This window comes from Xenopus laevis, chromosome 9_10L (assembly GCF_017654675.1).
Source record: "Xenopus laevis strain J_2021 chromosome 9_10L, Xenopus_laevis_v10.1, whole genome shotgun sequence".
Classification (NCBI taxonomy): Eukaryota; Metazoa; Chordata; class Amphibia; order Anura; family Pipidae; genus Xenopus; species Xenopus laevis.
Genome location: NC_054387.1, coordinates 66455197 through 66599375, shown reverse-complemented (window position 1 = coordinate 66599375; position 144179 = coordinate 66455197). Strand labels below are relative to the sequence as shown.

The following is a 144179-nucleotide window of genomic DNA, read 5'->3' as shown; positions in this document are numbered from 1 at the left end:
CAACCCATTATAAGCAGCAGTCCTGGCCTGCTTTTTGGCTGAGATAAAATGAATCAAATGTCATGTCAATGCCATTTAATAACACTGCATGTTTGGGTTATCAATCCTTCGATAAAAAAAAGTTTGCCTACATAAATTATTCTTGCAGTATATACTTGACCCTGAAAGAAGAGATACAGCCTAAAAGTCCTTCATGGAATACTTGTTAAACATGTGACCATGGCAGATTTATGAAAGGGGATGAATACAATTAAATTGTTGTCCTGGGTTGCAAGAAAAAATCATATGATCAATAAGAAAGTTTGTTAAAAGGCATACGATGGAGATATATGGGTCTGTACAAATGCCTGACAAGTTGCCAGTGTATGTTCAATGTCTTTTGAGCGGCCAAAACTGCCCAACAAAAATTTGGTCAGGGCTTAGCAACATATATATCCACCCAAATTTGGCTCATGTCTTGGGTGACCACATGGAGCAGACATTCCCTTATTTAGTGACATTGACAAGTGAGTGTATCTGAGCAATTCCTGCCAACTTTAAGGCTTGTAACACTTTTCATGTTCAGTCATACAAAGAAATCTATGGAACCCTTGATAACAATGGGGTTAATAAAAATCACTTGGATGGCCACATTTGGCCAGTTGGACAGACTTGCCCTAGGACACTGATACAGTTAAAGGGGAACTATTGTGTAACTGAAAATGTAATAGAAGCTTCATCATTCTGAAATAAGAAACTTTCTAAATACAATCAATTAATATTTATGTACAATTTCTGAAATAATCAAGTTTATCTTCACTATTCCTCTCTCAGCATCTGTTTCTCCTCATGCTGTCTTCATTCGGGAGTTGGCGGTCAGATGAATGATCCAAAATATCTTATAGGGGGGCTCCTTTTGCCTAGAAGATGTATTAGAGCTCACTCTATTAAAATCACCAGACATCAAGTCTCTCTACATGCAGGATTTGTGCAAAAGGCAGTTCTTTTGTTAGATTTTGTTTGTACTGGAATCAGTTATTTGATTGAGCTCTAATACATCTGATAGGAAAATAGCCCCCTCCCATGAGACATATTGGATCTAACTGTTAATGGATCTAACACTCAACTCCGGCATGAAGACAGCGATAGTGAAGATAAATTTGGTTATTTCAGAAATTATGCAGAATATGTAATTGATTGTATTTAGAAAGCTTCTTATTTCAGAATGATGAAGCTTATATTACATTTTCAGATCCGTGATAGTTCCTCTTTAAGGTGTGGTGTGTATGACAGGCCAATATAAGCTCCCTGATTTAGCTAGCAGCTTATTGGCCTGTGTATGGGACCCACTGACCGGCCTACTCAAATACAAAATGGTTAAAATGGTTAAAAATCAACCAGCTATCATCTGGGCAGGTTTTGTTTTCATGTTGGGGTGAATACTGCATCAGCTCAGCCTACATTTATATATATATATATATATATATATATATATATATATATATATATATATATATATATATATATATATATATATATATATATATATTATAAATATAGTATATATGCATTAATGTATTTTCTCTTAATTGTAATAGTATTTATTCAGTTTTATGTTGTGAAGTGTATGAACTGTGAATGTATCGCAAAATATATCAATCTTGAAAAGATGCATGATTAATTTATGTGATATAAATAATACTATAACATTAGACAGGGTGAACAGTTGTATTTTTTGAGGCCATGGGTTCATGGCTAGTGTACCTCCTGTGCTTGAGTAGAGAAGGGAACACTCGCCTGAAGTGTAAAAGCCACCTTGTAGTTCCTAGGTTTTTGAACATTACTATGTAGTGCTTAGTCTATTTTGATAGCACATTATATAATGTTTTTATTATAGTAATATCATAGGAAGGTGTACTAGTAAAATGACTGATCCCACACAGGCAATAAAGACATAAGGCAATTAAAAATACCATTAGCATCCATTATAAACCCCTCGAGAGGCAAAGAAGCCATAAGAGGCTGCCTTTCAATCTGTTACTGGCTCCCCTGGAACTCAAAGACTTCCAAGCCCCCTGGAAAACTCTATATTTTTCCAAAGCTAAAAATGTACTGACATGATTTCACAATCCATTATATAATTACAATAAATAAGGGAATTGAAAACGTAATTCATAGAAGTCTTGTGTTTGGGGGTTTGTGTTCCATTTTTCCTGTACAACAGAGGCCTTTAAAGAAGACCTTTGCTATTCCACATTCAACTCCAGCAGGAATATTAGAATTAATGGCTTGTTACAGATAATCAATGGACCTTATGCTTCCTTCCCAATCAGTCCATAAGCAGTCATTGTCTGGCCCCTGGCTACCAAAGGGTTATGTCTCCTATTCTTTCAGCAGGGAGGTGAAGGATGGGTCAGCAAGCGATGCACTTCCTCAGGCTATAGAAATGTAGACAATACAGGGTTCAAAGTGAAAATAGGGCTTTAAAATCAAATAGGAGTTTTCAGAATGTTCATACACTGATAGTCAGGGAAAGGTGGTCAGTTTATTTAGAGTAATACAAGTTCAGATTATTTCGATTAGATGTCCAACATAAGTACGAAATAAAGTTTTAAGATATACAAAGGTTTTTGGTATTGTCAGGGCATCCTTGTTTATAGTCAGCTATTAGGGAAATTAGCCTACCCTACTGTATCCCAGGTTATCCATATCCATATGAATACTGTACAAATGTTCTACTACTGTTAAAACTAAAACAATTCCACTTGTGAGTACAAGATGTGGCTAAAATTGAAATAGCGAGGGCAATGTTCCTTCCAGTTTTTCACTTTAAAATGGCATTTGTGTTGAAGGAACCCTGGCGCTAACACCATGTTCAGGGTGACTTGAGCTCCAGGGTTCATCAAGTCAATAGGTGCTTTGTAAGAGGTGGGATGAACTATCAGGCACTCAGCGAAACAATGTGGAAATACAAGTAACGTGTTTAGACACAAGTATCTGTAATATATTGCAACATTTGTATAACACACTTGCACTTGATGGTTGCAATGATCACCTAGGGGCCGATTCATGAAGCTCGAGTGAAGGATTCGAATGAAAAAAACTTTTTTTTTGGGTACTTCGACCATCGAATTGGTTAAATTCGATCGAATTCGATCGAATTCGAACGATCCGAACGATCCGAAGTAAAAATCGTTCGACTATTCGACCATTCGATAATCGAAGTACTGTCTCTTTAAAAAATACTTCGACCACCTACTTCGGTAGATAAAACCTACCGAAGTCAATGTTAGCCTATGGGGAAGGTCCCCATAGGCTTGCCTGTGATTTTTTGATCGAAGGATTTTCCTTCGATCGTTGGATTAAAATCCTTCGAATCGAAAAATCCTTCGATCGATCGCAAGATTTGTGCAAAATCGTTCGACTTCGATATTCGAAGTCGAACGATTTTAGTTCCCAGCCGAATATCGAGGGTTAATTAACGCTCGATATTCGACTCTTGATGAATCGGCCCCCTAGTGTTAATCTTATTGTATTTTTAGAGTCTCTGATGATATAGATTGCACTCATTACATTCATCCTAAAAGCTACCATCAACTTTATCAATTCCTTCATGTATGGTGGCCATCAGTAGTGATGGGCGAATTTATTCGTCAGGCGCGAATTTGCGGTGAATTTGCGCAATTCGCCGCCAGCTAATAAATTCGCGAAACGCCCACGAAAATTTGCGGGAAAAATTAATAGCCGGCGTGAAAAACGGGTGCCGTTTCGCAAATTTCGCAAGAAATTCGCAAATTTTTCTGCGTAGCGAAACGGCGCAAATTCGCTCATCACTAGCCATCAGTGGTGTAACTATAGAAGAAGCAGACCCCTTGGGGGGGACCCCGGGGAACAGGGGGGTATGGACCGCAGGGTCTGCTTAATCTATAGATGAAAATTAATATCCCCTCTGCAACCTGGGAGAGAGGTCATATGCCAGAGGTGAGAGGTGGGAAGGGGACTAGATAAGTGCCGTTGCACACTGGGACACTTTGAAGATTTTTTTTCTGGGGGGGTGGTCTAAACTAGTTATGTCACTGGTGGCTATAGCTGCAGTCTTGTCCACTCTGAGACAACAGCTTACACTTTCCTTTATCAATAACTGATCAGAGCTTATTTAGGCAACACATGCAATAGGCACTTGCTCCACAACACAGGTAAAAATCCTTATAATCTGTTGGCCTCCTCACCAGATGAGTATGGTCACACAGAAATTCTAAATTTACCAATCCAACTCAATAAAAATCCTGTAGTTAACCAACCATTGTACAGGCCAAATGCATCTTGTTTAAAATGGCAATAGTGAAATGCTTAAAACCACAACATATAGATAATTTTAAAGCTACCTATGGAATTGTACATGCGTAATATGTCAACCATATTTCTGTGATACCTCGAAGTTAAGGGTAAATCCTACATTTTTTCTATTGCATTAGAAAGACAGTGGCCAAACTGAGTAGCTGAGCTCAATATAATCCCAGAGAAAGTGGCTGAATCCAAATATAATGTAAAATAAGATTTTATTCCAGAGAGTTATTAGCCTATCAAACAGACATGAGCTTTTACATTATCTCCCTCTAGTTCAATATATTTATCTTTTTTTTTTATAAGGTAAAGGATTTTCCCAGACGGTGACAATATTATAGTGATAGGACTGTAAATGAGGGACGCAAGGTAGAACACATTCTTTACCGCATAATATAAACCCACCAAGGGGGGAAGTTACCTTGCACAAGGTTCTATTTAGTGAAGGCCCCTACTCATTCACTCACTGACTGCAAATCAGCATTTTAGTGGACAATAGGCCCAGCGGTTGCCTTATGATTGCTTCTTTTCAAATGGTAATAGGTAGCCTAACTCCTCTGCCAGGTTTTTCCTTACCAGAACACAAATTGCAGTTTACAAGGCTCGGAGGGGGAAAAAAAACCTTAGCTGAATATCCTTTTTTTTTATTCGACAAACTGACATGTAAATTACCCTTTAAGTGCTCCACTCTAGGGCTCTGATCATCTCCTAATTGTCGCAGTCAATTGTAGCCAACAGACTCTTCAATCCCAAGCGCTGTGACAACATCCATAAGGATCAAAGAAAGCTCAGCTCTCTTCAATATACTTCTATTTAGGATGCTCGAAAAAAAAGGCAGCAGAAAGGAAGGTGTAAGTTCATTACAGTAGTGGAAACAGAAGGGGGGTAATATCACAATACTGTTTGGTTTGTTATTTTGCATGTTCCTACTGTGATGCTTCCCTCACTATAACACACTTTTTTTCTGTAAGCTTCACAAAAACTGTGTTAAACTTAGCTATGTTACAAATTGTGTTGGTTTTCCTATTGACTTTATTGGTATTGGAGCTGCAAACATGTGGCATATTATACAGATCTTGTTGCCAAAACATATATTTGTTTAAATACCTTTTTTGACTCTTCCAACTGTTCTGCTTAAAGGGATACTGTCATGGGAAAAAAAAAATCAAAATAAATCCGTTAATAGTGCTGCTCCAGCAGAATTCTGCACTGAAATCCATTTCTCAAAAGAGCAAACAGATTTTTTTATATTCAATATTGAAATCTGACATGGGGCTAGACATTTTGTCAATTTCCCAGCTTCCCTTGGTCATGTGACTTGTACCTGCACTTTAGGAGAGAAATGCTTTCTGGCAGGCTGCTGTTTTTCCTTCTCAATGTAACTAAATGTGTCTCAGTGGGACATGGGTTTTTACTATTGAGTGTTGTTCTTAGATCTACCAGGCAGCTGTTATCTTGTGTTAGGGAGCTGCTATCTGGTTACCTTCCCATTGTTCTTTTGTTTGGCTGCTGGGGGGGGGGAAGGGAGTGGGTGATATCACTTGCAGTACAGCAGTAAAGAGTCAGGGTGACTGAATCATCAACAATTTTGCAGGTTATCACTTTGCTCCACGAATGGGAGGGAATCTCTGTGGGTGAAGGGGTGGGCGATCTACATAACCGCTGCCGTGGTAGCTTACATGGACGCCGACAAATTACAGCCATAGACTCTGTAGTATTAATCAGTGGGTCAACTTTTGATGCCACCTAGACGTAGCAATTCCTCACTGACAACGGGGGGTATGGTGGATGGTGAATAGGTGACGGACCTGTTCAAGACCATGAATTATTGGGTGGTGGATGTTACAAGGGGATAATTGACAGGTCGTTTATATTGCTCACAAGTTGTGAGACCCTTGTTTTGTTTTTGCTTTTGGCAAGCACCGTAGTTGTGTATTACACCACGCCATTACAGCTACTCAGTGTAAACTAGAGTGGCTTGCTACAGACTCAATACATTAGTGTCATATTTGACCCAGGACTGGTGAATTTCGCCTTACCTGATCGGGGTTCATGGTCTCCCTGTGTCTAACCTGGTTTTAAATACTTCTCTGGACCGATACATAAATTATTTTTTTTTAATTAATTAGTAGTAAAAGTTAAGTTTTAATATTGTTCTGTGGATGTCTGGGCTCCTGGATGGGGTGGTGCAACTTTAAGGGTTAACTTTTTCTTTTCCTTTTTCTCAGCAGTAAAGAGTGATTGAAGTGACTTGACATGACTTGAGGCAGCTGGGAAATTGACAATATGTCTAGCCCCATGTCAGATTTCAAAATTGAATATAAAAAAATCTGTTTGCTCTTTTGAGAAATGGATTTCAGTGCAGAATTCTGCTGGAGCAGCACTATTAACTGATTCATTTTGATTTTTTTTTTCCCATGACAGTATCCCTTTAATTCTTCTATGAAGGCATCTCTGTGACACATTGATATAAGTAATAGACTAGCAAAACACTATGTTGACCTAAACAAGTCACCACTGGGCAAACATTCTCATGTCCTTATATTAAAGGTACATCTTGAATTGTTGAGTGTTTTATTAACTTCAAGTACTTAACATATATATAATAAAATAATCTAAAGTTAAGGTACTCTGATGTGGACAGCATTGGCACCTTTCATTAGAGAAGCACAGTACTCTCCATCCACCCTGTTTCTACTGTCTAGCTTGACAGAAGAGGACATCATTTTTGGCTTGGTCAAGAGTGAACAGGCAATATACAGTATATCTGCGTATGGGAACCCTTAATAAAAATATAAAAACATGTACATAGATCTGTTATCAAGAGGTTCTGGTTTCTTAACTTTACTGTACTGTACTTCAAAGCATGAGTTATTTGTCAACTATTGGTCACAACCCTACTGGAAACAGATTTAAATCCTTCATTTATATGCTCAAATAGGAATATCAATATAGGTTTCTTTAATACTTCAGAAATAGCCTCAATGTTAGCCATTCCTAAGACATAAACAATTGTTATGTGCATTATAAAAAAGGTGTCCATGTTTATCAGCATAATTAATACGTAGATGTTGTCAACTTTGCAAAAAATTTTTTATATATTTTAAAGTTGATTTTTTTTTAACCATACAATGAAGCATAAGTAGATTTCAAGCAATTCAGCAAAAGTGTGAAGACATATAAAGAGGCAAATACCCAGAAGCACAATATTTAATGTCTGCAAAAGGTCACATACTGATGCACAATTGCACATATACACCTTTGATGCATTCCCAGCCAATAACAGGTCCCAAATGACAACATAAAACTGTTATTTATGATTAAGTTGAAAGCCGTTATTTTTTTCACACTTTTCAACTTTTCCTGGGTTGTCTTGAAAAAGGCCACAAAAGAAATTATAGTTGAAAAGAAAGCCTGGTAGTTGAACCTCCAACAATCCTAAAACAGAAGGACTGACATCCAAGTTTGACATCAGAAACCTTCTACTGGAACTTTGTAAAAAGAGGAATATTTGGAGCCTACTGTGCCATGTTGAACAGTAATTATGACAGCAACCCTTTCCCCACCTCAAACAAAGGTTATATAAATATTTACAAAAGAATGTTCTATTTGTCATTCTGCTGATCTCCATCAAAGCCTTTTCTTACTGAATAACTTCAAAGAGCACAGTGTAGGGACCCATAGGGTTAATGTTCGCCTATGGCTTTAAATCTCTACACCTCCTGATGCTGGGCAGATGCCCATGTAGCTAGTTGTACTTTTCATAGTTGTGCTATTGGCCAAGAAGTGTTGTGACCACTTCCTGTAAACACTTTGGTATAGTGAATGAGAAGGGGTGGATATTCCTCTTTGGCTTCTGGTTGCTGACCCAGCTGGATGTTTCCAGGGAGCCTGGGTACACCAAGGCCCAATAAAGTCAAGTTGCCCTAGAGGGACCAGTACCTCTAGAGAGATATAAGTCGGGGAGCAGGGACCCCGTGAAAGAGTTTTATGCTCTATCAAGGAGGTGTAGCAGGAAGTAGCTCCCAGGCTGTAAGATTTGCTTATAGTGAAGGGACCACAGTGGATAGGGTGTCAGGCTTTAGGTTCTCCTCCCTGACCACTCCATTGGGTGGAGTTCAGACCACATGTGAGGTATTTCTGCCTGGAGGTATGCTGTGCTGCTTTGACAACATCCTCAGGGGATTCATATACAGTTGACTCTGATGTACTGTCCTAGCCTGTGAATATATTCTGCAAATGCTTGTATGCACTGTTAGTAACCCTGTGGACAAATAAAATATTCTGTCCTGTTTGATTTGCAAGAACTTCCTGCAGCCTATTTCAGTTCATACACAGTAGGCTGTGGAAGTTGTAGTTGCACTACACCACATTTCCGTTTCTTCCACTTTGCAAAGGACCAGCCATAAGTGTTAGCGTCAAATGTAACCCATGCTGTTCAATAGCTAGCAACATTTTGCACTTTGTGTAGCAGATTTGGAGACCACTGTAAGGGTTCTCCTCACTATGCTGTTTAGATCACTGTTCTCTTTAAGCCAAGGTCTTGAAGATGGTCGTTGATTCACTCTTATATTTGGAATGATGAAATCATGTGGCTTTTCAGGCCTTTTGCATCTTCCTGCAAATATTTTGAGATGTTTGGAGATCTAATAAATGTATTTCTTGCATGGGGAATGTGTTTGATAGATGTTCTTAAACTTGAAATTATGTTTTCTCTGATGTCAAAAGCTCCACCCTTATAATTGCAGGTTTATTGTCTGTAGGAATAATAAATGTTCCTAGTTTTGTAAAAAAAAAAAAAACATACAAAATAAAAAATAAAGGTATTTTTAAAATTCGAAAGATATTAGACCTTCTTAAAATTATTCTGAACGTTACACATTTTCTTCAATAGATATAACTGTTTTGGGAGACTGGCTTGGACCTTAGATCACATCCGACGGAATGATATGCTTAGAAGTCCATTACAGCGCAAAACACTTACTTACAAAAGTATCTGTTTAGTACAGAATGTCTGAAATCTGGTAGAGTAAGACATTGATCATTTAATTTTCCATGGGTGTGACATTTTGAACCATTTACCCAAAGCAAAAAGACAACATTCCATTAAAGCAAAGGCTCACTCTAAACTCTTGCGCGTCCACTTTTGTTTTTGAAGCTAATGAAAAAAGTCCAATAATGTGCATGTCAATATTTTGCAATTAATACACTCTCGAACCTTCACAGATTAACTTCATTATTTATGCGCCTGACTGATACAAATGAATCTTTATGGAAGGGGATAGTGCATGCCAATATATGAAGAGAAATAAAGAATCGGATACAAAAGAAGACATCGCTCAATTTGAAGCCCTTAAACTGTTAAGAATTAATAATGGTAGACTTTTGCGGCAATTATACTGAACCATTAATTCCTGTCCCTCTATAATTAATGAAGACAAGGCTTTTACTTGGGTCTTGATAAACATGTAGACAATTAAATGTCTAATACATGTGTATATTTGCTTTATGGCCTGAATGATCTATTCTGCAAAAAAGAAATGTGATGTTTGCCTGACGGTTAATTTATAAACAAGTGTTCTGATCTTTCCAATTGGAATAGGCTAACTGCCAAAATACACATATACCAGCAAAAATTACCAATGGCAAAGCAAATTAATGACCCGCTAATACAGTCTGTCTGCGTTCCTTAATTCTGCATTTCTTTACTTTTTTTTTATTTGGGGGGGGGTAAACCAATAGTGAGATGTTGCCTACAGACAAAGCATTGGGACAATAGTTCAACTGACTCCCAACGTGAATGCACGATTTTCCAAAAAAAAAAAAAAAGTGTAATATTTAAAAAAAAAAAAATCTAACAATGAATAATCCAAATGAATGTTACTGCCGTGTTTTCCGACCAGGCCTCTCAATTTTTTTTCTTATTATTTTATGTTAGGTAGAGAATGTGATGTTTGGCAGGAAAGAAGCACATGAAACTAAAGGTTCTAGTAAACCGCACTGTTGGAAATAGAAATATTTCTCTAAAACATAGTTTTGGTTTTCAGACTTACAAAGTGCCTGGAAATGTATGTTTGAGTCTCAAATTGCCAACACTTCAATCATATTTAACACATTTTTGGAGTTTCAGCATAGTGTATTGAGCAATAATAAGAAAGGAAAGTCACACCAGTTCTAAATTTAGAGGAGAACTATAATCGATCATGGTAATTTCAGTATAATACGGGCATTTAGAAGTACATTTACAATCCTAGAAGAAATGGTGCAAATATTTTGAGAACCACAGAATGGCAGACAGTTGCTTTTTAAGCAAATGATAGTTGCTAAAATGTAGTTGCCTTCAGTAGCCTGAATTTGAATATTTAATAAGTCTATGCCATGGTATTCAAGATTCAACTGACCTTGCTAACATTTGTAAGGGAGCACACTTAAAAAGAAGATGTAAACCCTCCTGGCACTCTCCAGCTTTCCAAAGCAGGGGGTCTATGAGAAGAAAGATTTCAAGCTGTTTTCTCTCATTTTCAAGGCCTTGAAAAAAAAACAACATTTTCAAATGTCTTGGGCTGCTGAAAGGCAAGAAAGTTGCCTTAGGTATCAACTTTCAGAATTCCCCACCACATCAAAATCAACCACCTGCCTGAGCCCAAAACCAGTGACAGATTGGCCTGCCCTGGACCATATGAGATGTAACAGACGCCCATCTCCTCATCAGCCATTAAGTCAAAGCCACATTCACCAAACCACACCTATCCCATGCAAGCCCATCTGTCTGGCTAGAGTAACCCCCTGTACCCCCTAACAGCAGCCTTGCCTATTTCACTAAAGGATGATCTGAGTTGGACCAATACCCTTCCTGTAACAGAAAAACTCCAACCGGGTCTTTCTATCAGCAGCCTTCCCAATCAGAGCACATTTACTGTATCTAATACAAGCAGGAAAATGGACCAACCCAGCAAATCATAAAGAATAAAGAGAGTAGAAGTGACTGAGCCTGGAATATAAGGCGAATACAGGGCACAAAAGGATATTGTGGATGTAAAAGGTCCTTCACCCTGTTCTCTCTCCCAACACCCTACGGTACATCCACTGTTCTAACTGTAGCTTATTCCCTAACTGGTATGAATCCTTCTCTCTTACCCATATTGTCTCTCCATTTTTTTCTCTTGTATGAAGTTAATGCAGTGCTTTATAATTATTAATGTTGTATCATTACTGGCATGTCTGGGGTTAATGCAATGTTCTGAATAAACCTACTGCAGTGAATGTACATGCATGTGTGGGTTAATACAATGCTTTGAATTGATTTTCACAATTATCTTACTGGCTAGCCTGGTGTTAATACAATGCTATGGATACATTTTCTGAAGTGACCTTGCTCACATGTCTGGGGTTAAGGCAATGCTGACTATGGCTCAAGGGAATGGTAAAAGGGGGTCTGGTAAGGAGGCCATAAACTATTGTGTATAAATTATGAAGCACATTTCTGGGCCCTAATTTTCACATTCACCTGGGCTTCTTTAAATGGAGTAAAAATACATAGGACTGCAATGAGTTATACTCAGTACTATCTGCTGTTTAAAGGAGAACTAAAGCTGAACTAAAGAAGTAGGCTAGTCATGCTGTACATTATGTTTTGAGCTTCTGTACCAGCCCACGGCAACCACAGTCCTTTAGTAGTAAAGATCTGTGCCCCCAAAGATGCCCCCAATAAATGCCCAACTTCTTTTCTGCTGATTCACTGCACATGCTCTGTGCTGCTGTCACTTACTGAGCTTAGGGATCCACTCACATTATACAGTACACACAAATGTCACAATATAAGGCTGATTATTAATTAATACAGATCAGGGCCGGAACTAGGGGTAGGCAGAATAGGCACGTGCCTAGGGCGCAAAGCTGGGGGGACGACAGGCACGTACCTGCTCGGTAGCCTACCCCATGTCCAGTCCCCTCACTACCCATCTTTTTGCGCTTCTGCGCGCACGGCAATTGGTGCTTCTGCACATGCGTGCCAGTGTCAACTTGCACATTATGCGTTGACGTCAACACAGTGTGACCCGGTTCTTAATATCCTGTGCATGCGCGGTTCCGAATGCGTGCGCATGCAGAGGCTGTGCCAGCAAGGGGGCAAAGCAGCCAGCCGGGTTGCCTTGGGCACCCGGCTGGCTTGGCCCGGGCCTGATACAGATAATTGTATACACCAACAGATAAACGGCACTCCGATAAAAAACAGGCTTTTTATTACTGGGCAATGTGGAAATACAGAGGCCTATGTATTTCCACATTGCCCAGTAATAAAAAGCCTGTTTTTTATCGGAGTGCCGTTCATCTGTTGGTGTATACATTTGTGGCAGTGGGGACACTGCGGACTGAGCACCCGATTTCAAAGGGAAGCAGCTAAGTGGTGGTGAGTTGGAGCGGTCCTAATTGGTGTTCTTGATACAGATAATTGCTACATGGCAGCACAGAAACCAGTGCAACTAGCATCAGAATTTAATAATCAGCCCTGTAGCATCAGCTTATATTACAGGCAAACCTCATTTTCTGCTTGATAATTTGCAACAACCCCTAAGCTTAGCTTCTCAACAGTTACTCAGAGCTCACTGAGCATGTGAGTGTCTCAGACACTTTCCAAGATGGAGACCCCCTGTGACAATTTTGAAATTCTGGATCATTGCTGCTATTGAGAAGCTGAAACTTTAGGCTGGTGCAATACATTCATGATATAAAATATGGCATTTATAGCCACATTGATAATTAGGGTTTAGTTCTCCTTTAACGAAGGAGCAAGATGCACTTCCTTGTACTAAAGACCAATCAAAGAGTTCTGGGCTGCAACTTATGAAAGGAAAACTTACATTACACAGGAGAGGAATCCATTCATAATAAGTCTCACTCTCCTATTGCTTTGGCTGACGTAGATTTGACATTAGTGAAGTTGCAAAAGCAAAGGCAGTCCTGATCTATATTGTATCTATCAATAGACAGTAACATACCATCGTCTGTGTGCATGACTGAGCTCCGAATCAATTTCATTTTACAACATAATACAAAGTTGCAAATACATTTGTATGAAAGTTGTACATGGGATCACGTAAGCGTTTTAAAGGGGTTGTTTACCTTCCAAACACTTTTTTCAGTTAAAAATGTTTTCAGATTGTTCCCCAGGAATAAAGACTTTATTTAATTACTTTCCATTATTTATTTTTTCCGTTTTTCCAAACTCTAAGTTAAAAGTTGAATGTCTCTGGTGTTTGTCTGGCAGCTCAGCAGATTCTGAACTGTTACAATTTTGCAACATTGAGTTGATACATTTCTCAGCAGCATTTCTGGAGTATTAGCAACTATTGTATCAATTCTAACAGCTGCCTGTAATGAAACCCAGAGATTCTGCTCAGCAGGAACAAAGATAAGAAATGTATCAACTAAATGTATCCATTTAGAACAGTTTACAGGGTCGGTGAAAATGTGAAAAATGCCAATTTACACTTCAATATTAAAAAAACAGTGACACATATAAAATAGAAAGTAATTGGAAAAAGTTGTTATTTCTGGTGATCTATCTGAAAACAACTAGTTGTTTGAAGGTGAGCAACCCCTTTAAAGTTAAAACACTGTTATAACATTACTTTCACCAACTTGTGTTATATCCCACAGTAAATTAAAGGGACCATCTCTCTACTATACCTGCTATCCCACAGTCATAGTCCTTTCCCAGAGACTATTATCCCCATTCCCCACTGCTACTATAGGGACCATCTCTTCCCCTTCTATAACTGCTATCCCACAGCCACAGTCTTATCCCAGAGACTATTATCTCACTGCTACTATAGGCACTAACTCTCCCTACTATACCTGCCTTCCCACAGTCCCATCCCAGAGGCTATTATCTCCACTGATACTATAGGCACCAATTTTTCCTACTATACCTACTACCCCCAGGTGAATATATATATATATATATATATATATATATTTATATATATATATATATATATATATTTATATATATATATATATATATATATATATATATATATATATATATATATATATATATATATATATATATATATATATATATATATAAAACTTGGAACTGGTGAGTCAAAAACTCATGAAGATGGCTTGACCTACAGAGCCGAAATGTCGATAATAAATGTTGTTTCTTTTGACATAATGCTAAGTCCTGTTTAATATATACTATATATATATATATATATATATATATATATATATATATATATATATATATATTATATATATATATATATATATATATATAAATACCATGGTCTCTAAACTTATATATAAAACCATGGTCTCTAAACTTAGGCGGTTGTTGCCTTCACTACTACTCTGTGGTAAGGATGCTGCTCTTGCTAAGCCAGCCTGTTTAACTTACATTTAGAAGCTACTATCCACTATCCTATATATCATTCACAAGGTCCTTGCTACCCTGTTTCACTGTACATATATATGAATATCTCTGAATCTATGAATAATAACTCTGCAAAAAATATCACAAGCCTAACTTCATGATAAAACTAATAGAAAGATAGATGACAACACATTGTAACAGGGAAGGGAACCCCTATTTAAACCTTGTGTTAATTAGATTTCATAAAACCTGCAAACTGGAATGATTCGGCAGGTTATGTCAAACTTTGTCAACACGTTGTTATCCAAGAAAGAGGCTTGAACGGCACAAAAACACAGTTAATTGGACACAATACTTGGAAAGGCCACAGAAATCACTTAAGCTCGATAAACAGGTGTCAAGACTCAGTGTTACAAATGCTATACCAAGTCACCGGCCCTCACTCCGTAGCCCTTTCTTATTATCTGTCCTTGCTGTTCCTGTGGATCAATGGCTTCCAGCTAAGGGGGTTACTGAAAAAATAAAAGGTTTAAAGTCATCTTATAGTGTTGCAAATTACCAAGGTGGTTGAAAATACCATCAAATGGCAAACAACTCTTATTATTCGATTATATCAACAGACGTCTCGTAAAACACACAGACATGAGATGTTGCACATTTTATTTTACTTTGGGTAAATTCTTCAGAATATCTGAACAAGAAATGCCACTGGTTTGTTGTTTGGGGAAACCAAATGGTCTGTTTAGTTACCCTTTTGGAAAAAATTCTCAAAAATTTAAAAAAATATTTTTTTACATCCATAAATGATCATTTAATGAAAGAGATAATATAAGGTACAAAAAATGCTGAAGGTTCTAGAAACCCATAGCAACCAATGAGATATTTGCTTTTAATGGTACTAACTGCTTACTGGATGCTGCAGGTTACTGGCACTAGAGGGAGCATTGCATGTTTTACTATATTATGGATATGATCACTTTTAATATTATATTTATTATTATTATTATTATTATTATGGGCTATGGCCGACAGAATGCCCTGAGTTTTACAGCCCTAAGAGACAACAAGACAATCATGCAAAAATCCTAAAAGCTTGCCTTGCATTTAAGTATTTTATACAGAAGTTGTGTGAAAGTCAAGGCAACTTTTGATACATATGTGCATAAACAATTGGCTCCAAGTGAGCTGTGTGATTCCCGTACAAGTGGAAGACAGGGGTAATTTCTTTTCTGAAGAAGAGGAAGTGAAATGTACCAAGGAAATCAAGTTTAGGTTTTCTGTTTATTTAAGAAATTAGACGTATTTATTGTGATTGATGATGATACGTATACTAGTTTGCATTTAAATCCCCAACCTATACAAAACTGGGGCAATTGATTTGTTGATTTTTTTTGTCACAGTCTCATCAGCATCCCCTTAAGGTCTTATTTGTGTGCAAAGCTACAAAACAGTCACAAGGTTGGGAGTCACGGATAGGGATGTAGCGAACCGCCGCCGATGTGTTCGCGAACGCCGTTCGCGAACACCGGCAAAATTTGCGAACTGTTCGCGAACTGTTCGCGAACTTCGATCATCCGAAAATCGTTCGATTCGAACGATCGAAGGATTTTAATCGTTCGATCGAACGATTTTCGTTCGAATCGAACGAAAATCGTTCGATTTTAGCGATCGAATGGTCGAATGGGCGACCGATTTTGACGCGAACGCCTATTGGCGAACGTCGCGCGACGTTCGCGAACTTGCGGCGGACGCGAACAGTCGAAGTTCGCGCGAACTAGTTCGCCGGCGAACAGTTCGCTACATCCCTAGTCACGGATGGAGCGTGGTTGTGCTGGCTTCCGCTCATTCTCCCTGAGATCTAGATCCACATGACAGTATTACATAACTCTGCAGATAACAGGTCTCTTTCATTCCAGGCTACAAAACTCACACCATGGGTCCTTTTATTTATTTATTTATTTATTTGCTGCTGAGAAAATGTTGTAATGGTTCATCCAAAAGGACAAAATGTATTCATATTCTACTTTGCTATTTCTATTGAACTGACATATTCTGTATCATCTTACTGAGATTATGCATCAGTTCCTGACCCAGTGGAGCTTACAATCTAAGGTCCCTATCACACATTTGGGTCAGTTTTATCAGAGACCAACCTGTCTGTATGTTTTAGAGTGTGGGAGAAAAATGAAGTACCCAGAGGAAACCCATGCAGACATGGGGGTAGATTTATCAAAGAGTGAAGTTAGAGATCGCCACAGTCCACAGAGTGAAATACTGTCTCTCTCCATTCATTTCTATGGGATCTTTAAAGACGTATTTATCAAATGGTGAACTTTCACTTGATAAATACGCCTTTAAAAATCCCATAGAAATGAATGAAGAGAGGCGGTATTTCACTCTGTGGACTGTGGAGATCTCTAACTTCACTCTATGAAATATCTACCCCATGGAGAGAACATACAAACTATTTGCATGGTCCTGGACCTAAGTTTATGGCTGTCACAATTGTGCCCAGTGTGTCAAATAATGCAGTTGTGTGTGCAAACTGTGCCTAACATTATCAGAGTGTGGAATTCAGCATTTGCCGATTAAATGTGCACGTCATTTAAACGGCATTAGTGAATGAAGCAAGTCTGCTATACCCAATGATGATTTGTGCTGTGGGTACCCTGGAATCAGTTCAGTGGTAGTTCTAGAGTTCCCCGGCATCAGTAGGTACACTTCCACATGATTCAGCAGCAGAGGCAGGATGGAGTCCATGGTGCGAAACTACAACCGCACAGAAATGCAAGAAGCATGTATGGAATGGACACAAGTAACTTTAACAAGTTGTGTCAATAAGAGCAATATTTGTGCTCATTTAAGAGTGGCTGCACTTGTTGCTGTGTTCATAAACAACCCTTGTACTTTGTGCACATCAAGCCTCACAACCAGATGGATGGATGCATCTGGCAGGCTTTCCTGTGAGCAACATTCAAATGTAATAAAAATGTGGACAGCAATACAAGCATGCAAAAAAAAATCCTGGGGGTGCCAATTATGGGCTGTGATTTGTTATTTGGCAGTCCCTATATAAACCTGGTTTTTATGCAACCAAAACTTGCCACCAAGCCAGACATTCAAAAATAGGCACCAGCTTTGAGGCCACTGGGAGCAACATGCAAGGTGTTGGTGATCAACATGTCACATGAGTCACTGGATGGGGATCACTGGTCTAATAAATTGCTGACTCATGCTGGACATGGGCTGATAAAATCTGCCTCTTCAATAAAGCTGGCCATAGATGCAAAGATCCGATCATTCGAATCCTCGAATGATCGGACTTCCCCATCTTCCGACCTGCCACTAACCATTCAGATCAAATAAAGTACAAAAGAACAGATCAGCCGATGTTCTGCCCCTGACAGCAATCGTACGAAAGTTATGTCTGACAAAAACTAGTGTCAGTCTCCCTCTGAAAATCGTACGATCGGCAATACACGCAGAGATATTATCGGCAGCCGATAGAAATCTTTTAACCTGCCTGATCGACCAAAAGACCGATCTCCGCCTGACGAAAAATGTCAGGACTCTCCACACACGGTCCGAAAATCTTATGAATACTCGATTCGTATGATCAATCTTTGAGTCTATGGCCAGCTTTAACCTTTTATTGTCTCAAGTTATATAATAAATCGAGTCACATGGTATACCTTCTCCCAGGTGATTAACTCAGGAAGGCTGAACTCTCCTACAGGTGATAAGGCACAACGTGACTTACTCGGGGATTTATAACACACATTTTACACTGGTATCCTGGGGATAGTTGTATGTTATCAGAATTTTGTTTAAAGGTCAATATAACATTTTAGAATTGGTATCTTTAGGGGTGTTGCAAGCAGAAGGAACCGCCCATGCAGAGCAGCAATCACAAGTAGAAGGCAAATTTAAAACAAAATCTTTGCACTACACAGATTTATCTCTTTTGGGGGCCGGGACTGCAAGATGCTGGGAGTTGAGCTATAGCAATAGCTGGAGAGTTATAGGTCAAAAATATTATTAAAAATAATAGAGCCCCACACATGATATTTGCCCTAGGCAGGCCCGGATTTGTGCCTAGGGCAGCAGGATTTTAGGGGGGCGGCATGATGCCCAACCACACCCACATTGGTTCAAAAACACTGGGGATGCGCTGGAGATACAATAATTTTTTAAATTTAACATGAGCCAATCACCATTGATGATGAAAATTTGCACAATAAAGGGGAGGGGACAGGGGCGACGAATGGCAGTGGGCCTAGGGGCGCCCACTATGTAAATCCGGCCCTGGCCCTAGGCCCCACCATGACCATGGATAGCTCTAGTATAGAACAACACTATATACAGCTGCAGTGCGTATAGAAGTAGAAGGCCTTGCCTCGGGCACCGTAATGAGTAAATATTCACTTATCTGCCTGCAACTTAGGAAAAGTTTGGCAAATATTATTTACTTTCTCTTTGTTTCCCAGGAGGATGGCACTAAAGTCATAAGCCATTAAATATGCAAATAGATGTTCAGATCACAGATAGAGAAATTATGCAAAAGATTAATTATTCATCATAAAAAAATATCCATTAATAATTCTGGGAGATAATAGCTTTTTCTCTGCATGTGTGTGTATGGGAAGTTAGTGTGAGTACTTACAATCAAGTTCAGCAACATTTTCTACTGATCGGAGGTACTGTATGTACGGTAATGTTCAGGTGTTGTTAGCATGGTCTTGTTATAAGTTTTTAATTTTAATTTGTGAAAGGCATGAGCACAGAATGATTGTTACAGAATGATTCATTCCCAATGGGTAAAGTATTGGTACCATGGGATTGTGTGTAAAGTAAGGTGAGATGGTATTAGGAAAGTGGCTGTAACTGTGGGACTATAAAAGCTGGCCAGCCATTGGCTAATAAAAGCTGCCTGGACCTAATCAACATCTTATTGTCCCGCGTATGGGGCCAGATCAATAGATATCTGGATGAAAATCAGGTAAGTTTGAAATTACCATGAACAGGGACTGCATCGATATGTTGATGTGGTCCTGTTAGTTAAAATGAATAGGTTCCCAATAATTCCCATCTACATAGATCAGCCCAATTTGGTCTAGTGCATGGGTGGCCAAATCAGGCAGAGATATGAGTGTCTGGTGTCCTTGTCCAAATCTGTATGCCCAGCAAAAGACAAGCGTGTAGGAGAAAAAGTGGCTGAGCTTTACAAAATGAACCTTCACTTTTGATTATAAGTGGAACCAGATATTTTTTTGTGTACTGGGTGGAAGGTACCAGAATACTCCACTTGTGCCCCATTTTTGCCTTTTTGTATAGAAAGGTAAGATGACATCACATAAGTTAGTGGCTCAAACTGCAATATAGTATGTATGATAAGAAAAGAATGTATCAGGGGAATCAATTGCAGCTGTGGGATTGTGTGTTTAGGAAGGCAAGATGGCATCTGCTAGTTTATGTGTATACCAAGTAGCGATGCACCAAATCCCTTTTTCTGGATTCAGTCGGACCCCAAATCTTTCCAGAGAGATTCAGCCGAATCTCAGACAAAATCTGAACCTTAATTTGCATATCCAAAAGGATACACAAGGGGGAAAGAAAGCAATTAATGGATGCCCTAAATAATGTTACATAATGTGATTTGATTTTAAGGGTTCAGATTTGGTTTGGTTAGGCTTCAATTTGGCCAAATCCGAGTCCTGTTGAAAAGGGCTTGGATTCAGTAGAAGCCCAAACCGAATCCAGGATTCAGTGTATCCCTAATAGTAAGGCAAGCTTGCATTTGGGGAGAGGATTAAATTAAAGGATAGTGTGTATTATAAAACAAGATGGTGTCAGCGGAAGGAGCAGCAGCATAGGGAGAGTTCAAAAAAACGTTGGGTATGAGGAGTGCTGAGAGTTGTAGTTTAACAGCTGCTGAGGCTATCATTATATTCCCCTCACCACCACTAAAATGGGGCCCATCCTTTTCCAGGGACTTCTTCTCTCACCTTGATTGTATAAGAAACAGTACAGCCTTAACTAATACTGAATTGTCACAAAACCTGAGACAGTGCTGTCAGAAGAAAATATGGGGCCCAATATTAATAATACTTAGTTAATGGGGTCCTCATCACAGGTTATTAGTCCTCTGTCCTTCTGGGGCCTCTGGGGTTGGGCCCTGCTAGTTACATAGAACAGACTTGACAGTGCATTCATTTGCCCCCAACCATGGCCTCTTAAGCCGTCCATTGCCACTATATACCTGCAACAGTTTGTCTGCCACAAATATAAAACAAATTATTTGCACATTAGGAAAGTTCAGACTGACTGTGTTCCTGAAGTGAGTGCTTGTGTCTGTAATAGGAAGAGAAACTAGTTGCACAAGCTGCTGAGTAAGAACTGCAGAAATCTCAAGGACTCACCTTTTCTCAGTTTCCCTGACAGAAGCCAACATATTTATAAAGCTCTGACATCTAAAAAACGGAGTAAATGAAGGCAGTCAGCAATGGAATAAAAAAGGTGTAAACTGGTGTGTGTATGGCAAACTTAACCCTTATTTTTAGTTAAATGGATAGTAATGTATGGATCAAATCATACTGAATACATAGAAGATTCCTTAGGGCTAGTCCACACGGGGAGATAGCCCTGCGTTTGCGGTCGCGGCGACAAAGCGCCGCGCCAGTCGCCGCGACCGGCGCAGGCGACAGTTTTGTATGGGCGCCTATGTAAAAACGCCTGTGCTAACCACACGAGGCGATGCGCTTTTCAACAGTCGCCTGAAAAAGCCTGGCGAGGCATTTTCAGGCGACTGTTGAAAAGCGCATCGCCTCGTGTGGTTAGCACAGGCGTTTTTACATAGGCGCCCATACAAAACTGTCGCCTGCGCCGGTCGCGGCGACTGGCGCGGCGCTTTGTCGCCGCGACCGCAAACGCAAGGCTATCTCCCCGTGTGGAATAGCCCTTAACTTTACTAATTGTTACATGTGGAAGGGAGATGCCATATTGATTTACTCTAATAGCATCTCTTTTATTTACCGCTGGTGTTAGGATTTAGATAGACAGCCAAGGTGAGAGCAGGCAACACTAGGGAAAACTAGATAGGGTTAATATCTGCAAAGGGTCATAATGCCGCCCCACCTCCCCCCCTAACACTGACCAGCCCTAGTACCTTCTAAAACAGGGAACTCTGGTTTAAATAAGAGAAAAATGATTATGATTTCTCAAGCATGTTTTATTATTATTATTATTATTATTATTATAATTATTATTACTATTAGTATTAAAAAAAATAACAGTTTAACTAGATATGTTCCCATCTTGGCATGTAGTATTATAAGCTATAAAGGACAGGGTGTGTGGGTCCTGCCGAGCATCATGGGACAGTAACACAGGAACAACTATTTCACTGCAGAGAGTCCTTTGTGATGTTTTTTTGTATTTGTGTTCACAGCAGGGATCAATGGAAAATAGATAAAGCAGACCCAGTATCTGGTAAGGGGCTCAGCAGCATGTGTGTATGGGGGAGTTATTACTAATGCATAAAACATTTATACATATTTATATATTAATGGGTTTCTATAAAAAGCATGGGCCCTAGTTTCTATGCTATGTCTAGTTGTATCTATATATGCACATCTGCGTGTTTCTGGACATGTGTGGTCTTTTTATTGTGTCTGTGAGTGCATGCTCATAGGTGCTGCCTGCTTTGCCCTGCCAACATAGATAGATGGCACTGGGACCGATAAAGATTTTTTTAACCTGGCTGATCAATTTCCTGACAGATGTCGGCCAAAAAATCATAAGATGTTCGATCTTTCAAATCCCACTAATCGTACGATAATTTTAAAGGATTCGTCGGACTTTGCTAAAATCGGTCATTCGGCAAGAGAAATCTTTGCGTCTATGGAGACCTTATGGGGTTGCTGTTTCAGGGCTTGTGTATGGTGAAGACTGGTGCCATATATATGTATATCACTAGTACATGTCAGCAGTTATCAGTTCTTATCAGTACCTGACATTGATCAGTTAATTGCTGTGTCCCAGCCACCCCTGCAACACCAGGAGAAGGGACAGACACAAAACCCTTGACCTGAAGACAAGTCAAGAGGGCAGAGCTGAATGGACTGTTCTGACAATTAATGGGATCCAAACTGGGCCTGCCCAGTTTGGATCCCATTAATTGTCATCCCATTAATGGATTTTAGGATTTGATCATTTGATAATGAAAGGTTTTTTGGAGTCTTATTTTGGTGAGTTTAGTTTATGCCCATATCTTGCATAGTATTTAGGTTCAGACCATTTGTCTCTCTCAATTTATGGCTGGATATTGGTTGGGCAGGCAGTCCCAAGTGCCCCATAAACAGGCTAATAAGTTCTTGATTCAGACCGAAGGGGCATAATTGGAAGCTGGTATCACCATGTGCATGGCTATCTTTAGATTGGGAATCATCTGTCTACTAGTTTCTGGATTTGGAAGACGTTTGGACAGTCACTTGGATAATGCCCTACTTAGAGTTTGGGTTGCCACCTGGCCTGATAAAAATTATGTTTGACCGCAATGTTTTATAAATAGGGAAAAAATCTAAATATATAGGGAATTTTTTCCAAAAAAGGTGATGACCCTACTTAGAATCAAACCCATGTCCTGAGAACCCAGCAAGGTGTATTTCCCACTGAACAATTCCTTCAAGCTACCATGGCACCTGAAAATAAATACATTTAGTTCAGCATTGCCCAACTCTTTCCACATAGTGACCAATTACCTGACAATATTTGTGGGTCATATTAAATCATAATTATAATGGCATACACAGAAGTGTAGGGAGCCCATAAGCAGGCAGGGGAGAACAAAAATACCTTGGGGGATCACATCTGTCATGTTGTCCTCCAGCTGGACCCCCTTGATCTAGTGCAGTGATCCCCAACCAGTAGCTCGCGAGCAACATGTTGCTCTCCAACCCCTTGGATGTTGCTCCCAGTGGCATCAAAGCAGGTGCTTATTTTTGAATTCCAGGCTTGGAGGCAAGTTTTGGTTGTATAAAACCAGTTGTACTGCCAAACAGAGCCTCAGTGTGGGTTGACAATCCGCATAGGGGCTACTAAATGGCCAATCACAGCCCCTATTTGGCACCCCAGGAACATTATTCATGCTAGTGTTGCTCCCCAACTCCTTTGACTTCTGAATGTTGCTCACGGGTTCTAAAGGTTGGGGATCCCTGATCTAGTGGATTGTTATGTTCATGGGAAAAAAACATGAGCAACCAATACAATAGCTGTGATACAATGTATCCAATAATAACAAAAGCTATGTTACATTGTATCTCTCTTCAGAAAATCTTATTTCTATTTGATGGCACTTCCCCTGGTATATTTGCATGTCGTCCCATTACGGACACGTTTGTTTTTGGGAACTGGAAAAGCTGACAATTGCCTTTTTAACCACAAGCTGAGAAGATCACTTCCCATAACAAGTAACCAGCAAACAAACCAATATTTTTAGTGTTTATAGAGTTCCTCTCCACTCCATTAGATCAGCTCTGTTTCTGGAATCCTTCTTCCTTGCAGAACTTGTGCTCAGCACAGATTTAGGCTGCAAGCAGAAGGCCATATAAACCCTTTTAATTTGGGTCCCAAATTAATTTGGACAAGCAGAACAAGGAGTCTGTAGTTAACCTATTTGTCTCAAGGCTGTACAACCCTGACTTGCTTATTTCTGAGTGTTTCCCTAGCAGATATGATTGTATTTCACACATGTCTCATATTCCTTGTATCGTTCAGCTTGTTTTGGCCAGGAGACCATGCTAATAAGGATAGCTAGTTTACAGGCAAAAACATAGAAATAGCCTTTATCCCAATAATGTAACATAATTCTTACGTGCAGCTTAATACATTTACCACAACAGAAACTTTGGGGTGATACAGTAATGGAAAGTTAAATAGATGATAGATAGATAGATAGATAGATAGATAGATAGATAGATAGATAGATAGATAGATAGATAGATAGATAGATACTGTAGTTACAGAGGGCCACTCAGCTGAATAGTGGTACTGCTGCACTGACACAGGGGATTAATTTTAGGTTCAGTTGTGATGAGGGCTAAAGCTACGTGAGGTTTGTAGGTTGCCCCTGTGTGTATGTGGGTTTCTTCCAGCAGCCCAAAAAGATGCTGGTAAGTTGACTATCTCTTGATAAAATGGACCTGAATCTTATAGAGATGTTAGATTGTAAGCTCTATGGGCAGGGATGATTGTAAATAATTTAACATTTTACATAAAGACAAGATAAACAAATACATGGATTTATTATTCTGCTTTTTTTAATTGTTTGTATATCGATATATCATTGTGTGCTAGTCCTTAATTTCTATCACTTAGCAGAGCTTTGGTGTTACTTGTGGCATTTGACATTAATAATATAGAATGTCCCAGTGTGTAAATATATCTAATATATAGATAGATGATAGATACAGGCAGGTAGGTAAATAGATAGAACTAAAAAGCATTCATACAGAGAGATAGATATTGAAAGTATTGATAGATGATAGACAGACAGACAGACAGACAGACAGACAGACAGACAGACAGACAGACAGACAGATAGATAGATAGATAGATAGATAGATAGATAGATAGATAGATGATAGATATGAAGATATACTGTATATAGAAAGAGACAGTGACAGGTTGAAAAAAAAGACTGAGGTAGAGACATTGAGACAGACTGTATATAATTGTATTTAAAGATAAAAATGAGACTTTAGATACAGTCAGACAAACTGACAAAGACAGGCAATAGATAGAAAGAAACTGAGAAACAGACAGTGGAGACAGACAAACCGAGAGACTGGACATAGTGTAAATGGAGAGACACAGATTTAAGGAACTTTCAAACCTGTGGCCACAGGGACACAGCTTTTTTTTAAGGAATGAACTTTTTTTTAATCAGGCATGAATGACAAATATGAGAAAAAGAAATCAGAATTACGACTTTGTTTTTTTCTGAAAAATAAACCTTTATTTCATTTTGAATCCTACTGGATTCAAATGCCCCCTCAGCCTTCGTAACCCTCTCCCCACCAGTGATATTCCCTGCTTCCATTATTTCCCCAGCCAGTGGAACCCTTGCACAGATGATAAGGAAAGTTCACTTTGAGCATTAATGTAATGAATCCATAGAAAAAAAATCTGTTCAGATTAATAGTAACCTAAAAAAGGTTCCCACACTACAGTACTACAAAGGGACCACAGGAGCGACATTTCAACACATACACATCACACATACACATCACACATACATACACACACAGACAAAACGGCAGGAAAAGGGGAAAGATATGGAAGGACTGCTCTGTATGGGGGTCCAAAAGTGGCAAAGCCAGACAGCTCTAAGGAAAGATGGATGCTGGAAAGTGAGTTAAACGAAATCTGACTTGGTTTCCCAAAACTTGCAGAGGTTCTACAGCAGCAGCATACCAACCTGCCTTCTGTAATAGCATGCAATGGTGGCAGGTATCAGGCAATCCTGGGCTCTGCAGTGTAAGAGATACCAGGGCACTTATTTCCCATATATACTATCAGGCTTCAGTGAGCTTGTGTCACACCAGTACTTCCATCCCACACAGCTCTCCTTGTGTCTAATTAGTTACACAGTAGCATAAAAATTGCAAATTCTGCTTTTTTTAATTGGAAAAAATGTTTTTGGTATTTGTGTATAGATATTTCATTGTGTGCTAGTCCTTAATTTGTCTCACTTGGCAGAGCTTTGATGTTACGTGTGATATTTGATAAAAATAATATAGAATGTCCCGGTGTGTAAATATATCTAATATATAGACCATAGATAGATGATAGATACAGGTAGGTAGGTAAAAAGCTAGAACTAAAAAGCATTCATACAGAGAGAGAGATATTGATAGATAGATGATAGATAGATAGATAGATAGATAGATAGATAGATAGATAGATAGATAGATAGATAGATAGATAGATAGATAGATAGATGATAGATAGATAGATAGATAGATGATAGATAGATAGATAGATAGATAGATAGATAGATAGATAGATAGATAGATAGATAGATAGATAGATAGATAGATAGATAATTGAGAAGCATCTCTTACAGGGAGAGGTCCAGTAAAACAGCGTTAAATAAGATATGTATCTATTTATCTATATACACCTCTGTCTTGATCTATCTGAATAAACATAAAATATAAATAAATTATGAAGACAGCGATAGACAGACATAGATACATAACAGATAAAAAAAAAAAATAATGATATAAGATAAACTGACAAGCAGGCAAATACACATATGCAAGCACATTTTTGTCATGTGGCCAAAGCAGAATAAAATACCTGCCAGAATTAAAACATTTTGTTTGAGCAAAACAATGCAAATTTGTACATTTAGGATATTAAAGAAAATGTGTCCCTGGCTGTTTTCTAGGACTAGTTACCCTTTATTTAGTTTATCTATCTATCTATCTATCTATCTATCTATCTATCTATCTATCTATCTATCTATCTATCATCTATCTATCTATCATCTATCTGTCTAATAATGTATCTACATAGACACACACCTAGGAGGAGGAATTCCAGGCAGGGTGGTCATTGCAGGAACTAGACAAGTATTAGTTAAAACACTTAAGCCGAGCGCCCTCCCAGGGGAGACAGGTTTGAATTGGTTAATAATGTTCAGTTCTGACTAAATTGCTGAATTCCAGATGCAGAGAATATCTGTCTCCCAGTACTCACGTAACCTGATTGGATTAGGACAAGCCAACGTCACACTGCAAGCTTTTTGACTGATGATTTAATTAGCCCCACTGTAGCCAGCTCTATGCTTTAGGAAACCCATCACAGATCTGCATATCCAGCCTCTTAATTACAAATAGGGAGTCAGCTCGGTGACATATGCCTTCTGCAAGCATTAAATAAACACCAGCAACTCACTGTCACCCTATAAACTCGCCTGTGCCCTGAATGCCTGAAACAAAGTGTAAGCTCTGCTGCTCAGCCTGGAGAGTTTGTTTTTTATCCAATCACCTGCATTTTACAAGCAAATATCATTTCAGACATAACCGGAAATAAAAATCAGAAAACAATAAAATTGCGCAAAAATGTCAACCTAAATAACTAATCTAAAAAATTGGTTAATGGGAAAAAAATAATAAAATTCAAATAAAATGAAATGCAGATAAAAAGAAATAAAGCGGATGAAGACAGAAATCCAGCAGGAGATAGTGAGGATATGACAGGGGTAGAGGAACCGTTTGTAGGCAGCTTGCTGGAGACATCTTCACTGGAGACCAGAGATCCTTCAAGAATTTCTGAGAACTTTAGAGTTCCTTTAGGTTCTGGGATCTGTGATTGGGTGTAAAATGTTTTCAGCCCTTTGCATCCAGTAGGATTTAGTGACGAAGAGAATAATGCCAAGGAAGGGCTTGATGGCTGGGGAGGGGGGAAAGAGAGAGAAAGGGGGGTGAGGAGGAGGAGGAGGAGGGAGACAAGAGAGAAGAAGAAGACGGGGGGGTTGAGATGGAAAGGAGGGTGGAATTTCATTTCTTCCACTAAGCGTTTGCTGAGACTTCAAGGTATAATCTAACCCAGATCCTTTCTCACAGAGAAAAACTTGGTGATCACGTTTCTACATGATGCTCACGTTTGGTGCGCCTCAATTATCCCTCCTCAGAAAGATAGGTGGCGTGTGTGTCAGGGTCTCTCCTCTATACAACCCAGAGGAGAAAAGGCAAAAAATGTCATTAGGAGAAGCGTAACACGTCAGTCCGTCCCCAGGTTTGTGTTTCCTGGACTGGCAGAAAGAGATCAGTTCTTCCTAACCTGCCCAGCAGGAATAACGGTCCTTCCTCTACTACTACTCATAAGGCTTTACAGTATCTCCAGGAGCCTCACCTACTCTCATTCTTCCATGCTTCTTGTCCCTTTGATTCCTCCTCCCAACTATTTCCCAGGACTTGCAAGGTATGAGCTTTACTTATTTCTTTTTTCTTTATTCCTATAATTATACAGGTAGCTGCCTGCTCAGGGGCTCAGGGGCTCGGGGTTCCACGAAAGGAACTGCTCCTTAAACCTAAGCTTCCATAAACTTTACATTCGATTTTAACCTCAACTTCAGATCTTCTACCTGATCCTGCAGGTACACAAAAATAGGTGTAAAAGTCAACCTGCATCTGCAGGCTTTTCATTTACCATAAATACCATTATTAATCCAAAAACTATTAAATTATTTTCTATAGGTTCTATTTTAATTTTTATTACAAATTCAATTTTACCTGCGCACGTCAACCTCAACGTTTGGATTGTTTTTGGGTTTTTTTTTTTTTTTTTTAGCATTTTGTTTCTAGAAAAACAATCCCAAATTTTCTGTTCATTTAGCAAGTTTCATTTCTGTCTTTCTTGGGGGTATTTTTTTTTTTTTGCAAAGTGTTACCTAACACCTAAGCTCGTGTGATTACAGGGGGAAGAAAAAAAAAAGAAGTGAAAGTTTAGTTTTAATTCGTCTGCAGAAATCCAGAAGGGAATATCAGAATTTTTAGCTTATTTTTTTTTTGTTCAATTTAATTGAATTTAATGGCATCGCCTTAATAGATCACATAACCCTGGGTAAATATGGCATGCTGTGGGATTATTACATATTTAGGTCGTTTAGAATATTGGAGCTGTTTACACTGTTGCTGCTTCTTTAATGCAACAGAAATGCGGCCCCAAAAAAGACTAAAGTTTGATCAAAAGCAAATTGGAGTGCAAATGTACTTGCCAGTGTTGTGTTGCTGGTTTAATTCCATGTTGTTTTAGTATATTGCTTAGGTTTGTTTATTTCTGTTAACACACAGCTGTGGTGTACACACCTTGTGTGGGTTGGTGTGTGTGTCATGTTGTGGGTATGTTTATACACAGCCCTTGGAATTTACATTTGTAAATCTTCAATTTGACACTTTGGAAATGTTTGTCCTTAGCAGGAGAGAGATGGGGGAGAACTGGAGGTTCACCCCACACAGCAGAAGGCGATGTTAGTGGGAGTAGGAGATCATTTTACTGTTTGCATGGAAAAGCAGCCCCCCGTTTTCCAGCTAAACCCCCCTAAAAAAAAGTCAGATCACTTCTAAAAGGTGGGTTTATTTCTCAAGTTTAGAATCAGCCCTCCCTTCAAACAAGTCTCCCCCCACCCAGACTCATTTTTGACAGTGACTAATGTAAAAATACAACTTTTTTGGTCCATGAAAAAAAAAAAAAGTTTACACCCCTAAAACTAAATCCCCAAATCCCAGAATAACATCCCAGATTATTAGGCTTCTCTCCTATGTACAGGAGGACAGCAATGTAAATGATGTTGGGTGTCTTTGGGAATATGGACTGACAAATATCTTTTTAGGGGGACAACAGGGAGCTGTCTCCTCTAGTGTAGCCAGTGCAGCTAGTATGTAGGGGGCTGAGGAGAGTTACTGGGGAGATGTCCCCTGCCCATTGCCATGGGAAGAATGAAGTGTGTCTGTGATCTACTTACCAAACACAAATATCCATGTAAGTGGAATAAAAGGCAGCCCCCAGGAACAGCTAAGTGACAGGGGACAAGAGAGAGAAAGAGGGAGACGTGGGGCTGCTTTTCTGTAATATTTGGCCATTATTTGGCGCCCTGCTTTTTAAATGGGATCCACCAATGCCCACACATTGTTGCTGTGTTTGGTTGTTAGAGCCTGCGTGCTGCTGATTCACAGAGCCGAGTCCATGCGAACTGCCATCTGATCCCCCTCTTATCAATGAAGCAAGAGATCATGGCGGATGGCCCCAGGTGTAAGAGGCGAAAACAAGCCAATCCGAGGAGGAAAAACGGTAAGAATCCGATCTGTTTGCCTTCTTTTGCGCACCCTTTGCGTCCTAACGCCCTTTGGTGCGCTTCAGCTCCGGGGCTATTGGCGGCTGCAGCTCAGGCTGATAGAGAGTTGAGGATCCCAAGGAAAGTGTGTGTCAGACTCCCCCTGTGCGTCTCCCCTTGTGACTTAGAGAGGGGCGCCTCGGTGCTGGGAGATGGAGGGGAGTCGTTGGGACCCTGAGAGCTTTGGGTTGGGGAAAGTTTCTGACTCCTGAAAGTCTTGTGTTCACATAACGGTCCTGTCGGCTCCAGGCGTGACATCCATCGCTGGCTCCCAGGCTTCTTTCTCTTCCCATCCCTCGCCTTTAGTTACATTGCAGCTCCCGCTCCTGTGAGAGGGGAAACAGTCTGAAGCCCCCCTTGAGCAGTCGCGCTGCTGAGACCCCGAGGGCGGTGGTGGAGAAAGGAGCAGCCTAAAGCCCCAAGCAGTGATAGAGGGGTAAGAAAGCTGACCCCCTCCCCTGCTTTTTGTAGTAAACTCCACTCTGGAGGGGTTAAAGAAGCGAAAGCCCCCCAGCCCCAGCACTAGAGCATGAAAGTGGAGCCCCTGGCAGCTCCCTACTCCGTGTGAGTGAAGCCCCCAGCACTGCTATGAAGCCTGAGCAGTCCCTGTCTGACAGTCTGTAGGCACATTCTCCCCAGCCCCAGAGGCTCAAGCACAAACACTTCTCCCCAGCCCTACAGGGTGAAGCACACACAGTTCTCCCAAGCGCCACAGGGTGAAGCAGCCTTAATTGTCCCCTTCTCCCCAGTCCCATAGAGTTATATACAAGCTGAATCCCCCCCTAGCCCCACTGGGTCATGAAGGCTGAATCCCTCCCGGCTCTTCAAGTCCCATTGGGTTATACAGGCTGAAGATCCCAGTAGCTCCCAGTCCCAGTTAAGTTTGATCTTCTCAGCGAGCTCAGGATGATCTTGTAACCCCACCAGCCCCCAGCAGTTCCCCTTCTTTGCCTGGGAAGGCATCAGCTCGGAGCCCTATGGGTTTGTTGGGTGTTTGTCACCATCTCCCCAAGCCCTTGATCATTATGTGAGGAGCAGCAGCAGCAGCTGAGGCAGGAGGAGGGGGATACACAGAAGCTCTAGGGGTTCTGCTTCACAGAGCAGCCAAGTAATCTGGGGTTTCCACCCCAAAACTCACAATAGCAACACAAGCAGATGACTCACTTTTTTATATTGATTCAGAAGGAAAACAAAGCCCATGACAGCATTTGTGCTCCTCTGCTTCAGTATCAGTGTATGGCAGCCCCCCTGCCTGTGCCATATTCTCTGTGGTCAGGGGGTTCTGCAGTGGAAATGGGCCACTTGTCAGCCTATTGCCACAGTGTTCTAAGCACTACTTCTCCCCTCTTCAAGTCAAACTTTCAGCCACTAGAACTGGGATGAATGAATGGCTCCTGTGATCTTAATTTGGGATTACACCAGAAGTGGGGTGGGTTGTGTGTGTGTGTAGAGTTGTCCCCTGGTAATGAAGGGGTTAAACCCCCCTAATTAATACAGCTGGTAGAATGGGGAGTCTTCTAACCATATTCATCATAGTGTGTCCTTACCCCTGTCTTGCAACAATGTTGTCGTGTGAGTGTTGTGCCATATGGTGGAGTGATAGATTTTGCTTTTTTTTGGGTTTTCCTGTCTTTTCCTTTGCGCTGGCCTCTTTGATCTTATTGTTTTTATCCTAGTCATTACAAAAAAAATACAATTTCCCAAAGACTGGCCACTTTAACTTCGGACACACTATCAGTTTCCCCATCCCTTGTCTGTCATTCCTTAAGGTGGTCCATGGTAGACAAGACCTCCCATTCCTGTCTGTGTAATTTAGCCGAGGCTACAATTACAAATAATATCCCTCTCCCCCCCCCACCCCTTCATCCCCTTATTAAATGCTGGTTATTGATTTTTCTCTGTTGAGATCCTTGCCTTGCCTAAACTTTTTTTTTTTTTGGTTGCAAATAAGGGAATGGTAAAAATAGAAAATAAATCTCATTTTTATTTGAAGATGTAAATTAGGAGACACTTGGGTGGATAAAGATCTATTTACACCCCCACATGTCCTTCATTCTGCTGTGGTGGGTCCATGACATGCTTCTCAGAATTATTAGTGTCTAAAGTGTAACATTCGCTCTGTGATCAAGTTACAGGTTTTGTCCAAAATGTCTAATTTTTCCGTCACGAAAATCACTTTTTTTTAAAAGAGATGTGACCCCACCAACAAATGGCTTATGTATGTTTTATTATTATTATTATTATATGAATGGAGTCTTGTTAACATTGTAAGTTTCACTGTCCCTGCATCTGTCTGATAACTACATGGAAATCAGTAGCAACATTTAGAATAATTCTCTTTAATTCCAGCTCAATTTCAACAGATTTTTTATTTTAAAACATTTGTTACTGTTAGGGGGGCTTACCTCTACAAACATGATTGTGTACAGAATTTGAAACTGCTTCTCTCGCTTTCATAGAAACATTATTTGTTTCATTTTTAATTAAGTGATTTAAAAATGTAATCTAATAAAGTGATTTTAAAATATTTAAAATACACCCCCCCCCCCCATATAATTTTGCAATCAAATAGACCAGCCTTATATACAGGAATGAAATGATGGCATGTTGTTTTAGTAGCCATAAGAAATAGAATTTATAGGTAGAGCTTAGGAATTATTTAAAGTAGAATCAAAAGTATAATTCATGGAATTTGTGATTAAATAGTGCATTCTAGGGGCACATTCGAATTATTTGTGAGATTAGGGGGCTGTTAGTAACCTATGAGAGGATCGCATGTCCTTCGTTATTTTGCTAGATCTAATTGAGGAGGAGTGTTGTGGAAATTAACAGAAAATTAATGTTTTGTGACAATTAATACAAGGATATAAGAGCAGTTTATGGGAAATCGAGGTGAACAGAAGATTCAGACAGAGGGGGACTTTGGGAAGACTTGTAGGGGCAACACATTTGTCAGATGATTTAGTCTCCTGTCTGAAACTTTCTAACAGTTTTCTCCAAGGGGGGGGTAATCTTTATTTTTCCTGGATTCTCCCTCCATCCCTAGATCATTAGCAGAATCCGTTATTAGAAGGGGCTTGTTGCAGTGGAGCTGGGCAGGACACTTTCCCAGCCATTCCAGATAAAAAAACAAACTGTCTTTTGCACTTTTATCAGGATCTGCAGGAAAAGCCCCCAAGCCATTTCGTTTTTTCCCCCTTAAAAAATAAGAAGTGGAGGGGAGCGTTTATATAAATCGATTTAGTTACAACAAAAATGGCCTATTTAGATGGAATCAAATATACAATTTTAGATTTATTTATGCAGATTTTCATTGTATTTGTACAACTTTTATTGTATTTTGTAAGCTGCCGTTATTAGAGGTTTGGAAGAAGAGCTTACATTCTAGTACGGGGATACCAAGAGCGGGTATTTATAGGCAAATGAAAGGGGCAAAGAAATAATAAAAAAAAAACCACAATTCAGATATGTCATTAGGAACAGAAGGGAACCATCCAAGCCATAGCGAGTATTATTGATCTCTGAGCTTTGATCTCTCTCTCTCTCGTCTTAGGATGTTTTGTCTTCAGTATCAGACACAACTGGAGTTACAGCTTCATCCCTACTAACGAAATCTCGCAGATTTCCCATTTGCCCCCCTATTTGGGATTTAATATTGAGAATAGAGTGAATCTAGATCCCTGCTAAGACGATACTCCAGTAGTTGTTCATGGTCTCACATTATTTTGTTTTCATATATTTTTGTTTTTTTTATAATTTGGCGTGTGTTTAGAATGGATTTTTTGCCTGGTTATTTTTTTTTAACCTTATTGATAAAATGAACAAAATAATTCTTTGCAGCTTCTTGCGCTGGTTTGGTTCTAAAAGATTCACGATGTAAATGCAGTTAAGGCAGGAAAAGGATAACAGTTTATTCGTAGCAATATTGAAAGAAAAAGAAAGAAAGAAACAAAGAAAGAAAGAAAGAAAGAAAGAAAGAAAGAAAGAAAGAAAGAAAGAAAGAAAGAAAGAAAGAAAGAAAGAAAGAAAGCTTGTTGATTGTAACCTCTGTGGAATATTTTGGGTTCAGTCATTTTGTTATCTCCAACAAAGCTTTGCAAATCATTTAGAAAGAGGCCAGTAACACAGTAGGGCTAGTTTAAAGGCAAATGCTCAGTGACCCTCAAGGTAGCAAGGATTTGACACAGCCCTGCATTCACCCTAAGTGCCAGAGAATATTCTCCTTGCAACACTTTTCTTTGACATTACTCCTATTTTAGGTGCATTTTTTATTCCAAATCTTCACCCTCCCCCCACCTTTTTCTCCCCCCTGCACCCTGTCTTTGCGAGGTAGTCACAGTTTTATGCCTGTCAAACAGAAGAAGAAAAAGAAGAGAGGGAAAAAAAAAAAAACGAATGCAGGTTTGCAGCAGTCAGACAATTGATTGTCTGCTCTAATGTGTTTCATTTACATGTTTATAACGTCAATAGCACTGGGCACCCACTACCCCCATTCATGGCAGCATTCCCACAAGGGTGCAATTGTCTGAATAGCCCAGGCAGACACCTATTCTCAGTGTATCAGGCTCACTTTTTTTTTTAAGGAAACAAAAAAAAAAAAAAATGAGGATTTGAAAGTAGAGATTGCAACAAACCTTAACTTCTGTGTTTGAGCAAAAAAAAAGCGGATGATATGTAATTATGTTTATTTATAAGCAAAGGAACTTTATAAATTCAGATTAGATCTATCATCTATCTATCTATCTATCTATCTATCTATCTATCTATCTATCTATCTATCTATCTATCTATCTATCTATATCTATCTTATTGATGATCACCATCATTATTTGTATATAAGTGTCTATAAGCCACTGGCATTTGTAAAGAGTTAATGATGGAGCCCAGAGTACAACCAACCGTAGTGTAACCTGATCCATGCAGCATACACTGTATCATTCTATTTCGTTGCGATTACATGGTTAATCCATTCATCCCTCTTCCCCTGATCTGTATGTATGGATTCATATACGTGTGTGTGTGTGCCTGTGCCAGTGATCGTTTCGATGTTGAGAGACTGTAGTTAGTGAAGTTACTGCAGGACAGTTCTCCAGCAGGTTTGACTAAAAAGAATTGAGAGGGTGTGGGTAATATGGTTTTATATGCTGGAGCGTTATATACGCGCAATTGCGCAAAGTAAGTCGCACAGAATTCTCAGTTCATTGCGCAGGGAATCGCAGCAGTTGCCCCAGACCCGGATGGTGGAATTCGTGTATTTTGTTGGCTGCTCTGTCTGTCATTTATAGAATTTGGGAATAGGTAAAATAAGGGGAAAAGATTGGTTATTTAGCATTGGGCACTTTGCAGGGGGTGCCAAGTTTTGGATTCTGCTTCAGCAGCGCCTTTGCTTTATGGAGAGGTTTGGGGCGGTTATTGGTTTCTTAGGCAGCCGGTAATACAGAGCTGGGGTACGTGGGTCAGGCAGCGCCACTCTCCTGCGCACAGTCCAGGCAGCTTGCGGCATGTACAGGAGCGCAGTGTCAGCGCTATCGCTGCCTGGACTGTGTGTATATATGTGTGTGTATGAGACTGTGCGATTTCACTTTCGCTCACATCAGTGCTGACCTGAATGCCTTTCATATCTGATCCGCTGTGTCTCTCCCAGTAAACATCCCCTCGGGGGCAGAACAAAAGAAAAGAGTTCTCTTCTCCTTCTTAATCACAATTCAGCCCTTTCACCGCCGGCAGGCTACATTTGCATTCTGCAACAGAAAGCTAAGATGAAAAGGGGGAGAGAGAGAGAAAAAAAAGAGAGAGTAAAGGGTGGGGGGTGGTAAAATAAAAAAAAAAAGCAAAAGGGTGGAGGAGGCTGAGTAAAATAACTGAGGTGTTTGTGGCTGTTTGTTGGGCTTCCCCTAGTTACCAGCCTTATATAGCTCCCTGGCAGGAGGATAGTGTTACCACATTGGTACTATTCATGGGCATTGCTTTAACACTAGGGCTACAAAGTGTCACAGATCAGGTTCTGCTCCCTGCCAGCACCCACTTCCCTCTCTCTCTTTCTGTGTCTTTAACTCCCCCCCCCCTTCATTCCTGATGCTGAAAGCGTTTACTGGTTGCAAGCTCTGCTGCCCAGGTGAATGGGAAGGAATTATCATTGATATCTCATGCAAGCCTCCTACCTCTTATAGATGATATAGTTGTAATAGTAAAGTCATAAATGCCCCTTTAGTGATGGCTGGGCCCTGGGCAAGGGCTCTGCGTGGGGCCCCTGTATTTATAAGGCAGCTTGCTGAATTATAGCATTCCCCAGCTGTCAGTGGAGGCTGGAAGCTGCAGTTCACAAACTATTGGAGGGTTTGGTGGATTTAAAGGCTGTTGTTACTGCTTGTCATGTTGTCTTACTATATACATTATTCCAGAGCTGCAGCCTCATCCCCTGAAACCACTTTTGCCTTATTATACACACTGTCCCACAGTAAGAATTCACTTCTATAACACATACAGTTATGTTGTCTGGTGCCATCTTGCCTTAACACCCATTCCCACAGTTGCAACCACTTTGTCTGACACCGTTGTGCTTTTCTATACGCCCTGTCCCCACAGCTGCTTCTTGTTCTGTAAACTCATCTCGCCTTGCTACACACACTGTCCCACTGTCACAGCCCATACCCTCCATGCGCCATCTCTCCATTTAGCTTCACTATACACATTAAGCACACAGACAAACAGGAGTTACACACCAGTTGTAATTTTACATATCTATATTTGTACTAGGGTGTGCATTGTGGGGAATCACATTTGTTATCTAGGCAATATCTATTTACAAATGAAGCCATAAAAAATACACACAACTCCCGAAACTTTCAAATCTTACACTTTGATTCGGAATTGAGAGAGTTATCTCTGGGGGTGAAGCAGTGGGCTTTGATACACTCCTTTACACGAGTAACTTTAGGCACAAAAAGTAACCATCTAAAAAAACTGTACTTAAAAAAAAAAAAAAAAAAAGAGAGAGAGATTCCCAGCCCCTAAAAGCAGCAGCTGCCGGGTTGGTCCCTCTGTTTAATGAGAGGTTTATTTATAAACCCATTCTGCTTACTGAGGACTATTTAAACTCTTTCAGGCAGACCTGTCACAGAGTAGTTGAGTGCTCGCTGCTGGGCTTAACCTATTCCAATGCTGGGCTTCATGGGGCAACTCTGCGATGTTCCGCTTATGCAGTTGTACTTCCTGTATATTGGAATATTTAGCCATACAAATATTCCTGTATATTGTAAAAAACATTCTTACATGATATAATGTATCCTTTGTATTTTATATATACCCCACTCCCTTGGTGTGTGCCCTGAGACAGCCTTAGCATCTCTGATATGGCACATACATGGGACATATGTAAAATAATCCGAATTTGCAGCAAATGTCTTACTTTTGTTTTTATAACAGAGCATCATTTGGGCCGAGAACTGTATGACTCCGCTTTCTATGAAAATGACTGCCCTTTCATTTTTGAATTACATTTTATATATAAAAATATATTAAATATATTTGTAAATATAGTACGTTTTCTTATGGTACTGGTGCTTCTACCTTTGCTTTGCTAATCTTTCTTAAATCAGTGCCTCATTTGTCAATATCCTACAGTGATGTGCACATCTGTGCCACTGAGACAGAATGCACTGTAATAAAGATAGCTAAAATCTCAGCCATAAAGCAGGGCAGAACTGTTGCGCTTTGAGTATTAGATGGGATCTTTGCATGGAATGTATTGGTAGCATGTCAGTTGTGTGTGTTGGTGCAACCAATAAGGGAACCCTGGAACAGGTGTTAATTCCAGGATTCTGTTGCATCTGTGTGCACTGAGCAACATTCTTCAGAGCTTCAGAGAGGAGTCTGTACAGGAGCAAATTAAATTAGTGAATAGCACTGAAGTGCTCATAGTTTTGCACTTGTGTTGGGAAATGAGCTCACCAATCTCTTGGTTGAACTTCCCTCTGCAAGCACAGAATCAAGTCAAACTGGTTAAGTACATTGTTACCCTCAACCTCCCCCCCTAAAAGAGCTTCTGCTTTTCTAAAATGGACAAAATGCACAGATACAGGACTTTTGCTTCTTATACTGACTGCACATAAACACTGCTATCACTTTATTTTTATAATGCACTGCTGCGCCCAACTCCCCGCACACCTTCAAATTTACCTTGAACAATGTAAGCGGCAGCTGAGATGTTACACGTTGGAAAGGAGCATGTGACAAAGATTTCTTATTTGTTCCCAGAAGATTTAGGAACCTTGGTACAAAAAGAGATTATCCCTACACCTTCATCCCTCCCCCTTCCTGTTATCCCCATGACCCAAGCTATGAAGGATTTAGGCAGATTTACTTCAGTAAACACCTTTGGACAGTCAGAAAGGGGGGTGTAGGGTAGTGCTTGCAAAGGGAGGCTTTTGTTAAGTGAGGTTCTTGGATAATACTTTACCAGGCAGCTGTGATATTAACCTTCCAAAGCTATGGCCAGCGCTTTAACTCTTTGTGTATGGGAATTGGGAACAGGGGTGCTTCGCCAATGAGGCGAGTTGAGGCTGTCGCCTCAGGCGGCAGCGCCCCACTAGGTACCAGGGGCAGCAAAAATGCTGCTCCTGGTACTTTAAGAGTGAATTTCCGAGGGAGGGGGGGCAGCAGCAACTGCTGCTGCCTCAGGCGGCGGAGGGGCCAGGATCACCCCTGATTGGGAAGCACTTTCACTGGAGAGATAAGATCTAGCTTGTATTGAGCCTTCTTTCAAGACTCCCAGTCTGAGCCATTCACAGAGAGATGAGGGGGGAATATAATGCCTCATCCATTTCTGACGGCAAAACCCTAACCCTCGATGTGTCTGCAATGTATTAGTGAGCGGTGGGTATCAGGTCTTCCCAGCGGGAAGAGGCCAACTGAGATACTGGCTCCAGACTGTACTACCAACTTCAATCAGTGCCGTCTGTCAGCATACATGTCAAAATAACAAATTTCTGTTTCCTCCTACAAGATACTGAACGGCGTATAAAGCTCCACACTGTTCAGTCATGTTTCTTTTTTTTTTTTTTTTTTTTTGCCTTTTAGCACAAGACAAAATGGGTAGCTTTTCTTCAAGCATCAGCAACTCTAGGGTTAAATTATTGGAATGTTTTTGGATAGTAAATGTGGACCAGTTTGTTGCCCCCCTCCTTCTCTAGGCCTATTGCCTCCACTTGTAAACAGCCGCCTGTGATATATTTCTCTTCTGTTACACTGAGTAGGTGAGGGTTGTAGCCTTATACACGCTGTGCCCATCCCGGCCCAGAAATAGACTGCCAGCTCTGTGATTTCACTGCATGGCCATAGAGGTCAATAGCAGCCAACTGTGACGCAACAAGTTGATGCCATTCCAGCCTCTAGTGTAAACGGACTCCCCCAAACATCAGGGAAGCCTTTTTCTTGCACACAGTTGTTACAATCAGATCACAGTGACGCCAGTGCTGTGTCCTATAAGGAGTTAATGGCGCAAACTCATTTAAGGCTGAAAGCAAAGACTTTACATTATAGGTACATTATTGACCAATCTAGCACTGCAGGGGTTATCTGGGCAAAGACTTAGGTACAGTACTGACCATTCTAGTAGTATAAAAATATATTTCCATGTTATTCGGCAAAGTGCTTGGCTGAACATACTGAACAACATTCATTTAACCCATAGGAAACACACATTCACAACAAGTCCCAAACCTACACATGTGTATCTGGTTAGAGTGTTGTTATCTTTATGTAGTTAAATATAGCCCAAAAGATGAAGCCTTTACATTTGGGGGGGTCTGTGCTTATCGGTGACCTAGAACACAAGGGCCAGGTGCTGCTTTATTCGTTTAGAGAATGATTTCCTTATTTAGTTATAGAGTGCAGGCGTCGGGGTGGGAGCAGGCAGCCGAGTGTGAAAAGTACAGAGTTGGAGACATGACAGAATTAAAGGTGTCTGATATGTTGCTACACCTTGTGTCAAGCATGAGATCTCTTTTGTCACTGCCTCCTGGTGATTTGACAGAGCACATTTACTTCCCTTGTAGGTGATACAGCAGTTTTCGGGTTGAGTTATAAATACAGTCACTCCCCCACCCGTTGCAAGTCATTCTGATAAGTACCTCGATCTAACTCTTTACATGCCAGGGGGCTTGGTAGCACCTACTCGAGTATGTTTTGTAGAGCATCAAGTTTATATTGCATTGTCTGTTATACAGGATCCTTATTTAAATATAATCATTTTTTTTTTGTCATATGACTCACTAAACTTGTGTGGTATAAAAAATAAAACAGAAATTACATAGAGAATATTAGAAGGATACAACTGGTTAATGCTATAGTATGCCAAACTAGATACAATGTAAGCATGTAACCAGCGTTTGCTTGTAATACATACCGTACTCTGTTTGCTTGCAATACATACGGTACACTGTCAGGCCCTCAGATAAAAAGACTTTATTTTAGCCCTTTTCAAGGTCTAACCAGGCCAGATTTTAGTATAGGAATGGAGATACCAGATCTTAGTAAACCAGGTAACAGTTTAACTCCCTTGGTTCCTCCCAGTGAAATGAGCCCCTTTTAATTTAGTTTTTCCTTTAAAATAGAACCAGATCAGATAAAACTGCAAATTCTCCTAATATTCCAATTCCTTAGTGCTGCTATTCCATGTCCCACGAGGGTAGAAACATAGAGCAAGCTGGCATTGACTGTCTGGTTCGCAGAAATACCATCTGTCAAATCATCCAATAATTAAGTGTTATGTTATTCGTATGAACAATCAAGCAGAATGTATTTCTCGTCAAATGTAAAAAAGGGTGGTCAAAATGTCATTGTTTAGATACGGCTAATGATGATATGGGGTTATTTGGTGTGATCTTGCTTGGTATGTAACTGACACAGCAGATGTTGCAGAACTTTATCTCACACTTTAATTCAACAGCTTGCTGGGTATTGCTGGGATGGTGGTATACACCTCTGGTTAATGATCACATTTAGGAATGTATCAACAGCTTGGAGCCTTTGAAAGGCCATAGAGTTTTGGCCATTCAGATATTATAATATGGTAAAGAGAAAAGATGGTTATAAAGTTTTGGCCACTTTCATATTAGGACATGATATAGGGAAGGGGTGGTTATAGAGTTTTGGCCACTTAAACATTATGTAGGTAAGGAATTTGGTAAGTGATACTTTAAGGAATTATGTATGGAAGGAATGATTATAGTTAGAGTGTTGGCTACTCAGATATTAGGACATTATATAGGGAAGAAATGGTTAATGAGTTTTGGCCACTTAGATATTGAGACATTATATAAGGGAGGGATGGTTATAGAGTTTTGGCCACTCAGATATTAGGGCATTACATCTCCTCTTGATTCTAAGCCATTGGACTTTATCTATTCTCAGTGATTTAACTACAACTGTCAGTCGCTGCTTTATACCTTTACCTTATCCCCCACCCTTCCAAATTGTTATTATGTTGGTGTAACTGAAATTCCTGGCGATAAACCTTTCCCTTTAGCTCTATGGCTTGTTTCTTGAAAACATGAACAACGGCAAGATTGGTATAGCCTCCACCAATATAGTTTATTTTACCATCACAGCTCAAACCGACTGGCTAAGCATAACATTTGCACTAATATAATGGAAGCGAATGGACTTGGTACTACCTGTACTCTATAAAAAAACACCATTAGCATTCCTTTTGAAATGCCACCTGCAGGAGAGAGTCAATTGTAAAGGATCTTAATAATTCATGACAAGATTGATAAACATCCTATCTGCACAACTACATTCAATCTGGTTTATATTGCTCAGCAGCTAATATAACAATGAGAATGATTCATAATGAATCTGCATAGCAACAATTTAGCATTCACCCCCAAATCTTCTCTTGATTGATGTTCAGGCTGCACAAAGCCAATGCACCACATTGGGCTGACCACTTGGGACATCCCCAGAGTTTGCTGCAGAGGTTAGGTTTCCATAAATGTAAAATAGTCTACAGAAGAAGTGCAATGAATGTTAAGTGTGAGGATGGTATTGTCAGGGAACCGGGAGTTCCCTCTGGGGAGTAGTCCGGATTTAGGAGGAAGCCCCTCAGGAGGGATCAGGATCGTGGTATCCAGGGATTTAGCAGAAGGGGTAATAGAGTTCAGGCAACAGGTCAAAAGGCAGGCAGAATATAAGCAGAGTCCAAAGTCCAGGCAGGGGGTCAACAACAAGAGATCAATCAAGAATATACTCAGGGATAACAGGAACAGCAACAGGGAACCCAGGAATCTATTCAGGAACAAGATCCTATTTTCGGGCGCCATCTTGGCGCCTCAGGCGTCCTTTTAAAGGGGATTTTTGGCGCCCTTGCGTCGGCGTCAGCACGTCTGCGACCGACGCGCTGCGCCTGCGTCCGTCGCGTCGTTGTGACGTCTTCGCGCCTGCGCACTTGCGCGCAGGCGTCTCTGCGCCGGCGCCGCTACCCACGTGGCGGCCATGGGCGCCGCCATTTTGGGAGCGGCGTCGGAAGTGATAGCTGCGCCGCCCGGAGCTCCTGGTCCTGCTCCGGGCGGCGATCGTGACAGTACCCCCCCCCTCACGGGGGGCCTCAGGACCACCGGGACAAGGTTTCTGGGGAAACTTGGCGTGAAAATCCCTCACCAGACGGGGAGCGTGAACATCACGGTGTCCTTCCCAGGAGCATTCTTCAGGACCAAAGCCCCTCCACTGAATGAGGTACTGAAGGGACCCTCTGGAGATCCTGGAGTCTAGGATTTTCTCCACCTCGTACTCGAGTTGACCCTCCACAGAGATGGCAGGAGGAGGAGATTGACCACCAGAAAACCGGTTGGTGATGGCGGGTTTCACCAGAGACACGTGGAACACGTTGGGGATTCTCATCTCTGGTGGAAGCTGAAGTCTGACAGCCACAGGGTTGATTATCTCCAAGATGGGAAATGGACCCACGAATTTTGGACCCAACTTGTGAGATGGTATCTTCAACCGGATATTCCTGGAAGAGAGCCAGACATTATCACCCACCTTGTAGGGAGGAGAAGATCTTCGACGACGATCCGCGAAAGTCTTATGAACCAAAGCGCTCTTCTCTAGGTTCAACTTGGTAGCAGCCCAAATAGCAGACATATGGGCTGCGGAATCGTCAGCAGCCGGGACGTCAGAAAGTACAAAGTCTTGGGGAAAAGCTTGAGGATGCTGCCCATACACCGACATGAACGGAGACCTTCCTGTAGAGGAATGACAAGCATTATTATGAGCGAATTCCGCCCATGGGAGGAGATCAGACCAGTCATCCTGGCAGAGGGATACGTGGTTCCTCAGGAACTGTTCCAGGGCTTGGTTGACACGTTCAGCTGCCCCATTCGTCTGTGGATGGTATGCAGAAGAAAACTGAAGAACAATTCCCAGGTTTTTGCATAGGGAACGCCAGAATTTAGCAGTAAACTGGGTGCCTCTATCAGAGACGATCTCCACCGGGAAACCATGCAGGCGGAAGATGTACTGGATAAATAGCTGGGACAGCTCCACCGCAGAGGGCAACTTCTTCAAAGGGATGAAATGGGCCATTTTGGAGAATCGATCAATGACAACCCAGATCACAGTGTTCCCACAAGAGGGAGGAAGTTCGACAATGAAGTCCATGGACAGGTGGGTCCAGGGACGGGAAGGAACCGGCAAAGGCTGTAGTAACCCACTGGGGCGGGAATGGCTTGACTTAGATGTGGCACAAACATTACAGGCAGCAACAAAGTCCTTCACATCTTTGCGGATATCAGGCCACCAGACCAGGCGTCGTAAGAGTTCAAGAGTCTTAGCTGGACCAGGGTGTCCGGCTTGCCGGGAGCAATGGGTCTGTTGCAGAATAGGCAGACGCAGCTCAGGAGGAACAAATGCCATTCCAATGGGGGTATCAGAAGGAGCAGAAGATTGACCAGCCAGGATTTGATCAGCAAACTGTGGATACAGGGAGGCAATAATCTTGACTGGAGGGATGATTGGCTCTTGTCTCTCAGGAGAGCGGTCCACCGGAGTGAAGCTACGAGACAAGGCGTCGGCCTTCTGATTCTTGGAACCTGGGCGAAAAGTCAAGATAAAATTAAACCGAGAGAAGAAGAGAGCCCACCTTGCTTGCCTGGGGTTTAGCCTCTTGAGGGACTGGATGAACTCGAGATTCTTATGATCGGTGTAAATCTGAACAGGAATCAGAGAACCCTCCAGGAGGTGACGCCACTCTTCAAGAGCAAGTTTAACAGCCAAGAGTTCTCGGTTCCCGACATCGTAGTTCTGCTCTGCGGACGAGAACTTCTTGGAGAAATAAGCACAGGGATGCAACTTCCCATCAGCGGGGTGTCTCTGAGACAAGATGGCTCCGGCTCCGACTTCAGAAGCATCTACTTCGATGCAAAAGGGTAGTTCAGGATTGGGGTGTCGGAGAACAGAAGCGGACATGAAGGCCTCTTTCAAAGACTGAAAAGCTTCAATGGCAGATGGGGGCCACAAGCTGGGTTTACCCCCTTTCCGGATGAGAGCCAGGATAGGTGCAATGCGGGAAGAGAACCCCCGGATGAACTGCCGATAGTAGTTAGCAAATCCGATAAATCTCTGGATTGCCTTGGTACTCAGCGGAATAGGCCACTCCTGGATGGCAGACACTTTCACGGGATCCATCTCAAATCCCTCAGGGGAGATAATGTATCCTAGGAAGGGGATCTTGGACACCTCGAAGACGCACTTCTCCAACTTGGCGAAGAGAGAGTTCTTCCTCAAACGAGAGAGTACCTCCTTCACCTGGGAGCGATGGCTTTCTAGGTCTTTAGAAAAGATCAGGATGTCGTCCAGGTATACGACTACGAACCTTCCTAGGAGATCCCGGAACACATCGTTAACAAACTCCTGGAAGACGGCAGGGGCATTGCAAAGGCCGAAGGGCATAACGAGATATTCATAGTGCCCATCACGAGTGTTGAAAGCCGTCTTCCATTCATCACCCTCACGGATGCGAATGAGATTGTACGCCCCTCGGAGATCCAACTTAGAGAATATCTTCGCCCCCTTCAGCTGGTCGAAGAGCTCTACGATCAAGGGCAGAGGGTACCTGTTTTTTACAGTGATTTTATTCAGGCCCCGGTAGTCTATGCATGGCCGAAGGCCTCCGTCCTTCTTCTCCACGAAGAAGAAGCCAGCCCCTGCAGGAGAGGTAGAAGGGCGAATAAACCCCCGCTGGAGATTTTCTTGGATGTATTCCTTCATTGCAGTAGTCTCAGCAGGAGAGAGAGGGTAAGTGCGGCCTCTGGGGGGCATGGCTCCAGGCAGGAGTTCGACAGGACAGTCATAAGAGCGATGTGGAGGAAGGAATTCCGCAGACTTCTTACAGAACACATCGGAGAATTCCTTATAACAGGAGGGAAGAGACTTTAACTCGGTTGAGGAAATAGTTACCTTCTTGAGGGGTTTAGCAGGAAGGCAATGCTGTAGGCAGAATGGGCTCCAACGAGAGACCTGCCCTGTGGACCAGTCTATGGTGGGATTGTGCAGGCGCAGCCAGGGGAGACCCAAAACAACAGGAACATCGGGACAAGAGATGATAAGAAACGAAAGTCTCTCTTTATGCAGGGTCCCAACCTGCACAAATAGTTCACCAGTGGTCATCGTGAGTACAGACTCCAGGGGTTTATCATCAATGGCGACAATCCTCATGGGAGAAGGCAAAGGAAATAGGGGGATTCCCATGTTCTTAGCAAAGAGAGCGTCCATGAAGTTACCCCCGGCTCCGGAATCGAGGAAAGCATTCCCGAAGATGGTCTTATCGGTCAGACGAATCTGGAAGGGAAGGAGAAACCTGTGTGAGTTTTCTTGAGTCTTCCCCAGAGACCTATCTCGAGACTTTTGAGTAGTGCCCCCTACATGAGTTACCATAGACATACCTCGGGGTACAAAACTCTTAGCCTTTGCAGGACAGGCATTAGCGAAGTGGGAATGTCCGCCACAATACAGACACAGGCCTGACATCCGTCTGCGGAGTCTTTCTTGTTCAGTGAGGCGGGTACTTCCCACTTGCATGGGTTCTTCCTGAAGAGAAATGGATGCTTGGGCAGGAGAGGTGACAGAAGCCTGCAGGAGAGGCCTCTCGAAGCGAGGTGCCAACATGGGTTGAAATTTCCTGACACGAACTCTCAGGGTTTGATGCTCTCTCAGAAGAGTGTCCACCTTGACAGCCAAGGCGATGAGGTCTTCAACTTGCGTGGGTAATTCACGAGAGACCAGGTCATCTTTGATGCGAAGGGAGAGACCATTATAAAATGCAGTATGGTATGCGTCGTTGTTCCAACGAGTCTCAGCAGCAAGTGTACGGAATTCAATAGCATACTCCGCTACACTGCGACTCCCTTGGCGGATTTGGAACAGACGGGACGCAGCGGAAGTCACCCGGCCGGGAGCATCGAAGACGATCTTAAATTCTTTGAGAAATGCTTCTGCGTCATCCATCAGTGGGGACTGCTTCTCCCAGTGTGGAGATGCCCACTCGAGAGCTTTCCCTGCCAGACGAGTAATCACGAACCCCACCTTAGCACGTTCAGAGTCAAATTCAGTGGGGTGTAGGGCAAATCGAATCTGGCACTGATTCACGAATCCTCGACAGGCTTGAGGATCGCCATCGTAGAGAGGCGGAGCAGGAATATGAGGACCAGAAGTGGAGGGCTGGGTAGCCATGGCAGCAGCCGCTTGCGGAGGAGGTGCCGCCCGGGGGGTCGCTGGTGTCAACAAGGAGAGCTTTTCCAAGATCGCCTCCAGCGTGAGTCCCACGTAATTCTGCCGGGCTTCATACGCCTCCATGCGGGAATGCAGGCCCCGAAAGGCCCTGCCGAAATCTGGCTGAGCTTCTGGCTGAGCTTCCTCAGTGGAATCCATGGCCCGAAAATAATGTCAGGGAACCGGGAGTTCCCTCTGGGGAGTAGTCCGGATTTAGGAGGAAGCCCCTCAGGAGGGATCAGGATCGTGGTATCCAGGGATTTAGCAGAAGGGGTAATAGAGTTCAGGCAACAGGTCAAAAGGCAGGCAGAATATAAGCAGAGTCCAAAGTCCAGGCAGGGGGTCAACAACAAGAGATCAATCAAGAATATACTCAGGGATAACAGGAACAGCAACAGGGAACCCAGGAATCTATTCAGGAACAAGATCCTATTTTCGGGCGCCATCTTGGCGCCTCAGGCGTCCTTTTAAAGGGGATTTTTGGCGCCCTTGCGTCGGCGTCAGCACGTCTGCGACCGACGCGCTGCGCCTGCGTCCGTCGCGTCGTTGTGACGTCTTCGCGCCTGCGCACTTGCGCGCAGGCGTCTCTGCGCCGGCGCCGCTACCCACGTGGCGGCCATGGGCGCCGCCATTTTGGGAGCGGCGTCGGAAGTGATAGCTGCGCCGCCCGGAGCTCCTGGTCCTGCTCCGGGCGGCGATCGTGACAGGTATATATACAGCAAAATGGCAGTTGGCATCAAATAGGTCCTTTGGTTTAATGTGCAGACAAAAATGGCAAAGGGCATAATATATATTGCATGATAAAAGATAATCATGTCCAGCTCTACAATTAGGGCGCTAATTATTAAGGGTGGTAGTTTTGTAATCTCTACCCTCAAGCAGTTGCAGAATGAACTGTTTTATTTGGATTATAACTCATAATGTTTCAATTTTTTTTTCCAAATGAGGAAATTGGGGGTTTAAGCTAAATACAAGTTTGCCAGGAGGTGTGGAGTTTAACACATGTACTGTGTAGAAGTGAGAGGTGACCAAGGACTTGTGAGAGAAGCCCAGACCACAAATGATACGTGTCAGTGAATTCTTTCATAGGGCATCCAGCCACTGTGTTTTTTTGTACTGTCAAACTGTGATGTGGAAAAAACACTTCCTCTGGGAAAAGAGTGATAAATGTAAAGCCATGGTGGCTTTAAAGGAGACGTTGCACACTTTGTTGCTAAGTATGGACTTTTTTTGTACATATGATTTAGGTTAAAAAAGTAAAGGCAAAAAACACCTACATATAAGGAACATCTGAAATAAAATGACTTCAGCTGACCATGTATGGGGCATAAGTCATTGACTAAGGCCCTCCAGGCAGAGCTTTTAGGACCACTGATGCTATCCTATTGCAACAGGCCTACATAGAACCACGTTTTGATTCAAATGATCGGCAGGATTTGACCAAGCAGGTTGGGGGCCAAATCAAGCAACTATGGTGAACCTTGAAGTTTATACTGTATCATTGCACAGCCTTATTAGCAAAGGTCCGTGGTCTACCCCTTTTTCTTTTTATTGACTCCACTCTATACAGATCAGCGAAAGGGCTCCTTCTTACATTTTCCATAGGGGGATAATTTTTTTTTTTTTTTCTAATTCTGAAGTTCAACTCTTTCCCGCAAGGCAGATGACCCGGAAGTGGTGCTGGGATTAGTGATAAGTGACCTAGATCATGTGCTCCATCTTTAGAGAATTGCAACACTTTATCATATGACTGCCAAGACAAGAGTAGTGGCCTGGTAATTAAAGTAATGAAATATTCATTCACAGTTACCTTTTCAGTGGTTTTTGCAAATTAGGCCTGCTACGTTTAATATGCGCACGGCTTCTGTTTTCAATGTAATGGCAGCTTTGCATCTGCAATTAGAGCTAATTTTGACAGTTACAATATCCGAGGGATGGCAAACATAGGAAAAACTGCTGGGGGGGGGGGGGGGGTTATTCCATGTGAAAAAGCCCTTGTCTCTTTAACCTTGTTGGTCTATTCTCGCAGAGGTTACCTTTTCCCGATGGTGCAAAATCGACTTGACATAACTGTTCATCAGTTTCAGGGTTTCCCCTGGAGCTATTTGTATCAGATCAGTCCAGTCAAGCTTCAAGTTGAAATTGGCAGGCCAGAAACTAGCAGAGTAGGGGCTGGGAAAGAGACAGCCAAAACTGACAGCAGCAGAGTGAAAGACAAGGGATAGTTGTCTATACGTACATAGATCAGACTGCAAGGCCTTAGTCCTATCTTTTCAAGGCAAACAATTACAGTATATTCGTTTGTAACAGGATTACAAAAACATTAATTGGCTGAAAATATATTTCTATGTATAGACCTACTACCTGCACAGCAGAAGCTCTTCTCCATAGAAAGTAATAAGATCAAGGATGTTGGTTGACTGAGGCCTCAGCAGAACAGAACCTCTACTGGACACTGGTTAAGATACATACCCACTGGACTCTGCTGCAAATGTTTTGTTGAGTCCACAATAGGGTAGAGATCCACTGTTCACCTGTAGTGAGAAATTGTAGTCATGCCACTAAGACCAACAAGTCTGTAAGTCTAGTAAACCAAAGAGTAGTCCTCCAAGAACTTAAATTCTGAGTTATAATTGTCTTTGTAATTAGACACTAAGGAGGGGGTAATCTCTGAAAAGTGCATTGCCTCCAATCCACGTGACACACCACAAAAAGTACCAAGAGCAACACAAACTATAGAGTGTTATCAGTTTAATCAGCAAGCTTGTTTTTCTATGATTTGACTGAGAGGCCACATTACCTTTCTGCAGAATTATTGCAAACCTTTTTTTTTTTCCGAGAGCGAGAGCTGTTAATCTTCCTGGGAACAAAAAAAAAAAGTGGCCTTGCTCCGTCAGAAAAGAAAACACAACCTTGCTAGAGTTAATTAAACCAGAATAAAATAAACATTTCCTTGAATAGTTGCACCGTTTAGCTTATTGTTTGCTTTATGATATCCTGAACCCCACTGCTGAAGGGAAAAAAAAAAGGTTTCATTTTTAAAGATTACAGACTCACACTTCAACTATTTGCCCAAAAACAGGCATAGGAGGCACAGTAAGGTTACCATTGTTTAGTGTTCTTGTACAAATACATAAGCATCCAGCAGTAATATCCTCATATAAGAAGCACCCCTTAGCCTTTGCAAGATTTTTCTTTAAACCCTACATCTCTGCCAGACAGTGGCTAAAGTAAGACTTGCTTTCAAATAGTTTTTAGTCCTTTGTGTGACAGACATTAGCTGATCTGTTGATACCCATTCGACAGGCACTGTTGAGCTAAATAACTGTGACGGCATAGTTTTGTTAAGCTATGAACAAAGGCTTTCTGGCATCATCTGAGTGCATATTGGTCTTGTCACAGTTTCCCCCATGATTTAATGCCCTGTTTATTCCTCAATATTAAAAACTTAAGTGGAGAACAATACATTTCAATATGCCACGTAGCAACTTTATTTCATCCTCGCCTCAGATATAAAGAGCAGGCATTGAGACATCTCTGAGATTTCCATAAACAATCAGCAAAAACAACACACAAGACAAAAAAAAAAAAAAAACAACTTTGCATGGATTGCCTCCGGCCTCTTAGCTTTTATCCATTATTTAGAATAAAAAAAAAATAGGGATTTTTTTTTCAAAGTCTTATTAGGGCGACAGATTTATTTTTCTTTGATCATTTGTTAAAACTGATTATTTCAGGATTTTGCTTATAAGAATAAAACCGGTGGCGTTATTTGCGAGTGTCGAAAATTGGTTTAGACTTTAAAAACGGACGAGTACCATCCAAAGAGCAATTTTTTTTTATCATCAAGAAACAATTTACAAATAAAAGCGGCCATCGGGTTGTTATGAAAGTTTTCACAATGGAGCACTGATATCATTATTTTGCCATCAAGCGTGATCTGGCTGCTAAGGCTTATGAAAGCAATTTGGATATTCTTTTTTTATATTCTGGTTGGGGGGGGTGTAGATTTGAAGGCAGAAAATATTTTGAAGTTTTTTTCATGCGTTCCCTTTTTCTTTTGATATCTCAGCAAGGCTTAAGCGTGTGCTCAGCGCCATTGATATACTTTGCTCATTTATAAATAGTTCCCCTTCTAAATTAAGACCTTTTCCATACAGGTAATCATAATAATAATAATAACAAGAGGGTGATGGCATGTTTGAAGTTCTCACATACAAGAATGAAAATGGTGTAAACCCCATCCTTGTAGCCACTTAGCAACACACTGACTTTATCTCTCACTTTAATCTCCGGCTTCTCCTGATCAAACAGTACTCCTCTCTTTAATGGCCACAATTTATTTGAGAAATTACAAATGTTTGTCAGTTTTAAACGTCTAGAACTGGGCAGCGGTACAAGAGAGAAAGTAGTGCTGAGACACAGAGAGTGCATTAGATGCTTGGAACGTGAGACAGAGGGAGAGAACTAGACGCAATATTAATGAATCATCAATCAGAGCTTTATATCCAATAACAATCAATAAGCCTTAAATCACAGGGGCCGGAATGTCATTGGGAAATCACTTTAAGAAGTGGACGGTCTTCGTCCTTTTTATTTTTATGTAGAAGAACTAGTTTAAAATACTCAACCCTAAATCTTTTATAACTTGGGATCCAATTTGTGCTGAAGGTTAAAAAGCTTTGTTCCTATTCAGTAGACCATACAATAAATGTCCTATTCAATACGTAGATCGGTGTACTTTATTTCAACTGTTTCAATTTTTTCTTGTTTTTTTTTTCCCTTTGGTTATAAAAGGAGGACTTATCTTGCACATTGACTCAGATGAGCAGGACATTTGCCCTCTTCCCGAACAAGACCAAAATATTTGTAGGAGAAAAGAAGCAAGTCATAGTAGGTCTTTATTTCCTAGTGCTCTTCTATCTTCTCTTCTAACCTATCGTGTAACTCCTTGGGTGCCTAAGGGATTCTAGGATTTGGTGCAACTGAGACTCTGCAGGTACCCAAGCAGTTAAATACATGTCATGAAAATCATAACTGTTATAAATCCTTTTGTAATTAGAACGAAAAGATTGACATCCCAAAGGAAACATTAATTGTTGGATCATGTCAGTATCTGTCTCCAAATCTATAAATATATGCTCTGTGTTGTAACCCTTTTGAATTCTGCCTGAGAGCTTGGAGAGGTTCTGCCTAGAAGGCTGCTTGCATGCAGCATGGAGATCTTATCTGTGGGCTTCATACGTGCAAGCTGTGAGCTTCAGTGAGATCATAACATGTCATAATTCAAGGGCTGGAACGCTAGCATGGACGGCATAAACGTGTGCTGCTACCATATGTTGGTAATAATTCCTTCACTTTACAGGCTACAACATTTTATATTCTACATAATATGATCTCAAGTGTTCTGTGTCATTTTTGAATTAGAAAACAAGCCTAAGCCCCCCCATCCCTCCCTCATTCTATAAAAGCCATTATTTATCTATTTCTGTTTCAGTTTTTTTTTTGTTTTGTTTTTTGATCCTTGGCAATTGATGGATTTCAAATGATGAGATTAGCAAAAGATATGACTGTAGATAGACTATTAACACTGGATCTTTCTCAATGTGAGCAGCAATCTGCGAGTTAACGGTATCAATCAATTTGTAAGCAGATGAAGTCACTTATTCCCAAACTGGTTTTCTAGAAACAATTACTAAATTACAATGAGAAAAAAAAAAATATGTACAGTAAGTGTATTTGTGTGCTGTGTTACAATCAACATGCCGGGGAAACAAAACAATTTAATGCAGAAAAATCATCATTCATCTGCATTATAATTGCTTCTTTTTCACATCTACGGGGCGGTTAATTAAAATTGTGATTAAATGTGGTCACGCTGCCTAAGATGTCTTGCCCAAAACAGGTGGTACGGAATTTAAAAGTAAAAAAAAAAAAAAATGTAATTAGCATTGGAAATTGAGAAATTGCCTGTAAGAATCAGTGTTAATTTCAGTCAGTGATGAGGTAATTTATAAATGAATGCAGTAGAGGCGATGGAAATGCACAATTGCCTTCCTGCCATTCCTTTAACATTCTCAGCATGCAGGTGAAACTGTTTGCAAAATATTGAAGTCAACCGGAAAGAATTCTGGGAGATTTTGGATGTTTCGGTATATAAAGAACAGCAACTCCTTAAGTTTTAATCGCTGTTGTTAAAGTCTCTATATCTCTTTATGACTTTGGCTCATATGTCAGCCCTGAGTGTGCATTAGGGTCTGTATGGTCATTTATTATTAATTATTATTACCGTATATACTCGAGTATAAGCCGTCCCGAGTATAAGCCGAGGTACCTAATTTTACCTCCAAAAACTGGGAAAGCTTATTGACTCGAGTATAAGCCGAGGGTGAGAAATGCAGCAGCTTCTGGTAAGTTTCAATCAAAAAATTGCGGGTTTCTGCTCCCATTGGAGGTGCCGGTGTCTCGTTTTTGGATGCCGGCGACCATTCTTGGACGCCGGCGACTATTCTTGGAGACTATTCTTGGATGCCGGCGACTATTCTTGGGCGCCGGCGACTATTCCTGGGCGCCGGCGACTATTCTTAGGCGCCGGCGACTATTCTTAGGCGCCGGCGACCGTTTTTGTGCTTGACCCGAGTATAAGCCGAGGTAGAGTTTTTCAGCATATTTTGGGGGCTGAAAAACTCGGCTTATACTCGAGTATATACGGTAATTCAGTAGGTGATGATTCTAGTGGCAAACCTGTGTAATATAGACTATTAACCAATTTTCCTACTTTTAGACACAATATATAACATCAGTATTAGTCTGACCCATAACAACATCCTAGGTAGTTGATTAAAAATAGGACATTATTGAACTACAAGTCCTAGTATCCAACTGACCCTATAGCAAATACTGAGGGGTACTGACAATCCCTCCCTGCTATATAACCACCAGTTTTGTGTTGCTTACCCTGTTCATTATCAGCTCTAACTACAATGTAAATGGTTGTTGAAACTAATCAACTGCTATTTTAATAATGGATATAGTTTTTAATATCCGATTTATTTATACCTCCAACTCTTTGTAAGTTAACCCAGTTGCGTGCTTCCCTTTTAGGGCATGCAAGTGCTTGGAATTTCCCAATAGTAAGATGGGGGATATTATGATATATTGGCATTAAACTCTTTTTTCAATTAATTAATCGCCAGAGTGCATTATCTTGATTTAACATAGCTATGTGGCCTCAACCATCAAACTTATTTTATAGTGGTTAGTATGGTACCTGGAAATGCTGGGGTCTTGGAATTGGGTTGGTATGTAATGGTGTTTATACAGGATTTCTATAGATGTGCCAGTTTCCTTCCACTAGGCTTCTGATAAAGTGTCCATGGTTGGAAAATTAGATTGTGAGCTCTGCTGGGGCAGGGAGTATATATATACAGTATATATATATATATATATATATATATATATATATATATATGAAACCAAAGGGTGATGAATGATAATAAAAAAACTGAAATACCCAACATCCTTAGTTGCTTCCCAGGGTGTCATAGTTTGCAACAGCTAGGAAGGTCACGGATTTGACATCATTGAACCAGACAGGGATTACTCATGCATCAATGTTTTTATAAGTAGTGAAAGAGGATACCAGAAATGGGGGAGGGAGCTAAAATCAAATATGAAGATGTGTTCCATAAATGTTAGAGAGATACAAACATGGCTTTTAAATGAAGGACATTAGGTATGTAGTCGTACAAGCAGAGGTTACTTGAAGGAGCAGGGGACCTGTCTGCGATTCAGAGTTAAAGACCCAAGAGATTGCCTTTCTCTTTGAAAACAATTTCTAATATCTGGGAAATGTGCTGTTTGTTTATGCGTACATAATGCTTAGTTTGTCCGCCTGGGAACAGCCGCAAATGGGCAAAGTATGCATGGATTTCACAGGTAACAGGATTACGTAGGCACATAATTGATCCATTTGGAGGGGGAGAGAAAAAATTACACCGCTCTGAAGATATCTAGGCTTTAGAGATAGAGTTTATGAAACAGGCATCTGTAAATTCAAAGGAATCAATATGTCAATTTTATTAAAGCGCAGGACCAGCTGGACATTAAAAGAAGATTTTTTTTGCTAAATTGCAGCTGCAGTTACAGCTGTATGGCACAGCTCATTACAAAGGCTTAGATTTGTTTTAAAATGTGTTTTCTTTGTTCTCGTTAAACACGGGTTGTACATCTGTGAAACGGGAAGCAAAGAGCAGATTTTAGAGGGGGGAGAAAAAAACAAGGCGACAAATGAAGAATTCTAATGTATGATAGGGATTGGGATGAATGCAATGTGTGTATGTATCATCATAGCAAGCCAACTCAGTATGGAACATCAAGTCACATATACAATAATTCCACCTCTGTTCTTATAAACACATACTTTAGTTGTATGGATGAGTAGATGAGGCTTCTGTGTAGTAACAAGGGAAACCTTTACCCCAGTTATCCAATTAAGTTGGTCATTGAAAACTAACTGCTGTAAGGATACTACATGTTGTTGAACCTGGGAATGCTTTGTTACTAGATGTGACTGTATCCCACCATAAAATAGTACTTTTTATTCATTAGATGACAATATTATTCTTAGAGAAGGAGAGTCTCTTTGCATTCTTATTACATTGTGTTCCTCGGAACAGGTTGGTCTTGGCTTTCTGTTATAAGCCTAAAATGCCTTAAATGTTATAAGTAATGGTGCACATCAATGTTGCCAGAAGCTTCTTCTTTATCAAGTATTATATACAAACCTAGGTATGCTTTTCCTGCACTGATTTGGTTATACAGTGGGATCCATTATCTGGAAACCCCTTATCCAGAAAGTTCCGAATTACAGAAAGGCTGTCTTCCATAGACTCCATTATAATCAATTAATCCAAATTTTTAAAAATTATTTACTTTTTCTCTGTAATAATAAAACAGTACCTTGTACTTGATCCAAACTAACATATAATTAATCTTTATTGGAAGCAAACCCTGCTTATTAGGTTTATTTAATGTTTGCATGATTTTCTAGTAGTCTTAAGGTATGAAGATCCAAATTATGGAAAGGCCTATTATACGGAAAGCCCCATTATCCAGAAAGCCCATGGTCCCGAGCATTCTAGATAATAGGTCCCATACCTGTACCTTGTGATCTATTCCAGCAGAGCAATGGGCAATTGGGTACACTTTGGCTTTATGTACTCCAGCTAACATAATTCGTGGTAACTAGGCTAATTCACTATTTCCCTAGGAGAGGGTAATTTTATGGGGGAACAGGCTAATGATTCCCTTTGTAGAAGATCACAGGGAACCTGGTCAAATGATCAACCCTGGAAGCTTTCCTTAGTACCTTTGTTATTATGTAGAACATTTGGTAAATTTTGGGCAATTTGGGCAATTGGGAATTTAGGATGCTATATCAGTGTTTTTGATATTTCACTTTTATAAGGTTGGTAGATGGGGCGGTTTACTAGTATGGTGTCATGTTGTACCTGGCCATTTTTGACACCACCAAGTAGTGCAGCCCCATTGATACTGTTACTTGGAAGGATTTAGGTCTTATTTAATAAGAAGACTACTTTTCTTAAAGACCAAGTTTTTATATACTGCAGGCGTGAAGATGCTGAACTGGAGCTTATAGGACTCCCACATTGTAGAGCAAGCATAACAATGATGCAGATCTACAGCTGTTATGAACTACATAAATATAAATGAATTCTGGGAGATCTAGATCACAACCAATGAAGGGCCACATCAGTTTCAAGCGGCTAATTGAAGTAAGTAGAGCTGGAAAATTGAGAATACCACAGGAATGATGAATCCCACATTGACCACAGAAGCCAGCTAGCTGAATTCCCCCAACATAATCATTGCAAACGTTAGAAGAAAAAAAAGTGAGTTCCTCTCAGGGCACCCATAAAAGACAATGCAATGCTATCTGAAAAAGTAAACATTTTAACAACGAAAATAATTCCTAAATAAATATGGAAAGTTTGAGGATGGCAGAGCAAGGGAACCCCTTGCAAGTTCGGAACATTCCCCGTGTGTCACTGCCGTTGCTTTTCATATACAGAACTTCAAGCATCGTTATTCCGATTTCAACACCGACGCTTGTGTCAGGTTCAATGAATTGATTCTGTTGATATTTTCTTTTTTTTTCCCCTTTGTATTCTGCTCGTTGACTGGCATCTGCTGTCATGCTAAGCAGGTGTTCCTGTGTAAACCAATGTGCCCTGTTTGTGTTCCGCCGTCACTGCAAACGCACCGTGTGATTAAGAATCCTGTAAAATTTTCAAAAACCAATGGATGGCTGCCCTACTAGAACGTAATTACACCGTTCCGGCACTCCTGCAGCCGAAAGTTGTGGAACGGCAGAAAATGAATAATATATATAATAGCCTCGTTCTTGTAATTTATAAATGAAATAAAGTAGGCGGTAGATTCTGCTGATAACCAAATTCTCCTTAATCTCCAAAGATAAAGTGCGCGTTTCCAATTTTTTTTTTTCGTAAGGTTGAATCCTGGATGTAATAGTCCAATTGATGTTACAAACTAATGGCCATGTCCTAATCTTATAGGAATCTTCAAATGATAGATATCTACTAAGCGAGGGCATAGTCATAAAAACAATAAGCCTTAACGATCGATTAACAGTGTATAATTCAGCATCATAAAAACTCAAATGGCTTCTTTCACCTGGATGCATAAGCTGTAAAAGCTTCTGAAAACTAGACAATTATGGTTATTTTTCATCTAATATTGATGTAGTGATTTCATAAAATTACAGAGACAGGACTATTGACACACAGTTGATTCTTGCACAGCAGAACTTACAATCTAAGGTGGAGCGCAACAATTTTTTTGACAGATATACTTTCTAATTATTATACAGAATATAATTTTTTTTCATGGGGGAGTTACCATATTGATCGACACCTGCCATATAGCTGTGGCCAACAAGAGCACTGATTTATGGTTGTCTATGAAGTTCTCAACATGGCAGGAAAGGGTACATCACTAGATCATGGTATATGTAAGATATTCAGGTGTGGATTAGGGGATGTATGCCCAAGTAACTGTTGACACCCTTGTAAAGCAAGAATGACCCTGCCTAGATAAGGGAGCTAGCATTATTGCGGGTGACATTTTCTCATGTGTTTTGTGCTTTGTCCGAATGGCGTTGAATTTAAGGGATGGATGTGGGTGGTTGGGGGGTGTCTACATGTTGCTATTTGCAACTTATGAATATACTGCTGCTGAATGCAGGCAATGATGTATTCTTAGGGGTGGCCGAATCAGAGCACAGAGACCTGTGTCAATTTAACTAGGCTGAAATGCAGGGCAAAACATGCAACAATATGGCAGATTTTGCAACCTACCCTCCACTTTATAAATACTGACCTTTGAGCCCAGTTCATTGCAGTTATGGGGTGCTGCATTGTTTGAGATAGGCTTAGACTGGTAACAACCCTATGACTCTCTTCATAGTGACAACCAGGTCACACTGGGTTAAGGTAATGGCCAACAGTCCATTTCCATACTAATAGTGCTCCCTACTCATTTTACATTTCCTTGCGATCAAGAATACTCATCCCGATACAGATTTATTTTAATTCATAGGTACTTATTCAAATGTGTTCTACTCTATTTAAACCTCGGAACAGTTCTCATTACATTTTCAGCTCACTTGCTTCAAATTGACTGATTTTAATATGCTCAAAATGGCTCGAGCCTTTCCAAGTGTTCATTAAAACCAATATGGTTGCTTCTAAAATACTACTATATAAAATGAAACATACATTAATAACCTCATGATATAGAGTATGTAGAATGTACTGAGCATTGATCGGCTCCTCGAAGAACCGGCTCTCTTGTCTTTTAAGCATGTAGGCTCCACTCTAATGGGAAATATTACCATATGCACAAGCAAAAGAAATCCTATTTGCATGTTGGTATATTAGCGCACGAAAGGGATACAAGGAATCACATTTGCCTAATTAAAGTACGACCAAAGTAAATGCCATTGAGGTTCTAGTGTATTTTAACTTGTGGCATATCCATCTGCTGAACTGCTTAGATAAAGAAGAAGAGATAAACAACTATCACACCTTACCCACAAACAATTTAGGGTTGTACACCAGAATCTTTAAGGTTTTGGATCCCACCAGGTTATTTTGTTGAACTGTAGTCTTTGCTTCTGTTGTTTCTTTCATATTCACACACTAAAGTCAATCTTATCAAGAGCCAGTTTACCTTCTTGCATGTGGAGTGTGGGAAGAAACCAGGGTACCAGGAGCAAACCCACAAAAAACCAAGGAGAACATACAACCTCCTTGCAGGTGGTCCCCTAGTCGAAATTTCAAACCTGCAAGGCAACAATGTTAACCACTGCACCACGGTGCTGCATATTCAGTCCTATATACTTCAGCTGTTAACTTCTGCACCACAAACCTCTTTTGAGAGGGAGATGGCAGATCTAAAAATGTAGGCATTTTATTATTATGCATCAATATTTATGGGAACAATCCCATCCAATCCATCAAGGTCTACGAAGCTCTTAACTCGCCAAATGGAGTTAGAAGTTAGAAGAGCTCTTTAATATCCGAATGGGTATTGATCACAAATATTCACATTATTTAATGATGGCATCTAAAAGCTGACAAGCAGAAAAGCTCTTAATATCATAAGAATCTCGTTTTATTAGGAGTCTGGCAGAAATGGAAGTCTTTATTCTGAATGAGGGGAAGGCCGGCAGGGTAGACAGTGTAGATGCTAGATTTTTTGGGAAAGCTTATTCTCTTTCTCACTGCGTTCTAGCAAAAAAACGATAATGGGTCAGCTTCAGCACTTCTCTAATCAGATTTGTTTATAAAGCAAATAATGTTGATATATTTTTTAGGATGAGGGATATTTATTTTGCTTGTTTCAAACTGATGTCTCTGTGTAATTGATATCTTTTCCTGATTAAAAAAAGGAAAAAATAAACAAGATGACCCTATCAGGGCAGATAAAAAGTACAGTCAGGAATGAACATTCTGATCTGATTCTTTTTTTTAAAAAAATTATGTAGGTTTACATTCTTAGTATCTAGTAGCCAATTAATCCTCAAGCTAATTTTTAGAGTATGAGTGGACCTCCAGGCATGGAGCCCTGAGGCAAATGAAACCCAGACCCTTACCATTGAAAGACAGCAATTCTCTATCACTGTGCTTCCATGTTTGCACCACATCTAATCAGTCCAGATTATATTAAAGATCTTCGTCAGGCTAGGCACCATAAAAATCAAATCATCAGTTTCCAAAGGTTGTAGATAGCAATTTTATTACATACATTAACCCTAATTTAGGGAGATTGACCTGGTGACCCTCAGTGGCTACAGCCAGTAAGTATCAGGGTTGACATCACTCATAAATCAATCGTGGAATCCTTGATGTCATACATACAATTCCACTACATTTGCTTTACTGCAGTAGCCCTGAAGTTTGTGGTTGTTTAATTCACATTAGTTGATATAGAATCGATTTTAATCATTAATTGTGATTGTGAGTATGGTGTGTACGGAATCTGTATCTTTTTTCCACGTGAAAATATTTTGTTCTGCTTCAGTCTGTGTTTTTTTTTACACATTTACGTTTCGTTTTCAAATACATTTAAATACCAGCTGAGCACCTGTGCACCCACACAGCATAGTATAATTATGCACTGGGTGTAATAAACAGCTCAACAGCGATTGTTCTGCTGTTGGATAATAGATTAGCAGTCATCACCTACTGGTTCGTTGCTTTGCGAGTATTGTACTTATGTTATAATCCTGACCCAAACAGTTCTTGAGGGGCTAATTTTTTTTTCTGTTTCTTAAGAATTATTTAAATTCTGGGAAACAAAAATAGCTTTATTTAAATTGTAGAATAAATGTTATTCTTACTTATTTGTTCCCAGTAACAGGTCTCCGTATGTTGTTTACTGCACCAGACAGCCCAAGCGTCATGCGTGCATCGTGAGGTCACCACAAAAATACTGGCAAAGACAATTTGCTGAATCAAGAGGGCGATTGTGTGTGGTGCCAGCGAGTCGCAATTAGGGCAAGGACATAGAGACTTGAGCCTGTGCATCGGTCTGAGCAAGCTTCATAGGAATCAGCTCACCTGAAACTAATTGTCACAACAGAAATCTTATGCAAATGAGCCCCGGGGTTAGCGTGGGAAAAGGAAAACTGTCGCAAAGATAGGTGCCCTGCTGAGTTTGGGGAGGGGGGGCGATTGCTGGGGAAATCTTTGTTCACTGAGCAATAAAAAAAGCCCCCATTGTTTAAGCACGAAGAAAAGTTAGGATATGATTTCATTGCAAGTGTGGCAAGCACGCTCACTGGACTCCTCGTTTGGGCTGAGAGTGCTTTTAGCATGTTTTTTTTAGTTGGGAGAGAGAATAAGCACACAGAAAATAGTGCGTGATAGGCTGCTTCGACGGTCAGCTGCTCAGAGGATCTCTTATTTAGCCTTTCTGACCCAAGCAGGCAGACACAGACTAGACTGGATAAGACCCTCCCCCCCCAAACAAAAAACCCAGAGTGACCTTTTTAATCTCAGCTTTTTATTTATAGGGCTGAGCAGAAACCATTCCTCTTGTGCAGAATTACAATATAAATATATATATATATATATATATATATATATATATATATATACAAGAACGATAGGTCGGTGCAACCAGAACACAAAATGGATGCCTAGGTGCTGGGACATTTACATCAATAATAGCAAAGCAACAAATGTTCCGCACGCATAGGTCTTGAATGAAAGAAAATAAGTGTAGTTTATTTAATGTTTCATGTGGCTGAGCCGAAACGTTGAATAAACTAAACTTATATATATATATATGAAGTTTATGTAAGTTATGATATTGCTGCACCATCAATGCTCACAAGTTGATTGCAGGAAGTCATTGTTAATGCAGCAATCAGTGAATTGGCTTAATGATTTGACAGGTTTGGGAATTTTCAGAGATGGAAGTTTCTGAATAGTTTTCTCATTTAAAATGAGGAGGAAAGGGAGCATAACAATAATGTCATGTCATGGACATCACGTGACAGTTTCAATACTTGTAAAAGTCCTGGGGCTACCGACTTCCTTGTACAACTTGACTGTTATTGTACAACAGTCAATATTGCTCGTTACACCTAATTGTTTTATTGCTATTTAGTACTTGTGTTAGTAAATGAGCAGTGATGTCTCAGAATTAAAAAAAAAAAACATGTTCTGATGAATATCTTGAGTTTCCTTTGTGTTTTTTTTTTTAATTCCGGAAGTCGTTGTTTAAGGATGATTGGGACTTAAGCAGTTGGTCAGATAATAACACCAGAAGAAACCCTGCAGAGTGTAACTCACAGTGGAACATTCAGTCCATCCAATCCAGTGGCTCACTTGTAATTCAAACGCCCAACGTAACATAATTCTGTGCCGTATTAATAAATAATCATTTTATGAGACTGTGATGTTCATTTGAGATAATGATTACTTTTGTTCTAGTTCTGTGTTTAAAGACGAACATAAAGTAGTGGCGTGAAAAAAAAAGAATTGGGTGGCACGATGTAAAAGCTTTTGAAGGGATCAAAATGACTTTTATGGATGATAGGCGCGACACAAGTTTGTGCAGAAAATGGAATAATAAGTTTCATTCCGGTTCTTCACTTACCTGCACTTAATATTTGTAAAAAATGATTGAATTCGATATTGATATTTTATTCATAATTTGAAGACTACTTAAAATTAGGACTCCAAAATCAAAAAGACCAGTAAGGCTTGAAATCAGAGCCCCCCTTCCCAAAAATGTAGATTGCATTAGTCTGAATCATTATTAAAGGGCACATAGTTACCATCTCTTGACCAATATTAAAATATTACAATATATTGTTAATTATTACAATATTAACTATATGATCATTGATAGAGCTTGGATCACCATACACATAATCATTGCATTGTGATTTCACATGCAATGCAGAAACTTTATCATTTGAAAGCTATGACTGCTGTGGCTGTACCATCCGATCTGACTAGTATAATATACTGTATTGCTTGTTGATAATGGTTCAGACCATTTTCTGGAAGCCTTAGTTCTTGTCAAATCAACTGTTTCACAAGACAGTCGCCAGTTTGTTGATTTATGCTATGCACAACCACCATAGATAGAGGCACAACCAAAAGGACACTAGTCCACAGTAGCATGGATCTTGAATGTGCATTTGGACCATTAATATCACTCCTAAAAGGGATACTGTCATGGGATTTTTTTTTTTTAAACGCATCAGTTCTGCTTCAGCAGAATTCTGCACTGAAATCCATTTCTCAAGAGAGCAAAGAGATTTTTTATATATTTAATTTTGAAATATGACATGGGGCTAGACATATTGTCAGTTTCCCAGTTGCCCCCAGTCATGTGACTTGTGCTCTGATAAACTTCAGTCACTCTTTCCTGCTGTACTGCAAGTTTTAGTGATTTCACCACCTCCCTTTCTCCCCCAGCAGCCTAACAACAACAATGGGAAGGTAACCAAATAGCTCCCTAACACAAGATAACAGCTGCCTGGTAGATCTAAGAACAGCACTCAATAGTAAAATCCAGGTCCCACTGTGACACATTCAGTTACATTGAGTAGGAGAAACAACAGCCTGCCATAAAGCAGTTCCATCCTAAAGTGCTGGCTCTTTCTGAAAGCACATGATTAAGCAAAACGACCTGAGATGGCGCCTACACACCAATATTACAACTAAAAAATTTCACACTTGCTGGTTCAGGAATTAAATTTTATATTGTAGAGTGAGTTATTTGCAGTGTAAACAGTGTAATTTAGAAATAAAAACGACATCATAATCCCTTTAAGTTTCATTACACTCTACAGGGCAATAGCCTTATAAACGTATCACTTGTTTCCACCAGTCCATATTTTTCATGACACCCACCACCCATATGCAAACCTATTTGTTGTACTTGGGGGGGGGTGAGATTGGTAGTTCCATAACAGCTGTAAGACGTCGGGTTCTCATCCAGGAAATCATTTATTCATTAGGACAAGACAGGGTTAAGCACCAGCACTCTGTTCCTTACTGGTCAAATTTCACCAGCAAGAAGAAGGTATTTAACCTCTTCTCCACTTCAACAGACAGGTCACTGCTGCTAGTGCATAATGTACCAATCTTTCAAAGGGACAGAAAATACTTCATGAAGTCATCCATTTCTTTATCTAGATTGCACCACTTCTGCAAGACAGTTTTGGCAGCTCGCCGTCACATGACCAATAAATCACTTTTGTTTAAACCTGTTGGCTTAGAGGCCCAAGAGATTTCTTTCACTGGCTTCTAAACGCCCAGTTTGACTCTGTAGTCTAAATTGATGGCTTCTTTTCACGACCTGTATTTGAGGAATGTTATCCCATAGCAATAAAGTGCACAACATACGTTTTTTTTTGCTTAATGCAGCCCAATTAATTAGTACAACAGAAACAATTAAATTGTTCTAGATCAGAGCCTTTTATTGTTTAACGCCCCACAACAATATTTTTTGAAAACATCACTCAGTCGGCTGTCCATGTTTGAATTAAAAACACACTCTTGCTCCTGCACGTTCAAGTAAAGAAACGACAGGGTTTTTTTTTCTTTTCAGGCCATTTTCATCCATTTCATCGGAGACACAAAATCATTAAACCCACATGTCTGATAGCAACATGGTCTAATCTTCAACTTTATTTTTGATCTCTTTTGTCCTTTTTCCACTGTCTGAAATAATTTTCACAAAGAGAAGATGTTTCACAGTGGGTACTGAGTACTCTGCTTTCACTCATCAAACTTTAATTCCAAACTGCATTTTAGTTTTTGAATAAAGAACACTTAAAAAATTTAGATGCAAATTATTCTGCATTATTCATGCTCTAAGTGTCCTTGTAGATTTAAACACTTCAGAGGCCACCTTGATTCCAGTAATTACCTAGACCCTTCTCCGCTCCATCATGAATAAGGTATTTTGTACAACTAAAGTATGCGCCCGATGAGCTTTTAAAAGTGCCTTTACACTGAACTTGTGTATTGCTCCTCGTGCATGAGTGATTTAAACATGCGTCGCAATCTGTCTCAGGTGGGGAATCCTGGCAAAGTGACTATGAGTGACAGAATGAAGCTCGCAATGAGTCTCTGAACACACGTTCCCGCTCCCTGGAATCTCTAAGTAATTGCTGATTCTTTCAGGCTGATTCTAGATCGCGGGTAGGAAACATCGCCTGTGTTGGGCATCACTTACCCTTTGTATCATTAAAAAAAGCATCAGACTTTTAATACAAAGAAACAGCTTTGGTTTTATAGCAATTTTCTTTGAGGGTGGCTTATGAGATTGGCCAGTGTCAACGATCATGTGCTTGGAGCTTGCACACACTTGTACAACTGGCCTTTATAATAATTATGGGGGTTAGTATGGTTAACATTGCTGCCTTGCAGCTGGGTTCAATTCCAACTTGGGCATTATCTACCAGGAGTTTATGTTGTTCTCCGTGTGTCTGCATGTGGGTTTTTTTCTGGGTTCTTCAACATACAGGCAGGTTAATGGATTCCTGACTAAACTGACAGAAGTGTGTTTGTGTTTCTGAATGTGATAAGGAACTTCAGAAGTTGCTTACAATGTTGGCATTGTATGAAAATATGTAATGTTGCAGAAAGTACAACCAGCACCAGGTCTGGACTAAGAATTAAAACAGGCCCTGGAATTTCAGGTATACAGAGGCCCAAATAGCCCCCCAGTAGCCCAATAAATAGTGCCTGTCTATGGCAACTGAGAGCAGCACCTCTGGCATTTGCCAGAATCAACAGATTGCCATTTCAGGCCAGACCAGTACCCTACAGATTCTTGCATTTTCTGCTTAAGGTTCTATAAAGTTTCAGCCTTGCTTACAAAATCTTTCTTGTACCAATCCATAATCCTCCTGTTGTGTTATTACTCCCTTACAATGATTAGGGGTATTGGAGGTGTAATTCTCAAAATACAGCAAACCTCTATATTTTCTTGTACTATTTTCTTATGCATAAAACAGTCTTCTGTTTTTTTACCTGCTGCTGACAGAATCTTCCCAACACAATAATTTAATACTTTCTGCTTTTATGAACATCTGTTTGCCCATCTGCATCTCCCTATCCCCCAGGTACCAGATTTGTGTAACACCTGAGCATGGTTCTAACAGTACAACTGATATTGTAATAACACAACATAACAACAGCCTTTTTCTCCTCATTTAAAGAGTTAAGTGCAATTACGGATAAGATGCATATGTTTCTTCTTCTGACTTCAAGGCTTTTTATAAATTAAAGACAATTTACGACACAAAACAAAAGTTATTTTATACCAGGGCTAAAATTGCTTTATAGTAGAAAGGAAAAACAACGAGCCTGAAAACCCAAGTAAATTAACTCACCCAATGCTAAACCTGCTGTGCTTTGTGTTTTCCGCTTAACAAAATAACTTTGCTTGGAACTTAATATTGTAGCATTAAAAATAGAAAAAAAGTACCTGACACTCATACTTGATCATCTTTACTACATAGCGGTATAATTAATATTTAAACATTGTAATAATGCAGTTTGCTAGGCGTGCACTTTCCTGCATTGCATTCGTATATTTCCTCTGGAACGGGGCGAGCTGGCTTCAGAGCCATGTGAATTTTCTTATTTAAACTAAAATTAGCTGCACAATAGTTGGTAATTTGCAGCACAATTTGTCATTATGCAATCTGAAAAAAAAAAACCCAATAATAATAATTGTGTGCGTATTTTTAGCTGGACAGCAGTATTTCTGAAAGTAAAGGCTTTTTCATAGGATTGTGGGTAGCATAGTGGTTCAGTGAGTAGCACTACTACCTTGGGTGGGTTACCTCCAAGTACTCCTGTCTTTTTCCAAAAACATACCTATCAGTGAGGGGCGAATCTGTCCCGTTTCGATTTGTCCAAACATTTGTAAAACAGTGAACAAATTTGCAAACGACAAAAAATTAGTGAAGCACATTGAAGTCAATGGACATCAAAATTATTTACACAACTGTTACACGAGTGACAATTTTTATATGCGCAACTATTTTGTCCAAATTCATTAAAGTCAATGTGCATCCGAATAATTTTGAGGTGCAGCAATTTTTATGTAACGCAACAATTTTTGATGCTCAACAATTTATTTTTGTCGCAGTATATTTTCGCTGGAGAATTTTCGCAAGCGAAAACATTCACAGGTGGCGAAACATGCCTGGCTAATAAATTCGCCCATCACTAATACTTACAGGTTAATTGGCCTCTGAATTTTATAGGAACATGACATTGTAACCTCACTGGGGCAGTGCATTATGTATATTCTCTGTAAAGAGCTGGGAAATGTGTTAACACTATTTAAAGTAACAATAAATAAAAGGGATCTTGAAATATATTTAGGATGCTTTAGCAATGGATAAAATGACTTGTTTGCTTTGCATATAGGGGATTTGTCTCTCACTGACCATAACAAAAATACAGTGGGGTATTTATTGCCAGACTTGTCTGTTGTGCAAACAGAGTAACTACTCAAGGGCCCCCTCAAGCACCAATTATTTACAGGGGGAAGTAAAGAATATTGATTGTACCTTACAGATTTATTTCTTCTCTGGGATGGGGTTGCAGTTGTAGAATACAATGTTAGGTCAAGCAGCTTTAGCACACAAGGCAATGTGTGACAATCTGTGGCTAGAGTTTCCACCAGGCCGGTATTTTTGATCCCAATGTTATTAATAGGGAAAAAAGATAAATATATAGGAAGGCCGGTATTTTTATATAGAAAAGGTGGCAACCCTATCTGTGGCCCTCTTGCCCTTCCCTATAGACCAGTGAACAGACTGAGCCATACACAGGCCAATTAAAGCTCAGAAGCCCAACATATTTGGGCTGCTGTGATGGGAAGTAACTGTAACTGTACTGGTAGGTATAATATGCCATAACGAACCTCTTCGTAAAATCCATAATTAGCCAGTATTATATCCCCTTGCAGCATATGTTTTTTAAAATTTAATGCAGATGAATTCCAGTCTTTTAATGATCTGAAAAATTAAATTTCTGCTTGTCTATATAAGTAACTGATGGGGTTAAACACATCAGGCTACAATTTGAAGTCCCCTGATTGAAAGACCTGTGAAATATGGTGCATATGACATACCCCCCTTACTAACAAGAGGCTCCGAAAATCCCGTAAAAAGTGTATGGTTTTCACATAAACAATGCTTGCATGAAGGCCTCTGCTTCCCTTGCAACTTACTAGAACACGGAGACCAGTTAATCACAAGAATGAAGTGAGGCAAAATGGGAGGCTGCACTAGTTTATTTATCATCCGAGAGCTTTCTTCCTGTTGGAGTCTTGTGGCTGGTCAAGGCAGGGAAACGTTTTTTCAGGTGTTTGCTTGGATTAGTTTTTTTGATAAGTGCTAAATTCTCATTTCACTTACATGGTTTCCTTCTTAAGCACGTATATAGATTCATTAAGTGTTGCAGGAGTGGAGCCAGGTCCAGGGGACCAGGGAGTCAAGGTAAAAAACAATGAAGATTACAAAGGGATTGTGTGTCATAACATATCACATATCATAAAAAGAATTGTGGGGAAGCTCCATGTAATGGGAAACTCATACTGATGCGGTTCAATCCAGTGTGATAAAACATGTTGCCCTGTTATTTAGCATTTAAAGTAATTTCACCTAAGAAGTAATTGCCATGTGCTTTATTGTGTAGTAAATGATTGGGTCAGTCCACTCTTGTAATACTTCCAAAGTGTGCGTTGTATTAAGAATAGCATACACTTTCGGGGGAATGTAATAAATGCGAACAAATTTTGCTTTTTGCGCAAATTTAATATAGCTTTTGCGAACCCGGAAACTTTTTAGCGACCACTTCTGACAGTGGAAGACCGTTTGCGAATTTTATAGTTTGCGCCAATGCGCAGTCAATGTAATAAAACTTCTTAAGTCGTTATGTTTGCTCCAAAAGATTACGACACCTTCAAGCACTTCTTAAGAGTGCGCAATTAAAATTCGCAATGCAATAACAGTTTAAGGAACAATATTACATTGCGAGATGTGGATTTTTATTCTTAATGGTGCAAATTGTTTTGCTCTTTGTGACTTTAATTACATTCCCCCTTTATCTTTAATGACAAACATAGCATGTAATAGGTGACATCTCAAACAAGCAATATATATATATATATATATTTATATATATATATATATATATATATTTTATTTATTTACTTTTTTCTTTTCTTTTGAAGTACTTTGTAAATGCTAGAAACAGAGTAACAGAACCTTGCAATCTGATTTGATGATCAACATTTTGGCTTCCTAAAGGGAAGGGAGATTGTACTGGTGTCAGTTAAAGATCATATTGTGGCGCTGATATCTCAGTCGGTTGGCCGTTGTACATAACATAACCTGAGATGCTCCCACGGTTTTATCACCCAACCGTTTTAATTTCTGTTGAGAACTTATTTTCGATGAGGAGCTGTTAGTACATATTGTATCATTTAGGTTTTACATTGTATCAGATACAGCTTTGACTTCTAGAAGATAACACTTTTTAAGGACATGCTTGACACTGAAAAACATTCTATGGTGTATGAGGTCCCGAGACCTTGTGATGTTTATGTTCAAGCAGCAGGCTAGAGCACTCAAAGATGGGCAGTCATGCTTGCCTTCATGCTTGGAGTAAAAATTATAGCATCAGTCAGGGGTGAGGGAGAGGCAGGGAAGTTTGCAGGGTGCCTTGCCCTCTGATGCCCCCACTGTAGCCGACAGGGCTGTGCAGTGTTTTATTGGCACAGACACCAATCAGAATTGAGCACAGCACATGGTTCAGTAGTGAAACCTGAGACGATTTATAACAAGTAGGTAACAGTTACAGGCCTCTGCAAGAGGCAACCCTAGTAAAAACATCATGCTGGGCACAATGAGAAGGGACCGAGCCATAAGAGGTAGATGGGGGGGGTTGGGAAATGGAAACTTCTTATTTCTACACAGACCTTTGACCCCCTGCAGATAAACCATTTCAGTAAAAGAGAGAATGACTCTATGCAGGTGATTAGGTCCTTCTGTCCATTGAGTTGCACAACACCAACTGGGTACAAACAGTATTAGGAAAAAAAGTTAAGTAACAAGGAGCTTGGTATCACTAGACCGAATTGTGCAGAAGGTCTGTGGAGAAATGATGGTTAAACTGCTAATGAAATTGCTTTGTATCTCACCCAACGTGAGCATCTGCTGTCATACACTCAAGGGAACCATACCATTTCTTTTTTTCCTTTAAACAGAAAAAAAAGAACAGATTTCAGCAACATTAACACCTGGAAAGTTTTTTGGCTCCGTTGTGTGTTAAGACACCAGGTCAGGAATTTGCTTGATAAGAAAAAGGTTCTACTTCCACATTTCTTAATCTTTCTTGGAACCACAGGCTCTGAACTTGCTAAAAAAGGCCAAATGTTTTCAGGAGTATTCTAATACCCCACAAGGTCATATATCTCTTTCTCTTTCTCTCCCCCCCATTGTACAATGACAAAAACATGTTTTTTTAATGATGGCTGAGCTCCTAGAATAATGTCTAAAAGGGACATTCTCTTGCGTGATAATCGCAAGGGTTTTTTTGTGGGTGTTAAAATAAGTCAAAAAAAGGAAGAAGTTTTAAGTAAATGATTGTTACTCCATGTTCTATTTTGTTATCTTCTCTTTTTATCTGTGCACAAAAGCTTCCTTCCTTTAAACTTAAATTTGGAAGTTCCTATTCAATACATTGTCAAATGGCCTGGGCACTCTTCAACTTGTTAATTTGCAAAAAATAAAAGAAACTGATTCCATAGGTTCCAACGTTTATCTCTTTTCTTGTCTTAAATTCAACTTGAATTAAGATTAGTTTGCTGTAGGGTGTTGGGCATTATAGATCAACAGCAGTATGTAGTGTCTGGAAGTTTACAGTGTGGGTACTTTTAGATGTTGCTGAACTGTAAGTATCATTCTGTTGGAGATTGCTGAGATTTGTAGTTCAAACATAGCAGGAAATTTACGGTTTAAATGTCCATGCAGCTGAATAAGCCTGTACAATCTCTATTGGCATATGAATGTTTTTGGGTGATAAAGGTCCTCTAAGAGCTGCTCAAGTGCCCAGTAGATCTCATTGTGCTCCCTGTCACTCAGATGTTGGGGAAGAAAAGTTAGTGAGCCATTAACATTCTTTAATCCCTCAGCACATCAGGAGGTATATAAGGTAGGACATGGCTCATGCACCTCCCCGGCTATAGGAGGACAATGCCTGGAATGTTTGCAATGTGTTTCTATATTTGTCACACCTATGTGTGGGCATCCATCTGGTCTTAATCAATCAGTTTCATCCAAGAGCTTTTCTGTTCCTGCAGCTGAAATAATACACCTCTTCATCAGGGCTATGTCTTAACCCTATCCCAATGGGAAGGATCCTTGCAGAGTTACTGTGCTGGTAATGTTATCACTGTAGGGGGAATTCACTAAAATAGGAACAGCGCTGATATTAAGGTAAGACAAAAACAGCATTTGCCCTGGCCATTGGCAACTAAAATGGGTGCAACAGCTAGCCTGTCTAGCCAGAACTACAATACCCAACATACCTCAACTAGCTCAACTATTGTTGAATTCTAGTTCTAGCAGTCTGATGCAGTCTAGATCAGCACAGAGAGGTTGCATTGCTGTTTAGTTCAATCACCATTATTCTGTACTCCCTTCTTGCTGCCAAATCCTGCCCCCACACCACCACCTGCCTGTGCACGCTACTCAGACACCAAGTCAAGGCAGAACAGATGGTTCATTAGTGACGTGGTATGTTAGGAGCTGCTTGTGCTGAGGATTTTGGGTAGGATGAAGCTGACCAGAGTAGAAAACTGCTAATTTGTTGCTGTTGCTGTTACTTCTGAACTGTTACTGGACTACAGCTCCCATCATCCTCCATAATCCAAAAATTGTTTGAGAATGGCAAAGGAGAGTATATAGTTATATATGCAAACCCTCCCTCTCTTCAACACATACAGGCTTGGTAAAGCATGTGTGCCCACGTACATGCCATGGTGATGATTCCCAGGATCCTTGACAACATTCAGTTGAGAGTTGTGTTTAACAACAGCTGGGTGACCAGAGTTTGGACTAGTGGATGCCGAGCATACATGTTCATATTCAAATGGCTTGTCTTGTAATTCGTAGGATGAACATAATACAATAGTAGTAGTGTAGGGGCATTGCAGGGGGAGACACACACACGCACATATTTGTAGATTGGTTTAATGTCTCTTATGAGCATCTTGGGTTTTTCATTTTGCTTAGATATCAAGCTAGAAGCCCAAAGTCCAAATATCAGATAAGTGTAGTATATTTCTTTCTCGGCTAGAGCAATTTGCATGCCTTAACCTCCTTCAAACGCAGGGGATTTCTGTCCATTGAATTGCGCGCTTATCCAGCAGGGAGCTGGTTAACTCATTTCCATTGGGTTTCCATTCATCAGGTGAATGAACTTTGCTTGAGTATCAGCTGGTCCCACACAGGAGGTAGGATGCACCCACTGCCTCTTCTTTTTAAGCTGACAGTGCCATCACTCTCCCCATCAGCTTATGCAAAAAGTTTTGTGGGGGAGGGAAAGGTTTGGAGAACAAGAAGCCCATGCATGACAATAACTACCTCTGTCCCCTGTGCTTTTGTCCCTTTTTTATGTCGGGGATGTTTTGCCATGCTGCCCGGGTAACTGCTATGAAAGGTTGGAATATTTCTTGTTGAAGGGGGTTGGTGATTGAGTGCCCTCTGACAACCTTTTGTTCTGCAGAGGTGTTTGATCCTGTGTCCCTTTCTCCTTGAAAAAACCTATAACAACCTTTAACCTATTCAAAGCTGAGGAGATTCAACATAGGCAGCTGGAGACTCTTGATAAAAATGTCTCACAAAACACAGCCTGGGTAAAGAGGCTGTCTGGCTGAAAGATTTAACTAGATTATATTTCCATGAAATTTACATTTAGTTGGTTCCCACCCTACAAACCAGTCATTATTAGTCTCCTATGTGGGTTTACCTATCCTTTATTGTTGTATCGAGAAGTAACTTGTTAGTTAAAGGGCACCAAACCCAGCTCATAGCTTCATTCTGAAAAGGTTTTTTTAAAAGAGCAGAAGTTTAAGTCAACCCATGATAAGTGGTGCCCCTCTTCAGAAGATGAAGGTTTGAGGAACAATCGCTAAGGATACAAGAGGCTCTTGTAAAAAAATGCCAGTTTGTTTTACCAGTGTCCATTAAAGTCTTCTTTAAGAAGAACTGTCTACTTTGCAGGTAACAAGAAGCTTATAAGTAAACAGTTTCTCTTGTCTGAGTGTTAAACTGAACAAGGGAAAATTAAACATGGTCACATTTTTTGTTGATTGTCAAGCCTGTGCTTCAACGATGCTCTACAAAGCACAGAGCAAAAGGGGAGATTCCATTCCAAGCGAGATAATGATTGGAAGAAAGATTGCTTTAAAATGTATTTTTTGAGAGGATCACCAATGCCTATTGATATCAAAATCAGGCTTACTACCTAAGAGCAAAGGCACATGGTACATTTTCTCTATCAGTTAATATTTTTTAAACTAAACCTTGGGGAAAAAAAGCCCTAATCTGCCTCTGTCACTTCCCATTAAGTGTTATGCCAACTGCTTGAAGGCTCTATTACTGGCAAATCTTGGCCTGAAACATTCTCCAGTGTGTATTGGAGACCTGTTCAGACTTGGGCTACACTCAAAGACCTGTGCAGACTTAGCTATGATTCTAGATCCGTGAAGCCTTGCCTCACGTATAGACCTGTATTAACTTGACTTAGGCCTGTGCATACTTGGTTGTGATTGCAGACCTGTGCAGGCTTTGCTAGATAGACCTACTGTATACTGACTTGCTTTAGACCTGTCTACACTTAATTTAGACCCATAAAAACACTGATATACTTGTAGACCTAAATAAACTTGATTTAGACCTGTGCAGACTTGTTTCAGAGCTTGGCTATATTTTAGACCTGTATATACTTGAGTTAGACCCCTACGGACTTAATTACGATTCTAGACCTGTGCAGATCTGGCTTCACCTGTGCTGAGCTATACGGCAAGACCTGTGTAGACTTTTTTCCCCATGGGTTACAACTCTCCCCACCCTGAATTAGAAGTTTGAGAAAGCTGAAAATGCAGTGGGAGCGCATGGCAGGTTAATGTGATTCTTTTTAAGTAAGAAAACAAAATTCCATCCTCTGTAACAACTGTGACGGGGTTAACATTGAGGACAGGGTTAATAAGCTAGCTTCATTCGTGTAGCGTTTTTGAAAAATTGAATTTTATTGCTACAAAGTAAATGTTACAGCCCTCCCGAGACAATATTACAGCCACTTTATTGTTTTCTGAGCTGATGTCATCTTTCTAAGGACCAACTTTAAAACAAAGGCAGAGCATTTACAACAAATGTCACTTTGTGAAAGGAAATCTCCTAAATTGTTGCATACAAGGTGAACTGATATGAGATTAAAAATAATCTCAGTGGCCGTGGCGAAATACATCTCTACATAAAATGCACTTTTTGGTAACTGCAAGATCGGCTTAAGGCTGATTGCCTGGGAAAGATCATTTTACAGGTTACTTGTTTATTTAATATTTCAGACCGTTCCAGCTTCGGCCACAGGAAAGGAGGAAGGCATCCCTTTGAACCAGAGCTATTATGTGGCGAGATCTTCCTGTTTAACATTACGAGTGCCAAATAAGAGCAGTATTCCACGCACCTTTGTTGCATTCCCATAGTATAAGGCTAATACCACACATAATGTTGTACCGGGCGGTATCCACTTGTGTTGCCTTGAATAACAACCGTCTGACGCTGGCAGTGACGGGAGGATTTTGGCAAATATCTTGTGTTCTCATTACCCAATTATGGTGTGGCCATACACTGGCGGATACTCTCTGGTATCTGACTGATTGGCCCACAGGTCGAACATTAAGGGTTACTTTCCTACTGTTCTTTTAATTTAGGCAGCCTAAACCACTGAAAATGAAGGAAGTTGTTGCTTCTCTATATTTCCTTATCTGCCTATGCACCACGCATTTGCAACATGGTGCATCAGCACGTGAAATTGTATAACATGTAAAGATGGTTAGGCAGTGACCCTATTTACATGTCAAAATTGGTCAAGCTGTATGACCAAGTCAGAGCATGCATGGTTAGCTTTCATTCTCCTTTACAGTAAAAAGGTAGACTTCAAGAGACCAAACCAGAGCCATTGGGCAGATTCACTAAAGGGCATAGTGGCCTAGCGTCAATTCGCCAGAAATACCATCCGCAGGGTCATCGCCAATTCACTAACAGGCGTAGAGGATGAGACCGTCGGTAGCGTTCGTTCACAGGCGACTTTTCACTCTGGCGAATGGTTATTACTCTGCAAATTCAGTAATGTGTGAATTTTACTGAACGTTACCCCTTTTGCCAGAGTTTACCTTGCCACCTCAGACCAGGCAAACTGATAAAACAGAGCAACATCCTCCTCAATCTTATGTCAGTGATATCAAATCCTGTATGCCAGAAATGCATTAAAGTTGTCAAAAACGCTGGCGACTTTTCTTTTTTTAAAGCGTGATTGCCTTCAAAAGTCCAAACTATTGACTTACGTGTGAACACATTTTTTTAACTAATTTGAGGGGCATGCCACAGTTATATAAGAGTGGGCTCATGTCTAGGGTATTAGAGGATCTATTCTGTCTTTATTTATGGCTCAGTGGACATTTGTTTTAAAAAGTGGCCACTTTGAACAGTTGCACCAAAATTACTATTAAAGACATCCATACAACTTTTAGGTACCCAATCCTATTCAAATTAACCTAAGCACAAGAGTGCTAGCAAAGTTTCACTAGGCAGAAAAAAAATTTGCTATGAAATGCTCGCATTGCTGAAGTAACGCTAGCGAAAAATGAGATGCAACTTCGCATGTTAGTGAATTAGCATATTGGAAGCAAATTTGTGCCTGGTGAAGTGGTGCAGAGTGTGGTGAAGGGCGAAGAGGTTGCTGGTGAAAAGTCGTCCATTGAAGTGAATTTGCCCCATAGAGTGGCATTGCATTCATTTCACACAAAATACATTGAATAAATGAAAGGATTTAAAAAAAACAAAACAGGAAATAAGTTTGAATTTAAATCATGGGAAGAATGAAATTGAAGTCTTACCATTACCCATAATTGGCTGCTTTGTGAATTTAGGCAGAAAGTTCCTGGTTTGCCTTTTTTCCCTTCTTCATGTTTCCAGTTTACAAATCTGCTTAAAATGTAATTACAGGTTGTGATACAGATGACTCAGGAGGTTCTTTGTTCCACTAACAGATACAAACGCAATATTACCAGCAGATGTTTAAATGTAGCATTTGGGTTGCTCTTTTTGTATGACGGATTTGGTTTTAACTCCATTGAAATTTTTTTTTTTGTGTGTGACTTTCTTGAATGTTCTAAGTTTTTTCTGAAAGTTTGTGCTGTAGAGAGTCTGAAAAGGACACGGGGCTATGGGAGGTAGTTGAGGAATGTGTTCCCTCGGACTGACATAAAAATGACTGCCATATTTAAGAGAAGCCAGGACCTTGCACCTGTTCATCATGCCATTCCCCAGTCATAACATTGGAGTCATTTGAGTCTGTGCGTTAGAAAAAAAAATGTTATTGGCCGACAGAGTAACTTTGCATAACTGATGATTGGTAGAAGCTTTCTGGCACGGTTGGACATGGGAGCATGTGTATTCCCCTTGTAGTATCATGTGATCCACTGTAAGTGTGCGTGAGCAAAGAAGGAAACCCACTTGTTCCCTCAGCTAGAACCATAGGCCTTTCAATGTCTGCCCTTTGGTTATTTGATGGCAGCACTAGGACTAGGGTGGTGCAGCTGTTGACTGTTGAGTACAATGTACTGTCTTATAGATAAACAGTTTCCTCTGGATTAGATCTTAACTGACAAAAGGAATAATAATTTTAAAATATAATGATATCAGAAGTCACCCATTCCTGCCCTGTTTTGGAATGCTTTTGTGCCTACTGGGGGTACATTTTCACCTTGATAACCACAGCAAATTATATCAGTTTCCCCACTTCTCGCATCGTAACATGCTGCATTTTATAGAGAGAAACAGAGCCCTACAAAAGGGAGTTTCATTTAAAAAAACGGAGCAATAATTAAAATGATGTTCCGTGTAGTCTTGGTCCTCAGGGCACTGTTTGATGTGAGCAAATGGTATTTGACATCTTGTAATGGAAAGGTTCATTGTGTTCCTGGTTAAAGGTTGATCTCCTAATACTTTTCTATCTCACCGCTTCCTGACTGCTTGGAATTACCCTTCCCAGCATGCTGCTAGTTAGGGGATCTTGGGAGCTGAAGTTGGGATCCACAGACAAGCAGCATGCTGGGAAGTGTATCTTCAGACCCTGTTTTTGCATCTAGCTGTGGGGTTGGCCCAAATTAGTGAATGGGGGCATCCTGGAGGCAAATTGGATTCATGTAGTTTTTAAAAAAAGTATGTAATCATCTATTAAACATTATGACATCATTACTAGATATATATTTTTTTATTATCATGGAACACAAGAATCTGTTATTTTCCAGGCAATAAAAATAGAAAATGTACTGTAAATATTCACCAACGCCCCCCATGTCAGCCTTCCTAGAGGGGGAATTACAAGAAACCGGCAATTATTTTTAGCGACCTTAATTGTTACCCTGCAAGAAAATATGTAATTAGAGCCCATTTCCAGGGCCCCCCGTACACCTGCAGCACATTTCGGAGAATAATGTCAGCTTTTCAGAGGGAGTTCGTGCCAGGTTCCATCACTACCAGTCACTGGCTGAGAACACTTTTTGGACTACCGTATAATGTGGCTTCTGTGTGCGAGTGAAGCCGGCATTTACCCTGGCACACAATGGAATGTACAAGTGCAACACTGCGCTCATTATATTGTGACGCCTACCTCTGCTCGACTCAGTTTGAGGTTTTATTGTTACGGCATAATAGCCCTGTGCACATTTGAAATTCCCCTATTATTCAGCTTATTAAGGCAATACTGACTTGATTATGGAGCCGCGGGTATGAGGAAGATACTGTGCTCCAGCCAACACCATGCAAGGCCGCATTCTTCTGTGTTTACTTTTGCAAGAGAGCACAAAAGCATATCTGTGTTGCATGTATCTACAGAAGGATGGGGCAGAGATAATGTGCCACGTTGTGCATTTGGATGAATCGGGGTTGAGTGCTCGATTTGACTTCAAAACCGCACGGATAACAGAGAGTATTGTACTTTTTTTTTTTTTTTTACCACTTTGTGGTCTGTATAAGTTTTACACAATTCTGTGTGTTAGATTAAACAGTTGAAGGGGAACTAAAACTTTTAAGTTGGGTCTTGCTTATGGTTACTCGATACATTTTGCATATAAAGCATTCCTTCTCTGCATATTAGTAGGTGCTACCATATTGCTTACAGGGGGTTAAAGCAGAAATAATTACCATGGGTCATTGTGGCTCCCCAAAGAGAAGCAGATGTAAGTAAGAATGATGTGGGATAACGGACTAATACAAATTGCCTCTTAATTGCTCAAAACTCCTGGCAATACCCTTAAGCTGGCCTTACATGGACTGCTGAGTTGGTCCTTAAAATTCTTTGGTGCCTGGACGATGGGCCTGCCAGAGCGATATCTGACTAAAAGATTCCAATTTGGCAAGTTAGATCTTTCGCATCGGGGCAAGGATCACATTGGCATGTTGATGCCGAGGGCCAAACGATCTTTTCAGCCCAATACTGAGCTCAAAGTATTCATATGAGGGAGAGGTTTAGATAACATAACATTTTTATCCAACCAGCTGCCAAAGGCTGTCATGGAGTAATGGGTGTTTTATCAGCAAAATAGAACTTACCCCTTCACTTGTATGTCTTAACATGAATATATAGGGCACCGGGACCAAGGGTTAGAGTAGGGTATGGTATATAGACTATGATAATGAAGCATATACCAAACCACCATTGATGGTGTCCCTTTCTCCAGCCCTTTAAGGGGTATCTACAGTATCATTTTTCTCTATAAATAATTCAATACGCTGTGATTTAGCCTTGAATAATACAGTGCACCTTGCTGTTTCTTAACGGCTTCAGTTTTCATAACATTCCTGTTTTCATTCTTGTTCCTTTGGCACTTGTATCCCCCCCCCATTACAATTCTTATCTCTCCCATGCAGCCAAATAAATAAATTACAATGTAATAAATTATGAAACTATTCATGAGCGAGGCCAACCCCAAGTCAGGGGTGCCCCCCCTCCCCTTACAGATTACTCACCTAAATGCCTTATCTAATAGAACTCATGTAAACAGTAGAAAAACTGTCATTTTTGATCAAGTCACAGAGTGAAAAGGAAGTAAGCGTTTGCAAGAAAGGAGCCAGGACATTTTTGTTTCTCCAGTACCACTCCTCCAGCTTTTTTATAGATGTATATTTAATGACGTAATAAGCAAAGACCAGGCTGTGTATTATCTTGACCAATAAAAAAAAGGGCAAGTATAACTTTTCACTTTTCCTGCTGAATTATTCTTAGCATAGGGGAGACATCTAATGTAGACGGTCCTGCTATGAAGAGTTCTATTTACAGTTGGCTATGCCTTCAATGACATCAAGCCATGCTAGGCCACACTCCTGATTTCTTGTAAGAAGACTAAAATGAAATAGACTATACTACAGGTGATAAGAAACCTTGTGGCCTCCCAGCCTGAGATACTGGTAGCTTAAAAAAATGATGGAAGAAAAGACCCAGTATGGAGACATTCTCCATGTTCAGATCACTTTGTTTCTGTCTTTAGTAGTATGGAAAATTGAGGTCTGAGCGACACGCACGGGAACTGAAGCGATATGAATAAAGTCGTTATGAATCTTAAAGTTCAAAGATGAAAAGAAAGCTGTCATCTTTATGGTGAAAGGAAAGTGTGAAAATCAGTCAGGCCCATTCATTTTTACCTGCGGCCAAATTTAAATACCCACACAAGTCTTTGTGTTTCCCCTCAGCTCTCCTTGATGCGCTCATAATTCTACTTATTTCATGTGAAATTTTTTCTTTATTTATGGTGGAAGCAACTGAGGTAGCAGTGGGGTTCAAAACAGATTCCCTCAACATTTGGCAATGACAAACTGCTTAATTATCAATAATAAAAAGCAATAATAGGAGATATTTCTAGCTTGGGTGGGTGGTTAAATAAAATCAGGGTTGTTGTGAGCATTGAATGAATGTATAATGCACATGAGTATTTATGCATATGAGTGGGAGCTGCCATGTTGCTTCCCTTAGGCAGCACAGTATGCGAATACTGCATATAATATTTGCATATTGTGTTTATGCATGCAGTGGGAGATTGAGTATTGTCTCCCTTAAACAGAACAGTAGCTTATTATATCCATATTCCTTAAAATCTCTATACCTGCTAATGGGATCTGCCCTGGTGGAATGCCTGAACATTTGCCCACAGTAGGCACATTGCCTTTGACATAATGTTATGATGGAAAATGAGGCAAGCAACATGGCAACTTTCACTCCTGTATATGAAATAAAAATTGAAATCTGGAAATACAGAATAAATGCCCAATTTACAGGGTTTTTTCCTTTTGAGGAATCAGGAACCCTAGTTATTTTTTTCACTGATTTTGGTGTCTTTTCCGTGCTAACCAATGGGATATAGTGAAACGACAATTGATTTGCAGACACTTGAAAATGACTGGAACTTTGAGGGGAGTGATTGAAGTATCACAATCCATAATATGCTAGCTAAGCATTGCAATCTGGCACGCAGATAGTTAACAAATGTTGGGCCCCTGAGGGACTTCCTCTGTATTTTGCTATTTGACGTGTTGTCATATATGAAGAAATCAATTGGTAATTAAATAGTGCACCTTGTGAAAATGACAAAAGGCATTTGGTTGCAAGAAAAAAAAAAAGGGAGCCGGGTTGTAGGGGCCTTGTAATGAAGGCCTAATGACTATTCATAAGAGATTTTCAGTCCGTTGATCCACTTGACTGGAAAGTTCTGCCCTGGAGAGTTAGTGCTGTCAGATTCTCTCACCTCACAATGCCGCCACAATCAACGGTGTGTCGAACGAGGGAAAAAAATGATCTCGTTCTTGCTCAGGGCTTGTCTTGGGTCACATGCCGAACGCACACATCTGGCTTCCTGTAGGTGAAACCTCAGGATATAAATTTTGACAAAATTTCTTTCTCTTTTTTTTTTTTTTTTTTAACTATAAATATGGAAAAGCAACGCTGAATAACTTACCTTTTTTTTTCCCTTTCTGAAACTCGCATTTCCATAAATTTTTCTACCCAGAGAAGCGGTGCATATGGATGTCACTGTAATTGTTAATTAGCCAACTCGTTTGTTAACAGCGGTCGAATGACCTTTTGTAACGGTTCTTTTAAAAAAAAAAAAAAAAATCATGGTTTCTGCCAAAAGAGAATGACCTTTTTCAATCCACGCAGAAATATATATTTTTTACATCATCCATAAAAAGCAACACAAAGCCAATTCCCCGCTCTGTATAAATATGCTATACGTTCATAGTCGAGCCACTTGCGGGCCAGGGGAATGTTGGAAAAACGTTACTTTTATCAGATTAGAGCTGATTCTTTCTCCCCCCAGGAGAATACAGAGAGAGGAGCGCAAATGCATCAATTCACTTTAACTACAGCGATGGGTAATGCTTTGGTCGGAGAGGTAGCGAGAATTAAATTATGTGCGTTGAATCCCTATCCATTATTTCAGTTTATTTTGTTTGTGCTCAGTTCCTTTTCTGAGATTCAGGAGTCTGATGTTTCCACTCGTTCGGCAGACGGTTCAATAGTGAAATTGTGACTCAGTAGCAGGGAAAGTGGTGAGTACTTATTGTATGTACAACAAAGCCTTATCTCCAAGTGATTTCTGAAGGACCTGCTTTGATGAGACCTGTATTGTAGGTATTTACCTGGGTTAATGAACCTTGCGTATTTACAAAGCTGTCTGCTTGTAGGTTATTTGGGGAAGTAAGTCACCTGTATCAAAGGTTAATACGCTTATCACCTTGTTAATGTTGTTACACGAGGCACTTAGAAAACGAGTTGGTGGGAACAATAGAGAATTGTAAGGTACCCATGCGAGGCGGCATGGCCAACATTCAATCTGTCAGCACAGTAATCCAATACCTGCCTATCCAAGACCATTCTATTGTTCATGCGGATGTCTGGAGGCTGCTAATGAAATGCTATAGTTATAGAAGATGGTCCAATGTGCCAAAGGCGCAATTATGTTTATTAGTGATTATTGATTGCTTCTTTAGAGATAAAACCAAATGGGAAATAGTTTTTAAAGTTCCTTTTTTATATTCCTGAAGTGAACATCGGAGTCTGTTTACCAAAAATACCAGTGGTTCATATGTTGCATTCTAAGGAGGTGACGTAATAAAAAGTGCTTCCAGTCTTGTAACCTCTAGCAAACAATCTGTTCAATCTTCTTGTAGCTGGATGAAAGACATTTTTCCTCTTTCTCTCTCAATGAACATTAAGTTTGTAAGGGGGCATAAAGACTGAATCTGATCAAGGGAGATGGCTGACCAATCAAAGGCTACCAATAAAAGGTTTTCCCACTAGAGAACTTGTAATTATCTATGAATGTACAACAATTGGTCTCTCCCTATATCTTTTCTCTGGCACACAAATCAATAGAAAGTATTTATACACCAAATCCTGGATTCGGCTGAATTTGAGCCTTTTTTCTAGTAGGATTCGGATTGGACGAATCTAAAGCTGGCCATACACGGAGAGATCGACTCGTTTGGTGACATTGCCAAACGAGTGGATCTCTCCCTGAAAAGCCCACCTTAAGATGGGCAATATCGGGCTGATCCGATCGTGGGCCCTAGGGCCCAACGATCGGATCCTAACGAAGGCTAACGGGCGGTCGGATCGCGTGACCGCATCAATGAACAGATGCGGCCGCGATCCTATGGGATTTTTAGTCCCGTCCGATCAACATCTGCCTGACTTTCGGCCAGATATCGATCGGGGAAGCCTGTCGGAGGGCCCCATACACGGGCCAATAAGATGCCGACTCGGTCGATCTGCAGCTTTTATCGGCCCCTGTATGGCCACCTTAAGAGCCTGGCTGAACTGAATCCGTACCCTATAGAGCGGTAAAAATGTGTGTGCGGATTTGGTTCGGTATTCGGCCAAAATTATTCCCCAGGAATAACTGGGCCAAAGCATAATGTATAATCTCTATAAAGCACTGTGGAATATGCCAGTACTATATAAATGAAGGGTAATAAGATATCAAGCATTCCAGCTATTTTGAATATTAAGAGAACTGTAAGAAAAAATGGTCAGGCAGTTAACACCTTGACCAGAATTTGTATTTAATACAAGTTTTTTTTTCCAAGCTGCAAGCATAAAGGTAACTCTTCAGGAAGTTTGCTTTTATAACAACCCATCAGCCTATCTGCGTACTGCCAAATCCTGTTAGAACTAATGGTGCCTGACAGTTTCCCAGTTAAAAATTATACATTAGGGTCACTTTCCCTTAAATTATCTATTACGTGCCAGCTGTTCACAACGGTACTGTCAGACTGCCTACCCGGTGCCAGACAGTTGCTTGCCTGCAATGTCACTTCCAAGAGTACTGAAGATAAAGTTCATATATCTCTAAGCGACACCTTGGTGAATTAGTGCTTTGGGTGCAGGTTTTATCATCTGTGCTTGGGAATCTTGAACCGTGTGCGTTTGCATCACCTTTGCTCTATAGCACAGTTTCTCGATGGCAGTTATTGCTGCTGGGCCACTGAGTAAGTCTTTCTAAAGTGACTTTTTTTGTAGTTCTTCTGCACCCAGAGTTCAATTGCTGTACCTACAGCTAGATAAAGTAGTTTGAGAAGGGAAAAGGAAGCCAAGAATGTTTTTTTCTTTCTCTCGCTCTCTGCAGGCTATTAGAATCGAAGTCAGGTAAAACGTGGAAAATACATTAAAGTCACGTCCCGCTGCACTTCTTGGCTGATACAGGCAAAAAAACCCTTTGGCAGCGGTGGCCTAATCATCGAGGCAGACTCAAAGCAGCGCTTAACCCTTTATGATTGTTAAACCTAAAATCCTCTGGTGCATTGTACAGTGTTTATGTGTGTAAAACAAGAAAAGGAATGATTTCTATTGTGTCGGAAACCATGGGATTCTACTGCAGCCTTAAAGGAAAACTAAAGCTTAACTAAAGAAGTAGGCTAGAAATGTTGTCCATTATGTTTTGGGCTTCTGTACCAGGACAAGGCAACCACAGCCCTTTAGCAGTAAAGATCTGTACCTCTGAAGATTCTTCTAGTAGCTCCCCATCGTCTTTTCTGCTGATTCACCGCAAGGCTGAGCTTTCCTTCTTCCCTGGAATTGAAGGGTACAATAGATTGTTACTTCCGGCAGCCTCAAATACAGGAAGGGCATAGTAATATAAAATAATAATGCCAATAATTAATGGTGAATAAATCTGTCTGCATTGTGTAATAAAAGGTTTTCAAGATAATATAGCCAATTTGGCTCTGCACCTTTTTTGGCTGGAAATAATATCTCATTGTACCTTGGCGGCTTCTATAGGCATAGATTACCAATAAGCAGAATTAATAAGGCCCTCTATGGAGAATAAGATAAGTTTGGGTGTTTTTTGCTGTTGTGGATAATATTCCAAACACACAGGTCAAAAGTGGGCCTGAATGTTCATTGTAGGAAACCCACACATACATGGGCATAAGAACCCTGACAATGTCTTGGTTAGGACTGAACCTGGGACCCCAGTGCTTCAACCCAGTTGTTCTCATCAATGAGGCACAGTTCAGCTCTGCTGTTATGTAATAAACTCTTCCCATGTATTGTGAGAGTCTCTAATGTACATCCACAGCTAGAAAGCCAGAGAGTGAAAAATACGTACTGTGAATGTACTAATCCTTCCATGGAAATGGTCCACTTTTTCTAATTACTCTTACTTCCAAGGAAATTAATCACAGAAACGTATGTTACGTGTTGTCTCTCCAACCGAAAGCAAATTAGGTTTCCAATAAGACAGTATATCAAACAAAAGTAGCATGTTCTCCTGTTGGGTGATTATTTTTTTTAAGAATTATAGTTCAACATTTTTGGCAGACAGATTGTTTTTCCTCTATCAAAATGACAGTTTTTTTTGTAACTGCAAGATTCCTAATTAGAAAAAGAATTGCAATCTGTTTGCTGTACCAAGGAACACTTATTCCATCGTACTTGACATTTCTGTATTGGAAAGCAGTGATACAGCAGTTCAGTGAGTAAGAAATAAAGAGGCAATAAAACAGCAATACAAATACTTCCAGTGGTTCTGTGGATCAGACTTTAAAAAGGGAGGCTGGACTAGCGGATGTTTTGTATTTGATGTAAGTGCTATGGTGGCTCCTACTCTATTAATGCCTCTTTGAATCATGAGCTCATACAGTAAGAAGTCTTTTCAAGATGCCATATCAACCAGGGTTCAACCAGCCCCTTTCAATTTTTTCTAATCTAATTTATTTATATCTGACTCTTAATCAGACCCTTAAAATATGATTTGAACTATTGCTCTCTGTTGCTGACCCCCTAAAACAATGTTGATTAGTGATGTTCCTGTGTGTGGATCAGCTTATTATCAGCCCAACCTTATATAGGAAAGAGCCAAGCTTCTATAGAAAACTGATCAGCTCATGGGATGAACACTTGTATGCACCACACGGCATCATATTTGACCAGCTGACTAGTTGGCTGAAATGTCTGTTAGTTAGAAATCCCCAGAACTGGGCTGTTTTCAGTCACCATAGCGGAAATCACATGCTTAGGACACACAGAAAATATTACACTACACAATATTACATAACATGATAGAACATAGAAGTACGATTTTAGGACAGGGTATAGAGAGAAGGATACGCAAGTTGAAACCTAATTGCCCCTGTAATACTAGATTTCCTTTCTTCTAACAGCATCTTCACTATATGTTTTCCTTCTTTGGTCTCCTCAACGTTTAATCCATTTTTATCTTTCTAGCCTTTCTTTCCATTGCTCCAATATCCTCTCCTTGGTCTTTTCCCTCTTCTTGTTTCTGATACCCCATTTCTTACCTACCTTCCTTCCTCCTTGCCCTCCATTCTACCTTTAGAACTTCCATATATTTCTCTTAATAACCTCGGGGTACATTTTTCATTCCATCACCCATGAGCTGCCCACTGATACTTTTGTCCTCACTCTTTCTTCTTATACTTTGCAGAAGCATCACAATTTTTTCTTGATATTCAAGAAATCTGGGGATTTTTTTATACACTGTTTATCTAGTTGTTCAACAACAGTCCTACACAACAAAACTGCCATTACTGGCAAATTCCCCTGTAATCTAAATTCAAACTCATGTATCACCAAAGGGACAGTGAGTCAGTCAGCCACTTTTTCTGCTTGTCGTAAGAGATTTGGAAAACCCGGGCTACAAATAAGCTTTCATTTTAAATAATTAGACTAATTATTAGGTGGGTGAACCTTTGAGTGTGGCGAGAGGGTGGAAGGGAAATGGTGACACATACAAAGAACAAGAATGAGATTGTAAGGTTGCTCACCTTATGACTCTACATTTTAGATATCTGACTGAACAAGCCTGAGTTCCACAAGTGACACCATGCCCTTTTCATTCATTTTGCTACTGCCTCTAGAACTTGTATATTTGTAATATAAATTAACATATGAAGTCACTGAGTAGACAGTACCTATAACAACTGAAGATGTGTGTGTCGTAGGGCACAATCCTACTATACAACTTTGGAGGTAAGAGACATTTTTTCCCAATGTATAAAGACCAAACTGAGGAGCAGTTAAGAATAAGAAAAACAATCATATTTTTTATTTCCTTCCTCTTTGCTAAATCAAAAACAAATAACTGTCTCTGTAGTCATATCTTACGTTATGCCTCTGAACGTTAGTTTTAAGACGCAGGTTCTGCCGATTTTGCTTTAAATAGCTGGTCACAGTTTCCTTATAGCTCACCTAGGCATGCTTGAATGTGCTTTCACTTTAATTCTGCTATATCTAACAAAATCTTATTTACAGGTAGGAAACATTTGGAACTAGAAAAGTTGAGTCTTTTAAAAAGCACATTAAAGGCAGTCAGCTTTTTTTTCTCTTTGTGCTGTGTGGTTCAGCAAAAAAAGTGTTGCTGGAACTGTGGGTCGTTGTGTTTCTGGACAAGCATTTGGTGTGAGGATTACTGTAAAGCATTAAACAGGCTCAGATAAGTAGTTATCTAGTCATTCTGATGGAAAAAGTGGGGGGGGGCAGGATTTCCTTTCTAAGTGAACTGAACTCAAGGCTGAAGCCTTATCAATCCTTTTCTTGGTGGCACATTTGTGTTTTGAAGCCTCTTTCCTTTGTCTAAATAAAGGGAAACTGCTAGAAGCATTTCCACCTGGATGTTTAAATTATTTAAGTTGCAGGAACCAGACCCTTTTCCCTCCTGAGTAGTTGTGGGTTTTTAAAGGCTAAAATTGCTTCATCATGCCAAAGTGAAAGTATGCATAAATTATTTAGTTAAACCTGAGAAAATACAGACTTTTTCCCAGTGATCTCTTTCTTTCCAAGAGCTGCCTGCTTGAATTTCAGAAGAACGGGCATTTTCTGCTACTGAAAATGTTTGAAATATCTCCTGAGCGCGGTGATTGATACTATAATTGCAGGACAGATTGTTTAAAGACTGAGGCTACACCAGGGATGTCAACTGTGCAGCCCGCTAGGTCTTTCTTTTTTAAGTACTCCCTAAATCAGTCTAGTTTTTTATGCTGGAAGTAGTCCACCTCTTGCGTTTGACACACTTGATCTATGCTACTAACATACAACTAACAAAGAATCCATTAAATGCACGGTAATAATATGCAGATGACTTCTGATTTTACAAAGATTAGAAATTACCTAGATCGGAGATCCACAACCATATGAAATAAACAAGTGACATATCTAATCCTTTTATACAGGTTATGGGTGGCCATAAATAGAAGGACCATGTACAGTGGTCATGAATTGAAAAAAAAAAGGGAAAACCAGCAGCACTCACGACAGGATATTGAAAAACTAATTTTTTTTTGATCAATGTTTTGGGTACTTTAAGTGCCGTGTTTTAGCAATTAATTATTCTCCACCCACTATTCTTCTAATTAAGCTGTTTGACATATTTTTCGAACTGTAAATGTTACTCCATAGTACCAGCTCTTTGAATTCTAAAATTAGCATGCCCCTTGAACTGGTTATTGGCGCACATGATTCGTGTGACCTACATTCCCATTCACAGCTTTACTACCGGAGTGTCCAAAAGGACATTCTGTCACTTTTATGCAATGTGCTGTATTGGTACAGATGATCATGATGGTCACAAAGGCTTATGTCACGAAAGGTGGTTTCTCTGAAACTCTTTGAACTGCCAACCTCCCATATTTTTAACACTGGCATGGGTGGTTTTAAGCATGACAAAAAATGACTAAAATTAGAACAAAAATTTACATGTAATTTAATGTGCAGATCTGATTGGCTTGTCCACTGCCTGAGTGTTCTGATCACATGAGTGATGAGAGATGGTCTAATGAACCCCCCCATGTTTGACAATGAGGGGCTTCATTTCTCATGTTGATGGACTAACTGCCACCCTATGGGATCACATGATGGTTTGTTGCAGTTAATAGCTACAGTTGAATCAAAACAGCTCCAGGCAGTTTTTTTTCAAACTGCAATGTCTTTTTATTAGCAGTGTAGGCACATTACATGTTTTGGGCAGATCCCTTCATCAAGTACCCTACACTGCTACTACTAATAGAAACACATTGCAGTTTGAAAAATACTGCCTGGAGCTGTTTTGAATCAACTGTTTATTGGATTATTGTACTTTAAGGTGTTACACAGACACCTGAATCTGCAGCCAGAAGGAACCAAGTACTAGTGCCTGAATCAAAAACCTTTATTCTATTGCAGTTAACAGCTACCACTATATGGGATCACACAATGGTTTGCTGCAGTTGACAGCTATTACTGTATGGGATCCCATGATGGTTTTATAAAATGGAAGCATAATAGTCAGGCAGGTTAAAGAATAGGGGGCCTCTGGCAATGCAGAAAAGTGAGGCCCCAACTGTTAGTAGGGTGATGGCAAATGCAGCTAGACATCCCTTATTGTATAGTGAAAATATCAAACAATTGTTACACAACTTAATATATCTTTATCTGCATTCCCTTTCCTTACCCCCAATGGGCACCTCTCTGTCCTTCCTGGGAATTTCCAGTCATATTGCTCTGTGAAGGGGTGGCTTTCCTCTCTGATTTCAGATTCCCAATACGGGTTGCTTCTGTAAATCTGTCTTTATACATCTCTCTCTCTCTGGGCCCTTTTTTGGGGGGGCGGGGGGATTAAACATATCAAAAGCTGTTGTCAGTCATAGGATATTGTGTTCTGATGGAGCAGGCTGTGTGTTGTTAACAGCGCCAGAGCAGAGGTTAGTCAGAGCATAATGTAATTTCTAGCAATGTGACAGACCTGCGGATTGAAGCGGCAGGTTCTCTGTTCTGATTCTGGGGAATTGCTTCTTACTGTGACAAATGATTAGCTCTTATCTCTGGCTGAATGTGATTTCTACCAGCAGCTGAGTCAGGTAAGGTTGCAAAATTTCCTGGAGGTTCTGCGTAGAATGAAACTGTACAGGAGTTGCGAGGTCAGTATGTTACTGCTTATATTCCTTTCAAAGGAATACTGTGCTTACTTATCTTTATTCTCTCTATGGATTTGTATCATATATATATATATATATATATATATATATATATATATATATATATATATATATATATATATATTCATTTTCATGTTTTTCTTTTTTATTGATGTTCAAGTTTTCTCTCCTATGAAACTATTATTAGCTATGGATCAGATTTGCCTAAGCAGCCACTGTCACTCTGTAACTTCCCATGAGCTTCCTATTGTGTTATAACCCAGTGGAAAGAAGCCAGAAGAGGGTCTGGCCTAGTAGCTCAGGGGAGTGATGTGACATTATTGGTGGTGTGACCAGTAGAATGGAGCCGTAAATGGTAGTCTTCATAGCAAAGACAACCCTCTAGGACAACTATAAAGTGATACAATCAGTCTCTGTTAGTAGTGTTACCACCCCCCATCATAATGCCAGTTTTTTCAGGAAATTATTGCAGTTATATGGGGATCAGTAATTAGATTATATAGATAACTAATGTATATGGAACAGTGTGTTTAATACTAGTGTTCTGTTCAAATCTGTGGGTGATCGTTTTCTCGATGCAAGCAGCATGGCAGCTCCCATCTATATGTTTAAACGTGAGAACTCAAGAGAATAAATTCTCTTTGTAAGAGCTTTTGAAGTGCTCAGCAGCCTGGAATTACTCTCTATACAGTAACTTTTTAGTGATTTTTCAATAGCCTCCTATAGGCCAAGGAATCTCACCACTGGTTTTCAGACAATTTCCCTGGAAGTGTTTCAGAGTTAAATTCTATCAATCACGTGGGCTGAATTCTAACCTTGTCCTTTCAGTAAAATTTTGCAGACCAAAACCATTTCTCATTATTCTCTGTAACCTCCTCCTTGCACCAGAGGATTCTCTTAACTAGTTGCTTCATATTTCATTGCAAGCCGTCAGCACAGGAATGTTTATGCAGTGGGGGAGACCCAAACATTTGCACTTATTTCAGATGACCCTACATATCTGTCACCATTTATTTTGTTTCTTCACGGTTACCTATTCACGCCTTTTTCGTGCATAAGTCTGCAAAAATGCTAGGTAAGAAAATAGCTCTGTAATATAACTAAACAGAACTTAGTGATAATGGACGTCACAATGGGAGGAAGCGTTGGAGATGAAATGTTTGTTTAACATTGGTCCTTCAACTACATCTAACACCATGGGGGTGCATTATCCAATATACTAATATACAGGATAACATAACTCTTTACATTTCTGCTCAGTAGCTATTGCTACAGTTCGTCCATTTTGTTCAGTAGCATGAATACGATTAACCACAATATCTGTCCCTTTCTAGCAGACAAACAAACTCCAACCAAAACACAACAGTTAGATAACATTCCAGACAAAAAGGGGTTTACTGCAGCTTTGCTAATAGTGACATTTTAACATCTGCTATTAAATGGTGATGTCACAATGGTTAGCATTCATTTTGACCATTGCACTTAACCGCTTTGAGTTTCTTTCACAATATTTTGGAGGCTTCCTGGTGGGTTGATTTTTTGTTATTTATGAAAATAACACACCAAGAATATTAGATTGCAAGCTCTTCTGATAGTTGAGTGACGATAAACTGTCATTTTGTAAGATTTTGATCAGTTTTACCCTCATTTGACGACTGCTGGGGTCTTCCTTGTTTTAGCTACAGTGCAAAAGTAAATACAGCATCAGAGTTTACTTCAGAGCCACAGTGTCTAATACTACTGGAGAATTCCTTGTGGAATGTGAGTAAGATTAAAGGCTAGTGTCAGAGGTTCAGACTCGCTACAGGTTTCCTGTGTAAGCAGCCCTCCTGTCCCCAATGTGTTTTCCTCCCCTTTCTCTCCATCCTTTGCTCTGTCTCTCTCTCTCTCTTTTTAAAGGGAAGACTAGGGCCCTCCTCACTGCCTGCCTGTGTCAGATTAAATACCGAGATGGCGACAGGAAAAAGGCTGGAAGGAAAAACAAAAGACAGGGGGGTGAGCGTTATCAAGTTGGCGACGGAACTGCAGGCTTGTCGGACTCCCAATTTACAGAAATCCAAACAGATTTTAGTTGACACGATCTGCAATCATTACCGCCGGAGCAGAGCTAATTAAGAAATTAGCTTTTCTGATTGTTTGCCTGCTCTCATAGTGATGAGTGGTTAAATAATGTTGTAGGGATGAAATGTTCTAAAACCAGACAGCTTAACGGGTGTATTTCTTATATTTTATTACTGTCAATGCTCTGTTTCTTCTCTCAATATATATTCCCATTATCAATCACATTCACCATCAAAGTTTTATAGATAGATTTTTAAATTGCTGTTAAATCTTTTTTTTTTTTGTTTTCGGGAATATTTGCCAAAGTATCAGAGGACACAAATGTCATGGTAACAGTAATGGTCCCATAATACAGTGTAGTCAGAATGTGTCAGCCTAATTAAAGTGGGTAATCCTTCTATCACCTAGTAAAGGAGCCATTTTTTTTCCCTCTCACTTCTTTGCCATATTGATGGTCATTAAAAAGCAGATTTAATTAATTGACTTTGGGTGCTTAGCAGCCGACCTCAAAGATCTTTCATCACGAGCTAATTTTTTTAGTTGTTAAAAATGGTAAGTTCTAGTAACACCGATGCAAAAGAAATCAAGAAAAAGTGAAGGTACCTCGGGCAGAGATGCCAAGTTATGATCAGACCCCTGTCCATGCCTGATCATAAGTTTATGCATTGAGTTTATAAAAGCAAATTTGAACACATGCTCTGAATGAGGGTGATTGGGAGAGCTGGGGCTCAATCTATGTGGCTTTCTAAAAATGGAGATTTGACATCTTCTAGGTCGTACTTGACTTACAACTGTTGACAACCTCCACCATATTAAGGTACCATATGTCTGTGAAAAGTGTGTTTGTTAAGATCAGATCCCAGGAACTTAGTAGACCAGATTAGGACACCATAATGGCAGCTTATTAGAAGAGGGAGAAAGGAGTTGTTAATGGGAATTATGGCAAAAAGCAAGATTATTTAATATACCATTCTAAAGAAAATATATAAAACAGTAGTTATGGCATATTCCATGTATCCTCTTTTGCATTTGTCCATGGAATACATGAAATGGAATGTGGAGAAGGCTCCATTCGACACAAATATGCTTCCTTTCAATACCTTCAATAGAGGAACACATTCTACTGCACTTACATTGTGCCAGAACTATAACCCTGGGTAGGTAATAAATTCAAGCCGATGTCCTTGCTGTTTCAGTTTGTGTCAGCTTTCAACCTTGGGTATATTTTCGGATTTAAGTTTGACTCATTTTGGCCTGTTCTTGCATGTTTCCTCAATGTTTCCTAAGGACAGCAGATGTAGAATAATTATATATAGACACTAGCAATGGCTGGTGTACCAAACAATAGCTGTTCAGTATATGAGCATTGGAAATATATTATTTTGGGAATAAGATAAAAGCATAAATAAAAGTGGCAGAAACTCTCAGTAGCGGAGCAGGCTCACTTTTTGTTGGGCTAAATGCTCATTGGCTATCTGCTGATGGGCCTTGGTCATAGAAGCCTGATCCATGGTTTTAGAAATCCAGAAATGTTCCTCTTATAAACAGCCAATCATGGATAGGCTTCTTAGGTGGCCTATTTATGGTTTTTACTTAAGCCGAGGCCATGTTTTTTTTTAAACTGCTTACCTACATCCAATCACTATAGGGCTTCTTAGAAGTCTAAAATTATTCAATATATTTTGATGTCTTTTAAATGAAAAAATAAAATATTCTTCCAAAAACAATATACATGAAGTGTATACAGTTTTTTCAGCTGTTTGCAACACAAGTTTTAGCAAATTGTCATGCGTTTCCACATTTTGGTTAATAGCAGAAGTGGGTAGATTTCCAGGGTCCCCCACCCACTGGTAACAGGAACCTCAGACAAAAAATTCTGCAGAAACAAGCAACGAGGCATAAATGTGTTGAAAATCATGGCGAAAATGCAAGACATATGTAGTGTAGGGTGTATAACTTGATGTCGGCCTTCTAGTTTTGTCAAGAATTACCCAGAATTCTCAGCTACCCTGGAATAGACATTCACGGCAGTTAGGAGGGTAGTATCTGAAACAAATCCTTCCCACCACATTATCATTTGCAGAATCCTGATATAACTCATTAAGATTAGATGCTGCTCTTTTAATAACTGGTGTAATTAATGACCGTTGTTTTCCAAGTCTCAATAATATAAGTTCACAGTGAGACGCGGATAATACTGTGAAATATTATAATGTGTGTTTCTTCCGGCCTCAGTGGGATATTTGTGGGAGCCTACCAGGTAAATAGTCACTCAGCTGGTTGTATTTATCTCTTACATTCTTCAGTCTTCAGCAATCCTTGCTATAGCAGACATCCTATGGGGGGCACGTTGAAAAAAACTATGGTTTATTTTTCTAATTTTTAAATATTTGTTTAAAAAGATATATTTTCTGTTACTGACCTGTATGCAACAGAGTTTGCCATAGATGAGGGTGAAATATTTACATTGTGAAGAAGATTTACTATAATCCAGAAGACTATAAATTATAGTGTATTGCTTTCACTTTGTTTGGGATAAAATGTGTATTGACACCTAGCAAGGATAATAAAGTAAAGTTGCATCATTTAACAGATTAGGACATGGTCTAAATGTGCCATACTTGAAGGTGTTATTGGGGAAAGCTATTATACAACCTGAGGTAGTTCATCTGCTGCTGAACTACAATTCCCAGAATCCCCAGCAGCCATCATTATATTTTTTCAAGACTGCCTTCTCAGCTAATTCATAGAGGCCAACACACATTCTTCAACTATTCACTATATATGTATACATATATATATATATATATATATACATATATTTTTTGACACAATGAGAAATATTGTTTAACTCCATCATTACATAAATTGCAATTCATCATGTTTGCCTGTTGTTATAAAATGAATGGAAGGGTTCTGGTTTTCTTATAGCTGTTGGTTCATATCATTACTTCTCATTTTTTTATTTCTAGTACAGCTAAAAGATTGATTTCCAGATAATTAGGCAGTCGCGATTCCACTGGCCCCCAGTGCACCATTGGCATGCAGATGGGATAAGCAAATTTCTTAGCAGCCAACAATGAAAGTAGTGTGTATCCTAGGTAGGATATTGCATAACGTTTATTTCACGTTCGGCATTCACGGCAAAGGATTTAGAAGTTGCAACACAATTGTCAAAGAGGCTTTTTCTTTCTCTTCTCTTGTTCCTGCTCCAATGACTTTGAAGAAAAGGAGAAAAGGTTCCAAATGGGTTCCTTTTACTGGGTAGACAGGGGAACTTCTTTTAAATGTATGTATAGTCTTATCAGCTTAACTAAGCAGGTAAGATGTTCATTAGCAAGGCTGAGTTAAAAAGAATAATTGCAGGAGAGTGAGAAGAAAAAACAAGTCAAAGCATTTGTTCATGCTGCAATCTACACATCAATTATCCTACTGTGCTAATTACCACCTTCCCTTACTCTAGGCACCTACAAATTCACACTCAACTCCTTCATGGGTCGGGTAGAATAATAAAGTCATTGAAATAAAGTGCAGAGATGGCAAATATATAGGTGAAAATCCAGTCCATATTCAGTATATTACATTTATTATAGAAAATAATTACCTTTTTCCCTTTATTTTTTTAATATTAAAATTATATTTTACTTACCACGAAAGTTTAATAATACTATTAAAAATAAGAATTAGTAATGTTTAGTTTCGGCAGTCTGTGATTACTTGTTGTGACATATGTTGACACTTGCCAATAAACATGGTATAGATCAAAGAAAAACCTCAAAATTTACAGAAGGATCAGTATAGTCATTTAGAGCCAGTGCTGTAGGTTGTATGGTCTGTTGCACTTGAAAGGGTTAAAATAATTTTAGGATATAGGAGGTGATATAAGTAACTACCTTTTGGCAAGTTAAAAGCTGGATAGAAGACTCCTCAGAAAAAAAGGCTAGTATTGCTGCTCCTGTCTTGGGGCCTGCAGATCTCCAGCGTATCAATCTCTAATAAACTAGTAAAAAAACTGAAATCCTCCTTAATTGCAGATCTTCCTATAAAGGTGCTCGTTTTCTCATTTTAGAGTGAAGTCAATAGAAATGGAAACCTATTTCCTGTAGCTCATTTGGTACCTGGTGGGTCTGCTATTCAGGTGACAAAGATACAGGCACAGTGAGGGGGAACAGATGTCATTTACCACTCATTATCATGTGAATGAAGCCACAGATAGGCATGTTCTTCGGGATTGGGCATCACCTGGAAATCTATTCTTCTGATCTTTATCCCATCTGAGAGACCAGGTCCCCCTGACCTCTTAAAATCCCTGACCCCCAGCTGGTGACACAGTTTTATGACAGTAAGCAGGCCTCTGAAGCTCTTCCCACAGATGTCATGCAACAATGTGCCTTTATATTGATTTTGTTTTATTGTGTTCAAACTAAATCAGCAATATAACCCACCCTCCAAAAAAAAAGCTTGTCATGAATAATTTAATTTGGACATCATTCAGACCACCAAGTTTTATAACACTGCATCCCAGGCATGCAGCATATTATCTGTTCTTATTTATATTGCCTTCTGGTTGAACTCACTTCAGTAGAAAATCAGAAGGAAACACATAGAATTGTATTAGATATGATTTATGTATTTGAGAATAAAACAGCATGCAACAGAGAGACTTCCCAGATAGTTATAGTCCTTATAACATGGGGCAATGGGGCATGCAGCAAGCTGATTCAACTGTATTTTAAATTTCCTATCTCTCAGTATATAAAGCTGATCATATACAACTCTATTTTGCAAATCCCCTGATAAGTGACCTGGGGGGGGGGCAATTATTAAATCAACCCTATGGTCCTCCATCCACATGGCTGGCCAAACCGGGCAAAGATTCGCTCATTTGGTGACCACTCCTTTAAAAAAGTAGAGCTGGTGATTTGGAAAAGTAAAGTAAGAAGGTTATTATATTAGAAATGATATTATATAAAAAGAAGAAAAGCTTCTTGAATAGCTCTTTAGGTGTGCAATCCTTCAGCCTCCTCCATGTGTGTATTATAAATAATACAGAGATAATAGTGACTTCCTTCAACAGATCAGACTTGGCTGAAGGCAAGAATGTGAAACAGCCTTGAAAATCTTAAACTGTTGTCATTAACCTTTTCTTTTTTATCTTTGTTGCTTTGTCAAATTCGTTTTTTGTTTTTTTTTTTTGCTTGAAAAACACTACAGGAACTTCATGGGAACAAACACCCAGTGAAGGTTTTTATGATTTTAATTAAAATCCCCACTAAATAAAAGTGTAATAAACCAAAAGCGCAGCCACATTTTTTTTCTCCATTTAACATCAACAGTTAAAGGAAACAATCGCTATCAAATGACTTTGTTTCTTAGCCTAATTACAACTCAGGTTCTGCTTAAACATTATTAACAGAATGTACAATAATCTGTTCTGGCACTGTAATATGTTATTGTAGATTTATAATTAATCTTACAGGAAGTATAATAATTTTACAGTATCAGATTGAAGCAATACAGCATATAGATTTATTAATGCTTTTAATCAGTCCCGGCAAAATTAATTTTGCAATGATTGCTTACATTGAAATTTGCATATATTTAGCAAAAGTAATTTATTTTTTATGGGTCCTCTTTCTTTCTTTAAATTATAATAGGATACGCAGCGCTGCAGAGACAAAACTTTTGACAATTGCTTGATCGTAGTTTGGCGACATTCAGAAAAACTAAATGAAGTTATTTAGAATAAAGTTGCACCAAACTTTTCTATGATTTATCTTTCTTTTTTTGTATAAAATAATTTTCATGGGGATTTATTCAAAACTCAGTTTCATAAACTAGTTCTGGGATGCAGTTTTCCTGGAACAGTTTGTGACTGCAGAAGAGACTGAACCGACTGATCAGCTCACAAGCTGATTGATTGATCTACTCAGCTTCATTTTAATTGTTGGGTTGATTGGTGGCTCCAAACACTCTTTTATAATCAGTATCTAGTGAGTGATCAGATTATTCAACATGTTTGCAACAGCTCTCTAATCCATGGTTATGCCATCCAGTCGAAAATGATCAGGTTTTGTGACTGTAGATCTCTTAGACAGTGAGTAATGGCCCACGTGAACATGGGTTTGTTTTAGCACCTAAATGGTAGCTGTTAAGTTAAACCTCTCCTGAACTCATGGGATCCTCCAATGCATGCTGGGATGCCACACTGCTTTAACTTAACCCTCTAGGAATTGTACATTAAGATGTAGGCGCTTGCTGGCCAGCCTCTAGCATTATATCATTAAAACAACCCCACATTAATATGGGCAATTTGTTTTATATAGAATAGTTAGTTTTTCAGTACCTCTACACATCCCTCTGCTATTTCACATTCCAGCCTGCATATCAGACAGATGAATTGCTTTAATCTGTAAGCACATCCTCTTTGATTTCAATTTGTACATATTGATCACATTTGTGCTCGTCTCCAAACTTCAGTACGTTGTGACCTATATTTTATTTTAGTACAGTGGTGGTGGTGGAGGGGGGCGCCTAAAATGAAAGCTAGTAATCTCTTACTCATCAAAGATCTGAAAGTTAATAAATGCACTTGTGGAAACCTCAGGTGCACACACAGGCCCATCAGAATTAGAAATTATTCAAGATTTTTCAATGCAGCGCCTGACGACTTTGAGAGGGATTGGGATTTTTGCCTTGCTAATCCTCCTGCAAAGTAGGTTACATTTCTCTTATAAAGTCTCTCTTACACTGGACACTTCCCTACACTTTTTAATCACAAAGGGAATAATCCTCCATAATGTGATCAGAAGACCCCTAGGGGATGAGCCGTAATAGTGACTTGCAAACCTACCTACTTACATGTATCTTCCATGGATCCATCTGAATTTTGAATTGTAGACCAGGGACCCAAAAATCCCACAAGACAGAAATTCACAATCCCTTATAGACAATTACTGCCCAGGAGGTCAGTAGAAATATCCAAGGGACTTGTCTGTTCCCCAATTTGTCGCCTGCTTCAGGTCAAACTTTATAGATCACATATAGATAACATATAAATAACAGTCAGCATGAGTGCAGCTACAGAAAGCAGAGATCGACCTGGAAAAATAAAATTAAATCATGCATTTTGAGCCAATCTCCTATCCATGTAGCTGCACTCTGGTCGACACTGTGTCAATGCAACTAAACACAAAAGTTTGTTTAACTTTGTAGAGAGAAGCGGTTCATACTCCCTGTGTCCCCAGCCTAAAGGCCCACAGTTAAATGGATAACTTTATGCCCAAAGGGTAGTGAACCTCCCAGAAGCTTCTGCCTATCCGGAGCTGGCCCAAAATGTTGGCATTCTTGACCTAATCAAAAGACTATACACTTTGAGCCTTTTCTGTTTATTTTAACAGCAGTAGGTAGGTGTCTTTTAAACATCTGACGGACAAGATAGCTTTTCTTTTCTAATCAATTGCTCTTGATGAGTAAACCTTTTTCAAGCTGATAAAAAAAAAAAAAAAGATAAGATTATGTCATTCTGGTTTCCAGACAATGTAAACAAGCCTGTGGTAGCTCTTTTGCCCTATGTCTTGTCAAGACAGTAACCCTTGCATTCTTCAGCAAGCCCTATTACAATGCTTGACAGAGCACTGCTACCTGGTAAGGCTATGAAGTGTTCACTATCCTACAGTTTTAACCCTATGCTTATTGTGATGTGGTACCCACGGGGTTAAGCCAGCAGCATCTACTTAAAATTCAAGGTAGGCTCTGTACATTATTTTTCCTCTAGTATTTTGATAAGTGGTTGAGTACTATGCAAACACATGTTAATGATAAGTTTCAGAGCTCCTGCGAGCTCCTGTTATCACTAAGCACAGTATAATTCTGCAGAGGGAGATAAAGTGTTATCATGGTTTCATGAACTGGCCAGAGAAGTGTTTGCAGTCTGCTACGGTGAGGATGTAACTTTATTGTTTGTGCCACGGTCTCTGTGTACTTGTCGAGAAACGACTTTTAATGATGGTATACTGATAGGAGGGAATCAGCAGTTACAAAGCAGGGTAAAGTTAACGGCCTCTGTTTCCGTTACGCTTGGAATTAAAATGAAAAAGCAACCAACATCCTGTCCAAAACTGTAAACTATCACACAAGTGGTCTTGAGTAATTTTATATGACCAACATGGTCAAAGGCCAAGTCCTTCAGCAGAATTGGCAGCTGTAAATAGTGTAGCTGGACTAATGCATTGCTATTCTAAGTATGAATATGGAGTTGGGCACACTTGGACGGGCTTAGTATTTCTTATCAGTCACCCAGTTTCTATTTTTCTGTCTTGTGATGGGTTAACGAGGAATCCATCTCACTGGCATATATGCTGTGACTATCTGACTATTGCCACACCCAGGATTCAAGCTTTCAAGCTGCCATGCACTGCCAATGTCAGCAAATTCCACTACCTGAAAGAGATCAGGGAGGAGGGAGAAACAGAATGTGGGAGGGGGTCCCAGTCGGCCTCTTGTGGCATGAGGCCATGACAACTCTTTCAGAGAGCTGGAGCCAAACAGAAGGTGTTTGCTGTAAGGGATGTCGTCACAGACCAACATTAGACCAGGGTCTTCTGATAAGAGCAATGTTGCGCTATTAGTGACCGTTACACTAGGGCACGTATCTGTGTCATTCCCTTACACCATAATTACAGGCCAGAACTTTTATTGACTTAAAAAAAAACACTGAGCTTGTAGAAAATCTAGAAATGATTATGCAACATGGCGTTACATTTTCCCGTCTAATACCGCGTTGAGGGTTTTTCTTTCCCGTATGCTAGAATTAAATCATTAAAAAAAAAGCGACAAAAACATAATTCTGCTGCCGGAATCTATTTGTAAAGGGAATAACATGTCAGATATTGTGAAATGCATCCTGGTTTCCACTTAGATTGTAAACAGTGTATGTTCAGCAAATTCCCTCCTGCTGCTTTTCTTCCCCTTGAATATTAGATTTGATTAAATGTTTGCACATTTTGAGAGGCATGTAAAATAAGTCATCCTTCAGCGTTCCCGTCTTTTAAACGCAACAATCGCAACAAAGGCGGTGGGAGCAGGTCTAGCCCAATATGAAGAAAAGTGCATTAAAAATGTTTTAACAAAAACATTAAAGTCTAATTATTTTTCAACTCGAAATAAATGATCTTCCCTTCAATTCCACATCACAGTAGCATTGATTTCATTGTAGTGTTTATAGCAGGCTCGCTTTACCTTTAATTTCCATTTAAAGTGGTACCTTTCTGTTAAGGCAACTTTTGTTTAGTGATATCAAGACCTTTATTGATTGTGGGTCCATTAGCCATACCCCTTCATTGCATTTACATGAAGTATCCTGCAGTGACAGGAAACTGCCCAAGAATAAACATGTAATGCTAGATGGTGTGAGGGAGGGGGTAGTTCTATTTAAAAAAAAAAAAAAAAACACAGATATCACACTTATCTGTAGTTTTCCTACTATTTTTTTAATGTAACACAAATATTATTTCCAGAATTATTGTAACATTGATAAGGCCTTGCCCCTGTGGAGCTTACAATCTAAGGTCACAATACACTATGGTCAATTAACCTACTCCTTTGCTCACAATTTGCAGCGATTATTTTTTTTTTGATGTCAAGAAAAATAAAACAAAAATATTCAAAAATGTACTAAATTGCAAATTCTATTACACAGGTCGTTTTGACTATGACCTTTTTGCAAATGAATGCTGGGATTTTTTTTATATAATTATGTACAGAAAAAATGTATTGCAAAAGATTTAAAAAAAAAAATCTGAAATTTTCTTGCTTTAGCAGAGGAATCAGGACTGTATCAGTTTTTTATTCCAAAAGGTTTTGTGTGTATTCGGTTAGTTACAGTAATTATACCCAATAACTGACAGCCAAAATCACGTAGGAGAGAGCAAAGGCTGTTTTCTCACACAGGCCCTGCTGCAGAACATCTGCTGAGAGATTTGCATATTAATTAACCCATATTAACTCTAATTATTCTGGGAAATTATCAAATAAATTGAATTTTCTAATTTTAACCTTTCTTTTACTTGATGCGTTTCGGAGGCTGCATAGAGACACCAGCCTAGCTCACCTGGGTTATGGGCGTTAGATACATGCTCCCCGTTTTTTTTTTTTGGCCTAATTTAGATCAGGGGGTTAGCCCAGAGAGCTTTTGTGCTGCCTGTTCATTTGGCTCCTGGTATTGCCTCGGTCTCAGTACATTTGTTATGAGATGGAACATGTGTGCGTGTGAGGACAGATGGTGGATTTATACGGGGGTGAGGAAAGGTGGTACCTCAGAACAGTTGAACAAACCTTAGTTTTTTTTCCGCCTGTTGTTTAGTCCTGAGCAAATAAATGGGAGTTTAATTCAATTAGAGCCTGGCTACAGTCAGTGCCTCATGACAGAAATTATTCAATATTTTCCCCCTCACATTGTTTGATTTACACATCACTGCCTCCATTGCTTTTGTGCTCTGTTCAGAGTGACCATAATGTATTGAGCTTTTGTCTATGGTATGTCACTGTCCCTTTCACCGATGTCTGGTTTTGTCCATTGTGTGATGCGACGAAGCTGTTTGGAAAACAGTCCCGACAGAAACGTTTAATGTGTCAGGAATGAAGGCTTGTCTGTTAAATAGAAGCTGAATATCTGAAAAAAAAGCTTATTAGTTGGAGCAGGGGTTTTTGATTTAAATGCACTCATTACCAAAAAGAAGCATAATGTTCAAAAGTCAGGTTTATAAAAAGAGGTGCCTCTTAGATGGGTGCTTTGTCCTGCTCTCTCGTTACTTTTAGGAAGAAAAGTTTAAAACAAAAAAAAAAAAAGTCCCATAGGGTTTTTAAGCTGTACCTTTATTTATATTGATGCCCACAAGGGATAAGTCTCAGCACCCACTAGTTTTGAAAAATGCAAGGATGGAGGCCCTTTCAAATAACCTACAATACCTGGCTGTATAAAGTAACTGGCATATTTACATTAAAATCAACCGGTCTAAATACCTTTAGGAGCTTTGACCTCTTTCTACTGAGAAGCAGCAAGACCTTCATTTCCACCTTAATGGTTTCACCTCCCCCTTTTTAACTATTCAGGTAATCGACATCCCCCAGTTGTTAGTAAAGTGAAAAGGGGAGAGGAAAAAAAAAAAAAACCCTACCTCCAGCTGGACAGATCTTTTCTTTTTATTTACTAATGGTCTAGGATGTAGGCAGCACATTACCTGAAGGTAACATTTGTCAGGAACAACTGCTCCTGTTGACACTATCCAGGAACAGGGACCAGGATATCTATAAAGTACTTAGACGGACCGTATCTTTTTTTCATAAATGTGGATTTTATGGACTTTGTGAGAAGGATATATATCTCTCATCATGGAATATAAAAGAAGGTTGTTTACCAGAAGATGCACCAATAAATATCGGAAGGCGATGTTCCCCAGCCAAGGTAGGGCAAAATCTCAACCCTTATTTTAGACTCATCTAAGCAATTATCTTTTATCTAGTTTTGCCTTTATTGCTGTATTGGAATAGTGGAAACTTGCATAAATGTATCTAAAACAAAATTGGTTTAAACACACTTCCAGTTTAAATGAAGCTTTTTGAGTCACTTAAAGTTGTGACACTTTTCTTACAGGAAGGTGTTAGACAAAATAAAGACAAGGACACACTTTTGCCTTCCTTTGTCTTCAGTTTTTTCCCCTTATATTCAAGGTTTTAACTCCCAAGGTCTTTATGCTAAGGTTCCTTATCCCCAGATAACCGGGTCCCAATAACTCTGGAGTGTCTTTTTTCCACATGTGCAATGCTATTTTTTTCCCCTTTTTTAACATTGATGAAATGTTTGTTACCGCACTTAGAAGCCTCTTTCTGCACCACTTAGACCAGATGTTGCATTTATTGTTGTGAAAACATGAAGACGTTCAACGTAAACATGTAACAGTGGAGGTGTTTTTTCCCCCATTAATTTCAAGGAGAAGGAAAAAAACAAAAAATGGAGCTTAATTTAAGCATCCTCAACACAATTTTTACATAACTCTATAGAAGTTGATATATATATGATTTCATGCATTGTTCAAAACACTCTCCCTGTATCATTTTTTCTTAGTCTGATGGTGCACAGGATGTTACATTGTTACTTTTTCCAATTAAAATGACTTATATTTCTCTGAGCATTGTTCCCAAGAATTTATAACATATAATTTGCTAAGCGTTATTTATATATGTGTTGGTAGAAAAGCATTTACATTTTTGTCAGAGGATGTTGCAACATGGTTGTGTATCTGAGATGAGGTGTGATGGTGTGTAGGAATCTGGCCTCTTGCATTTGTTTACCCATAACAAAAGTACTATGTAGTGTCAAATTGTGTTAGTTGTGCCTTCTTCCTTTTTATATCTGAATACGGATGGATAGGATGTTACCAAAATAAAGCACCTTTTGGTTTTTTTAATCATCGCATTTGTAAGATACTTACTGGACACCTTCCCTAGGATTTAACATATTCAAACCCAATGTCCCTTTTTAAGAGGGATGTGGCACGTTTTGTCTAAATAAGGGGGTGACTCCCTCTACTAACTTAATTAAAAATAACCAGCCAAATTATATGAATGTTGTTATTGAGAGGGGGCAGTACATTAGCCATGCAGGGACCGCAGAATGATCTTAGTGTGTATCCACTAGCAAGGGGGCAATAGCTTTTTTTTATAGAATATAAATAAAGTTATTCAGATCATTGCCAGAGTGGACTGCAGAGCTAAAAATCTGTTGCAGGAGGAACAGCAGTGACTCCCCTCCATTCATTCTTATGATTCTGTTTGTGAGTGACATATGGTGTTGCATATAACAGTCAACAGGAAAAAAATGGCTTAAAAATGCTTTATATAAGCAAAAGGAATATAGATGGTGACATTGGTGTACTAAAGAAATAACACAAATGAATATCTCTTGTAGCATAATCTTGTAGTTTGTTTGTCTTAGCAGCCCAAACCATTTTTGTCTCCTCTTCTGACTATGTCACGTATCTCAAGGGTTTATTTATAAGGACCAGTTGTACCCTGGGTGAACAACATATCTATAATTTGTCAAATAATTTATAGATTTATATTATTGTTTGTGCTGGGCAATGTTTAATTTGGGACCTTACAGCTGTTGTTATACTGCAATGCTTAGTATCTCTCCCCAGCAGCAGAAAAGCTGACATATTGTTGGTAGAAGATCAAGTCTTGGTGTATCTTGTGCTGGGTAGCAGATGTCTACTACAGTTCTGAGCTGCTAAGGCTTGCCCAAATGTGCTGGTAGTAAGTGAGAGCTTATAAATTCCTATAGAGAAGGGCTACAACTAGGGCAATGCAATGCTCAACTCTCCATCCATCCGAGGGGCTGGTGTTATAAAATGACTTTGGGCAAACAAAGCTTTGTTGGACTGACACAGGTTACTGTGATTATCACCCTTTCCATTTTCCCTTCCCCCAGGGCAGGATTGTGAAGGCACAAGTCACTGTGATCAATACACTGTACATTAGGGACAGATGCTTCTCTGTTCTCCAACTGACAGAGTAACATACATCTGTGAAAAGGAACTCACTAGGTAACACTGTTTACACCGACCACGAGATAACTCTGCCACTTCTTCAAATGTCACTCTAATTATCAGCAGCCTTTACAGGATACCATAGGCAGGACATGCTTATCATGTGCTTCGGCAAACAAGTACAAGGTTTAAAAAGTCTTAATGATAACCTGGGAGTCAGGAAAAGCATAGACTAGACATAATGGCACAGATACACTGAGAAAAATGGGACATAGAGAGTTATTTTAGGCCCCATCTGTGTAGTAGTGTCTCTCCCTGGCACACTGTCTTTAGGGTTCCATGTAGGACCTTCACATCATGTCCTGGAAGTTGTAGATAGAAAGAATGAGGGGCGACATTTATGTGGTGTCCAAACTGCGACCCTTCAGTTGTTGTTCCCAGTACCCACCAATAGCTGGAGCCATAGGCCACCATCTTTTTTGCCTAGGGCACCAACTTATTAAAACTGTTCTTATGCTCTTGTGATTGGGTTCTCTAACCAAGGTGATGTGGTCTTAGGCAGAATTGTGGGGAACCTTGCTCTTTATAAAGTTCACATAAAAAGTGTGTAATAGATGCTATTTATATAGAACAGTAGAATCCTTGCTTGGTTTTACTAGGCAATAATCTTTGAATTATGCATTTTTCCCCACAAGGAAATGCATAATAACATTTTTGCTTTGTAAAAACACATTTCATCAGTATAACAACTATTTATTTAATATATCCAATGCTGAGGAACCTTATAAATGAGCAATATGGAGGAGGAATGACTTATACAGCTCTGTATTTTGATGGATTGGCTACCAGTGCAATTGTTTCATCCAGAACTGAAACATTTAAATAATGTCAGGCCAGTATTATATGGATTATCAGTGCTTTAGCATATACTGTAAGCTTGTCGTGCAAGCCTTGTACGCGTCTCTTATCCTGTAATCACTAAATCGCATGGCAGCCTTCCATGCCTACCTGTATGAAGGATAATTACGGGTGCTTTTTTGGCAAGCTCACTAATGCCTGCAATTGTAATTAATTTCTCTGAAGATTACTGTGAGGGATCGGTTATCAATGGTGGGTGTTTGGACATTTATTATAGCTCTATAGTGTTCTTTTCTCTTTTCTCTTATTCCAGCATGCATGTGAAATTAGAGTCTGGGTTGAGTGAGAAAACAGTATATTTTTGCCCCATTTATTGAATTACAGAGAGGAATTCTATGGCTTCCACCTCTGTTGTGGCTGGGAGGAAGAATCTGTATCAGTGCCAGCCATGCAGGGCCAAAGCAAATGCAGAATATTCTGTATATCTTGACATGATAGGTAAAATAAACATTCATTATAGTGATGGCAACTAGGTGTTGGTATGCTGGTTAGATATAAGGGAAATTACAATACAAGATCACATTATTTAAAAGACTATGGAGGGTATAGTGACTGTAAAAGTGGAAAAAAGTTTGTATGTTTTTGTGGGTTTAATACAGGAATTTCAGCTTTTACCCACACTCCAAAAGGTGTGTTGTTAAAACTGGCTATAGTGTATATGAGAGGGACCTTAGATTGTAAGCTCCATTGGGGCATTTGTTCCCATGGTAGTTAAAAGGAATAAACTTTGAAATCACTATAAACCTATTTGTTCATGGTTGTCAGGTTGCAACAGGGCACCTAACCTGCAATGGCTCTTTTGAGTGCACTGGAAGTTATCCTTGATTATCTGCCCACCAGAGGTCACCCTTCCATTGGAGTAGCTCAATTATGGTGCCTTGTCAGAGGAAGCATGGCTGCTCCCACTCATATAAATAAATAAAAACACATAGGCAGATAACGTTCCCAGTACAGCATAATCAATAGCAATATGTTGTATTAGATGAACGGTGAATACAAATGTTGGGGTATATTTTCCCTGTAATAAGAACACACAGTCATTAATTTACACAGTGTCATTGTGCTGCTTATCTGGACCTCTTTACTTATTTATCATGTTTTAAGTATTTACGATTTCTGAAAGGGTGCAAGGTATTGTTGGCCTGTGAAGGTGATGGATGGTGTATCCCTGACCTTGTATCCTGAGACATGACTTCATTGCTTGTTTAGATTGTTGTGATTTTTTGGACTCCTTGGGGGATGTTGATTAATCATTTATCTCTCTCTTTTTTTTTTCTTCCTGAAGAAAATATTTCAGCTTTGGTTCAGAGATACTTATGTGTCCCTCCTGAAAGCAACCGCAAGGCTAAAAAGAAAAAAAAAGGGAGACCTCAAAAGGCATATTTTTTTTGTCCAGGATAAAGGCCTTTTAATGTGTGTCCAGCCTTAGATAATTTTATTCACTCCTCTTGGACCTTTCATTATTCCTCCTGTGCCCAGAGATCACTTTTTAAGAGGTAGGCTGAAAGATTACCAGGCCATAGGAGCTTTTGTTACCGTCACCCCCCCGACTCAGAGCCCTGAACATTTCTAAAGAACTTTCTCCGTGTTGCTAAGAAATAGTTAAATCTTGGTCACCAGAAAAAGAAAGACTCACAATATTGATTGTACTAAGGTATATCTGGACCACACAGCTAGAGCAACGGCGTTAGAATATCTCTCTTTTTGTAGTTCCGAGGGCATTACCCAGCCTGAACTTGCCTAAACCCTTGTGGTCACACCTCTTCAAAAGGTTTTGTTTCTCCCGTCAATTGGTATTCAAACCAGGTCAGCAGATTCTGTTTGCCCGGCTCGGCTGTCGTTTTCATTTTAATTTGCACCTGTTGTGCAGTTGTTCAGAAGGCAAGTGCAGACCCGCGGATTATACAAAGATCATATTATGAGCAGATATGCACGGTGTAATCTTTTTGTCCCCGGCCTCAAATGACAAAAAATCTCTTTCTTTTTGTTCCTTTTTTTCCCCTCCCTGGGAACCTGTCAAAGCAAACAGATATGACTGACAAAAATTTGTAACTAGACGTGTTTCAAGAATTCTCCAAAAGCATTACGAACCTGACACACAATCCTTTTCAATTCCACCCCCCCCCCTTCACCCTCCACTCTTTTCTGCCACTTTTGTATAATCCGATAGCTGGCAAGGGCCACTCGAGATAGCTCAGTTGATAAGTTAGGAGAGAGCTTGCTTTATAAGATGCACTGACATCAAAATGAGCCTTAAAATTGTTTGCCCTTTTTTTCCTATCCCCCCTCCCTACTGGATTTTTCTCTCTTTTCCCTCATTCTCTTGTTCCCATGATGTCATAGCTTGAACCTTGTGTTTTTGTGCATATGTCTAGAGAGTTAGGTTAACTACTGTTCTTTGCAATCCCATGTGTGCGTAACGGATGGTGTGTTTCTCTGGCTGAGCTAATGCCCCGTGTATATTACGCTAATCTTTCTTGTCTGGTGGTAAAGTGGACAATTTATGTACTAGCATGTAGGCCGAAAGCCTTGTGAGGGCTGACTAATTCAGAAACAGCAACCTTCAATTGAGTTCACAGACCTTATTTATGGACAGAAAAAACTGCCGGACATTTGTTGGGCTGAGGGCTGTGCATGGGGCAAGTTGATCCGTGTGAGTTATTTTAGCATTTGTCTCCAGACTGTTGCACTCCAGATCAGATCTCATGAATGGAATATGAAAATAACCCGATTGCCACCAAACAGTATTATTTGGCTTTTAAATAGATTATAAACCCAAGTGTAATATTTACGTTAGTGACTGCAGCATTGTTTCAGTGGTACATGTTGTATATATCATTTTAAACTCTTGACATTTTGTAATGTATTTGGGTTTTAAATCCTTTCAATATAATGTCATTATCTTTGAAACTGAATAAGTAGGTTGCATCCAGGTAGTATTATTTGTGTATATTGTAAACATGGAAACACTTGATGTACATAAATACTTACTAGTATTGTTGGTTTCCATTACCTTATGGATCTCTAACCACACTTTCGTGACTGATTTGAAACCTTAATACTTGACTTACATTGTCATTTTTCTCACTTTTATTGCAGTTTTGACTTATGACAATGTAGTAGAAACGGGTTCAGAGACTGACGAGGAGGACAAACTCCACATTGCTGAAGATGACAGTATTACAACCACATTGGACCAGGAAACAAGTCCAGCCAGCATGCTCAACCACGAGTCTTCTCCACATGCCAACCAAGCACTATTGCCAAGAGAGGAAGAGGAAGATGAATTGAGGGAAAGTGGAATGGACCATAATTGGCACAACAATGATATTTTGAAAGCCTCTGTAGATGGTTCTGGTAAGCCTGAAGTTCTCAACTTTCTGTTCAGTTATGAATTATTAATATGTGTGTGTGACATATATTTCTCTACTCCCCGTACAGAGCAGATGAAAACCTACATAAGCAGAACTAGCTGGCCATGAATAATAATGCCATTTAAATGGATAGCGTAAACCTCTTCCCAGAGATAAAACAAGCCAGCCATAACTGGAAACAGATTTAGCATTATAAGATTCTGCCTTCTTGAAAAGGCGCATGGTCAAACCTCTTATTCAGGTTAACTTCTCATTAGTGTGTGACTTTAAAAGTAGCTACTAAAGGCTAGAGTGACAGATTTTTGTGGGGTATAGTTGGCTTGGGAAACTCATGTAAATTGAATTCAAAAGCATCTGCAGGACATTTTTAATAATTGGAAAAGGAACATTTTTTTTCAGATAATTATCCATATCTTTCTTTTAATTCTGGAATATAAGTTTGTACTCTCTAGTACAGTGGTTAAATATGGAAGCAAAATAATTTCCTAACCAGCAGAGGGCAACATTAGCAATATTGTGCCAGTTACTTTCTGAAAGGGATTGAACCACTATCACTGCTGGAAAGTTCATACCCGATTCCAAGTTGTGCTCTCCCATTTGGTATTAGTTTTCTTCCAGCTCGTGTGACATTTTTTTATACTGGGCCTCTTATTGTCCAGTATGGCATTATCTCGCCAACAGTAATGAAAACTAGGCCTTTACAGGACCCACAAATAGAGTCTTCTACATAGCAGTCTTGTTGAATCGATGCAATGTGCCCAACTACATGTATGGATATTCTGATCCATATGATGCCAGTGACATTTGCTTAGGTCTTGAGAAGCCATCACTGCTATCAGTCTTGAGAAACCCTTGTTTATTTCTGTAAATCCGACGGCCTTTATGTGTTAATATTCCTTTAAACTGTATCTTGTAGTCACTTTGGCATCCTTACATCTTTACTGCTGAAATCCCAGCTGCAGTGCCAAGAGGGAAATTCATCTCTAGCAATGCGACCCACAATCCAAAGGGGCACAATTCAATCAGTCATTTGGCACATATATCCAGATTGTATTTGCAGAAGTTGCACGGGAAAGCAGAATTTTCTAGGGGGCAATAGTTTGTTACAATTTTAGGTGGTTCTGCACTATAATTTAGTTTTGCTTGGGTTTTTTTTTTGGTCAATATTCCTTATTCCTTATTTCACATAAACATTTATCGTCCAACACATAAAGACTTTAAGGTTTTAGATTTGCAACGACGAAGGGGGGAGCTCAACCAAAGATGCTTGAAAGATAAATACGTTTAATTAGGGGCAGAGGATGATCATTAAAGGAACTCTGACTGCTGCAGAACTCATTAACAATCTTAAATGAAATTTTTATTTTTATGATAGCCATTTACATGTATAATAAGAGCCAATGATTCTTGGGAGCCGTGTGACAGAAACAGAGTGTAGCAAGTAGTCATGTAAGACATACTATTTAAATGAGCTGGTGTTAGCTATTCATATTTGTTAATGAACTAGATTTGCAGAGCCAAAAGAATGAATGTTCTGATGGTTTAAATTTTAATATCTAGAAATCAAGAGTAAGAACCAATTACTGGGATTTTTACCCTTAAAGGAATAATTAATAGGGATGTAAGAAACGCAGCATTCTAAACTTACGGAAAAGTTATTTTTCTTTTAATTAGGATTAACTAATTTAAAATAAAAGCAGAGGAGGCTATGATAGTAGATATCATATGTCTTTTTTTTTTTAATAGGAGGGGCCTAGAGTTCAAATAACAGGGAGAATAGGTTTCAATTTCTCCATCAACTCACTTTCTAATATGCCTGTCCCTTTTTTAAATATATTAATTATGATGCCTTCAAAAAACATACTGTTGGGTTATGGGTAACCAGCACATGGCCAACATTCGCTCACCATTGACACTTTCCACTTGTTGCCCCTGGTGTTCTCAAGCTGAATAAAAGTGTTGGCCTGGACCAACCTAACATCAAGGGCACACTTGCACAGCAATCAAATGTAGGCAGTGTTAAATGTAATAGGTGTCATATAGACTTATGGTGGAAATAAGAAAGGGCTGATGGGAATTGTCCTTAGTTGGGACCCACCAAGAGATCCTCTGGAACTCTGGGTGGACAGCACAACCCTAGGCTGCTGTAGGTATTGGCACATGCAGCAGACTTGAGCTGTGCTGAACAGTAAGGAGTTAACTCAGGTCCTAATAAACTGCCTGATCTGGCTGACAGTTGCCCAGTCCCCTTTCTCTATCTATAATTTAATTTCACTATTCTAAGAGGCCAGGAGAGTTACTTTGCTCTTACCTGTCTGCTTCTAATGACCGCTAATGATTTATTGTGCTTTTTTTATTGTACTAAAAGTGCCTGGATGTGGTGCCTTTATGTCTAATGAAAAAAGATTGTTTCTCCTGTCACCCCTCCCTACTACCAACCAAAATCAGGCCGGTGTGTTTATTCTGAGCAGCAGATAACGCATTTTTTTTTCCTTTTGATCATTTTTTCCCCCTTTTATTTATTGTTGAAAACATATAATAAAGACGATAATTCTTATTGTAGCCCCAGTTTATATAGAAGTGTTTTATCCCTGGTGCCTGTGTGTCTAGCGCAGCACCTCTGCAGATAGCTTTTCTGTGAGATAAGCTCCTTCTCCTCCACTCCTGTTCCTCTACTTCTCTCCCTCGTTTGCAGGATGCAGGTTTTTTGAACTGAAGAGCGAGTAGAATTCTTACTGTGCCTTTTTCCGGTCGCAGCACAATCAAAGTTTTGTGCTGGGGAATTGTCCTTGACATTCTTGCGTCCCACAATGGGGTGGACAAGGCGTACAGACATAAAGCATGACATCATTATCATCAGTTTAAATAAATCACCTGCGCCTTGGGCTCCTTTATTGTATATATATATATTTTTTTGCTTATTCAACAATTCTGTGATGGGAGGAAGAAAGTGTTCTTTATTTTTACAAACCTTTATCCCCAAGGGCGAAGGGAAAACGAAAACTTTTACTCTTGTTTTCAAAATAAATAACTCCGTCCTCTTATAAAAGGGAGGGGGCAATGGGAAAAATTTAACATTTTTCCCCACAGAGTAAAAAGGCTGGAAGTGTCTGGGAATCCTACCTGTCCAAGGCAAAATGTGTATAATTTCAAACGTTTGTATATGTATTTTTTTCCAATATAGTTAAAGTTAACTTTTCAATTGTCGTAATTTTTCATATATTTTTTAAATTATTTATCTCCCTCTTTTGTTGCTTTATAACTTGCAATTCAAAATGTTATCTGGTTGTTGAGGGGGTCAATGACCCCAGCGGCAATCAAAAAAAATTGCTCTGTGAGGCTACAATTTTAGTTGTTTGTGTTGCATTTTATTACTTATCTTTCTAATCGTTGCCTAGTTGCTATGGGAAAATTAGACCCTAGCAACCATATATCTGCTGCAATTCCAAACTTGACAGCTGTTGAACAAAAAGCAAAAACATTAAAACACCACAAAGAATACAAATGTAAAGACCAATTGCATAAGTGAGGGTGCTGTATAAATGATAATGTACAAACAGCAGGGAATTATTACAACCATTACTAATACATTTACTGTCAGGGGATTCTGGGAGTTGTAGTACAGACATAGAAAACATTAAAGAGGAGGAATTATGTGGCAACAGGACCAAGATACAGGTAGTGTTTTGATCACCACTACTACTGGCTACTAGTGATGGGCGAATCTGTGCCGTGCGGCTTTGATTCACCGAAAAATTTGCGAATTTACTGAAAATTTTTTGAATTTGCCGCACAATTTGTGAAATGGTGAAAAATTTGTGAAACACATTGAAGTCAATGGGCTTCAAAATAATTTTGACACGCATCAATTTTGACTCTAGCAACAATTTTTATATGTGCGACTAATTTGTCCAAATGCATACAAGTCAATGGGCGTCCGAATAATTTTGACGTGCATCAATTTTTATAGCGCATGCCAATTTTGACGCACACCAATTTATTCGCTGCCGGCAAATGCCAAAATTTGCTGCAAATTTGTGCTTGGAGAATTTATTCACCCGTAATACTAATTGCTTCACATTCATATTAATGTGGAGAGCATGTTGCTTGCTCAGCCAAGGGGTTGTCTTGACTTCTGCTCCATGTAGCACCCATAGCTCTTAATAGTAATGTGGCACAGGACTATATCAGGAGCTATAAACACCATGTAAAATGCAGTGCTTAAAGCGTTCAAATAGCCCATAGCCATAAAGTTAATAATATAAGATTTCTGAATGCAAATAGTAACTACTATTGGGATGCAAATTGAAGATTAAGGGTCTTTACTCTCCGTCTATTGGCCTCTGAGAATTCTCAGTATATAAATACATTATGCAGCGCTGAGACGTGTATCAGTGACCACAGGCAGCCACAGAAAGTACATTGAACTAAGTGCGAGACGCTGGCTACACTGGCAGCAGAAACAGTGCTTCAGAGTTCTCAGAGTCTGGGGACATAGGGTGGGTTTCTGTTGTTTCTACTGCAGCCAGTAAGATCTTATTAGTGGGTGTAGAGAACGGGCACTTTCCAGCGGGCGACCCTCTCCGTTAGACGAGCACGTACCACCTTGTGTTGTGCTGCCAGATGATTTAACTTCTCTTTAGTTCTGTGCTTGTAAATAGCAATGAGGAAGGAAGCGCAGAAGAAATGTTGAGATTAACCAGTATTATGCAAAAAAAAAAACAAAATGCTGCATATTGCCTTCCTCTCGCGGCAAAGGTTTTTGTGCCCTCAGATGGAAATCTTGTGACTCCTCAGTACCAGAAATCACATGAGACAAGCAAGGAAGAACGACATACAATAGCTATATTTATTCCTAGTGACAACCTTCTCGGAAATACCTTGATCTAATTACTTGCAGAGATTGACAAAAATATCAGCTGGGGGGGGACTTTAACCCTTTCGTTGATATTTAGATATATACAAATAGTTTCCTCCACCACAGCTCCATTTGATCATTGCTGAGTGGGTTTCTGTTGTTTACACTGTAGCACTGCATTACAGTTTCCCAGAGCACGATGTCTGATATATTGGGTGAAAATGGCTTCCCCCGTGGAACAAAATCTCTCTCAGATATCTTCAGTTCTGACTGTGTCCGGAAACTTAAATATATCTATATATTTGTCTATATAACAAGACGCCTTTTCATACTTTTAGGTTTCATATGATGTTCCCTTTAATGCTGAAAGCTACACCCCAGGGGTCAATTCTGAAGGCCATGGTTGTTGTTAGATACATTTCCCAGCATTCCCAGCCAGCTAACGATAATCTTTATACAAAGGCCCTACCTTCAATCCATTCTAACCACACCCTTTCCCATAGAACCTATCTTTATCCCAAGTAATATTTCTGAGAACTTAATAGATTTTTATTGGGGGGGGGGAGGATATTTATAGATACAAAACGAAACATCAATAGCAATATATCAATTACAATATAAATCACACTTACTAGCCTTCCAATACGTTGTACATCTTCCCTACATAGGTATCGCGCTTTATTTGAACCACACCGATTGGTAAAATGTAGGCATCATGACATGTCAAGCCATTAATAAGTTAATATTTATATTTACCAATTGGAATTTGGCATTTATTAGAATTACTGGATTTTCCCAATCAGAGTTACTTACTGACTGGATACTCTCAGATTTGTTCTTATTCCCCAGTCTCACTACATCCTTCCTGGGTTCATTTATGCTCTATTTTTATGTGCAGAAAACACCACCAGAATAGTTTCCATCCATGCTTTTTTCTGAAAGCTGAAACATTCAGCTTTTTATAGAATCTCGCCCCAGATTTTTTGCAAAAGGTGTTTGTGTGTGCGAGTCCTATTTTGAGTTTAAGTCCCAAAACCCACATAAATTATTCATAATCATTCTGAAAATGACTATTCGTGTGCATGTTCAGTTCTGTATAAATAGGACTGTACCTTTTAATGACATAACCATCAGGGGAATCGTCTGCCATAAGTCCTGCAGAGAATTTTGGGAGTTGTAGTTTAACTTCTTACAACTCAAAGTGGTGTAAAGCTTAAGGGTGTAGTCTTAGCAGTGTCTCACATCCATGTGTGGTCCCACATAGCATGTGGTCCAGTTGCATGCCCATGAGTCAACAGTTCAACATAGGAAAGATTCCATGCATCCATCTATATGGACATCAATGTGGCATCATTTTGATTGGATGATGTAATACCATTGTCAGTCTGGAACTTAGAGAGAAACAGGTTGGACCTCTACCTCCAGGTAGGTGCAAGAAGGGATAGCTACCAAAGGTGTGGGGCCAGAACAGCCTATCAATTTGTAAAGCTGCAGATAGCCAGTATCATGGGTTACATGGATCCTGCTGCATTATAAAAGAATACCAGCAATTAGGTATCAAAAATATATTTCTAGTGCCTGGAATGACCTACACAAGTCAGTATGTAGTCGTTGCATGTTTGAGTTCATCTGATACGAGGCTGCAACATAAACCTCTTGAGCTGGAGTAATATACATTGAGATCCATGCACCGTTCCATCAGAAAGTGTCACCAAATGTCACACTGCTATTTTTCCCTGCATTTGTTTAATGAGCTTTACATTTACTGTGGCACCATTACGAGGTGTCACTAGAGGAGCTTTGTGAGAATGAAGGGCAGGCCGGGACATGCCAGATGCATCAACTCGACTTGCAGGTTCAATTAAACTGCCATCTCCTTCTTCTAAGAACGTAATGAAAGTTATATTAGCAGGGAATTAGGTCCAAGCTCTTATGTAAAGCACGGATCAGAATATTACTTTGGTCTCTTCCAAAATAAGACTTTTGACTTGTCCCTGGGCAATCGCCCAATAATGCTTCCATGTAAGATGTTCTATTCTCCTTCCTAATGGAAACCATTTGTTTTCACAGATGACATGAAGGAGGATTATGACACTTTGGGGCCAGAAGCCACGCACATAACCACTATTAACCACGGTACAGGTACGTGTGAGGAGTCAAACACACATATATATTTCTAAATACACTCTGTTCTTCATGCAGTGGAATTATTTTGTACAATGGCACAATGAAAAATAAAGTCACCAATCCTTTGTGTATTTTTAAAGTCCTATGTTTTTTATTGCACAGAAAAGTATAAAACCCAGTGAAGCACAGGTTGTTTCACCCTTGATGCACACATACACACAAAATACTGAGAGGACTTGTCTAGGCAATCTATAACCATAATGTTTGACAACAACACATTGTTAAAAGTTTTCAGTGCTCTTGAGAAAGCTTATTTGTTCAAAGGGAAAGTACCCAATGTTGTCACGTTAAAGGGCAGATCTATTAAGGGTCAAATTGAAAATTCCAATTTTTTTTTTGGGTCAAAACACTCCAAATTATCCAAACTTAATTAGAGTTGTATTTCGGATTCAAATTTCAAGATTTCTCATACTCTGGCCTTTTAAGAACTCAAATTCGACTATTCACCATCTAACACCTGCCAAGTTCATGTATAAGTCAGTGGGAGAGGTTCAAGGACCAATTTGGACATGTTAGTAGCCTTCCAGACATTCGAGTTTAGTCAAATTCCATTCGAGTTTTCGAGAGTCAGTAAAGGTTTTAGATATTTGGCTTTTTTTTCTAAATAATCCCCCAGTCAAATTCGAGTATATTCAAATTTAAAGGACTTTAAAAAACTCACATGAATTTGAATTTTGACCCTAGATAAATATGCCTTTAAGTGTCTACTTATTGACTGTTAAGAATTGGAGAAGGGTCAGAGGTTTGGGGCAAAGTGAACCACTCACGGTCGCTCAAGGTCACTGAGTTTCTTCACATCGTTGTTTAACTTTCATGTGGGTTATTTATACAAGGTTAACTCTACTTGAAATCACCAGTATTTTCAGTTATTTTGGCATTTATATAACTTGCGGGCTCAAATAAGAAGAGAGCTACGCAAAGTAAGATTACCCCAAAACTGAAAAACAATTAAAACTTCTATTTACTTTATGTCATATATGTCCTGTAGATGTTACTTAGCTGAATACAAATGAAATAAGGTACTTAACAATGGACACAATTTTTCTCATATTTTGCCACGTTCTTTATCTTTTTTTTTAATGTAGTGAAGAATCCAAATTGCACTTCAGATTTCGAGGAATATTTTGTTAAAAGGAAAATGGATGATGGAGACAGCAATGGAGTCAGCATAGCAGAGTACTTGCAGCGGAGTGATACAGCTATCATTTACCCAGAAGCCCCTGAAGAACTGTGCCGCCTGGGGACACCAGAGGTCAACGGACACGAGGAAAATGGTAATACTGTGATTCATTTTTAGGCACTGTATAAGAGCCCCTTGCAGCTGTTGCAATTATAAATGCACTATGTGCTTGGGTGTTTACCTTAAAATTTCAGGAACAGCTGCACGGGAATGGAATTTCATGAGCAGACTATTCAATAAACCCGTACAGTTCTTTGTGAGTTCCTTAAATTTTTTTTCAACTATGGTTGAACGGCACAAATTGCTGTGTATTTCGATCCGAAGAGAGAAAAGAATTCAGCTGACAACGAAATTACAAACTAGCAAGTGTGCTAATGAATTCCCATTTAAAATAATAACTAAATAGCAACGGCCTATCCGCTCTCCGAAGAATTATGAGTGAAGCGGGCTGCGGTGAAATTGGAGAAAATTGTAGGAGAAAATTGTAGCTATCTCTTTAATCCTCTTTTTTTCTACCTCCTCAAAATGATGTAACCAGGAATAACTATAAGCTAGTCCCTGTATTAATTTTCTTTCAGGCTAGGTACCTTTATTAATTTTATTTTTGGTTATCTGTAGATAGGGCTGGTTGTTGGATAGAGGTGAATTTGATGATTTGTACTGGGATTCTTAAAAACCAGAAAATGCTTAGAACTTTAGACTTGTGTGAGGGCTATGAAAATCACAAGTGTACACACTGCATTTACATAATTTATCCCAGGATGCCTTGCTGTGGGTACAATTCCTATATTCTTAGGGTTGCTCGTTGTAAAAGCAGTTTATTGAAAGTGCAGATATCTTCTTGCTTTAAAGACAGTGTTTGTCAGTATGATTTGCCATGAAGGACTTTTTCCACCTTCTAGTCACCCACACCTAAATTGTTGTTGCTTTAGCATGAAATGATTCATACATGTCTCTTCTGGGTGTGTGTATGGGGAATGGAGTGTGCCCAGGCCACTATGAGATGATGGCACTCCAGTAGAGCAGATTGCTACAATTCCTGTCATACCATCCCGGGCAGTAAGCCCATTAGCTGCCATTGATTTACTGACCTCATGGCCTGCATCTCTGTCTCTCTTCTTTGGCCTTCAGACCTGCCACCTGGAACTCCAGATGCTTTTGCCCAGCTGCTGACCTGTCCCTACTGCGACCGGGGCTACAAGCGTTTGACATCGCTGAAAGAGCACATCAAATACCGCCACGAGAAGAACGAGGAGAACTTTTCGTGCCCTCTGTGCAGCTACACGTTTGCCTACCGCACCCAGCTTGAACGGCATATGGTGACTCACAAGCCAGGCAGAGATCAGGTGGGGGGTTGCTTTTAAGTGATTTTTTTTCTATAATAACCCCTTGGAGAAAGTATATTGCTTTGATTGGCAATCATTATTAATTTTTCATGGCATTTTGAAGATGCAGATCTTTTAATGGTAATAGCTTTAATTGAGGTCTAAATGATTTTTTGATGGTCTCTTCTAATATGATTTAATAGTCTTATGTTCACGATCGAATGAGTGTGTTAATTTCTAATTTAGAAATTTTACTTGCACTATAACTTCACTTTAATTTTTTTATGTTGCTCAAAAGGTGAATTAAACACTGGCGTTTTAATTAGCATGCTATAAAGTACCACTGTTACTTGAGCCTTGATGAATAGCTCTGGTTGGCAAGTCTTTTTTAATGTATGGAAACTAATACTAACATTGCTCTTATTTGAAGTCAGGTTTTAATTCCAAAACAAAAACACAAACTTGCAGCCATCTTAAATCTTGGTCCCTTGTGTTTTTCACACATGGGTCAAGGTCCTAAACATCTAATCAGAACCCTCAGATTAAGCACATGACATTTTCTTGATCCTGTGACCCATTTACTGTGGTTTCTTTGCTGAGTCACAGAAGCTGAAACTTCTAATTCTACTGAAATTTATTTTCCATTAAAGTGACCCCCTTATAAAAATAAGATGCAAATAATAATGCCCAGTTGTTATGTTGCAATAAAATATTGCTAAAACTATCATTTTACTTGTTTATTGAATGTCATTAAACCTACAATTTCTGAAAAGTCAGAAATACTCACAAAGTTTCTTTACATTTTTTACTCTTTTTGTTTTAAAATATTTCCCATAATTCAAAAAAAAATAAAAATGCAGCAACAAAATCCAACGATGGCGGTACCCGTGTAGTTTCAACCTTAATTTCACACTGGTACAATTATGTTAGCATAATATGAAAAGAGCTGTTTTTAAAAAAGTCCCCTCATTTGCTCGTGGCATTTACAATTAGTAAATTAAAATGATTGTATCATATTAACAGTGGCACAACTAAAGTTTATAGTAGTTCTCCAAGGGCCTTGGGGGGAGCGAAAGCAGCTGTTGCTGTTTGTTTATGCAACTCAGCAACATATGAGCACTGGTCCCTCAATGGTGCTCGGCGGGGCTGGGCTCTGCTTGATCTTTGAAGGTTTCTGCTGTTTGAACAAACCTCTCTGTGTCCTATGTAACACCATCTGTCTCACTAGGAATGTGGGAAGATTCAGTACTCCCGAGCAGTTGTCATACCGCTTCTGTGCTGTCTTTTTTTGTAAGGCTTTTGTCTTGTTATTGCTTGAAGCTCCCTGACATACCTTGAGCATCTACGCCTTGCTATTTTAACATTCTCTGTCAAAATTCATACATATCTGTAAAGCCTGAATTCTGTTGTAATGGAAAAACCTGTGTTTTATTCACCGGAGAGAAAACAAAAAGATTATTACAATTATTTTATAGGAACTTTCACCATAAAAAAATAATAAAAATAAAAAATTAAAAATTATGAAGTAAAAATTAGACAATACATTTATTTCAAGTATAAATTTATTAGTGTTAGTTCATAAAATGTATTGCCATTTGTAAGTGTTACCGAATGAATTAATTAATCAATTCAACTTTTTCAGCTATGGATAAAAATGATTTATTTCTATTACCACCTTTCTCAAAGAGAAAACTTGTTTTATGCATAAAAATTAAGATCTTTTTTTTCTTTTTTGTCCCCCTCACAGCACCAAATGTTGACCCAAGGTGCTGGCAATCGCAAGTTCAAATGCACAGAGTGTGGTAAAGCTTTCAAATATAAACACCATCTGAAGGAGCACCTGCGAATTCACAGTGGTGAGTAGCGGAGGTGCTGCTGTTCTCATTTCCATTCTGTTTAATTAGCTGAGTTGAAAAGACAGTTTACTTTTATAAAGGAACTGAGATGTTTTCCTAACTAACTTGGATTCTAATGTGTTTGTGGAAATTATATGCTAGCCATTGTATGCATTTCATTTAGATGGAAATGCTATCAGTCTTTTTAAAGCTACTTTGAGGGCCCCAGATACAGACAGATCTGTCCTGGAACCCTAAAGGTTCACAATAATGTCCCCAGTAAAACTTCAAATTGCACCTTATTTCTTTGCAATACAAGTTTTATATATTGCTAGTGCTAGAACTGAGCAACTCATCAAAACACCATTACTCCAACAATTGAGATCTGTAAGGGTTAGAATGACAGCTGTAGATCTTAGATTTATTTCTCAGCTGTCAATTGCTAGCACTTAATCGTTCAATGCTATCTCAGTGGTGCAATTAATTCTGTCTACTATAAGCTGGATAATGAAAGCAAGGAACTGATTGGATGCAACTGGTAATTGTTCCTTTGCAGTTTAGCATCAGTATTTATAAATATGAACTTATTAAATATGCCGCAAATAGTAAGTATTTATAGGCAGCAATTTTAAGCTGTTTAGAACCACTATACATCGAATAATCATGGTTTAATATTCCCTCTTTCTAGGTGAGAAGCCCTATGAGTGCCCAAACTGCAAGAAACGTTTCTCCCACTCAGGTTCATACAGTTCCCACATAAGTAGCAAAAAATGCATTGGCCTAATATCGGTAAATGGCAGAATGAGAAACAACATGAAGACAGGTTCTTCCCCCAATTCAGTATCTTCCTCCCCCACCAATACAGCCATAACGCAACTACGGCATAAGTTGGAGAACGGCAAACCACTGAGTATGTCTGAACCATCAGGCTTACTGAAAATCAAAACAGAATCATTAGATTACAACGATTATAAACTATTTTTGGCAGCCTCACATGCATTTAATGGGCCTCATCCATTCATGAATGGTGGTCTTGGTGCAACCAGCCCACTGGGAATCCATTCCTCAGCTCCAAGTCCAATGCAGCACTTAGGTGTAGGGATGGAATCATCACTACTTGGATACTCTTCCATTAACAGTAATTTAAGTGAGGTGCAGAAAGTTCTAGAAATTGTGGACAATACAGTTTCTAGGCAGAAAATGGAATTCAAGCCTGAAGAAATTACAAAGCTGAAGGGCTATAATATGAAGGATGCAGGACCTCAACCAGAGGATCAAGGAGTTACGTCTCCTGGTATCCCTCCAGTAGGTCTTCCAGTAGTTAGTCATAATGGTGCCACTAAAAGTATTATTGACTATACTTTAGAGAAGGTTAATGAAGCCAAAGCATGTTTGCAGAGTTTGACGACAGATTCAAGGAGGCAGATTAGTAATATAAAGAAAGAGAAGTTACGTACGTTGATAGATCTTGTAAGTGAAGAGAAGATGTTAGAAAGCCATAATATATCCACTCCATTTTCTTGCCAGTTTTGTAAGGAAAGTTTTCCTGGTCCAATTCCATTGCATCAACATGAAAGATACTTATGTAAGATGAATGAAGAAATTAAAGCAGTTCTCCAGCCCAACGAAAATATAATTCTCAACAAACATGGGGTGTTTGCTGAGAAACAAGCACTCCTATTGTCATCTGTACTTTCTGAGAAAGGAATGACAAGCCCCATAAACCCATACAAGGACCACATGTCTGTACTAAAAGCATATTATGCTATGAATATGGAGCCCAACTCTGATGAACTACTGAAAATTTCCATAGCTGTCGGCCTTCCTCAGGAATTTGTGAAGGAATGGTTTGAACAAAGAAAAGTTTACCAATATACAAATTCCAGGTCACCGTCTTTGGAAAGGACCAGTGCAGAGGTGGTTCTGGCTACCACCCTAAATACTCCCACTAAAGACGCCAGATCTCCAATAAAATCTGCAGACTCTATAACTTCACCATCTATAGCAGAACTTCATAACCGGGTATCAAATTGTGATACACCTCTCAGGCTAACAAAATCTAATCATTTTGCTAGTATGAAACCAGTTGTTGATAAATTGGACCACTCCAGGAGCAACACTCCTTCTCCTTTAAACCTTTCTTCCACATCTTCTAAAAACTCCCATAGCAGTTCTTACACTCCAAACAGTTTCTCGTCAGAGGAACTTCAAGCTGAGCCCTTGGATTTAACAGTACCAAAACTAATGAAGGAATCCAAAACTATTATTACCACAAAGAACAAATCTAAGCCCAATAACATCCCAATTGACCACAACAGTGTTCCTTTATCATCAGAAATTGTAGATGAGCCACTGAATTTAACATACATCAAGAAGGAATTTTGTAATGTTAATATGGACAAAAGCACTAACCCACTATTTGGTCTAAACCCATTTAGTGGGAAACCTATGTATACAGCGCTTCCTCCACAGAGCGCATTCCCACCAGCCACATTTATGCCCCCAGTACAGACAGGAATTCCTGGACTACGATCTTACCCTGGACTTGATCAGATGAGCTTCCTACCACACATGGCCTATACTTATCCAACTGGAGCTGCCACGTTTGCAGATATGCAGCAAAGGAGAAAGTATCAGCGCAAACAAGGATTTCAGGTAACCACTTCATCCACCTTTGCATTAAAATATAAGTATGTTAGAGCAACATTGTAACAATATATTTCTGTTACATTTCAAGCATGATTACTCCTTAGTATTTTGTTACTGTTTTAATGGGTCTGAGATTCAGCTGTAGATAGAGATTGTCTTTTAAAAGATGCAATTATCCATCCTCAGGTGTTTAGTTGTTGTGATACTAGAAAGCTTATCATATTGAGCTATTCATTATACATCACAGGAATAATAGTTCTGCAAAAGCTTGAGGGTTCTTGTTGGCCATTCCTGTAGAAGACAGTCGATAGATGATGTGCAACCATTTATTCATGCAGACTCTTTTCTTACCCCTGTCTGTTTATTGATATATTGGGCTTCTTTTTCAGTGCTTGATTTTTATCTAAAATATTTCACACAAGATCATCCAAGGTTCTGAACTGAATTTTTGGATAAGCTATGCCACTTTAAACATTTTGGTCATCAATACTTACTGAAAACAATTAGAAGGTCCAAAATCACCCCTTATTCCTGCTTAATAATTAAGTACCCTTTCACTGGGAAGTGGCCATCAGCAAGTAGTGGAGGGGTTTATTGCCTCTACAAGTAGGGGTAATCAAAACACTAAATCAGCTGCAAATTTGACCATTAACTCATGAGATTTTGCCCTCAATGCAAATTGTTAATGCAATTTTAGTGTTCAGTTCCATATCATTATTCACCATTGTTTTATGATTCCCAAGGATGGAGGATAGAATTTTTTAAAATATTGTTGACATTATATTAGAATGGAGTTTTAGCATTTCTTTTACTAAAATAAAGTATTTAAAATCCTTATACATAATTTTGACCATCATTGAGTATAAACCTTAACCCATGGTAATTAGCTGGGGAGTGCAGGCTGCCATTTTTACTCAGCTTCTAGGCATTCCTTGCATGGGCTTTCCTGGGAACATGTGCAGTAAGCCAGAGTGTACTGTGCTTACCCCACCTAGGTATTCCTAGACATACCTCGGAAGCAAAGAAAAATGGTGGCACCACGCTCCCCAGCCAAGTTTGCTTTTATAGAAGAGATGCAGTGGCCCCTGGTAAGCAGTTTTTCCCTTTTGGGGGTGTCTAAACAATTTGCATCCCCATTAGTGAGTTTAAGTTTCATTGTCCTTTATTGCAAACACAAAAGGTTGTGTTTTCTCCAGTATTATACAAATATTGCAACCATATCTCTTTTTGTGGACTATTATGGTTCATCTAAATTTTTGTCACTCTGATACTAAAATCTCTTTAATCTAGTTTATATTAATTAATGCAAATCATGTATAAGGGGGCTGTACAGATGATGCAAATTAATTCTATTGGCTTTTTTAGTGTTTTGAGATGGTGACAAAATAAATATAAATAAAAGCAATCATTTACAGATGCATTTTGTTCTTGCCTAATGCTGAAGGCGTGTGGACATTGAACATTCATAAAATATTCTCCATTTTAAATTACAAAATTAAATATACTGCTTAAGGCTTTTTGTCAGCAGACATAAAGTTAAATTGGGTCGGATAATAGCATCTTGCATCTGATCATAAAATTCAATTACACATTTTGGTTTTAGAATGTGGAGAAAAAAAAAAGAGGCTAAATGTTATACGCAACACGCTATTTACTGTTTAATAAAATAATTCACATTCATAATAGAATACTATTTCTAATGTCGCCAGTGTGATTTGCATTTGTTTTATCATCACAATAGCATTAAGTCTGATTTGTTCTACTGCAGGGTGACTTGCTCGATGGTACAATGGATTACATGTCAGGTCTCGATGATATGACAGATTCTGACTCTTGTCTGTCCCGGAAAAAGATTAAGAAGACAGAAAGTGGCATGTACGCTTGTGACTTATGTGATAAGACATTCCAGAAAAGCAGCTCTCTTCTGAGACACAAATATGAACATACAGGTAAAAAAAAAAAAAGCTTCACCTGGGTGTGTTTCATGTTACATTAATTATATATATATATATATATATATATATATATATATATATATATATATATATATATATATATATATATAAATATATAAATATTTAATTGCAAATAGTGCTACACTTATTTCTCCCCAACCCATAAAGCTAACAATTTAAAATTGGCATAGAACAGGCAGGGGCAAACTAAGGCCCTTCATATTTTTTTAAGACAACTCCCAGCATCCCACATTAGCTGGTGGCTGCTGGTAAGTGTATTATAATAAAATTTGGATGGTCTGGTTGTCCATCACCGGTGCAGTGCACCCAGGCTACAAGGTGCTGAGCCCAAAACTATTTTGAGATTCACATTATTTTACTCACAAGCTGTTCCTTCTCAATGACATATTCTTTTTATTGGTCATATGGATATGTCTTTATATTTTGAATATGTTGCCACATTTCTACTTTTCTGTTATCGGAACCCACCTGGTGTATTTTTTATGCACAGGAACATGTTAGCTAACATATGATTGCATGTAGGCTCCACTTATGTCATGTCAATCAGAACATATAGTAGGAAAATCAGAACAGATACAGTATGTGTCCTTGGCTTCTAGTCTAAGAGGCATGATCCTGGCTAAAAATTGTCCTTGGTGGAATTACAAATTATTATATAAAATAATTGCTAGATATTTCTAGAATTTACATCACAGATGCCCAGACTGTGGCCATCTAGCTGTTGCTGAGTTATACCTTCTTAAACCTACACATTCAGGACAACTAATTATTATTGCTCTTCGGCACCTCTAACCAATGATTGCTCATGGTCACCAACCAGACATCATTTTAATATTGTTTTATGTTACTATTGTTCATTTAAACCTCTGATAAAATTTATTACCATATTGTCACTTATTAAAAGGAATGTAAACGTTCCATAAAGCTACTAAATTGCAGTTTTCAGCTCGCCAAAGAGCAACACTGCTTTGGAAGGTTTATTCCATTTACAGCTAGTTCTCGCTTAGCTATATAAAAAAAAAAAGAAAAAAGACATGGTATGTTTCCCTGTGTTCTCTTAATATCTGGGTGTCTCACTGTTGCATCATGTGTTTGATTTTTATACCATGGCATCATGCTGTGAAACATTCCAGGACAGGTCTATTTTAGAATGAAACGATAAGCATGACAACTATTAAAGGTGTGAAAGGCATCCCTGTGCTATTTGTATCTTGGAATCCACCAGATGCGTTTGGGCTTGGGATTAGCCTGGATACTACAATCCTGTGCTAAAGAATGTCAGAAATGATACCCAGGAGTATAATGTCCTGTCTTTCAAGTCAAATGTACAGCCTTCCAATTTTAAACACATGCAATCCCCACCAAGACTGGAAATAAAACTGAAGCTTAAAATGGATACAAACAAGTTTTGGCCATGTATATACCGAAGCATTTTGAGCATGAGCCTTTTTAAGTGGGGGGAGATATATTTTTTGGCCTTCTGTTTGTTTTGTTTACTGCTGTATTTTTTAAATTAATATGTTGATAAACAATTTTTTAGAATGTAATGAGTAATTTATTTTTATCTTCTTTTCCAGGAAAAAGGCCACACCAATGTCAAATCTGTAAAAAAGCATTCAAACACAAACACCATTTAATAGAACATTCGCGACTGCACTCTGGCGAGAAGCCGTACCAATGTGACAAATGTGGCAAACGCTTCTCGCATTCTGGTTCTTACTCACAGCACATGAATCATAGGTATTCCTACTGTAAGAGGGAGGCAGAGGAAAGGGAAGCTGCAGAGAGGGAAGCACGTGAGAAGGGACATTTGGAACCCACGGAGCTACTGATGAATAGAGCGTATTTGCAAAGTATAACTCCTCAGGGCTATTCTGACTCAGAGGAAAGAGAAGGTATGCCAAGAGACAGAGGAAGAGAATTGGAGCATGAAAAGGAAGGGGAAGACGTTTATGACAAATTGAGGAGACAAGTTGGTGACGAGGAGTTTGAGGAAGAGGAAGAAGAGAGTGAAAATAAAAGTATGGACACAGATCCGGACACAATTAGAGATGAAGAAGAAAATGGTGACCATTCAATGGACGATAGTTCGGAAGATGGCAAAATGGAAACCAAATCAGATCATGAAGAAGAGATAATGGAGGATGGCATGTAATTAACTACTGCATTTAAAGCTTCCTATGTTTCCAGTAGTATTGTTACTTGCTTGAAAACACTGCTGTGTTAAGCTGTTTATGCACGTGCCTGATGCTTCCAGGAAGCCTGTATAGATGAACTGAAGGGGGCAGTTCTGACAAAAGTCAAATAAAGTTTGAGTTGGTTATTGTGAAGAACTGCATTATGCAAAATTTTTGTACAGTATTAAGGCCTAAAAACTGTGTGGTTCAAGAGACTAAACCCTGTGTTTAATAGCATTTATACTTTAAGCACAAAAAAAATAGTTAATTGTACGAATTGCACTCTACTTATATATCACTACAAACTTAAAAAAAGAAGATATTTCTAATTTATATTAATACATTTTTTAAAAGAATAAAAAGTGCCCGCACTGTTGTACACCAGTGTTTCTATTCCACTTTAATTTATGGTGCTCGCACTACGATATGTCAGTATTATGATTCCTGCATTCTCTACTTCGTTCTCCATGATTTCCAAATTCCACGTTATGTAACCACACAATTTTAGGCCTGAATTTTATTTTTATTTTTATAATGAGAAGGAACGTGAAACAACACGTGTGATAGAAGTCTTAAGAGGTGTCCAGATTTCGAAGGAAACAGGATGATGAATATAAAGAAAGCCTTTGTAAGGTGGTTTTAAGAAAAAAAAGCCTTATATGCAAACCTTTTAATCTGTGTGTTTCTGCAAGTGCCATCCTTGTATAGTGTTAAGAGGGTAACGGGTGTTACCTACGCACCAGCTTCAGTGTTAAGCTCACCCTGTTCTTTGAAGCACCCATGTCAGTATTAGAAGAATAGGCAGCAGTTCCTTAGTTTACATATGTTTGTGCAATTTTTTTTCTGTATTTTTTTTTGTTACATTTTGTCAGTATTACACCAAACTTTTTTTTTGCAATTTTTTTGCATTCATTTAATTTTAGGTCAAATAACGTTTTATTTATGTGGCTCATTTTATATTTCCTAATTTTATTTATTTCATACTGTAGTGTACAGTATTATAGTTCTTCAATATAGATATATTTTAGTAAAAAAGGAACATGACGTTGATCACTTGGGCAAATTTTACGTAAAGAAAAGAGCATTTATTGTGTTTTGGAACATTAATTGTGAAATTATGCGATTTTTCAATTTTATTATTTTAATTTTTTTTTTTTTTTTTTTCTTTTTTCCAATTACTGGAAATTCCAAATTTGGGAACTTTTGATACGATCTTGTGAAAACACTGTATTTTCGACTGAAAATTCCAATTTCTTCATCTTGTTTTTTAGCTAAAAAAAAAAAGAGGGACTGTTAAATACAATGTATGATACCATGATAAAAAAAATTCTTTCCTGAATTGTCTTTGTAAAAGTATTATTGAATTTTCAATTTGTAATTTCTCTTGAAAATGACCATGCTCGAATAAAAATGTAGCCAAACTATATATATGGTGTGAGTGATTACTAGCAACTTTATGTGGCAAAAAAATAAAAATAAATAAAAATAAGCATAAAATAATGTACATTAAGAGAAAATAACCACTGCTCAAACTCTAATGGAAAATATAGATTAGTGCATAATGGGGCACATCTTAGATATACCAACAACCTTCACCTGAACTGAAAGGCAAATGATATTATGTATAATTGTAAATTCATTAAAAAAAAAGAATTTCTAGAGTAAAGAAGGTTCAACTATTATCATGGGGCGGCATTTACCCACTTGCCAAATTTAGCTGGGGTCAGGATATGACTCATGAAGGCAGTCTGGCTTACTTGCTTTGTCAAGGAGTCAACTGTAATTGAGAGGCCTCACACTATGCTGAATTTGGTCTCATCCACTAAATGAATTGGATGATCTGAATGAGTTTACCCTGTAACAGAACAATAATAGTCCAGTCCAATAAAGGCTTAAGTAAGCCTCCTGAAATTAAGTAGACTGTATATCTTCATGGATTATCTTGGCCCATCTACTCTATGATATTTTGTTTTGTACAGCCGTGCAAAAATTCTTTGTACAGCACCACGTAGTTTAAAAATGCCTTTATTCACAATTTCATGGCAGAACCTGGTCAGCAACGTTTTAGGCCTGTGTGTGACCTTTTATCAAGCTTGATAAAAGCTTTAGCTGGTAGAATTTTGGCACTTTTCTTAGAAGCTCTGTTATTGACATTGGAGGATGTCAATGTAGTTACATAGCATGTCCATCCATACATTATTTCCTGTAGCTTTTGCCTTGCTGGAAGCCTACTTCCTTATGCTTCATCTTGTGTTATAATTTTATTATAAGAAGCCAAAAGGGGTGTAACGTGTTGTGGCATAACTAGTGGAATAGGGTCTTATGTGACACTTTCTATAGCAGGGACAATCTCTTAGGTCTTCTTTTAGCCTGTAAAGATATCATAACTTCTAGTCATGAACATAGGTGCTCACATGCAGTAAGAATTTTACAAGAGTATATGTAAATGTGATATCAAAGCTGTTCAGCCATGACTGAACATAAATATGAATGTGTTCCATTTTTTCATCTTGTGAGCTGAGTCTGTGGATCAGGTATGATTTGGTGGCAACACATGGATGGGCAGACTGTTGCATGTTGGTTGGGACATGACCTCACACACACGAATCAGTGTTCCACTGTTTTTCTGTTGCTTGCGTTGATACCATTGTAGGATGGGGAAGCATAATAGAATTAATAAGAGGTAGATAAAGGATGAAAAAACAGAGCATTAGATCAGACAATGGAGCATTAAGCTGGCCATAGACACAAAAATCCAATCGTACAAATCCTCGATTCGTACAATTTTTGGACCATGTGTGGAGAGTCCCGACATTTTTCGTCCCACGGAGATCGGTTGTTTGGTCGATCGGCCAGGTTAAAAGATTTCTGTTGGCTGCCGATAATTTCTCTGTATGTATTGACGATTTTCAGTGGGAGACTGTCACCAGCTTTATCGGACATAACTTTCGTACGATTGCTGTCAGGGGCAGAACATCAACTGATCTGTTCTTTTACTACTTTATTTGATCTGAATGGTTAGTGGCATTCGAGTATTTGAATGATTGGATCTTTGCATCTATGGCCAGCTTTAAGCACTCTGTTAATGTAGCATGCCCATGCTCTGCCACTTTGGTGGAGAGGACAGTTTGCTTAAGGACACCTGAATTCTAAACTACTATTAATACTTTTGTTTTCAAAGAGGTCTCTTAGTACCTTTGAAGGTAATAAATATATATATAGAAACACTTGTTCCCTAGTGATATTTTTTTTTATTGTGCCATTCGTTTTTCAAGGAAGGAAGTTTCCTGGCAAACAAAATGGGAATTGTTGCTTGTCTTGCAAGACTGTTTTTTCTTAATTGTATCTTGCTTATCAGAGGAGCCAGCATGAGAAAGTGACAGCTCTCAATAAGCACACAATAAAATTGCAGTTAAGCACATTAAACTACAAAAATGGAGGTACACACCCTGACTCTTGTTTTTATTTTAGGACAATGCTTTGTTAAAAAGCAGTTAGGACACTGGAACATAAGTTTAAGTGGAACCTAGAAATCTAGATTTCAGGCTTGGCTGAATGATGCAGACGTTGGGGAAGGCACAGTTATATGCATTCATGCCCTGCAGTGTTTGATCTTGGAATAATATCTAACCAGTAATCATGTGCTTGCAGCCTGTTTTCTCCACTGAACCCACTAGTGATGGGACCTGAGAGGAGCAACAAAAGCTATAAGCTAAAGGGAAAATATTGCATATTGTGTGGTCCATGCATTGTCTTATTGCAGCCTGCACTTGACCTTTATGGGTAAAATTAATCTGCAACTTTACCTACCTGTATGTGGTTAAACCCATGTGTCATATTTAATGATTTTATGTTATTTACTTCAACCGCATAGAGCAGTCTCTACTTGTTCACCACTTGTGCGACTGATTGCTGGCCTCCAACTAGTTTTGTGGGTGATCTATTTTCCTAGCATGGCAGAGTGTACAAGGCTGTAAAGGAAATATCACTACTGCCATACTATTAAAAGTTATCAAGTCTTCACAGCATCTGATTTCAACTAATTCTGTCCATGCATGGACTAACATTAGCACTTAGCAAAAAAAAAATCCTTTCTAGACAGGATTGCATTAGGTCATTAATATGATTCTTTTGATGGGTTCACAAGCATACCTGAGCAGCAGGTCTCAAAAAGTATCTGTGCAGCCCCTGATTTTGCACCAAAGTTAGAAATATATAAAAAATTTGCCTTCTGGTTGAGCTTCCAGGAATATTTATTGGTACAAATAAATATTTAACCAATTTCTTACTTGGGGAGCAACGCTAGCATGAGGTACAGAGCTCTTGCCCTTCTGCCCAGGTGCTTAATAGGGATGGGCAAATTTGACCCGTTTCGTTTCGCCAAAAATCATTTCATTGCGTCATTTCTGCAGCGAAACAATGGGAAAAATTTGCCCATCCCTAGTGCTTAATAAAAGACTAGGGATGTCTTTTCTCCGACATACCTAATACCTAAAGACAAAGGTCTATGGCTTTCACCAGTTTCACACAAGTGTAGAACAGGAGTGCCCATACTTTAAGGGATACTGTCATGGGAAATGAATCAGTTAATAGTGCTGCTCCAGCAGAATTCTGCACTGAAATCCATTTCTCAAAAGAGCAAACAGATTTTTTTATATTCAATTTTGACATGGGGCAAGACATTTTGTCAATTTCCCAGCTGCCCCTGGTCATGTGACTTGTGCCTGCACTTTAGGAGAGAAATGCTTTCTGGCAGGCTGCTGTTTTTCCTTCTCAATGTAACTGAATGTGTCTCAGTGAGACATGGGTTTTTACTATTGAGTGTTGTTCTTAGATCTACCAGGCAGCTGTTATCTTGTGTTAGGGAGCTGCTATCTGGTTACCTTCCCATTGTTCTTTTGTTTGGCTGCTGGGGGGGGGGGAGGGAGGGGGTGATCTCACTTGTAGTACAGCAGTAAAGAGTAATTGAAGTGACTTGACATGACTTGGGGCAGCTGGGAAATTGACAATATGTCTAGCCCCATGTCAGATTTCAAAACTGAATATAAAAAAATCTGTTTGCTCTTTTGAGAATTGGATTTCAGTGCAGAACTCTGCTGGAGCAGCACTGTTAACTGATTCATTTTGAAAAAACATTTTTTCCCGTGACAGTATCCCTTTACTAATGCATGGTGTACTTTTAGTGATTAGTCATTATGATCTACATTCATAAAAGCATTGTTCGCATTCTATTCCATGGAAAATATTACTTAGATACTGATTGGTGAGAAAAATGTATATTGTTATATTTAACAAGCATCTATTTCTTAAGTAACCTTAACATAAATAATATCAGAATGAAAAGCATGAAAAAGGAGGGTGTCGACAATATTTTGAGATCTACAGATCACCGGCTAAAGGTCTACTGGTAGATCCTGAACTATCTTTTGGGCACCCCTGGTGTAGAACATTGTTTCATTTCCCCACAAAACTTATTTGGAGAAGTTTGCCTTGGTCTATTAACCCATATCAACCAGATGATGGGTCGTTAACAGGTCGTAGTAAATGCTACTGTATGATCTGCTGCTTTGCGTATCTAGACTTTTACAAACTGACCAACTTTTATTACATCATCCCCTAGGTTTTTAAATAATGCACAGCAAATTACTTTTTTCCATTTATTTTCTTTTTTTAGTTTGAAAAAAGAAAATAAGTTTAGTTTAAAATATACATTTGTTTAATTTCTTCCCTCCCAGTAGCCTTTCATTAAGTCAGGTTGCCAACACTACATTAGTTGATTAGTTTGAGGGGGGGTACCCTAATAAGATTTTGAAAGCATTGAAGTATTAAAAAGAAGCTTGTATAGGTGCCAAGTATGTACCATGGTCAACGATATCTGGAAGTGCCTAGCATATATTGAAAGGACCTTTTCCCAATTCCTAAAAATACCTATTGCTTTAGCTCCAAAACAACAAATTGTTAGACTCAGCCTGTGGGACAATTATGGTGAGATTTGGGGGTGACACACTAGCTGTTGTTTTTCAATTATTCTTGTAAGAGGACTAATATTATATATGTATTATATATCCATTGTCAAGGGAGCTTGGCTATTCGTTAGACCCTAATAGCGGGATGTGAACCTGTACCAGCTCTGCACAATATGTTGGCGCTCTATAAATACATATTAATGTTAATAATGGTAGGATGTAATCACTGCATTAGATCATATGGTTAGTTGAACAGCTGTATTGTAGATTGTAGGCCTGACTCACATATATCTTCCTATGAGGCAGAGGTAGGGAAAACTTTGCATAGCACAATTTCAATTTGCTCAGAGAAAACTTTTATCCATAAACAATAAAGGTAATAAATAAGCAAGTTAACTTAATGAAGCTGCAGTGTCTATTTCAGATGTATTCAGACTGATATGATGAAGGAATCAGCAGTCTATGCCATTAGCACAGATTTGGATGAGGCAGCATATTAGCACAGTTGGCTTGCATAGAACAGCAAATTCCAACAACTAACAGATTTGACTCATTTGAGAAAAATCTCGAAGCTTTGTTTTTATGGCTGAGAAAAATACATTGCACATTCTGAGATCTTCATTTTAATCCCAAAGTTTCCCCGAGCATTTGCGAATGACAGATTTTGGTTAGTTAAAGGGGAATTGTGGTTTGACAGTCAATAAATTGTTTTGTTTGAGTGGAGGGAAGTGAAATAGCTGACCATACATTGTTTACAATGTGTCTTTGGAAAACCACAAAGATTTTATTAAAGGCAAATTGTGTTTTAGCACAAATATAAAGCCATATCAAAATCTCTTACTGTCCATGGATCTCAAGATGGGGATTTCTTCTTTTAAACTTAGTTGCATAACGATCAGCACTGCTGCCTTGCAACACTGGGGTATCAGAACAGAGTTCTGTTCTGAGTTTGTTCATTCTTTTAGTGTTTGAGACAATTTCCTTCATGGTCTCCAGTATCCTCCAACAGTTCTAAAACAAAATGGTAAATTAATTGGTAACTGATTTATTGCAGTGTATTTAATATCTGATTTGTGATGTTTTGACTAAACAACTAAATAAAGACCCACCCATTTTATATTATTTAATAATTATTAGTAGTGATGGGCCGACTGTCCCGTTTCACTGAAAAATCTCACTCTCACTCTCTCAATTCACTCTCAAATCTCTCTCGAAATTTGGAAACCGGCAAAAAAATTGTGAAACGCAATTGAAGTCAATTATATTTTATCTAAATGCATTAATGTCAATGGGTGTCCAAATAATTCTGACGCGCAAATTTTTTCTCAGGCAAATTTTTTGTTTCACAAATGTTTTTGTAGTCTGCCAAACGCAGAAATTTGCCATGAATTTGCGCCTGGCAAATTTATTCACCCATCACTACCTATTAGAACCCTGCTCTCAAAATTTTTGCCAATTGAAATTACAGGTAATTTTATGTATAAATATAATGCATTTTAGAAATTATACAGAATTTTGAAAAGTGCAGATTAAAAACCTGATTTATCAAAGTCTGAGAAGAAATTTTAGTTAGCTAGCAATCAAAAATCGCTTTTCTACAGCAGATTGAGATTTTGAGATCTTTTTTTATTTATTTTTTCAAAAATGCTGAGATCTATTCAAACCAATGGGCACACCAGCACACTTGCTTGTCCATGGGGGCCTTGTGCATTGTGAGAACGATTTTCTCAGGAATTTGAACACAAAAAATCAAGGAACCAAGAATAATAAAAAAAAAAATCTAAAAAGCATTTGTAACATTTTCACACTTGGAAAATTATCATGAAAAATATTTGGTTTATGTCATATTTTGAGTTTGACAGGGCAATAAGGAAATTAAACCTACTTCCTTTAATAGATATGGTTTATAAATACATTTAGAGCCTTTTCGTTACCTGGTGTTACTGGTCCTTCAAGGTCCTTCCATGTAGTCACCATCACTCCCTCAAAACCAAAAAGGACACATTTTCCTTGTTCTGCTAGTTTGAGGAAAGAGGTGACATTCATTCATTCTTCACTTAAATGAATGCCAATTCTTTAAATTGTTTTACAATTGAAGACAATTAATGTGCAGCATGGGGAAAGGAAAATATTCCGGATGGATTTGCTCTTTCAGCCTCCTAAGCACCCATTTCTGTTACAGTTAGCAAAATACTTATCATATTATTGCTTACGAGTAACTGTGAGTGCACGCATTCTAATTCTGCGATGTGGGGATTAATTAACTTTATTTCCTTTTTTAAATTAAGTTTTATGCAGATGAACAACGCAATTCCTTTAAAATGACTGAAGAAAGAGGTTTTTTTTGTATTTTTCACAATTAATAGTTTACTCTTATGTTATTTGCAGTAGTCTTATCTAAGTGAACATTAAAATCACTGGAGCTTATATCTGAATATATTTACAGCTGATTATATAAAACAAATCTAGCAGCTACCTTATCTGTTATTGTCAGAATAAAGAGGAAAGCATCTAGCCTGGGGTACATAGAAGAAAACTGCAGAGAATAGGTGGGAGCTATTCTCAGCAGTGTAATTTAATACTAGTGTATGACCATATGTCATTGGTCATGTACTGTAGCCATATGTACGTTTCAACAACCTGACAACAATGGAAGGGAACCAACTAAACTCCCAGGTTGAGTGATGACCTCACAAGCCAACCAATATCATCATGCAAGAGCTAATTGGATTCTATTACTTAGAAATCATCATTATGCTGCCCACATATAAGGGGTCATTTACAAAGTTTTCACAAGTGTGGGTGCTCTAAAATGGACACAATGAAGAGCCCATATAGACACAATACATTAAGATACCTGCATCCACATGGTTGTAAATCCTACCTCCTCTGATGAATAATGCAACTGCACCTATGAATGCTGGAGAACCATATGGCTACCACTAACCCAGGCCTGGTGGTAGTTTCAGGGTTCAAAATACACTTCTTACTCAGCTGCTGCAGTCTATACAGGCCTGTCAAGAAAGGGCCAAAAATGCTGGGATATAGCCCCCAACTTCAAAGTGCACCCAAATCGAAAGTCCAAAAATATATTCCCAGTCAATACTCTCAAAGTTAAAAAATCACTCTTTATTTAGCATAAATATTAAAAAGTAGGCATACAGACCAATTGATGCTCCGCCTAGTTTCAGGGTTCCCACATTGAATTACATTAAAAGGACCCAACACAGTTTTTGAATGTGCACAGTGTGTGAACTTTCTCTTGCAGCTGAAATACCCTGTTCGAGTACTCAGGATCCTTCATCTCACACCAGAAATGGATATTTTTATGATCCATGCTCTGACATGGCTGTACTGTATTCAGCCATTATACTGGACTAGGGCAGTAAAGGGCACCAAAAGGTTGAGGTTACTATGTACATAGGTAGCCACTACTAGTGGTGTCCGGTGGCTCCAACATGGGTCATGTCTCACTTATTGATTTCTCCATCTGGGTATTGATGGAAAAAGGTTCATATAACACTGCCAGTTGGAGAAACCAATAACTGTGATATGACCTTAAAAGGAAACTGCAACCATGGCCCACATATTTTGTCCCCCCATCTTTTTTAAATTTGTTCCATTGTTCCTCCAGGTAACATCTCCATGCCGTAATGGGATTTATCATAAGAGTACACTTTTCACAGTCCAAAAAAAAAAAAGTCATATTTGGTTTAATGTGAAATCAAGTTGTTGTTGTAAAGTTGCCATAAAAAGACTGTGCCAACGACAAAAATATTTTCCAAAAAGCCTATATATTTTTTTTTTCAAAGCAATATCACCTTTTTATTGGAATAAAGACTCAAATCCTTCCACTTTAAATTCTGCCACCTTTTCTTTTTTTCATAGCAAAGTTATATCTTGAAGGACCTATATATTCAGCAAGATTTTCTATGAAAGCGCAAGATCTAGGCTAGGACTTTCCTGAGTGGGCTGACATTATCACAAGTGTCATCCATAGTGGGTGGTTTGAAATAAAACATATTCTCTCTACAGAATAGTTGCATGGAAGTCTAAGGTAAAAGGAAAATAACACCAATATAAAAAAGACAAGGCAGCATATTAACTGAGCTCCAGATTTACAAGTTTCTCTTGACTCTTGAGCTTGAGATACTTTCAAACACTAACTCACCATATCAGGGTAGAAATAGGATAATAAGATTAAATATTTGGCTTACTACAATGCAGCACTTTACACATGTACTAGTGGTTATACAAGAATACAGAAAAAAAGTGGTGATATATTTAGACCTGGGGCAGAATTGCACAAAGCGGCACAATATAGGCATAATACACTTGAATAACTGAACATGTTGGACAAGTTCTGTTTCCTTTTTTGAATCTCAATAACTACTCAACTATGTAACCAAGTAAAGTTGAGCACATAAACTTGGCACTGTCCCAACACAGTAGAGGAATTCTGGGAATAATTGTCACACCCGGTTTCCCAAAACCCAGAACAACCCCCAATGTTCCTGTCTTGGCTCACGTTTCTGCCTTTAACAGCCACCTTTCACTCCAGGAGGAGCCCTCCGCTAATAGGATGCCGTCAGGTCTTATCTTTGAGAGGACTAGAGGTAGGAGTTCTGAGCAGGCAAGGGAAACAAAGCATAGAAACAGTTGAACGGGAAACAAGCAATGCGTAATCTCAGGTACAGGCTGAGGACAGTACTGTGAGAGCAGCAAAGCACACAATCGAAATCCAAGTCGTAGTCCAGGACAGGCAGCAGATATCAAGAGTCAGAATCAGGCAAGGAAGTCACACACAGGAATCAATATAAATCACACCCAGGAACTTATAACACAGAGCCTACGTTGGGCACTGTATATGTAACCGCAGGCCCTTTAAAATTTCAAATTTCACACCTTGCGCAATGACGGCGTTACAGTGGATGTCATCGCGCAGCAGGAAATTTCCATAAAATGTATCCATATAAGTTTCAAGACAAAAGTACACTTGATCCAACAGCACCAACAGTAGTTTTGGCATAGCCACACAGCCCAAGATTATAAATCTTAATGTCACGTCCGGCACCCAATACCAGAGCAAGTGCCAAGCACCCTGGTCTCGGCTCGGCTTCATCAGTAGTGTGACCACCATTGGGCTTCAGGAGGAGCCCTCAGCTTACTTGGGTGCCACCTGGACTTAACGAGGGGTGCAAGGCAAGATGTTCTGGCTGGCAAAGGGGCATGGCTGTTAGCAGAGTCTTTTAGGCCGAAGGTCACAGTACAATGGGATTAGACAGAATCGTAGTTAGGCAGGCTGGGTCGAGGCAGGCGGATAGCAAGGATCGAAACCGGGCGATCAATCAAGGGGTTAAACAGAAGAGTTGTCGTAGGCAGGCAAAGGTCAGGATCCAGAAGTCAGAATAGTCAAAATAGCCAGGCAGGGGTCACAACAGGAATCAAACAGGTTCAGAAGATAGCAAACAAATAGCACAAGGTTTAGGAGCACCAGGAAATACAATCCTATCATGAGCAATGATTACAGAAAAACTGTCCCTTTAAATACATTTAAATTTTGCGCCATTGCGCGCTGACGTAATCACGCCAGCGCGCATGCGCCTATAAATTACAGGAGTGCATGCCGCGCGCACACTAGGAAGCCGGCACACAGAGGGAATAGAGATGTCGCAAACTGTTCGCCGGCGAACTTGTTCGCGCGAACATCGGGTGTTCGCGCTCGCCGGAAGTTCGCGAACGTCGCGCGACGTTCGCCATTTTGGGTTCGCCATTGTTGGCGCTTTTTTTTGCCCTCTCACCCCAGACCAGCAGGTACATGGCAGCCAATCAGGAAGCTCTCCCCTGGACCACTCCCCTTCCCTATAAAAACCGAAGCCCTGCAGCGTTTTTTCACTCTGCCTGTGTGTGCTGAAGAGATAGTGTAGGGAGAGAGCTGCTGCCTGTTAGTGATTTCAGGGACAGTTGAAAGTTTGCTGGCTAGTAATCGTTTTGATACTGCTCTGTTATTGGAGGGACAGAAGTCTGCAGGGGTTTGAGGGACATTTAAGCTTAGGTAGCTTTGCTGGCTAGTAATCTACCTTCTACTGCAGTGCTCTGTATGTAGCTGCAGTGGGCAGCTGTCCTGCTTCTGATCTCATCTGCTGACTGCTGCAATAACAGTAGTCCTTGTAAGGACTGCTTTTATTTATTTTTTTGTTGTTTTACTACTACTACTACTACTACTACTATAAGAGCCCAGTGCTATTAGTCTAGCAGTGTTGGGGAGTGGGACTGGTGTGCTAATCTGCTGCTCCTAGTAGTTCAGCAGCACCAACTTTAATTTTTTTTTTTAATATTCATTTTTTTTTTATTTTACTTTTTTTTATTTTACTACCGCTGTAGTAGTGTATAAGTTGACCTTTTAGGCATTATTTGCCCTGTAGGCATTATTTGCACACTGTTTTCTTCAACCCGCCATCGAGCTGTGTGACCTTGTTCACATTCTGTCTAAATATCCATAATATTACCGTCTCCAGAAAAAACACCGGAGTCACTTTTTTCAAGCAGCCATAATATATTTTACGTAATCCGTATCCACCGCTGTAGTAGTGTATACGTTGGCCTTGTAGGCATTGTTTGCCCAGTTTTTTTGGCCGCAGCCACTGAAGCACAGAGGCCAGAAAAAATATGCCATATAAATGCTGAAAATAGTAATTTTTTGCCATACGTTGACTCAACGTATATGGCAAAAAATGACTATTTTCAGCATTTATATGGCATATTTTTTCTGGCAACTGTGCTTCAGTGGCTGCGACCAAAAAAATGCATATTTTCTGCATTTATATGGCATAATTTTTCTGGCCTCTGTGCTTCAGTGGCTGCAACCAAAAAAATTTATATTTTCAGCATTTATATGGCATAATTTTTCTGGCAACTGTGCTTCAGTGGCTGCGACCAAAAAAATGCATATTTTCTGCATTTATATGGCATAATTTTTCTGGCCTCTGTGCTTCAGTGGCTGCAACCAAAAAAATTTATATTTTCAGCATTTATATGGCATAATTTTTCTGGCAACTGTGCTTCAGTGGCTGCGTCCAAAAAAACTGGGCAAACAATGTCTACAAGGTCAACGTATGGCGAAAAATTACTATTTTCAGCATTTATATGGCATATTTTTTCTGGCAACTGTGCTTCAGTGGCTGCGTCCAAAAAAACTGGGCAAACAATGCCTACAAGGTCAACGTATGGCAGTTGTTTAAAGAGAACAGTAGATTACTAGCCAGCAAAGCTACCTAAGCTAAAATGTCCCTCAAATCCCTGCAGACTTCTGTCCCTCCAATACAGAGCAGTATCAAGCAGATTACTAGCCAGCAAGCTTACTATCATCTGTCCCTGAAATCACTAACAGCTCTCCCCCTACACTATCTCTTCCAAGCACACACAGGCAGATTTTTCAGATACATTTTTGCCCTTGATCCCCCTCTGGCATGCCACTGTCCAGGTCGTTGCACCCTTTAAACAACTTTAAAATCATTTTTCTGGCCAGAAATGTCTTTTCTAGATGTTAAAGTTCGCCTTCCCATTGAAGTCTATGGGGTTCGCGAACCGTTCGCGAACCGCTCGCATTTTTGCGCAAGTTCGCGAATATGTTCGCGAACTTTTTTTCCGACGTTCGCTACATCCCTAAGAGGGAATAGGAGCGGTGTGGCGGGCGTCCCCGCCGCACCACTAGACTACCAGGGCAAGGTATTTTTATTACACTTAATCCTTGTAGGAAACAATTATATTTACATGTAAAAAAAAAAGATTTATACATGCAAGAAATCCTTATCTTTTTTGATGCTCATTCCTTTAAGTTAATATGAAATTGTGCAGTTGCAGAACATTCCTTAAAATCCCAACCATATTTCACATTTATTAATAAGATCTGGGCATTTTGACTGTGTATTTAATTTTGCAAGGCTGATACTAAGCCATACGACTGAAGGAATTAGCAGGCCCAGAGAGTGCTATCAGTAAGAACAATTACAGTGAGATGACTTTGGAAGCCCCTATAAATATACTAGAACATGCTGCTTATTCCAGGAGTGAGCATATAAATACTTAAATGTGCATTTCATTGCCATAGATTATTGTCATTAATTGTCTGTTTCATGTCAGTTTCCTACCATCTCTCTGCTACTATGATGAACAAGATACTAGAAAAGTAGGGATTTTGTTTTCTAATTAATTGATAATAGGCAAAGCAAGATCATAATACATAGATGCTACGGGAGACTGATTTGTGAAGTGAAACTCAGCAGATCAGTGAATCATGAGCAGGGTCTGCTGTTCTAAGCCAAACAAGTAGTGAATTTTTTTTTCTGTGAATCTGCACAAATCACAAAAGATAAAGCTGGGATCTAAAATGTCATCAGGATATCAAATAAAAATCTAATATAAATGCATTTTAGTACACTCACTAATCCTTACAGAAGTATCTTGACATCAGGACTCATTTAAGTCTGTAAGTGCAGTTGCAGTCCTCACCGTTTCTCTGCAGTCAGTGGCATGTAGAACTGCTTTCATTAAAGGTAATGTACTCGTTGAACTTCCATATAGTTGTGCTCTGCACCACTAAGTCTTTCCTGCATTCTGTTCTGAATTGAGTGCTCTTGGGCCTACTGGCACAGGAGAACCCTGGATCTACAGCCACCTCCTGACCTTTCAGGACTACCAACAACAGGCACAGCACAATTGCGGCTAAAGTATTGGGTGCAGATGTAACTGGTACGCTAAACACGGGAAATTTAGCCAAGCAGACTCCCACACAATTGCGCTAGGCACTGTGCAATTACATCATACGAATCACCCTCCTTGTTGCACTTGCGTACGTAAATGAGACTATTGTGTTTCATCTTGTTATATACCTTGAGGCCGATGTATTAAAGCTCAAATTGTTCTGGTCGAGTTTATAAAGGGTCTAAAAAACTCTAATCTTAGATTATTTTACCCAAAGCTGCTATAAATCCAAATCCGAAAATACTCCATCTCAAACCCGTCAAGGTCATGTAGAAGTCAGTGGCAGATGTCCCTCAAGATGTTTCTTGACATCGTGATCTGCTCTGGTTTTCGTCCAATTATTAGATTTTCACGATGACAATTAGAAAATCTGAAAAAGTCATTTGGACGCATGATTTTGTCACAATGCTTTTTTACACTGACTTTTTTAAGAAGAATTATTGATAAATGACGTTAGTAAATCGCCTTGTTGGTGGTAACGCTAGAGAATTATCGCTAGCATTAGCCACTTTGCCTTTTAGTAAATCTGCCCTATAGAGTCTTTTGTGTCAATTATTTATTGATTTTGGTTCAGCAACAGTTGAACGACTGGTAGAAGTAAGATCTAAGTAAATTCATTGACACAGGTACCCCGTCGCAGGTAATATGGTCAATATAGGTCACATGATTTCAATAGCCAGTTAGAAGGGAGAAGATACAAATGTTATTCCTGTTGATAATCTTGCCCAGATGTTCCCATGGGAGAAGACGGAAGGCAACATTTACTTAGCGCCTGGGGCAAGAGCACTAAGTGGAGCAAGTGCTCATCTAAGTAGCACTTGCAACAAGTGGTATGTTTCTCACTGCAACGAGCACCGGATCAAAAAATCTGGAGCAAAGAACAGTTTCAGAAGGGCAGCAGCCCTGTCCTTTTTAGCAGGCAGTAAGGACAGGGCTGAACCTTGTTACGCTCCACAACTTAAGTGTGTAAATGGTGCTCAAGTTATGGGCAGGTAAGGGGCAAAAGCCATGCTGCGGGCCTGTGTTTATTTGCACACAGCCAAATTCAGTGTGCAAAGTAGAACAAAATTATATGCAAAGGGTTATTGGCCAGGAAACAGACAGCCTGCATTTA

The 144179-nt window shown here is 39.4% G+C and overlaps 1 protein-coding gene and 1 long non-coding RNA gene across 7 annotated transcripts; one reads left to right on the top strand and one right to left on the bottom strand.

Moving 5' to 3' along the window:
* The first annotated feature begins 28014 nt into the window (after positions 1-28014).
* On the top strand, positions 28015-129762 carry zeb2.L (zinc finger E-box binding homeobox 2 L homeolog). Of its 6 annotated transcripts, none has more exons than XM_041577574.1 (12): positions 28015-28693; positions 30424-30562; positions 52170-52265; positions 109875-110132; positions 117078-117149; positions 118280-118468; positions 119506-119720; positions 121447-121555; positions 122223-124189; positions 125179-125271; positions 125952-126132; positions 127737-129762. In XM_041577574.1, the coding sequence occupies exons 2-12, from the start codon at positions 30490-30492 to the stop codon at positions 128312-128314; spliced, it is 3831 nt and encodes a 1276-aa protein (XP_041433508.1). In that variant the 5' UTR covers positions 28015-28693; positions 30424-30489; the 3' UTR covers positions 128315-129762. The 6 variants fall into 6 exon arrangements, with proteins under 6 accessions (XP_041433508.1, XP_041433509.1, XP_041433512.1 ...); XM_041577575.1 differs by having other exon boundaries at positions 52170-52269; XM_041577578.1 differs by lacking the exon at positions 52170-52265 and having other exon boundaries at positions 28016-28693.
* LOC121398377 lies at positions 77952-89856 on the bottom strand. Its single transcript, XR_005964292.1, has 3 exons — positions 89766-89856; positions 84813-84886; positions 77952-81668 (listed from the first exon to the last, which is right to left on the bottom strand). It is a non-coding gene; the product is annotated as an uncharacterized LOC121398377 (long non-coding RNA).
* Positions 129763-144179: the final 14417 nt, after the last annotated feature.

Coding starts and splice junctions, on each gene's coding strand:
- zeb2.L (XM_041577574.1), top strand. CDS start 30,490: ATGAAGCAAGAGATCATGGCGGATGGCCCCAGGTGTAAGAGGCGAAAA. Junction 117,150..118,279: donor CACTATTAACCACGGTACAG/GTACGTGTGAGG, acceptor TTTTTAATGTAG/TGAAGAATCCAAATTGCACT. Junction 125,272..125,951: donor AAGAGATGCAGTGGCCCCTG/GTAAGCAGTTTT, acceptor GTTCTACTGCAG/GGTGACTTGCTCGATGGTAC.